Source organism: Rhinolophus hipposideros (assembly GCF_964194185.1).
Source record: "Rhinolophus hipposideros genome assembly, chromosome: 8".
Classification (NCBI taxonomy): Eukaryota; Metazoa; Chordata; class Mammalia; order Chiroptera; family Rhinolophidae; genus Rhinolophus; species Rhinolophus hipposideros.
The window spans coordinates 28894855-29039033 of NC_138054.1; the positions used below are offsets into that span (position 1 = coordinate 28894855).

Sequence of the window (144179 nt, forward strand, 5' to 3'; positions counted from 1 at the left end):
AGTATATTCTTTGTGGAAAGACTAACTTCTGCTTTCATTTCTTTAATAATTGTTTACTCAGTCTTTAACATCTTCCTAGGTTAGTATTTTTACTTCTCAAAAATTATCCCCAGTTTAAAAACTTTGACAGTATTTTTAATTTTAAAAAAACTTTGCTGTATTTGTATTTTCACTTATGACAGTATTCATGCCTTCTTTGAATTTTTTCATCTTTTCAGAGCTGTGTCTATTTTGTTAGCATTCTTAAAGAGTTAAGTTTTTCTTTGTTACATTGTTTATCACTTTGTTTACTCTTTTGTTCTATTTCTAGCTTCTTAAACTGAACAATTTGATCAATTATTAAAATTTCTTTCAGGTGTACAAAACAACATAATGATTAGACATTTACACCCCTCACAATGATAACCCTAAGAAGCTCATTACCCATCTGGCATCATACATATCATACATAGCTATTCCATCATACATCGCTATTTTCCCTATGCTATACTTTTCATCCCATATATATAAGTCCCATATATGACATTTGTGTGGACAAAACCCCAAAAAACAGTTTCCAGGCTCTCGGCCTCACATAGAAAGGTGCTGGCTCGGGTAGTAAATGGCCATCAACTGTGATCAGACGGCCAGCAGCTGTGGCTAGTTGGCCGTCAGCTGTAACCCGTAGGCCATTGGCCACTAATATAACGGCTGTGGCTACGCTAGCAGAAAAAGGAATGGGGCTAGCAAGAAGGTGGTGGCTGGCAAGCACGGACTGCTGTTAGGCAGATTGTGTAGATCCTGCTTCCTGTGTCTCCAGTCCAGCCGCCAGCGAGAATATATTGGTTTGATTCCCCTACTTATGGCTCCATGGGTGTTCCTTTTTGGCCTTACCGTGTCCTGCGTTCTTGGGCGGGGAGTGGGAGCTGAGACCCTGCACGACAAATGGCGCAGCGAGCAGGGTCCCCTGCGTGACACATGGCGTAGTCGGCAGGATACGGTGCTGGCCAAAGCTTTCCGAAGGGCAGTGGAGCAGTTTGTGCCTATGAAAGCTCAGTCTGAGGAAGACCAGGAGGAGCAGCTGCTGGAGAGCTCGATCCCCGTGGAGGGGTGGAAAGATGTGGATGGTTCCCCAACCAGCAGAGGCCGGAGAAAGCGGAGAAAGCGAAGGTTGTTGCCGCCCTGTGGGCTGGGAACTGCTTGCTGAGGCAGCCCGGATGCAGGACTTTTAGTCCCAGGAGGAAACGCTTGCTGAGTCCTCCATGGGAGATGAGGGTGAGGTCAAGGTCATCCCTCACCCCCAGGACAGCCCTGGCGAATGACTATGGACTATGGGGAATTGCCTTCTATCCCTAATTTAATGGACGCTTGACTGTTTGGGAACATACCATCATGTAGTGGGACTGGTTTGATGTTTGCTTTTGTGTCTTGACTGGCCGCCATTGATAATATGTAAGCACCTTGATGTGAGCCGCTGTTGTTCCAGCACAGTACCCCGAGAGGCCCAGAGAGAGAGTGGCAGTGCTCTGAGAGCCCTGGCTGTGTCCAGGAAGTCTGGCTGTGCCCAGAGAGAGAGTGGCAGTGCCCTGAGGCCCTGGCTGTGTCCAGGAAGTCTGGCTGTGTCCAGAGAGTGGCAGTGTCCTGAGGTCCTGGCTGTGTCCAGGAAGTCTGGCTGTATCCAGAGAGAGTGGCAGTGTCCTGAGAGGCCCTGGCTGTGTCCAGGAAGTCTGGCTGTGTCCAGAGAGAGTGGCAGTGCCCTGAGAAACTCTGGCTGTGCCCGGGGAGACAGGTGGTACCCTAAGAAGCCCAGGAAGTCTGGCTGTGCCCAGAAGTACTGTGGTGGTGCCCTGAGAAAACCTGGCTGTGCCCGGGGAGACAGGTGGTACCCTAAGAAGCCCAGGAAGTCTGGCTGTGCCCAGAAGTACTGGTGGTGCCCTGAGAAACCCTGGCTGTGCCCAGAGAGCCTGGCTGTGTTCGGGATAGTGCATTCACCTCCAGGCTCCTTGCACAGGGCCCCTCGCAGAAGACGCTTGTTGCGTAGATTGTGAGGCGAGACCCTGTAGGGGTGGAGTGTGTGGACAAAACCCCAAAAAACAGTTTCCAGGCTCTCGGCCTCACATAGAAAGGTGCTGGCTCGGGTAGTAAATGGCCATCAACTGTGATCAGACGGCCAGCAGCTGTGGCTAGTTGGCCGTCAGCTGTAACCCGTAGGCCATTGGCCACTAATATAACGGCTGTGGCTACGCTAGCAGAAAAAGGAATGGGGCTAGCAAGAAGGTGGTGGCTGGCAAGCACGGACTGCTGTTAGGCAGATTGTGTAGATCCTGCTTCCTGTGTCTCCAGTCCAGCCGCCAGCGAGAATATATTGGTTTGATTCCCCTACTTATGGCTCCATGGGTGTTCCTTTTTGGCCTTACCGTGTCCTGCGTTCTTGGGCGGGGAGTGGGAGCTGAGACCCTGCACGACAAATGGCGCAGCGAGCAGGGTCCGCCGCGTGACAACATTCAATATTATTTTATATTAGTTTCAGGTATATAGGGCAGTGGGCAGTGGTTAGGCATTTATGTAATTTATGAAGTGATCCACCTGATACATTAGTACCCATCTGACACCATACGTGGTTTCTACAATCTGATCAATTTTTAACCTTCCTTTTTCTAATAAGCATTTAGTTTATCAAGTTCCCTATAAGAACCACTTTTGCTGTATCCCAAGTTTTGGTATGTAATGTTTTTACTATTATTCAGCTATTTAATTACCACTATTATATCTTCCTTTGATCTATTTCTTTTTCAAATATATATTTTAAAATCTTTGTTCTAACCAGTTAGAAAATACAATTGGCTTAACTATACTTTATTGTTTTCTACAATTTGTTTTATGGCTCAATTTTTATAAATGCTTCCATGTGTACTTCAAAAGAATATGAAATCTTAGTTGATTGTTGTTGAATTCCATTTATATCCATTGAGTCAAGCTTACTATTTTTTCCAAACATTCTATATCTCTGCTGATTTTTAAAAGTCCATTGTCCAATAATGTGAGCTATTTGAGATCTTCCGCCACCCCAATAAGTATTTGTTAGATTTTTTAAGTAACTCTAATAATTTCTGCTTTATGTATTTGGAGACTATTTTATTAGAGACATACATGCTTAGAATTATATCTTTTTGGCTAGTTGAACTTTTATCATTATGTAGAAACACTCTACTCTTGGTGATATTTTTTCATGATGGGCCTAAAATCTGTTTTAATAAGTAGAGCTTGATTTAGCATTTTGCACCATACATTTTCCCTCATACTTTTAAATTATCTAAGTGCTTATATTTTTGATGTATCATTTTGTAAGTATTAAAGCCAGATTTAAAAAAAAATTATGCTTTACTTTTAACTAGTGAGTTTACTCCATTTACATTTATCATGATTATTGATACATTTGAATTTACTTCTACCATCTTAGCTTTTGGTTTGGAATTGATATGCATTACATTTTGATATCCTTGACATTTTATGATGTACACTAAGAGTGAATCAATACCTCGACATCCCAACAATAGAATACTTTAGCTCAGATCTTCCCTATTTCATGTTTCTTACTGACTAGAACAAAACCTTCTACCTACTGATTTGGTTTATTTAGATTTACCCAAGAGTTTACCACTGTATTCGTTCACAAGCCTTTTTTTCTATCTTACATCATCATTCTGGGATTATTTTCCTTCTTGCTGAAGCACTTCCTTTAGAGTAGAAACCATGATAATAAACCCTCCTTTTTTAAAAAGCTAAATTTATTGGAGTGACATTGGTTAGTAAAATTGATATATATATATAGATTACAAGGTGTGGGGACAGAGCCCGAGAGAGCAGTTTCCAGGCTCTCGGCCTCATGTGGAGGTGCTGGCTCGGATAGTAGATAGCTGTCAGCTGTGGCTGGTTGGCCGTCAGCTGTAACCATTGAACCACTGGCCACTAATATAACTGCCGTGGCTACGGAGGGAAGCCGAGGAGAGTGGAGGAGAGTGGAGGAGAGTCGGTTGGTTGGCAGCAAAGCGGACAGCAGGTCGCATGTCCTGTAAACCCAGCCTCCAGTGAAACCATAGTGGTATGACTTCCCTACCTATGGCTCCGTGGGTGTTCCTTTTTGTCCTCACCATGTCCTGCGTTCTTATGTGGGGAGCGGGAGCAGAGACCCCGCAGGCTGCCCCGCACGACACAAGGGTACAATTCTAAAATACATCCTATGTATTGCATTGTGGCCACCACCTAAAGTCAATTCTCCTTCCATCATCATATATTTGATCTTTACCTCTTCTAGCACCTCTCTTCCCCACTCACCCTCTGGTAACAACTAAACTACTGTCTTGAGTTTTTGTTTGTTTGTTGCTTTCAGTTTTATATCCCACGTATGAGTCATATGGTTCTTGACTTTTTCCACCTAGCATCATCTCAAGATCCATCCATGTCGTCGCAAATGGCAGTATTTCATCTTTTCGTATGGCTGAGCAGTATTCCATTGTATGTATGTACCACATCTTTATCCAATCATCTATTGAAGGACATTTTGGTTGTTTCCATGTCTTTGCCCTGTGAATAATGTTGAAATGAACATAGCAGTACGTGTATCTTTAAAGATAAATGTTTCCAGGTATTTTGGGGAGAAACCCAGAAGAGGGATTGCTGGGTCTTATGGTAATTATATTCTTAATTTTTTGAGGAGTCTCCATACCATTTTCCAGTGTCTGTACCAGTTTACATTCCCACCAGTAGTGTGAGTGCTCCTTTTTCTTCATAGCCTCTCCAACACTTATTATTTGTCTTGTTGATGATAGCCATTCTAACAGATGTGAAATGGTACCTCCTTTAAAAAAAAATTTTATTTGCTCTCATCCTTAAAAAAAATTACTATCTACACAATTCCAGGCTGACATTTTGTTTTCCAATGCTCTGAAGACAATATTCCACTGCTTCTACTGTAGCTATCGAGAAGCCAGCTGTTACTCTTTCCTTTATAGATAATCAGTCCCTTTTCTCCAGGAAGATCCAAGATACTGTTTTTTGGTGGTTTGCAGTTTCACTACCATAGTTCCATGCATAAATTTATTTATATTTATCCTATATGGAGAATATTTTATTTCTTATTTTTCATCTCTGGCCAATTTGCGTCTCTTTAAATATTGCTTCTCTTCAATGATTTCCTTGTGAGTCTTGTTATATCATCCATGTTCTTAACCTTCCCTTCATATTTTCAATTTCTTAACTTTTGACTTACATGGGATGGATTTTTCAGACATGTTCTCTAGTTTTCTCTTCAGCTAACTAATCTACCGTTAACCCTTCCTCTAAGTTTCAAATTTGATCAATTATATTTTTAATTTTTGGATTTAAAAAAATGTTGAATTTCTTTAAAATTTCACAAGTTTATCGTGGTAATTTTAGGTATATAAACATTTTATATGTAACTTTTTTACATATTTTATCTAAAAATTCTAATATTGGCAATCTTTTGGAGGGATGTCTAAATTCACTATTTTTGTTGGTTCTCATTCAAGGTAGCTTGCTTTCTCTCATGGGTTTGGTGATCTTTGACTAAATGTATTACTTAATCTGTGGGAGTCCTATGTTCCCATCCTGGAGAAGCTTTCCTTCAGAAAACATTTGATTCTACTGTAGAAAGAGAATGACTTGCAAGCTATAACTTGAGGATTTTTAGAACAGAATGTTAAGTTCTACAGCTATTGCAAGGTTTGTTATCTTCATAACGGTACTGCTATAGGACTCTATCGTTGGCATTCTTCTGGGTGCCTGCATTTCCAAAGATAGCTCCCTGTCATTCTGGCTCTTATCCTCTCCAACTTCCTACTTCTCAGGCATACTCTGCGGACTCAGCGTCCAGTCCCAACCTCTGAGTAGTCTCATTCTGGTGTTTGGGAACTCCTTAACTCTTAGGTGCTGAAGCCTTAGCTTGTCCAGATTCATGCCCAAATTTCTTTGCTTGTTTTGGGGTGAGAGGTTGCTGGAGACCACTTGTACCTTTAATGAGACCTTAAGGAGGTCTCAGAGCTTCTACTTAGGTATGACACTATAAGAGGGAATTATGGAAGATTTCTGACACTGTTTTAAAACTTACCTCTATTCATATATGCACATATCTGCATGTCTACACACACACACACACACACACACAAAGTGCACGCGCACCTAATATCTCAGACAAACACTAGATCTCAAATGATAGCTAGAAGGTAAATAAGAATTCTAAATTAAGATTATGATCTATGGATTGGCATTTGGTCCTTTGAGTTTGTCCTACCCTATTTTTTTGGAAGATCAGCAACACCTGTGAAAATTTTGTTAATTTGAATCTATAATGTAGCATTCACCTAGTCAACATATAATGGAAATAATTCCATTATCACCCCAATTTGTGTTATAGGGAAAACAAGGATTATGTGTTTCTAAAATATTCCATTGCAATTTTTGAATAAGATAGCTATAAAATGACTAGTACTCTGTTTCCATTTACCTACTTTCTGAAAGGTCAGGCCCTAAAATAAAATAACCTCAAACAAGAGAAAAGTACATATAATACTGGTGCTTGCATTTCAGCATTAATGCATAGTTCTTTATTTTTGAACACTTTGAAGTTTTTCCCCCCACCTTTCTATCCTGTGTCTAGCATACAGAAGGCATAAATATCCATTGAATGAAAGATGCTTCTGATCTTGCAGGAGTAAGATGTAAAGTTTTCCCATTATTACCAGAGAAGAGAACAACTTGCTTTGAATCTTCATGATTTTGGCTTTCCCCAGGACAAAAAGTGCTTGCAAGAAGTCTAACTAAAGTTAAATACTCTTTGAAATCTTGAATATAGTAAAACTAATGCATATTTTGATCAACAGGAAGTTTCCAAAAGGAAATAATACTTAAAAACAAAGTTACAAATTACAATCTATTTAAACTTTAATTTGTGCATTTGTGGTAATTTATGACTGCAAAACACTTTTTCTCTTAGAATGACATAGTTAAAGGCACAATTCATTTGAATGCATAGTGTACCATTCTAAAATATCCTAATTTCCTTACAAAGTGCTTGAGCAGTCACTTACACATACAGTAATAGCAAAATATATTTACATTCTATAGAGTTTAAAATTTTAAAATCTGACTAAAATATATATATTTTAAAAACTACAGACAAAATTAGTGCTTTCTTCAGCTTAATTGTGTGAATATACCCTGCCCACTAATTTTTTTAGTGATTGACTTCAATTAAAAAAATTTCTGTACACTGTGTAGTTACAAAACGCTATGTCAGTTTTTAATGCTAAAAGCCTATTTTAGACATTGCTTTTTATGCATATTTGAGAACCAAAAAAGGTGAACAGACTGTACCTCAAAAGGACGTAGTGTTTTTTTAATGTTGTGTTAATACTGTTTAAATTAAAGCCAGACAATTAATCTAAGATCCTCTCCTGTCATTTACCAAAAGTTAACTGCCATTTAAAAATAACTTTAAACAACATATTGCTCCTTCTGTAAGATTATCCCCCAAAGGATGTTGGGTAATAATCAATTAGAAAATACGAATTATCTCTGAACAATTTTAATTGTTCTTAGAGTATAAAAAGAACATGCCAACACACCCTGGGAAGGCTGAAATATTTATAAATGTTTTTAGCTCAATTTTATAAACAAATGTGCTTTCATATTTCTCATAGGATTTAAACTTGAACAATTTTTAAGACATGAATTCACTGTGATTAAATGGTTAATTTCAGTTCCTGAGGTATGATGACCCTAACATGCTAATAAGCACAGAATCAAAGATGTTATTATTGAACTAAGGAAAAACAATGAAGTCATGGACCAGAAGGGAAAAACAAACAAACAAACAAAAAAACCCAAAAAACTCCAGGCAAGTAGAAAAGTCATGGCTTGCAAAAAGACTTTCCTGTAAGAACATTAAAAAAGCCACAAAAGGATCCTCTGATGAGTTTTAAAAAGTATTTGATCAAATTATTTTTGAGACTTTTGAGGTACAGCTTTAGTGTTATAATAATTTTTATAAAATATAGACTGTTTTATCAAAAATATTTATACATTCTGTTACAATATATTGCTTTTGCCCTTAGTAACTGCCAATATAAAATCTGGATCCAGTGGCCTAAAGTCTGCAAATTCACTTAATGTAAATGCTGGAGTTTGAGGTGTCTGCTTGGCCACTGTACAAAAGTGATGAAGTGGTGAAATTAAATAATAAACCTACAACATAGAATACATTACAACTTGCACATATACATGTTCACAGCATGTATACAATGATAATCCCTACGTTTTAACAAAGATATAGTTCCCTTCTACAGTAGACACAGAACAAGATGAACTAGGTTGATAAACGTACAATACAAAAAAAGGCGTAATCAGTTCACTGATTTTGGAAGAAGGTATGACTGAACACACTGAGTGTCTAGACTTTGGGAATGCATATAGGTAACACAGTATCTTGGTTCAGGATAATCAGAAGTCCTCATTCTTAAAATTTTAAGTAAATGCTGATGTTTGCTTGTTCCTGTTCATTTCAGCTTGGTTCAATAAACAAAAAATTGTTTGGCAAGTAGCTCTGTTGGAAAGCTGTGAGGTTCTGTTACATGGTTGGTAAAGATAAGGCAATAAAAAATTTTCTCCTAATAAATATAGAAAATTTATAAAACAAGACATCAATTCATTTCATTACAAAAAAGCCTGAAAATGTGCACAAACTACCACTACATTTTTGATATTACACTAATTTCTTTAAAAAAATAAGAGCATTTGCCTTATTCAAACAGAATTATACTATGTGTGAATAGTAATAGCATCCCAAGCCTTTTTTTTCTTTATAAAAATATAGCTAAGTGAAGTTAACTGATTAATTTTCCTTTCACTTAAGGCAGGTATCGGCAAAGACAGGGACTGCAGAGGAGTGATTTTCTTCCCTCTTTTTAAAAAACAATAGATTATTGATCCAAAAGTATTAATTTGTGATAGATTTTCATGGCTGATGCTCATTCAGCTTAAACTCCATGAAATTGTTTCCAGTGCTCAGATTTATGTTGAAAATACATTGAGAAGCCACTTTTCAAGAAGGTATTAAGAGTACTTTTTAAACAAATCTTTGTGTGTTTAAAAAAAAAAAAAGAAAAAGAAAAAATCGGAAGCTACTGGTGGCACAGAGAGCAAATGAAGGGTTGCTATTTTTAAGAGGTCATCGTGTGAGTCAGTCTGCTTGGTTTCACAGTGTCTAGGAACTTAACACCAATCAGCAATGTAGTCAAAATCTCTGAACATTTCTTGCTCCTCTTCTGAAAGTATCCTTGGTTCTCGAGGTGGAGTCAGAATAGGTGCTTCTGAGGTAAATTCATCATCAAAATTACTAACGTCTTCCCGTCCTCTAATAGTAGGTACAAATGGCGGCTTTACTTTTTTGTCCATCAGAGCACTCCAATCAATTAGCTGGATTACAAAATATAAAAAGACCAGTTTAGTTTCCTATTCCTAACTGCTACAGTTCCATAAAAACATTTAAGCTTTCATACTTACCCGGAAAAATGGGTGCTTTTTGACATCCTCTGCATCTTTCTCACCAGCTCCAAGGCGCCGCTCAGGATTTCTTCTTAATAGCTAACACAAAGTAAAAGGAGTTAAAACCAGCGACTTCACTGATAAGGATTCTTTTAACTTGCAAAGATTTAGATTTTATTTTTTTGGTATGTGTTTGTCTAAACCAGGGTGTCCAAACTGCGGCCCACAAGCCAACTGCAGCCCGCAATCCATTTTTAATTGGCCCGCAGCAAATTCCAAAAATATATTTAGTTTACTTAAACCAGGTGAGGCAATACTACTTCACCTCGAGTGGGTGGCCGGGCTGTTTGTATATTTTACCACATATGGCTCTTGGTGAAAAACGTTGAAAAAAGTTTGGACACCCCTGGTCTACAACATGCAACATCTATTCACAGAAAAACTTCTAAAGTTCTTTTGGGAAATGTCCTTCAATATAAAAAGTTTAAGTAGTTTATAAACCATTAATTCTTACCCTTCTCATTATTGAAATGGCTTCTGTAGATAAGAACCTTGGATACCTTACTTCATCATTTACAATACTGTCAAAAACCTCCTCTTCATCATCACCAGGAAAGGGAGACTAGAAGAAATATCTCTGAGTAAGTCAAAACAAGTTTCAATACAGTGAAATCTTATAACCTATCCAAAGTACAATCAAGAACCAGGTAGCAAAAACAAAAAACCAAACCCACCAAAACACCAAACATACAAGGATTATAAGAAGTCAAAATAGACATGTATCTATTACCCAGAGGATATCCCATATATTGTTACTGTAATCTTCCTTAAATTTATTTCACGGACCTTAATTACAAATTTGATTATATTATATAATATCGTTTTCCATATAATTTAATTTCATTCTATTTTATTTCCTCCATTTGTTCATTTATCTGGCCAGACAGTCAATATTTTGAGTACCTAACAGATACTGGGAAATATTTACATACTAGAGCTCAGTATTGTGAAAAGCAGAAGGAAATTGTTAAGGTGAATAAGGTAATAAGCATTACTACAGAGGAAAGCACAGAGTTTGTGGAAATACATCAGATATGGATGTGCTTTAAATTTCACAGTCAATAGCAAATAATGGTTGAAAACACAATTAGAAATTTTGCAGACATAATGACTGCACTAAGCAGCAGCTGCCAAAAAAAATTAAACTGAAAGGAACTCAAAAAGCACACATTTCCAGGCCTATTTAATGTTCTATACGCAACAGATCTTGGGGCATTTCAGTAAGCAGAGTATTAAAATTATTACTCATAATGACAATAAGACTGAGTCATAAAAAAGTAGATAAATTACATTCAGTACAACAATATGATGTATAAAGGGATACATTCTCAACCATGTGGAAAACGTGGCTATGAAATATGACTTATTACTTCAGAATTTCAGATGGCTTAGATTTTTGACTCCTTGCATTTTTTAAAGAATGAGGACCAAGCAGCAAACAGTTATCAATAGAAAGAGAGGGATCTTTGACCGGAGGATTCTGTGAAAATGAATTCAGAACTCAACTTCCGGAAGCTGAAGCTGCCCATCCTATTATTCATATCTAACATAATTTCAAATCTCTGTTATAAAAACTTTGGTTTATTTATTCATTCATTAATTCAAAACACATAAATCAAATACCTACTATATGGGACAATATAATTTCTTTCTGGGATAGTAACAAATCGGGGAAAATTCTATTTCACAAGGATTCTCAATCAGAATTTCACGTGGTAATACAAAGTTCTTTTGTCTCCTATTTGATTAATTTTGTATTTGAAAACTATCATTCCATAAATCTCTAAATAGCGAAGATCCATCTTCATATTTGTTAAGATGTTAAAATTCCTTGTTTATGCAAATAGATTACAAGCGAATAGGACTAACAACAAAAGGCTAACAATTGTGTCTGAAGCATGTAGAAAAATGCAATAGTCTGTTCAGATGTCAAGCATCTAACTTCAGGATCTAAGGTTCCTTTAAACTTCTCTGACACCTTCACTCTCATTTGGCACAGGGAAAGGAGACGTGGTACATTAATTTATTCCTGGAGTCTTTCTAGTCTTCAAAACTTACACAAATTTGAATATGCATTATATATCCAGTGAATGTTCCATTATTTGTAATAATATAGAAATGAGACATAAAACCTTAGCCAAACTTTACTTTTATTAAAGTTAAATAGTATTGCTAAAATTTCACCAATGCTATAAAATTATAAAGTATATTAAATGAGTTAAATGAGTTAAAATGAGTTTTAAGTTTAGTTCTTTTCCCAACTATGCTCTTATGGAGGTGCTAAGGAAAAATGGATTGCATAAAGGAACTGTGAAGGAATAGCTGGCTTCATTGTCTTTTATCGCCTAGTAATTGGAGCTTAATTAATTAGAAGCTCTTAAAAAAATATGGAACAGGAGCTTCCTCACTTGTTCACTGCCCAATCCTCCAGTCACTTTAGAATAGGAGGAAGTAGAATCCATCGGCTCCTAATTCTGTAGTATTTTGCAATAAACTCATATTCTTTGTATGTCATCTCTAATATGGAGGGTAAATTTTAAGTAAGCATATAATTTTTGGTAACCTAGTTAAATCTCATACGTAACTGAATACCACACTTAAAAAAAACAAACCAACAAAAATGTTACTTTTTTGAAAAGGGATTTTGAGTATCCCAAAGCTTACAGAAACAACTATTACGAGTACTTATGGCACTCTTAGAAAGTAAAGAAAACTGTGGATTATGGATAAAATACATCTTTCCATCCTAAAACACCATATAACAGCTTTTCTAAACAGAGGTAAAAAATTTAGATCTCGACCACCGGTGGTAAGAATAGAAACAAGGTTGGGTACTGTGGATTCAATACCCTGCCCTGGAGGCAGGAAAGCATAATGGTTTAGAGGTAGGTTCTGAAACCAGAGAGCCAGAGTTTAAAATCCAAGCTCCACCACATGATAGCTGTGTGACTTTAAGCAAATTATTAAACTTTTTTGTTTCCATTTATACATCTAAAAATGGCAGTAAATTAGTATTGAGCTCATTAAACATTGCTAAAAAATTAAATGAGCTAATATTTATAAAGCACACAGTATGGTGCTTAGCACATGATAAATATTTTAATTAGCTATTTCTTTCCCGCCTTTTCCAAGTATTTATTTACTCCAATTTGACATATCAAAAAGGGCTGTCAACTGGATGAATTGAAATCATTTATTTGTTTGTGATAAGTGCCACTACATGACAAGCACATAACAAAACTTTAGAAATTTGTGACATTCAATAACTTAGTTATTCATTCATTGAGTTACTAATTTATTCAAGCCAAGAATGCACAAGAAAGGTTGGCACTGGGGAAACTGCAGAACAATGAACCAATCCCACAAGATAATTTTGCTTGCATCTCGAGATTATCAAGCCCCTTTAAGTAGTTTTCAATTACTTGTCTAAATATTGACTCTTTCCCAATTCCACCCTTATTTATTATATAATTTCCAACAATTTGTAACAAAATAGATTAGCCTCTTATTACTGCTTTATTTATTAGATATAATTCACTGTTTCCTAAGTGGTAAAAATTTCTGTGTACAACTAGGTTATATCCAGAAATTTATTTCAAGTTTATCTAAAGAAAACATTAAAAGTAACATTTATTTTTGACCAAGATATAGCTGACTTTTCTTTACAGGTATAGAGGACATTCTTTTCATTAGTCTTCCTGTTATTCTATTTTGTATTAAATGATTAGTTATGTTATTATATCTTAAAATCATAAAACCATAGCAATACCAAGATATAAGGAACTATTTTCAAAGCACTGGCAATGCATTCTACAGATAATATAAAAATCTAAAAAAGACAGTGACGGTAATATAGAATCATAAGCAATTATTAGTATATATAAAACTTAAGTTTTACACAGGAGACATATTAAGTTGTTTTATAAATGACATCCTTTGTTCTTTCAGTCATCTTTCCTCTTTTTTTCTCACCTATTTTGTACTGCTTACCTCACCAACAAGCATTTCATATATAAGCACACCAAGGCCCCACCAATCTACAGCCCTTGTATAGGATGTTTCTGTTAATACTTCTGGGGCAAGAAATTCAGGAGTGCCACAAAATGTACTTGTTCTATCTCCATATCCCATTCCTGAAAAAGGTAAAATTTAAATATTTGTTAGCAAAGAAAAAAATCTAGCATAAAAATTAGAAAATATCCTTAGGAAGCAAAGTTAAAGTTGCACATTAGTGCACGGTGATCAAACTCAAAATACATCAAAGACTTTTAAAGAAAATGTTAAGGACTGGTATAGAGAAGACTGTGCAATAGCAACTTTATTATTTAATAGGTAAATTTAAATAAAATTTCCATACTTTATTTTATTTACTTATTTTCTCTTTCTTGTCATTACTTTACAAGTGATACTAAGAAGTTACCACAAAAGGAACTGATTCTGAGCTTAAATTTCTATCATCTTTTCAATTCAATCTTTTAAGTAACTTTATTTGCTTCATTATAAAAATAACATTAAATATAGTTTGAAAAATACCAAATAGCAACCCTTGGAAAATCAAGACACCAAATGTGTCATATACTATAGATATGGTATTAATATTTTACCTAACTACTTTTCAAATATTATGTTCTTCATAATTTAGTAATATGTTAATCAAATATATATTCTACACACTGAAAATAACGTGTCAATGTATTCCAGTGTTAAAAGCTCACATAAGTGTTTTCTTATGAAAAAACTTGAAAGAAAAGCCAGCCATTCTAAATTTAAAAAGGTATATATTTTAAATGATTGAAATATTAAACGAATTTGTAAGTCTATATACCAAGACAAAGGGCATAATTAAATACATTAGCACATTAGGGTGAGGGTGTTTTTTTTTGGGGGGGAGCAAAATTTCTTTAATGTCATATTGTTTTTTCTTCAGTAGAATATTATTTTTAAAAAGAGTTGATGCAATATCTATGTAAGCTCTACAAAATCCTTTTAAATGAGTTGATCAAGATTAGGAAAAAGTTAAAGATGGAAACAGAACTAATGTTTCTTGACTTTTATTCTGTGCCCTGATCACAACTAGAACATATTACGTACAACTCGTAAGTCATACTTTTTTTCCCTTGCTTTTTTAATAGTAATATTACACATCTGTGACATTTTAATGTAATGCATGTATATTATGTTCATTAGAGTAATACAAGTATTCTGATAAATACATTCATTCTGATAAATTTTCCTGTTTTGATATTTTTAAAAGAAGTTGAAAGTAGGCCCAATTATCTAGGATTTCAAATTTGTAAACTCCATTTAAGTAGTTAATATCAGGCTATGGAGTCATAAGGATCGTGGTTTAAATTCCAGCTTTGCCACTTGTTAGCCATGAGAGCTTGGGAAAGTTGTCGTACCTCAAAGCCTAGTTTCCACATCTGTATGTTGGAGTTAACACTATTATCTACCTTCACAAGACTGTGTTATTTAAATGACTACGAAGCATAAGCAGCATTTGGTAAAGTGCCTGGCACACAGTAAGTGCTCAAAAATGGTTAACTATTATCATTATAATATACTGCGTATATTCTTCTGATAATGAATAAAAACACATTTAATGAGTCTGGTTATTGAATACGTATTTTTCTGAGTACTTGTTATGTTCTAGGCATCCATGCCAAGGGGTGAGAACATAAAAATGAGAGTAAGACACAATTCTTGTTTTTAAGGAGCTTTCATGAAACTGGAGGAAAACAGACATATATTGATAATTTTCTAATAATAGAGAAAGAGCAAGATATTATAGAAACACTGCAAAGTAGGATTCCTAAAGCTGACTTGGGGATTGGAATAGGAGAGGAGCCGAGTCTCAGGTAACTTTTTTGGCAGGCAGGTGACACCTGAGTCTGAAGGACGAGAAGACGTTAGTCAGCAAATGAGAGTTGTGATGGGTGACAGTGGTGGAGAGACATAGACAAAGCAGTTCATTGCTGCTGAAGCAGAAAGTACTAGGCAGACAGCAGCAAGAGGTCTGGCTGGATAGGTTGGCAGGCAGATCAGGAAGGGCATCGCATATCACATCTTTGCCATTGAAGGATTTTCAGCAGGGGAGTGCCATAGTCAGATTTCTATTTACGTGGGCCTCTAGCATTTTTGCAATTACATGGCAGACTGATTTGAGGGAGAAAAAGACTAGAGGCAGGAAAGGTTAAGAGGCTATTAGTCTTGTCAAAATGAGATGATGGTTGGCAGTAATAGAAGGGAAATAAAACATTTAAGATATATTAAGGAGGTAGATGTCAGCACAATATGACGATTGACTGGATGTGGAAAACAGAGAAGAGGACAGAGTCCACAATTCCACATTTCCAAATTGGGAGACTGAGAGGATTGTGGCACCATCAAGTATGAACTAAACTATCTGAGAAAAGAAACTATTTTTGTTTGTATAGCATTTGAGGTACCTACTGACTATTCAGGTAGAACTGTCTAGTAGACAGTTGAATATATATGCTAGGATAGGAAATAATAGATTTGGGAATCACACATATAGTTGCTATTTAAAAACTACCATTGAAGAGCAATGGACTAAGGACAGACTCTGAGGAATAAGAGCTTTTAAATCAACAATGTCCAATACAGGGAAGTCCAATAAGAGGAAAAAAACTTTTACTGGATTCAGTAATTAAGAGATCAGTGGCTAACTACTGGACATACACTTACAGAGCTCTTCCTTCCTTCCTTCCTTCCTTCCATCCATCTATCCATCCATCCATTTATTAATTCAACATTCACTGAATACTTACGATGTGCCAAGCACTATACTATGTGCTATGGAAACAAGCAGCTACCAGTGTAGAGGAGACAGACAATGTTCATTATAATATAATGTATTAAATGTAAATACCAATATCTGTTAGGCACTGTGCCACATACTTATCTCTGATTCTCATAATACTCCTAAACAAGAAGGATTATATTTATTTTGTAGCCGAGGCAATAGGCCAAATGAGGTTAAAAATAACTAGTCCAAAGACACAGAGCAAATAGGTGGCAGAGCCAGAATTCAAACCTAGGACTATCTGGTACCTATGGCCATGTTCTTTACACTTTCTTATACTGATTCTGATTCATAATTCCTCAGTTTACTTATTTATTGACTTTTGAATATATAGAAAGGATTCTTGAGATATGTATTTTTTTTCTATTTAAAAATGTTAAAAGTTTTAAGAAGCTGGAGAGAAGTTATTAGACCTATGTAATTCACTCTGTACAGGCCCAATGAAGTGAAAACTTTGGTACTAAACCAATGTTTTCTTAGAGTAGTGATAGAATTATATTAATCAAGGAGAATCTTAGTTTTATAGTATGATTTCTGAAAACCTAACCTTATTCATATTCACAGAATTCTTAATGTCACAATTAGGTTATATGAACAATCTGTAATGTCTTAATAAAGACTAAATTAAAATTAAAAATAAATTTTCCTTTCCATAGACAACCCTGAAAACTACCAAAGTACAAAGGAATAATAATCTATTAGAAATGGAACTTTAAAATGTCTAATTACCTTCTTTGCAAAGACCAAAATCAGCAATTTTCACAAAGCCTTCTGTATCTAGCAATAAGTTATCCAACTTCAAATCTCTGTTTAGGATAAAAAAATGCACAATGAAAAAAAAAAATCAATAAAATCAGTAGATATAGTAATGAAATCATTTCATCAGGAGCTATACTTTTCTTTTTACTAAAAACAACTTTCCAAGTTACAATTTGAGATTTAAATGCTGTATTGCAAACATTAATTTTTATTCCTTTTAGAAACTTCATTATGCTGCATAATATATTTTCTGAATAATTCCCCCCTCCCCGTTATACAGAAAAGGAAAAATGTATTAAAAAAGGAGTTTTTATTGATTTAAACATATATTTTAAAGCATGAAAGGAGGTCAACCATCTTTAATTCAGATTTTATTAGTTTGTTATTTGTGATAATCTTACTTGAATTAAGTTTGAAGTTTGCCTACATATCACCCATGGGATGTCTAACAGTATAAATAAGGTGCGGGGGTGGGGCAGGTTTAACTTTCTAAGAGAATAATTCAAAATAGATAGCTATCTGTCCATACTGATTAGAAATTAAGTTGAAAATATTTTATCCTTTGAGTAAAATCAGACCACAAGGAAACCCTTACGTTGAAAATATTGTTAGAAGTTTGAATAAACTAATGTTCATAGTCTCCTAATTATGACTAGCCCTCCCATAATTTGTCTAGTCTAGAGCAATGCTATTCCAAGTGTTGTCCCTAGACTAACTGCTGGGCTATGAGCTGCTTTATGGATGTGCAATCTGAGAAGGAGCTTGTGCCATACATAAATCAGCTATGTCACCAAGTACACTGTTTAGCTGACAGCAAGACTTAATGAAGGCAGCAGGGTAATGTTTTACATTCTGGTCTAAGCTACTTAGCTTATCACGGACAAATTGTGAGTAGCACTAGTCTATAAGTTTTCTGCAGTGGATCAACTGAATGTAAAATATTCACCAGGATGAATATTGTTGGTAAACTGTGTTATCACAGGCCAACTAGTAATTTCACTATTCTAATTAATGGGTAGAGGTTCAGGAACTAAATGGGTCATCACATATGTATTGTGTTAACCATGTCTTCAAAGTTATGGAGTTTAACTGTTTTAGAGGTCACTAAAATGAAAATCAAGAAGCTGATTAAACACAAAATATCCTTCTTAGTTATCTTTAATTCTAATTTATACCAAAGTAAGCCATTAGAAGGTATTAGAAAGTACCAAACTTTACTTACCTATAAACAATTTTGTGTTCATGTAAATACTGCAACCCAAGAACAACACATGCAGCATAAAATCTGTTTGAAGAATTAAATTTTAAAAAGTTTAATAAATTCCACTACTTTTTAATCAGAATTTAAAGCAGAATTCTGTAGTAAACTAATTTCACAAATATTTACTTAGTTCTTACTCTGTGCCAGACATAGTAAGATGTGCTAAATACTGGAGGTAAAAAAAATAAAGAAAATACAATCTCTACAATGGAAGCCATTAACTTTGCCTGATGGAGTCACTGTAGTCCTTGACGTGCTTATGTAGGAGAAATTACAATATGCCATTAAGGGCAGAATGATAGTATGAAAAGTCCGTATTTTGCCATATATTATATAATGCGCTCCTGTGTATAATGCGCACCCACATTTTTGGCCCAAATGTTCAGGGAAAATATTTTTTGTTTTAATTTTTTAATTCAAATTTATTTGTTTACATTTAGGTATTTGTTTTTTGTATTACAAAGGAATTTTAGCATTTATTTTTTTTAACATATTATGGTACAAGATTATGTAACAAATAATTACAAAACACAAGAACAGATACAAAGTACAAGAAATTTTATGTACTGGTAATATATTTACAATATTTATGCATCACAGAAGGCCAAGAACTCTTCCTCGTTGCAAGTTCATCGTAAGTTTAACAAAACTGATTATCGTAGTCCAGGGTATTATTTTGCATACGGATTTCACTACTGATTTCTACACTTAACACTTTTAACTCATAAGCATAAATAAAAGAATTAAAAACATTTATATAGATACAGAATTAGTACTACCCATGTATAACGCTCACCCTTGTTTTTCCCTCACAAATTTGGGCAAAAAACATGCACATTATGCGTGGCAAAATACGGTAGAACTTTCATGAGGGAAACACAAGAAAATCCCTAAGAGGGAAAGGATTCAAGGTATAAAAGGCGTAAAATGTTTGACAACCAATAACAAGCTTGCTGTGGCTGAAATAAAGAATGGGGAAGAAGTAGTGGAGGACAGGCTGAAAAGACAGCCTGGCGTCAAGCTGTAAAGGACCTTGAATGTCATATTATGGAAACCAAAATTTTTTCTCTTAGCGATAGAGAATCAAACCATTTTAATCAGGGCAGGACGATCAGATTTATGTTAGACAGATTTTTCTGATAGTAGTATGAAGGTTGGAGTAGAAGCAGAGGGAAAAATAACAGATAAGGCTATTATGACACTGTAGGTGGAAGACCATGAGAATCTCCAATGTAGTGCCAACAAAGACAGTAAGAGATGGAGTCAAGAGAAACTTGAAAACTAGCAAGACATGACTTAGTATCTCATTAGCTGTAGAGGATGAGGGAGAGAAAAAAGCTGAAGATGACTCTCAAGGTTTCCTTCTTAATGTAATGAATAGGTAAAAAAATATATAGAAGAAGCCAAACTTTTGTGGAGAAAAATGAATTGGGCTTTAGACATGTTGACTCTGAATTGCCTTGGGGGCAGGTGAAGAGGTCTAGAAATTGGATAAATGAGTTTGGATCTTAGGAAAACTTAAGCCCAGGGAGAATATTAACTCTTGAATAGGACCATGTTTGTCTTTTTCATTGTTTGTATGAAATGCTTAGCATAATGCCTGACATTATGTACAGTAGGTGTACTGTACTGTATTTGTACAGTAGGTGTACTGAATGAGGAGATAGGTAATAAATGAGTAAATTTAAAAATGCAGATCTGTCTTCAGTGTAGAACAGCTGAATAGGAGAATCAGTTTTTAATTATACATATAATACATGCATATTTTCTCTATAAAATACATTTAATACCCCTGCACAAAGTACAATATTTCATTTATTCATCTCACCTTAATGCCACTAACATCCATAGAGATAACTACTCTTGTCAGTTTGGTGAATGATCTTCAAACTTTTAGAATGCATTTATATGCACATGTAGATAACAGAGCTAAGTTTTGTGTTTATTCTTATGACACATGGGACAATAATTTGGGAGACTTTTAAAATAACTATTTAGAAATGTTTATTTGATAATACATTAGATCTTATATAATTACTTATCAGAAGTTTAAAAGTTATAACTAAAGTCCATTAAAATAAATGTGATTCTAAAATTAATAAGGCAGTTATACATAAATTTTTAGTGAACTCACTTTGGTGGTAAAACAACATTATAACAGTTATAAAAATACTTTTGATTTCTCTTGTTTCATTCTTTGTTAACAGATTGTCATAATGATACTGAACTTAACAAATAATTGGGTAATACTGTTTAAAAAACTTATTTGACTGAATGCTTACTATGTGTCAGGTACTATTAAATATTCTCACTTATCAGCTTATTTAATCTTCAAATCAAGCTTTTAAGATAAATATTTTACAGAAGCAGAAAATGAAGCTATCAGAGACACATAAAAAAGTCACATAGCTAGAAAACAGCAAAGCTAGGAATCAAACTAATTGTGATTCTACTGTCTCAGTCAGTAAAAATTCACTAATCACCTAGTATGTGTCAGCCACTCTTCTAGGTGTTCCACTAGTACACAGAATAGAAATGGTCCTTGTTCCTCCCTTTAAGTGAGGGGACACAGACAATAAAAATGTAAAAATAACCACATAAGATGATTTCAGGTAGAAATAAAGTGATATGGAGAAAATAAAATAAAAAACAGAATAGAGACACCTGATCTGGACATTAGTGACATAGTGGTATTTTATATAGGGTACTCAGAAAATGACCTTCAAAGAAACAGCATTTGAGGTGAGATTTGAATAATTAGAGGGAGGTACTTCAGACCTGAAGTACTGCAATGTATTTTATTATTATATTTCACTGGGTTTGTTTCATTTGTGTATATCAATTGTATTCTCAGAAAAAATAAAAGTTCCTTAAGGCAGAGCTGAATTTTATATTTCTTTTAAAAAAAAACTAAACAAAAACATAACTAAACAAAAACAAATTCCAATGGCAGCACAGGGTGAGACATGGTCTAGAAGCCCTGATTTTAATTTTTAAATATTAACAATTTTTAAATATTCAGGGAACTACTAATAGCCTTCTACTACTTTCTGGCTTTTGCTTTTTGAAAGCTTCATATCCATCAAAACTAACCTCCTATCTCTTTATCTGAAAATTGAAGGCATGACAGTATACTATTATCTGCTCTATATACCTGTAATGGTTATGATGAGAATCAAACAAAGAAGTGAAAGGAAAAATGTTACATAAACGTCAGTTGTCAGAATATAGACAAGTGATGAAAACTCAAGAATAAACCCAATAAAGGTTTACTATTGGTTTGGGATATGTTTTGGAGGTAGAATTAATCGAATTTGTTAGTAATTTGGATGTTGCTTGTGAGGGGAAAGAGGACCAAGAATGACACCCTGTGTTTCAGCTTGAAAAACTGGTCGATGGTACTGCCATTCAATAAATAAGATGGAGAAGACTAGGAGAGTAGAGGCCTGGGGAGCAGTAGGTGAGGTCGGGGGAAAATGGGAAAAACCAGTAGTTCAGTTTGAGAAGTTAAATGAGAAATGCTATTAGCCACACGAGGGAAAAGTCTAGTTGGCTACTAAATGTTGTTAGAGTTGGAAGTTTAGGAGAGAGGTCAGGGCTGGAGATATAAATTTGGTAAACACCAGCATGTAGAGTGCAGTTATTAAGAGCACTTTCCTAGGTTCAAATCCTAGCTCCACCACTTAAGAGCTATAACTGAGATGACACTAGAGGAAAAATATATATACATATATATTTAATCTCAAATGTTTGCTATTTATCGTTATGCATTTGAGTAAGCAAAACCTTCATGTAATATCAAATTCAAAAATTACAAAGAAGGTTCTAGTGAAGTCTGCTTTCTATGTCTTTCATTGGGGGCAATATGCATAACAGTTTCTTTTATATTCTTTGAGATATGGTAAACATATACAAAGGCTTAAAATATATATTTTAAAATTACCCTTTAAAATGCAAATACAAATATTTCATACAAACATATGATAGAGACTCTTCTACACTTTTTTCGTAACTAATGTACTTGAGTATAATTGGTATTTAAAGCCATGGTCCTAGATGGTATTCCCTAGGGAGAAAATATAATAATAATAATAATAATAATAATAATAAAAGATATTTTACTAAAATGAACCTAAATGGTGTATCTAAATTATCAAGTGCGATTTAGGGTAATCCATGAAATTTTCAACATGGACAATAGAGTAAAATAGATATATTTATATGTTGTGAAAAGGTAAGTAAATAGCTTTAACAGTCTTTACAGAGATCTATTTTCCATTTGGGGAAAAAAAATTTAATTCAGAGAGCTTTTTTCCTTCCCAGAAAGAAATTAGTCATGAACCATTCAGAGAAATGTCTAAAGCATACTCACACAGCTCTTGGTTCAGAAAAGACATCAGTATGAATGTGCATCATTAGGTCCCCACCGGCAGCATATTCCATTACAAAGCAAACATGCTCTTTGGTTTGGAAACATGCAAAAAGGTTCACCAAAAAGGGATGCCTTACACTATTCACAGTTTCAAAAATTCTTTTTTCACACATCAAGCTGTAAGAGAAAACATTTAAAAATCAACAGGTTTCTTTTTTAATTTTAGTTGTAAATAGTCTTTAAAAATTACTAAACTCTAAATAAGCAAAATTCTTAACTATTATAATTTTAAAACCATAAAATGTGTCTTAGTTTTGCTACAAAGGCTTTCAAAAATTTATCTACTTGACACATATAACTTTAATTGAAACATATTACTGCAAACTAAAATACATGATTCGCATGACAAAGATTACAGTTTACAATGACTGTATCAGAATAGCACACATATGGCTAGTGGTTATAGTTAATAAAAAAGGCTTAATTAGGGTGAACTGTGAAAATTTATCAGGAATTGGTGAGAGAATTTAGCAACCTGAAGCATAATTTTAAAAACATAGTTTGTGACCAAGGTAATATCAAAGACAGTATTTTTAATTCATAAGTTACAGTATTCAAATATTTTATCATATAATACATGAAGTTGAGAGGTAAACATATGCTGCGTACAATTTTAATTTAGAAGGCTGACTGGAAAATAGAGAGGCAACATGGAGAATTCTATAATGTTTCAAGAAGCAATCACAGGTTTTTCCTGTAAGAACTCTTACAAGCTGCTAGAAAGAACAATGTTCAAATTTACTGACTCTGAAACATTAATTTTGCCTAAATAGCAAAAAATTTTACTCTTCCTTTCTTGAAAATATTTAGTAAACCAACCATTTAAAATTCAAAGTAGAAGAAAACCAGATCAAATATTGAAATACAACTTGGAACTAAAAGAAAATTAAAAAGAAAGTTAATAGCTTTGATTTTCATCACCATTTAAATGTAGTATTGGAAAATAATGTCCAATTGGGCAAGATCTATGTAAAGGATTCTGAAACAACTAATTTACTAAGTCAATCTAAATTTGGGGTAATATAGATAAAGTACTCAGATGAAATAAAACAAACTGTAAGATGTTTTGGGCTCAAGTAGATGACAAACATAGTCTCTTCATTATCTACAGCTTATGGATGAATTACTAATTCACTATGGGTGAATGTATACGTGAATCACTAATTCTCAACTATATGTACATTAGGTTAGACTTGTACTGAACATGTAAATATTCAGAATGCCTCTTAAAATGGTTTTAATGCCATTCTTAGGAATTCTTTGATGAGGACTGGATATCTTAGGCTATTAAGTAGAGGAGAGAGGCTCCCTACAGACCCAAATTGTCACAATAGCAAAAATCCAATCTCCTTTACAAGGTCTTACCTAAATCCATCAGTACACCATAATGTTTCCTTTCTGTGAGCTGCTATAGTCTGTATTATTTATTTTAAACTCAACCATACGTAACCTCTTTTATTTAAATAACTAGTGTATTTATGTTTCATCTCTCTGACTGACTAGTTCCATTCTAACATTATTTTTGTGCACTTCCTTTAGAGTGTAGTACATTATTGGACATGCTAGAAACTTAACAGTTATTTTGGTCAGTGGAAAACCACATCATTAATAAGGCTAAGGTCTTAGAATTGAATTCTCTATATGTGTATAATCTGGTTAGCTGTGCTTTTGTTGTATGACTGTAAAAATATACTTCCAATCCTATTCTATTGTCTCAAAATATGAACTAGTAAAAAAATGAAGCTGAGTGAGAAGCTACTACAATAACATAAATTTAACATTCTTACTCTGGACTGGGGAAAGATGGAACTTAAGAGACAATGTTGTACTAATTTGTAGGTGGAAAATGTGATCTTTGTGTACATGAATTACATTACTTTGGAGTTAGTCCATAATTTGTGTTCATTTAAAAAGAAGTTAATTTGGAATTTTCTATGATCTATTAAAAAAAAAAAGGCAGCTTTCTAAGTAAACTAATAAAATCCAAAGAAAATTTAGAAAGTAAACATAAACGATTCTGCTTAAGTTATAATTAGTTTATTTAGACTTGCAAGTAATAAATATATATTACTTAAAAACATATGCGTGTCTATTTTTTTTTAAAGATTTTATTGGGGAAGGGGAACAGGACTTTATTGGGGAACAGTGTGTACTTCCAGGACTTTTTATCCAAGTCAAGTTGTCCTTTCAATCTTAGTTGAAAGCAGCTAAGCTCCAGGTCCAGTTGCGTTCCTAGTTGCAGGGGGCGCAGCCCACCATCCCTTGTGGGAGTCGATGTGGTTGAGAGGACGCGTTCCAACCAACTGAACCATCAGGGAGCTCAGCGCCAGCTCAGCTCAAGGTGCCGTGTTCAATTTTAATTGCAGGGAGCACTGCCCACCATCCCTTGCGGGACTCGAGGAATTGAACTGGCAACCTGTGGTTGAGAGCCCACTGGCCCATGTGGGAATCGAACCGGCAGCCTTCGGAGTTAGAAACATGGAGTTCTAACCGCCTGAGCCACGGGGCCGGCCCCGCGTGTCTACTTTTTTATTTTCTGAATTTTTTCTTGCCTTCCTCTAATTGTTGCTATTTTTTTTTTTTTTTTTTGCTGCCTTTCTTAAACTTCTCTAAGAGTCAATTTTTATTTCTCCCTCCAAATTTTCCATTTCTGAAATGTTTCTGTACCAGTTCTACTGGAGATTATTTTACTTCTACGTTACCGAATATGTGAATTCATAACTAAAGTTAGATGAGGAGGATTACTCATAAACTTTACACCAAAGTTAGATTAATTTTCAGGAGGGGTTCTAACTAAAGCTCCATCCTCTGATCTGGACATTCTTCTTTAACAGCAATATTAATATTATTCTGTCTAGATTTAATTAGAAAGTGTTTTCCTACAGAGATTTGGCAAAAAGTGGTAACAATGTAGCAGAAAGCTATATAAACTACATAAAACAGCAGGATTAACAGAGGTAGTACAGTTTCCTACTACTTTAGGAAACAGATGAATTTACTATTGATGGATCTGGAACAAAGCAAACATTTTTCCAGAAAAGAAAAACATTTGACTGTATTATTATTGCAATTATAAGCAGAGTGACATTGCGATTAAAGGTTTATTTTAACTACTTATGTCACATAAAAATATAGTTTTAAAGCATATTCAACAAAAATCCTTTGGAAGTAGTTTTAAATATCAAGAAAGAGTTTATTTTGATGCAATTGAGGAGTATGAGAAACAGGTAAAAAGTAAATAGGCAAATCTAGAAGAAAAAAATTTTGTAAAAGGAAATTACAAAGGAAACCCTCCCTCATTTTTTAGGGTCTATCCTAATTCTGAGACCTTCCCATACGATGGAAAAAAGAAAACATTAAAAGTAGTAATTTGATATATCTATATGGCACTTAATACAATTCAGTAGGGCAAGTATTAAAAAAATATTTTTTAAAATATGTGGGGTAATAGAGGCTCACAGATGTTCAATGAATTGCCCTAGGATCAAATGATTAATTAAGAAACAATCAGGACTAGAGAAATCAGTCTTCTCACTCACAGCCGTAGGCTCTTTTCATTTTACAGGGCTGTCTTCCATTAATATCAATTGATACTTCCTAGTGGTTTAAGAAAAATACTTCTAAATGTCAAATGATAGCCTCTTTCTGCAACAAGTATGCTATTTGTTATACAATAATTTCCATATTTTATCACCCTATTTAAGATAGTCTTTTAAAAGTATATTCTCTAACCTAATTACAATATTATACCCAAAGTCCCGGCATTTTAATAATTGTAATATATAGATGTATCCATATCAATTTATATTTATTAAACCCAGAAAGGTTAAGATGCTATGGTCAAAAATATCATTTTAAGAGAAAAAAAATATAAGTGCATTGTAAAAAGTAGAATGTATTAACCATTCAGTTAACTGCAGATTATCTGTAAATGACATTTTATGACTTCTGTAAGATGAAATGGGAAATAGCCTCACTCGACAACAGTTAAATAACAGTTCCTATTCCATATAAACACTTTAATATCTCCAAGCATAAAAAACTTAACAGAATTAGTTTAAATATTTCATCATTTTTCCTTGGTATCCCTAATCAGTAAATTGTCATAAGAAGGGAAAGAAGGAGTTGGCCCAAAAGAAAAAGAGTATTTAATTAATGCCTACCATATGTCAAGTATAGATACATTATTTAGTTTCTTCACATATTATTACAAAATAGAAAGTTTGCTATTGCAATCTACACATCGATTTTCATATTAAGTCACAACTTCAGAAAAATAAACAATTTCGTTTTAAAAAAACTAACCTATCTACTTCATCTCGAGCCACAATGTCTCCTTTCTTTAGGGCTTTTATAGCAAACATCTCATTTGTGTGTTTATATTCAGCCAAAAGCACCTGAAATGAGATTAAAATAATTATTTCCTATTTGGGTTACTGCTTTTGTAGGTATCACAAGAAAATGTAAAAGATTACCTTTCCAAAATGTCCTCTACCCAAGACGGCACAACATCTGAAATCTTGTAGATTAAACTGGAACATTTGTTGAGATCTGAAAACAGTAATGTCAATTAAAAATAAGCCAAAAGTATGGGACAAAACATGTAGTAACAAAGCTGTGTACATATTCTTTACCTTCTATCCTCAAGTTCTCGAATACCACCATATTCTAGGCCTGATTGAGGAATATCAGGTTCATATTCAGATTGAGATTTTGGAAGTACACTATTTCTGTCATTTTCAATATCAAAAACAGTTTCTGAATCCTGTAAAATATTAAATACTCATGAAATCATAGCAACATTCAGGAAACAACTTATTTGGTAAGCATAAAGTTAAAGAAAAAAATGTCAAGAGTCAATAGAAATATTAACCAAGCCAGAAGATGAAGAGTGTTTCAGGCAATATGTCATATAATATTAACCATGTTCTTATGTTCCTTCTATCTTAAGCATCCTATTTCATCTTTATGGGCCCATGAGCATCCAAAGGATTTTGTTTCACTCATGAGAAACACAAAAACACAGGCAACTTTTAATTAATTGAAATGTATACGTCATTCACTATGATGATTTTACTGGGAATTCAAATGGTGAAAATACAAGGTTTAAAATGTCTTGCCTGTCCTGGTGTATCCAAATCTCTTAATGCAGCAGATTCATTTATTTCTCCAAGGGAAGAATCACGTGGTGGGGCCGGAGGAGGTTCAGGTTCAAGATCAAAGTCCAATTTGGTTACTGTAGAATCACTTATAGAAGACAGAGTAATTAACCAAAAACAGTAATCAGAAATATATATTTTAAATAGCTTTAAAATTAAGACAAACAATTTTATTGTTTTAAAAGTAAGCACCACACTAATTTCAAAATACCATTTGGAAAAAAATGTGACTTTTAATAGACCCTCTGTAATCAATATGTACCAATGGCAAAAAAATTATTTTATCGAATTGATGCTTAAAAAAATCTTAGATACATACCTAGCTGGAGGTGCTAGTTCAGGCATGCGTACATCAACCACTGGCACTGTAGCAGGCACAGGGGCTTGAGGGCTGAAGGTGCCAGAATGATTTACTGTAGGAATAGCTCTTCTCACTAGCCTTCCCCAAGTGGCAATATTAATATTCATTTGAGGAGCTCTGAGAAATGTTTTGCCTGTGGATATTGTGAAGAAAGAAAATAGAATAATATTTATATATATGACCAAAAGCGATAATTTAAAAATTCATTGGTTTATAATTTATGAAGAACAAACAAAATTTGGCACTTAAAAAACAGTTAACTGTTTATTAAAGGCTAGTGCAAAATACCAAAAATCGTTTTAAAAAATAGGTAGAAACTGTTTTTTCAAATCTAGTAATAATATGCGTGGTTAAGATTTAAAAAAAAAAAGGATTCTTATATTTTAGAGATACTAACTGTAATATTTAAGGATAAATCAATATGATATTTAGGTTTGCTTCAAATAATCTGAGGAAGCAGTGAGTGAATGAAATATAGTAAAACAAAACTGCCATGAGTTGACTGTTGAAGCTAAGTGACAGCACACTGCACGAGTCTCTCTACTTATGGATATGTTTGAAATGTTCCTTAATAAAAAGTTAGAAATGAATGAACAGTAACAAAAACAAAGATGGATATCACTTTTTAAATAGTATGTAAATTTTCTATATTTAAAAAAACACCAAAATAGTTATTATTTGAGTTCTTAGTAATTTACCTTGCTGTTTTGAAAAAATTTTCTTTTGTCTTTGGAGTTTTGGTCTTCTTTCAATAACTGGATTAAAAAAGGTAACCTGCAGTGAAGAAAATTCAAACTGATATGAATATAGCATTGGATTTATAGTTCATGAAATTCACTATACTACTAAGTTTTGAAACTTAAGAGAATCTTAGATACAATTTAGTCCAACCCCCTCATTTTCTAGATGAGAAAACAGACCTAGAAGGGATAAATTCTTTGTTTTAAGGTAATATACCTTTTCAGTGGCAGAATTGAGCCAAGATTTCAAGTTGTCTGTTGTTTAGCCTAACAATCTTTCCACTCCTACATCATGCTGCATACATATATAATTTTTTAAATTTTTTATCTTTATTAAATTTATTGGGGTGACATTGGTTAGTAAAATTATACAGGTTTCAAGTATCCCTTTCTATAATACATCATCTCTATGAATTGTGTATTCACCACTTAGAGTCAGTTTTCCTTCAGTTGTAGTTATGCACATTTAATAAAATACATTTATTACCTCTGCAAATAAAGTACCCTGTGGTTCCAAATAGAGACACATGCCATGCCGTTGGTTGTCTAAAAAATCTTCTAACCTCAGAAATTTTACAGCACACAGAGATCGCCAATCACGCCAATAAACTGAAATTTCCAGTTCACGTGACTAGTATAATTTAAAAAAAAATAAAGAAAACAGAGAAGACATCATTGGACACACACTTGAATAAAATATCACAAAAATATAAAATACAAATAAACAAAGATAACACACACAGTGATTGCACTATTATAAAAGGTGTTTTTTAATGTTTCTCTTTTATAATACTACTTTAACAAACACATACATCTTAACTCAAAGGAAGAAATTTATATTCTGACAGTTTCCAGCTAAGTATTCCTTTTATACAAATAATACACAACTGGGAACAACCAATACAAATGAATGACCACAGAAACTCTTTCCCATCTTATAGCTTCAATCTTTCAGATTTTCCTCCTCCATTTGGCATCACTTGCTGTGCTACTGTTAGAAAACATCGGTCCTCACCTCAAAGACTCATTTCAAATCTTATTTCCTTGTCTCAGTGTCAGGGAAAGGTCTGTGAATAGCATTTATTCTGCACTTACAGTGTGCCACGCACTGTGCTAAGCACTTAAAAAACACTAGGTCCCTTAATCTTCAAAAAAATACCATCGAGTAATAGGACTAGTGATAGCAGGGACCTGTGTAGGTAGGGAGCAAAAGGGAAATTCAGACTAAGTTTTATACAAAAAGATGTTCATTTATCATAACTTTAAAAATAAAGGCAAATAAGCAAGACCTTGAATGTCCAACAACCAGGGACAAGTATATTACACCACGAGCGAATACTCTGTAGTCATTAAAAATAATTCTTACAAAGAAAAACATATTTAAGGTTTTAACAATCAATTATTAAATATACTTGAAGAACCCAGTTTATAAGTAGGGGGTCAAGCCATAAACTGACCTCTACATGTATGTTAAAATGTACATACATTTTAATTGTAAATCACCAGATTTCTCCATTATTTTGATTTTTAGAATTACGCAGACCATCCACAAAAAATAACGTTTCCCCCTTCAGGCTCAACAAAATAATAAATTGCTTGTTTCATATAACAACTTTCAATTTATGAACTTATGAATCTTCTTATGTAAGTTCCTAGTATACATAATAACAAAGCTTTTGACTTTAAATAATCAAACTAGTTGATGTAAATGAACACAGATGACATTTAAAAAAATAGAACATAAAAAAAAAAGATTCAGAACACAATGTGCCAGAAAGTCTCCTAGCCAATCAGGTAAAGGCCTAGAAAAGGTATCTATGGCAGTGACTATGGGAGTGCAGGGCCTCCTACTTCATTTCTTCTCTCACACATAATTAATATGGGAGAGAATACTTGGAATGGGAAAGTATGAGTATAACTATTTTTAAGATCAGCAAATGGCACATAAAAGGGTAGGTGTGAATGCTATAATATTCAAGTTAAAAGTTTAAATGTTTTGGAAATAATTATTTTGGGGAAAAACAGAATCAATAATTAAACTAGGGATTGGTAATTTAGACTACATTGTTTTAGACTAGAGTAGGAGTGGTCTACTTTCTCCTATCTTCCTCCACTGTTATCGGAGAGGAATACTTGTTATGGATTAGGCACATGCAAGGGGTACAGATGCTGGGGATAGAATTAGCACTTGGTAAAGTTCTCATACTTTCACACTGCTACAATAACATTACACCTTTCTCTGGATGACAGGAGGTGCAGTCACCTCATTTGTATTTAACCCAACCAACTCTGGTAAAATTCTCATTTCTCTATCTTCTCTTTATTCCATGCTTCAAACTGAAGTATGTTAGAAAGATCTGAGATTTGGGATGGAAGGGCGTCTCAAAGCCTTAGGTTAGCTTTCTTGGAATTCTATATTAAGGTTTTAGGATTAAAATCCTTCAAATTTTGTTACTTTGCATTGTTCCCTGTCAGTATCATGCTCTCCAAATTTAGCTCCGAGCTAGACAGAGTAGATTGAGATATTTCACTTATAACACTGTTTCATGAAACCCCAATCCTACTTTAATCCCTAACATCCAGTATGATCTGGATAGGTAGAGCAGGGATATACGTAGCATCTGAAAAGCAAAGTACCTTCTATATAAGGAGATGTCACTAACATTTATTGAATTTAAATTCCATGTGTGACTGCTTATTTGCTGGCAATTTTCCAGATGAAGCAGGTCAGTTTTATAAAGCAGGGGCATGCTGGTAGGTTAATGTCAAACTCTAAAGAGTAACAAAGTTCTAGCAGGAGTGTAATCACCAAAATAGTTGAGCAGTATGATCTGAGCTAGGTACTCATTAAGTATTGGCAAAGTCTTCCAACTTGTGTTTCCTTTTATCTTATTATGAATTTGAACCTAGGATCAAAGAGAAAACTCTGTGGTAGACTTAAGAAATCTGTATGGTTTGTCTGAAATCTCTGCAGGGCCTGAAAGTAAATATAAAAAGGTAAGAGACACTGAATCAGTCCTACACGTAGGAGGAGGAGAGCAACAACTTAAAATGTTGTGTTGCAATTTAAAAAAACCCAGTATCCATCTAGCATAAAAGGAATTGAAGCCAACGAAAGCGGAGGTTCCCAAACTGCTCCCGAGGAACTCCGCAGCAATGGAGATGTTTTCACTTTTCAAAGGAAATACACTGACATCTGCGGGACACTGTTTGTTCAGTTTCAACACCAGAATGTACCACATTTCTTTTGATGACATCGCATCTTTGTTAAACTGGGTTTTCAACAATTGATTTCTCAACAAGAAAAATAAAAACCACCAATACAAAAACAAAAAAAGACGCACTAGGCCAAAAGTAGGAAAAAAGTACTAAAAAAAGAATGTAATTACAATACAGAACGTTTCATCTGTAAACATATTTATATAGTCATAATAATATAAACACTAAATTATTCATTTAAACTAATTATTTGGGAGACTAGGATATGAGTATGAGTAGTTTAAGAGAGTTAAATTCTAACCTTCTTTAATGTAGTATGACTAGATAATTTCTGAAAATTTGAAACCAATAAATAGTAATACCTTGAGATCTTCTCTAATAATCTGTGCTGTATCCTATACCTCAGTCTCTCCTCCCACTGCCACACCAATAACTGCAGTCTTTCCACAATTTCAGCTTTCTGCATTCTCCTATCCTCCTAACATTCTAGCTCACTCTCTCTAGCACACCTCAACATTCACTGATCCTTCAGCCTCATTGTCACTTCCAATCTGTTAATCCTGCTACCTTTTTACTAGCTCTCATTTTCTTGATGTCCTTTCTCTTTTCTTCCTTTCTGATCATTAAGTGAACATTTTCTGTTACTCCTGCTAAAGTTTTTCTAAGTTTCAGTTCTAAGGACAGGGCCCATCCCTGTTTCTCATATTGATAAAGATTGTTCTCTTTTACATTAGTAAGGTAATCAAAACGACATGTGAAAGGGAAAAGATTAGACATGAAGGCTTAGTGCACCCTCTTGCTTTTTATTTCAATCTCTATGTCTCATGGGAGAATTAAACTTTTTATAACAGGAGAGCTGGGGGAATTCTGGGAAAATGGGAAATCAGCTATTGTGTTTACAATGAACATTATTAAAGACCAACATTTATAAGAAAATATAAAAGGCTGACCTGGTTAAGAACAGAAAGAGCACAGAACTGATACTAGACATCGTTAAGAATCCTGGGTTATACTTAGAGACTAGTTATTTGCTAGACCATAATTCTCCTTATTAATCTGTAAAATGATGGGGCTGGATTACATCAGCAATTTTCAAACCTTTATTTTAAGTGGCAAATTCCAAATGACATTTTACCCAGAAACCCAATAACAAAATAAAAGTATCTGTGTTGTCTCCTGAGACAATTCTGCAGAGCTCTGACCTCCCAGGAACATAATTTGAACTTTTCTAGATCATTCTAGATCTATATCATTTCTATAACATCTTAAAACTCTAAAAAGACCAATGAATCTTTGTATCTTGAAACGGATAGAAACAGTACTGTTTTTTTCCAGATGCCTTAGAAAGAAACTTGGCATTTGAAGCAAAATGCTGGACATGAACATGTCAATTCAAAATAACATTTTCTATAAACGTTTATAAATAAATATTCTATAAATATAAGATATATATAAAAGAGTAAAAAACACATGCAAAAGTAAAATGTACTATGCAAACAGAAAGAGTTATCATAAGAAATCTGGTTTCTGCCAAAGAGAAGTTTACAATCAAATTAGTGACAAGTAACGCACACATTAGGAACCTCAAAGGTCTAGTTGGCCTGAGGGATGAATGGCTTTACTTAGCCATGCAGTGTCTTCAAAGTTTCAAAGAGATTACTCCAAATTGAGAAGACTGTCTGATGCCATGGAGAAGAAAACAATTTTAGGTGAAGATTACAATTGCAAATAAAGACCAACCAATCAACAGTTATTAATCTCTCAGTTATTAGCTGGAAATCAAGCTTATCTAGCTCTCTAAGCTATAATGCAATAACCTGGCTATGAGAGATTTTCTAACCAGCCATTTTCCCCTCTAACAATAATTCTTTCTTAAGTTTCATTTTGGTCATATCACTCATCAAAACCCCTGTAACTACTTAAACAGGCTCTGAAATGAAAGAAAATGACATTCAACCAATTAAATCCCCATTACGTAGCATGCTGTTTTATTATACTCAAATTCATAGCCACACATCAAAGCCTAGGGCTTAAGAAACAATTATAATCATAGAGTGGCTAAAATGTGCCAGGCAAGGCATTTTATATACACTATCTCAGGTTTTCTTCCTAACAGCCCTGTGAGGGTTACATTTTACCCCTATTTTAGAGATGGTGAAATACTCGCTAGTAAGGTTATGTAACTTGTCTACTATCAAATAGCTAATAAGTAGCAGATAGACAATGAACCCAGTTTGTCTAGCTTCAAAGCCAACTTTATAGCAAACCTATTACATTAAAAATGAATGAAAACTGAAAGAAACATTTTATGGTCATATTTATATGTATTCACACAGTTTAGAAAGAAAACGCAGGTATAATGAGACATGAAGACTACACATTGACAACCTCAACTATATTTCTCTCTGGTGGACTTCACAGAATTATGTTGTTCCAACTATTTAGTCAAACACTAATTTATAGCATGTAACAAAATTTTCTCCTCCTTCCCTGAAAAATAAAATATCACTTGAAAAAGTCTTAGAAGTGTAACCTTTTCCTGATAAGAATTCCCTTAAAGTCTCTCTTACAAGTTGCTTATTCAACTTCAAGAGAGAACTTACTATTTCCTACAGCAGTTAGTTTCATTTTTTAAACAGTATTATTTTTTTGTACTGAAATGAAATCTGCCATCCACTGGCTTTTGCTTTGTCCTCACAGCCACATGAAGTATACAGTCAATCCAAGGATGGAACGTGTACTACAGCTTACCAGTTGCCCCTTCTCCAAGCATCTGGTAAACATTGCTCCTTGGTCAGTATAACTTTCCCTGAAAATCAGGACCCACACAGTAAATCTTAATAATGTACTCTAGAAAATCACTACCAACCAATTAGAGTTGACACATGCAAGCTGAAATCTCATTGCTATCCTTACTCTAATTCTTTTTGCACATATTCTTCCTTTTAACTTTAAAGATAGTATCAAATCTTTGTTAAATCTCTAATAGACTTAAAATTCCATTTTCCTCCATTGTTCCATATGTAACCAGGATTTTCATCATCTCACCAATCCAGCATTCTTTACTGGATAACCTTTTATAATGCTTATTTGAACTTAAAGCATGATCTGATCCAAATCAGTTTTTTATTTCTCTTTGGCAAACCTTTCTTCTCCTACCCTTGGGATACTGCTTAAGATTTTATTGTTAGATCTTTGTTTTCTTTCTTCATAAACTCTTTCCCATTATGGTTAGTAACTCTTTTTATTAACTTCTATAATACATGGTACTTATTTCTATTAGATCATTTTGCCACAAATAAATCAGATGACGTTAACTCCCCTATTAAAAACCCTTCAATTGTCTTCCAACTCAGAGCCTGTAAAGACCCTAGCAGTCTGTGGCACCTACCTACATTTGCTATTTTACTTCACAATGATCTTCTGTCTCACTATTTTTATTCTTGTAACACCTCAAGTTCTCTCCTACCTCAGGGGGTTCCCTCTGCTGGGAACACTCTCCCTGTATCTTTGCAAGTCTGGCAACTTTTCACCTATTAGGTCCCAAGCCTCCACAGAGACTTTCCCTAATTACTCTATTCAAAGTAGCCCCTTCTAATTTAATTATACCATCCTATTTACTTCCTTCATTGCACGTGTAGATTTTTAAAAACTTGTTTATTATTTATCTTACTTTGTTAGAATATAAGGTCCACAAATATAGGGACTTTGACTATTTTGATCAATCATCATCAGCATCTAGACATGATGTTTGGTACAGAACAGAAAATCAATGATTATTAAGCTTAAGAGTTCAATTACAGCAGTAAGTATAAATGATTTCTATAATTCTAGTAAAATGGCTGGTACATGTAAGATGTTCAATAAGTATGTGTGAAATAAATGGATCGATTTTATCCACTTGGATGGCATTAACTGTGATCTCTAATCAGATGACCTCTAAATCCACTTATCCAGCCCTGACCTCTAGTTCCACATCTTTATTTAACTGCTAAAGAACTAGGTATATAGAACCCAACACACTCCAATATAGTTATTTTCTAACTTCTGTGGCATTTTTGGCATTTTTTTTTTTTTTACAAATTATAAATTCCTTCCTCTGTACTCACATCCAATTAGTTACTAAGTCACACTAATTTTTCCCTTATTGCCTACATTATGTATCTTTCTATTTCTACTGCAATATTTTATTTCACGTTCTCATAATCATACAGTTATAGTACTGGAATAGCCTCCTGCCAATTTATATGCCTGTAGTCTCTCTTCCCTCAAATTCATTCTTCATACAAATCCGAGTATCATTTTTTTCTGTTATATCTCACCTGCCCCTATTAACAACCAGTATGAACACCTTAGCCTAGCATCTGAAGTCCTCAATATGATTTTCACTGAAATCAAAATAAAGGTATGCATGAGAAATAAGATGGTGGACTAGTACAGTTTCAGATGTAATGGTATAAAGTCTGCAACTAACCAGATATATACTGAAAAGCCACTGAAGTACAAGTTCCTTAAGGAAACTTGAGAGACCTAATTTATATTGTTTGTTGCTCATCTATCACTTAGAAGTTCCTGGAACACAGCAGGTATCAATGAATATATGCCGATTAAACAAATGAGTAATTTCATAATAATTTTTCATGAATAAATGATCCCAAACCAGAGAATAAATGCCAACATGAAGGTAATGTTTCTGAAGATCAGTCTGGTTCTCAGATACTCGGAAAGTAGTTAGTAACGTAATTTAATAAAAATAGCCAACGTTAATTGAATTTTTACCACTAGTGTAAGATGTTTACATGGATTTAACCTTTACACATCTCAGTGAGGTAGGTACTATTAAAGATAAATAAATGGGTATACATAAAAGGTTAAGTGTTTTGCTCAAGTACATACAACAGTTAAGTGGCAGACACAGTATTTGAACCAAGAAAAGCAATGATGAGGGCCTGATTAGAATGCTGGCTGTGAGGATAGAAAAAAATAATTGGAAAAATATTTTAAAAGTAGAGGCTAGAGCAGTAATCATCACCTCACAGCATTATTAAGCATTATAAATCTGCTTTCATTAATATATGTACTTTTAAAAATGACATGTACACAACCAATCTGAATATTAATTGATAAAAAAAGCATTGCCTCTTATTTTTTAGATAAAATTATAATTAAATTTTAATATTTTCTTCCTACATCCCAGTGGATGTATTAGAATCTAAATAATAAAGTTATTTGTCATCATGGATATAAATTTATTGTGAACCAAGTTAACGTCTATGGCTACAGGTTGCATTCTCGCTATTCACATCATTAGTGAAAGCCACTGAGACACATGGAGGGCTGGATGACCAAAAATAATAGCTCATTGCAAATCCAGTTTTGATAATATAACCAAAAATGGTGAGTCAGAAAAGTCACCTTAGTAGTTAGAGAGTCCATTATTAAAATAAATATATTTCAGTATTAGACCTCACCTGGTTGTTGATCTTTCAGGTTAATGCAAACTACACATTTTCAAATCACTGCACAAATGAAAGCTACTCCAATGCAAACCACACATTTTCAAATCACTGCACAAATGAAAGCTACTCAAGCAATCTGATATTTACCTCTATCTTAAGGTAGATAGATTTACGTATAACTCCTCAGATGAGAAATGTCAAAAATACTAAGTTCTTCTATTCTGTTAAAAATAAAACTTCTCAAAGTCTTATAAAACATAAATTCAAAATGAACTATAAATACATATGATGAAAATTTACGTAAAAAGTTTCTTATCTTACCCTGTCTAGTTCCAGTGTAAACTTCTGGTCCCATGACTGATTGGAAATGGGTTTCCAGCTAGTTTGACCAACCACAGTATTATCTAGCTTCAAAACTGCACAGACATCATCTGTAATTAAAATTTATAAATTTGCTTAAATATTTTAAAACCTTTAAAATAGAAACACCGCTGCTTAAATAGCAACAAAAGTCTTACAATCCTTTGAAATTAAGGTTTTTTTTTTCCTTACTCAATTCTGAAGCTTTTGAATATTAAATGGTAATTTACCATTTATTCAAAATATTAAATGGTATATATGTATATATATACATATATATATGTACATATATATAATATATAAAACCACTAGACGCTCCCAAATTATCCTGTTTCACAAAAACAAAAATATTAATTCCTACCTATTTTCATTTATATTAAAAGGACTAACGGGACCAATAGCTGTTTGTCATAATGTATGTGTACGTTATGTTTGTAGAGTGAACCCTTGAATAATGTGGAGGTTAGGGATGCTGGCACAGTCAAAATTCCACAAATAACTCCTAACTCCTCAAAAACTTCAAAACTAATAGACTACTTTTGACTGGAAGCCTTACGGATAACATGAACAGTCGAGTAACACTTTATTTTGTACTGGTATATGTATTATATACTGCATTCTTAAAGTAAGCTAAAGAAAATATTTTTAAAAATCATAAGAGAAAGTACACTTACAGTACTGTACCTATTTACTGAAAAGAATCTGTGTATAAGTCGACCCGCGTAGTTCAAATTCATGTTGTTCAAAGGTTAACTGTTTATCAATAGCTATTATCCAATTTTTTTCCCTCTATATTTGCTATTTATAGAGTTTGCTACCTTTGACAATTTATATTTTCACATTTTTCCTATAGTCTCCATTACAGGAAAGCACAGACATAAACTCACCTTTGTATTCTGTACTAAGTTGAAAAGTCACATGACTTTCCCCTCAGTTATATAAGTATATCATAGTTTATAATTACGCTTTAGAACATCTCCAAAGTGTTTCATAAACCTGCTGTATTTTACTCTTAGCACCTTCACCTGCTCCCCCATTTCAGTTTACCACTGGGATACTGGGATACTATTTTAGTCAACATTTTTGGTCCAGTGGTTAGTTATCAGAAGTTCAACGTCAGTTCAGAAGTGTCACTATGCCATTGAAAGAATCAAGATGTGACAAGTCCCACAGCCTTTGTACACATTTAGTTTGGCATAAAGAGTGAAGCTCAATATTTCATTCTTCCAAAAGAATTAATGCTATATGTCATTGAGTTTTCTAGTATATTTTCAACAGTCATTATATCTCTTAATATTTAAAAATTAAACTATGGAAATCATAATTTTAAAGGTTTTTATCCAACTTTGACCCTCCTCATTCTACTCTGTCCCCAGTGCTGAGTCCTTTGTATAGGCCCTTTATTTTGTTATAAAATTATTAAAAAATCCGGTTACTGAACTGGACAAGTCATCAGTTTTTAGGAGATTTCGACTACTTCCACTTTTACTTTTGCTCGTTCTGCTCATGAAAGATGATCTGGTTTCACTTGGACTCCAACCAGGTAGTGCAACCGATGTTGCTTTTGACCGTCCAGGAACATTTTCTAGGATATCTTGACAGCCCATAAGACGAACCTCCAAGGTACCTATTAACAGAAACAAGTATCAAATAAGAACATCAACTTTTAATATGTAGAACAATTTCTTTGTTACCATTTCAGAAATGGGGGTGGGGTTGGGGAGGGAAGATCTGCTAAAATAGCAAAATCTCTTCTCCCAGAGAATCTGTGAGGTAACTATCATCTTTCCGATTTTAATTAGAGAAACCTATTAAATACTCTTAAGACAACTATAATTAATTTCATAGAACGGCAGCTCCCAAAAACTAACTGTAGAGCATAAAACAAGTTACATAAACTTGTGTATCTGAATACTCACTTCTTTAATCACATGGAAGAATTACAGAATTATGCGGGTAGAACATGTGGGAGGGGAAATATAAAGCTAAATAATACAATTATTAAAATAAACATACAGAACTTAGAAGTCTGACTGTGAACAACAGCTGTGTTTAACAGGTATGTAGCTAATATAGAAAGGGACGTTATTTTGTTTTGCATAAATAAATGGGTTTCTGTTCTATTTGGAGACATAAAATAACATTATCTTTCCATTCTAATAGTTTAGTCAAATAATTATGGGTTGTAGTTATCCAAGCATAAAATAATTGCAATTTCCTTAGGCAAATAAATACTAAAGATATTCAAATGAAAATGAGGAATTGTGAATTAGGGCATCTGGAGATACGGCTTTCTAATCATTTGGGTTAGACTTAGAGTACTAGAATTTAAAAACAGTGCTTCAGTATTAAAATTTTAGACGTTACACATAGCATGACACTTTAGGAAGAGTATTTCCTGGTAAAAGCTGTCCCATTACACTTAAATGATTAATCTTAATTTTATTTAAAGTCTTTAATTATTTAAAAGTAACCAAAGGACTTTTTTAAGAGTAAAAAAAGCCTAGATTTTCCTTCAATTCAAACAACTAAAAAAATCAGACAAAATATTTGAAAAAAACAATATTAAAGATATTGGAAATCATAAAATGAAAACAGTGATCTGCAAGATATGGAAAACAAATGAGATGAACCCTAAGATTGATCTAGCTTACTGCCTTGAGAATATTCAGGACACGGTGCAGGCAGTGGGAATCTCAGGTGGAGCCAAGTGGAGATAGAATTAAGAGTAATGAGACAGAACTGAGACTGAACTGACCAAAGAGGCTGGAGTTCACAGGCAGAGTAAAGGAAAAGTAGACAACTGACCAGAGACAGAACTCCTGAGATGGATAGCGTGTGACCCTGACCAAATATTCAGTGTTGCCCCAGTAGTAGAGAATACCTTACCTTTAGACTAAACAATGCTCTGGTCCCACATAACAAATCTTAAAAGCAATACACAAAAGATCAAACTGTTTCCAATTGCAAGTAACTTAACTCTGACCTAGAACGAAGCTCAAGAATATTTACAGGAATACACACAATATCCAGCAACCAACAAGCTAAAATTCAAAAAGTCTGGCATCTAATCAGAGATTTCCAGCTGTATTTGTTTTCTCTTCCTGTATTATCAATTACCACAAACACAGTGGCTTGAAACAATACCCATTATCTCACAGTTCTGTAGGTCAGAGTCTAGGTGGGATGGTCTGTACTTTCTGCTAAAGATCTCACAAAGCTGAAATCATCTTGTCTGCCAGGCCAGGCTCTTATCTGGAAGCTCTGAAGAAGAATTTGCTTTCGACTTTATTCAGATTGTTGGCAGAATCTAGTTCCTTGCAGCCACAGAACTGGGGACCCATTTTCTTGCTGGCTATTTGCCAGGGGCTGTTTCCAAGTTCCAGAGGCTACCTGCATTTCTCCTCATGTGGCTCCATCCATCTTTGAGCCCACAATGGCACATAGAATCCTTTTCATGATTCAGATCTCTCTGACTTCTCTTTGTGCCACAAGTGGGTGAAAATTCTCTGCTTTAAGGGGCTCATATGATTATATTAGGCTTACTCAGATAATTGCCTTTTACATTAACTCAGAGTCAACTGATTAGTATTCTTAATCACATAAGGAAAATTCCCTTTCCATATGACATACTACGTATCACAGAAGTGATGTCCCATTATATTCACAGGGGAGGTGTCCCGAGGGTCATTTAAAAAAATTCTCCCTATCACACCAGGCAAGCAAATAAACAGAAAACTAGAAACCATGATAAGAAAAAAAAAGAATCAAATGAGAACCAATTCAAAACTGACCTAAATGTTAGGATTAGCAGAGAAAGACATTCACACAGTTGTTAGAATTATGTTCCATCTGTTCAAAAATAGAGAATAAAGACATGAAAGAAAAAAAAAAAACACCAAATTTCTAGAGATGAATACCACAATACCTGAGATTTAAAGAAAACTACACTGGATGGGATTGGTAGTAGATTGTACACTGCAAAAGAAAAGGCCAGTGAACTTGAAGCTATAGCAATAGAAATGATAAACAGGAGACAGAAAGAACTGAGGGGAAAGTAACAGTTACAGTACATATGTGAACTGTGAGTTTAACTTCAAATGACATAATATATGTATAATTGAAGTCCCTCAGAAGAGGGAAGAAAAGATATATTTGAAAGAAGAGCTGAAAATTTTCTAAATTTTTGAAAACTAAAAACCCAAGAAGTATTCAAGAAGTTTAATGAACACCAAGCAAAAGAAAAATAAGTAAGCTATGCCAAAGTTTACAATAATCAAACTTCTCAAAACAGGATAGCAGCCAGACAAAAAAGCCATGTTATCTACAAAGATTAGGATGGCAGCGGATTTCTCATCAGAAACAATGGAAACATGACAGAAAAGCAACATCTTTAAAGTACTGAGAAAAAAGTAAACTGTGAAGTCAGAATTTTAAATCCACTGGAAATATCTTTCAAAAGTGAAGACTTTTCGTATATAAAAATGGATAAAGAATCCATTATCAGCAAACTTCCATACAAGGTGTGATCAAACAATATGGTGAATGTTTAAATAAATAAATAAAATATTACAGTAAGACACATTGTCATTAATTCCCCTCAAAATCCCCCTGGCTTCAACAGGCAGATCCCATTATTCTTGCCCCCTTCTGAAGCAGTTCTGGAAGTCCTCATGTCTTTTGTGCTGTCGTGGCTGCCTTGATGTCCTAACTCATTTTGACTGGGGAAGAGCCAGAAGTCGCAGTGTCAGATCCACTAAAAAAGTTGGATAAGGACACATCATAATGTTTGTATTTGACAGAAATTGCTGTACCAGAAGTGATGTGTGACACGGAACATTGTAATGATGGAGGATGATTTATGGAACACTTGAAAACACACCTTCTCTCAACCGTAGCTCACACACAACTGATTGCACCAAACAAATTGAAACTTGTCACACACCGTTACTAAGGTTTGAAGCACCCCTTCCTGTACTGAAGATCCTGCCTTTCCGTTGGATGACACTTGGCAGCAGTATTCATCATATTTTGTGATCACAACGAAAAGGTTCTGTGTCACACATCGCTTCTGGTACAGCAAGGCAATTTCTATCAGATAAAAACATTACGGTGTGTCCTCATCCACCTTATCCATTGGACTTCTGGCTTCGTGCGACTTCTGGGTCTTCCCCAACGTCAAAATGACCATGAAAGGTAAATGTTTTAAATCCATTCAGGACATCTAGGCAGCCACAACAGCACAACTAAAGACACTCACGAAAGAGAACTGCTTCAGAAAATGGCAAGAATGATGGGATAATTGTGTTTGAAGCGAAAGGATTATTTTTGAGGAGGATTAATGGCAATGTGTCTTTTACTGTAATAAATTTCTTATTTAAACATTCAATGTACTGTTTGATCACACTTTGTTTGATCCAGCCATACCATTCCTAGGGATTTACTCAAGTGAAGTAAAATCTGTTTATGCAAAAACTGTACATGGATGTTACTAGCAGCTATATTTGAAAAAGTACAAAATGAAAACAACCCAAATATCAAACATGAGTGAATAGGTAAACAAATTATGGTGTCGTCACAGAATTGAATACTGCTACTAATATTGATATTGATACACACAACACACATGAGTATCAAAATATTCAGAGTGAAAAAGGACAGATTAACCCCCTCCCCAACACAAAGAAAACAGTACATATTGTGATTCCTTTGATATAAAATTCTATAAAATGCAAACTATTATGTAATGACAGAAAACAGGTACGCAATTGCCTGGGGACAGCTGTGAGAAGGGAAAAGATGAAGAGCAGGAAAGAGGGATTACATAGAGGCACACGAGGATACTTTGTGGAATGATGGATGTAGTAATTACCTTGATTGTGGTGATGGTTTCATGACTTTATATTGACAAATTACTTCTCAAATTACAGCTTTAAATATGTATAGTTAATTGTACGTCAATTATACCTCAATAAAACTTCTATAGTGGCACAACTATACGTATTTACTACAAATTGTAAAACTGTATGCTTAAAATGAGTCAATTCTATGGTATGTAAATTATGTCTCAATAAAGCTGGTAAAGGTGGGGTGGGGGAAGATTCAATCTTATGTTTGGTTAGTCTACAGAAATCTTAGCTAACTATAAAGTGTTAAGGTGATTAAGTGTAATAGATTTCATTTTACTTTTAGTTCAAAAGAAACAACTAATATTTGTGTTTTGTTTTTTTGTTGTTAAACTGGCAAACTTAGCTCAATTTCACTGTAAATGCTCAGCTGTAAAAGTCATCCCGGGGAAACTGTAAACATCTGGCCACTACTTCAAACCCTGGTAGCTTATTAAATATTTTAATAATTATACTATTAGGAGATGACAATGTTCAACACCTGCTTTCATTTGGAAAACAAATCTGGAGGGATTTAAGATCTTTGTTAAGTATCTAGAAGTTTCTATCTTTAATGAGGTAACACAATTGAAATTGCATATTAGAAGTAGCTTAAAATTACATTTTTTTACTTTTATAACCCATATGAAAATTTGAAAACAAGCAAACCCAAGAAGTAAATGTTTAGTTTTATAAGCAATACCTATGAATTCCATTAAACCAAGTAAATGTATTTTTATTTAAGTTTCTAGAAAAACTAGTTTATATCCATTTTACTAATTCAGCATTTCCTCTCAGTACAACTAACATTTTTTAATTTTGAGGAAATCTTTTATAAAAACTAGTAAATGCCTCACAATGTGGACCAACAAGATTCAATTACACCTTATATCAAAGTACCATTTCCCCCAAAATAAGACCTAACTGGAAAATAAGCCCTAGGATGATTTTTCAGGAGGACGTCCCCTGAACATAAGCCCTAATGTGTCTTTTGGAGCAAAACTTAACATGAGACCTGGTCTTATTTTCGGGGAAACACGGTAGCAACAAATATACAAATTGCAATATTGTAATCACATGACCACAAAATAAACCAGAGTATAAATGAGACAAACCACAAATAATAGCCTTCAGTGAAAAACTGACAGTAAGTGCTCCCACTACTTATCCATGCTAATCCTTCATCATGTCTAGTCCTTTTTTAATACCAGTACTATTCTCTTCCTAGTTAACCCATATTTAGTTTAAGATCCAGTAGAAACGTAAAGTATTTTTTTTAAAAGCCAAAATGTCTTAAAAATTATAACTTCTTTTAAACTAACAATTTAAATCACTGTGAGCCAAGTTCACTAAGAGAATGAAGAACAGGGAAAGAGAGAACTGAAAAGAGGTTAAGAATTGGGGAGAGGAGCCAATCAGAATAGAAAAGAAAAAAAATTTCTAGTCATATCAGCTGAAATTCTAAAACATGGTTTTATTACTTTTCTAGAAATATTAACTTCCAAATATTGACAACCATATTTTAATCAATGAATCATTCAGAAATCCTTGAATATTCCTACGTTTAGCATTGAACCATAAGATGGGGGAACTTAGATAATAAGTACAGTCCCTGTGTTATTATTAAATAATACGTATTTACCAAGTACAGTAGTGCTCCCTTATCTGCAGTTTCACTTTTTATGGTTTTGGCCACCCATGAACCTTGGTCTGAATATATTAAATGAAAAATTCCAGGAATAAACAATTCGTAAATTTCAAATTGTGTTCTGTTCTGAGTCACGTAATGAAATCTCGTACTATTCTGCTTCTTCCGGCCCAGGACGTGAATCATCCTTTTGTTCAGTGTATCCATGCTCCATATGCTTCCCACCTCATAGTCATTTAATAGCTGTCTCAGTTATCAGATCGATTGTCATGGTATCGAAGTGCTTGTGTCCAAGTAACCTTTATTTTATTTTACTTACTGGCCCCAAAGTCAATAGTGATGTCGGCAATTCGGATATGCCAAAGGAAACCTGTAAAATGTTTCCTTAAATGAAAAGGTGAAAATTCTCAACTTAGTAAGGAATAAAAAAAAAAAAAAATCTATGCTAAAGTTAAGATCTATGGTTAAGAACAAATCTATCCGTAACACTGTGAAGAAGGAAAAAGAAGTTCGTGCTAGTTTGCTGTTGCACGTCACATTGCAAAAGTTATTGCTACAATGCATGATAAGTGCATAGATAAGATGGAAAAAAAGTTAAATTTGTGGGCAGAGACATGAACAGAAGACATGTTCCGACTGATAAGCAACATGCTGCACCAGAAAGTATTGAGCCTACCCGAGACTTCAGCAAGGGATCCCCTGAAATGAGTGACACAAGCCACGTAGTACAAGGAACAGCTATACACATTCAGGAACAGGTTTGACATTTTATCATTCACATCATCACAGTAAGAGGATGAGTACAGTACAATAAGATTATTTTGAGAGGGAGGGAGGAAGAGAGAGAGAGAATGAGAGAGCATGAGAGAGGGAGGAAGGAGAGATACCACATTCACATAACTTTCATTAAAGAATATTGTTACAATTGTTCTATTTTACTATTACTTATTATTGTTAATCTCTTACTATGCTTAATTTATAAATTAAACTTATCATAGGTATGTATGTCTAGGAAAAAAAGTATATCTAAAGTTCAGTTCTATCTGTGGTTTCAGGCACCCACTGGAAGTCTTGAAACGTATTTGCCTCAGATAAGGGCGAACTACTGTATCTGCTGCTAGGGGCTAGTATTACAGGTAGATAGATCACAGGCCTTTGCTCTTCACAAGTCTGTATTCCACTTTTGATTTTAAAAAATACAATAAAAAGATGGATAATAAGGCAAACACGTTAAACAGGCACTGTGCGCAAACCAGTTTAATTATGATAAAAGTTTCATGGTGCAGCTAGAAAGATAAAACACTTTAAATAATAAATATTTAAAACATTTTAAATAATAAATATTTAAAATGCTTTAAATAAAATGGAAGGTTTAAAACAGAGGTTCCCAAGCATTCTCATTTCATAGTACACTAGTGTCTCAATTCTTTCACTATGCTCCTAGTCTGATATACGTAACCGTTCTATTTCATAGGATATTGTAACAAATAACAATTTGAAAAAATACATACAAAGAAGTGGAAAGAAAAAGTAATCTTATTTTCACTCTTACATAAGCACGGTTACTTTCTAATGGGATGTGAATACTCATGGGGTACTGTATAATGTCTCAGACTTTGGAATTTGATTGAAAAAACTGCCACCTTTATTTCCTATTCCACAATGATTTTTCACATGGTATTTATTATGACAGCAATGAAGGATAAGCCAGCTTCATCAACATGACATCAATGAAAGGAATGTAGCACCACCTAATGCTGAAAACTGTAAATACCCTAAGCTCCTTTGAAAATGGTGACTAGTAAGTGAAGTAAGGCTGTATTTTCCTCAACTTAAAGTATCCTGTTGTACCCCTGTGAATTTATTTTGGCATCCCAGGGTGCTTCAGATTTACGAACTCAATTTGGTAACTGCAGGTTTATACACAGCCTAATAGTGCTAACAGTATAGTTTAACTGTTAAATCTGTCGTTCAAGTTTTAATGTAGAAGTTTGCCATAGTATAAAACTGATTAGTATAAAACAACCAAAGTTATTAGAATATGGTAGTATGAACACTTTCATATTTTTAAAATACTGAATGACGTTATTTTTAAGGCAGAGCTCTGGTAGATATTCAGATTGATAATTTAAGGATTTCTGGAAGTGAGAGAAATCTTCGTAACAAAAAATGTCATATTCAAATAGGCCATAAAAACCTTTGTAGGTGATGGTCAGAGAACATGGAGGAGTGGCAAAGTCCAAAGGCAGTTTCTCCGCAGAAACACAGGAACAAAACAAACAAAAAACCTAGCACAAACAGTTTGTGTCAGTGGCGCCCGATCACCGACCGCCAGCGCCGGGGTAGCCGGACGGTTGGGGATCGGGATCCCGGGCGGCGGGACTCACGCCGACGCTCACGGCCGACGGCCCGGGAGTCCAGCCACCTCCCGATTCAACGCGCCATGCGTTTCACGACCAGCGCGCAGCGGGCAGTTGGACACCACGGCGGCAGCGGAACGTGGCTTTGGAAACTTTTCTTTACCAACGCCTATGGGACAGGGACGTTCTGCCGCGTCCCCGGACGTAGTAACCCACATTCCACTTCTCCGATTTAGGGGTCCCCAGAGTGGACTTGGAAATTTCGACTCTGAGGCGCCCTTTCACCCACCCACTCACCCGGCCCGACTTGTTTCCCGGCAGATTTAGAAATTTTCACGAATGGAAAAACATCCCTCCTGCGTCATCTTCGGTCAATAGGTCAATCGGAGCGGCATCCTTTGAGAATGATGCAAGTTTACTTGAATCGCTTTCTTTTGGGTCGCCGCCAGTGGCGGCGACATCAGTATACAACAGTAGGAAAAAATTACGCGCTAAGTTTGTACAGTGACGAGAAATATGACCAAGGCTGGTGATCACCTTGTAAGCCACGTAAATGTGCAATCTCTCTGTATCGTGCATCTGAAGCGAATACTGTATACCAACAGTACTTAAACAACAAACAAAAACTGTTAGTATGTTTATCAGAAATCTGTAAAACAGTCAAAAGTTGACTGCAACCAAGCAAATACTTAACCAAAAAAGGCTATCAATATACAGTACGAGAGCTTCGGGCTTCCCGGCAGTTTATCGTACCTTTGCCTCATTCCACCCTCTCCCCCCAGGGCTTGGTGATGATCTTTAAGATAGCCTGCATTCCTTGTGTAGTTCCTCATGCCTGAAGGAGCACACAAGACCTCTTTCTCAACTGTGGTCGCCTGTTTTGACCTGTCTACGTGCTCCCTGAAGAACTAACACAAAGGGCTTGCCTTTTTTTCACCCAACTATGAAATGTCTCAGGGCAGAGAAACAGCTAAGTGTAAGGCATAAAATAGCCCTATCACCCAAAGCAATATACAGATTTAATGCAATCCTCATCAAAATCCCAATGGCATTTTTAAAGAAATAGAACAATAAATCAGATTTTTATAGAATCACAAAAGACCCCCAAATAGCCAAAGCATTCCTAAGCAAAAAGAACAAGGCTGGACGTATCACACTCCCAGATTTCAATTTATACTGCAAAGTAACAATAATCAAAACAGCACTGTATTGGCAGAAAAACAGATACACAGACTAATGGAACAGAATTGAGAACCCAGAATCAAACCCATACATATGTGGGCAGATAATTTTCGACAAAGGAGCCATAAGAAAAGATGAAATACTGCCATTTGTGACAACGTGGATGGATGTTGACAACATGGATGGATGGATATTGAGATTATCATGGTAAGTGAAATAAGTCAGAAAAAGTTGAGAACTATATGACTTTACTCATATGTGGGATATAAAACTGAAAGCAACAAATGGACAAAACAAACAAAAACTCATAGACACAGACAATAGTTTAGTGGTCACCAGAGGGTAAGGAGGGAAGAAAGTGGTAGAAGAGGGAAAGGGGGTTAAATATATGGTGACAGAAAGAGAACTGACTGGGTGGTGAACACAAAATGCAATATGTAGATAACGTATTACAGACATGGAGAAACTGGAACCTTCACATACTGCTGCTGCTGATATAAAATGATGCAGCCTCTGTGGAAAACAGTTTGACAGTTCCTCAAAAAAATAAACATAAAATTACCCTATGACTTAGTTCTCCAAGGTCATCTATCCTATATCCAAAATAACTGAAATCCTGTACACAAATGTTCATAGCAAAATTATTCACAATAGTTAAAAGGTAGAAACAACAATTGATGAATGGATAAGCAAAATCTGGTATATACCTACGCAATGAAGTATTATTTAGCCATAAAAACGAATGAAATACTGATACATGCTACAATAAGAATGAACCTGGGAAACAGTACACTGAATGAAAGAAGCTAGACACAGAATGTCATAGATATATAATTTCATTTATAGGAAATAGATCTAGAATAGACAAATCTGTAGAAACGACAAGCCAGTAACGGTTGTCGGGAGTTGCAGGGAATGTGGAGTGACTACTTAATGAGTACAGGGTTTCCTTTTGGGGTAATAAAAATGCTCGGGAACTAGATAGTGGTGATAGTTACACAACATTGTAAATATACTAATGCCTCTGAATTGTATATTTTAAAATGGTTAAAATAATAAGCTTTATGTTATGTGTATCTTGCCACAACATTTCAAAAATCTGTGCAGTTTTTATTCATTTATTAAACCAGGAGCAGATATAGCCAAAAAAGCACCCGAAGTAATCAGGAGCTCCGTGCCACGTACCTGTCAGTGCTGCCGGCTTGGACAGCGTGCTGTACTGGTTTTGTGTAGATATCATGCTCTGACGTGGACTTAGTGTCGGAGATGCAACAAGTGAAAGCTCCTCAATAATGATAGTACTTTTGGGATGATTCTTGGGAAGTTCATTTAATCTTTGTTCTAATGAATACTTTAAAAGGTCCAACTTCTGACTTGATTCATTAAATCTTGCTTGAGCCTTAAACAGGGAAAAGACAATTGTTGTCACCTAAATAACTACATTTTTTGAATAATACATTACGTTAAAAATGTTTTAAAATTACTTCTGAAAGTGCTTTTCTGTCTGTTACTTTTCCTGAGCCAAGTAATTTCATTACATTCTTTGCACCTTCTGCTACTGCAAACTCTATCCTAAAATGATGCCTTAATTCTTCCATCCGAAGTTCAAGAGGACTTATGACAGGTTTTGCTACAGGAGGAAAAAAAAAAAAATTGTAATTGAACCATTTACTCAACTTTCTAATATGCAGTGATTAAAACTCATGAAAAAGAAAAATGAATTCTTACAACATTAAAAGTTAGTCCTTAAATAAACACTAAAAGTAATACTTAACAGATATAATGCTGAGATATAGTCTTTTTTAGATCAAAACTCAAAAGTTAAAGACTCAAGATAAAAAAAACCACCACGCATAATGCTTCCTTCTCGATTTTAAACCACTGCTTCTTTCTTACATAAAAGTTATTTAGTACCATATGCCCATAATACTAAGAATGACAATTTCTATTCCATCACCATTATCAAAAGCCAGTTCATTGGTCTGGACTGCCTGAAGAATCTGCATTCGTATCACTTCTATTTTCGTCTTGCTGTCCTGGAGCAGCTGCTGAGCTGTGCCATGGAGTTTCCGATCCTATTAAAAATAAGTTTGAAAACGTAATCGATAAAAAGATAAAACATTTTCATAGCTTCTAAATAAGATCAATTGAGATCAACAAGTGAAAAACCACAGTTAAAAGAACAATATGAGCACTAAAATATATATACTTGTAGAAACATTTATTTTACAAAGCCATCAAGTGGATAGGGTGATAAAAGAGAAAAGCAACTCCATTAGTTAAGACAATGTGAAAGAAAGCAAGTGAATCTTATTACTGTTTTTCAAAAATTCCAAATTCATATTTGTAATTTTCTTTCTTTGCTTTATACAAAATACAAAGAATTTTCCTATACCATGGTCAATAACTCTCATACTTAGAAGCACTGTATGTGATGGATGGATGCCTCAGTGACTAAGCCAAAAATTTTAGAAAATCTCTTCCTATCCTATTACTGTAATTATAGTTAAATTTTCATGGAGTTTCACTTAAGTAGGCACATTTTAAAAACAGTTAGTCATAGATAATATTCGTGTTCTCTTACTTTCTGATAAAGGAAGCAGCATTTGTCAACACTGGAGATAATGAGAAAGGTCCTTAGAAATTCCCGAATGTCAAAAAGTGAGACCTTCTCAACCAAGCTGGATTGGAAGTTACAGGGAATAAACTTGTCATCTCTTAAGACTTTAAGAAAGGTCCTGAATTAAGTGAAATAATGTTACTGTTTTATCGCAGTTTAGTTTCAGTAACACTGAATATTAGAGTCACAAAAAACTTACTATTTTAGGAACTGTGGTAGGCAAAATAATGATCCACCCAAAGATGTCCATATTCTAATCTCTGGAACCTTGTGTGTATGTTACTTTACATGTCAATGGGGAATTGAGATAGCAGATGGAATTAAGGTTGTTAATCACCCAATCTTAAAATACAGAGATTACCCTGGTGGGCCCAATGTAATCACAAGAGTTCCTAAATGTAGAACAGGGAGGTAGATGAAGAGGTCAGAGTGATGTGAAAAGAACTAAACCTGCTATTTTGGCTTTGAAGCCAAAAGAGGGCCATGAGCCAAGGAATTGTGGGCAGCCTCTAGAAGCTGGAAAGAACAGGGAAAGGAATTCTCCCCTACATCCTCTAAAAGGGAACACACCTTGTCAACACCTTGATTTTAGCTCAGTGAGATCCATTTCAAACTTCTCAATTACAAAGTTGTAACATAATTAAATTTGTGTTGTCTTAAGCCATTAAATTTGTGGTAATTACAGCAACTATAGAAAACTAACATAGGAATTTTTTTCTCAAAAGTTTTGTATTAGAAGTAACAGAAGTTAATGCTATGTCCTGCTTAGACTGTTACATTAGTTGTCGAAGTCTAGTAGGTTTCAATCCACAAAAAACAAAATGATAAATAAAACAGCATCAAGTTAGGAAGCTCTTATTCACAAGAAAGGCCAATTTTTGCATATTGTTTTAGCATCTACTTTTATCACTACTAAGGCAGTCAGTATTGATTTGGAAATAAAATAACATACAAGCAACCTGTATTCGCCAGGATTCTCCAGACTAGAAGCTAAGAGACAAGCATCAGTGCAGTGTCATTTCAGAAAGTCAAACACACACACAGGACTATGACACTGAATACAGAGCAGGATGGGGAGACATACATGGTGAGAAAAACAATACTGCTATCATATAAGGAAAAAAAAAGGAAGTGAGCTAAACTATAGTATGTTAAACACCAAACTAGCTTACTATATAGTGGAGGAAAAAGCAATTACCAAATTTGTGAATTTTTCTTCCATTTCTTTCTTGCTCCCAAAGTCAGTCATTTAAGAGCTTCTAGTCAGATTTTATTTTTTATTAAATAAAGTATTAAGATTTCATACTAACGAATTGGACTCTTAGTTTACTAAGTCCCTTAAATATTAATTTATACCATGAAGAAATACACACACACATACACAATATTTGTTAGTTATGCTTTACCATTAAGGATACTATCTTGAATTTGGTGTTTATGACTTATTACACATGCCTTTATGAATACACCTATTCACCTTTTGAATTTAAAATGAAAATACTTTTACTTTAATCCCTCCTTCTATCTAGTATTAGGAACATTAGGCAAACTGAAGATTTGAAATAACTTTTCTATTTCTTTGAGACCAGATCAGAGTAACAGAAAAACTTAGTATTCCAAAGCTCCAAATTTAATGGGATAAATAAGTTTTGCAATTAGATAGACTTGAGCCCAAATCTTATTATATTTGTAAATTTGGGTTAGTTACCTATCTTCTATAAGATTTAGGTATCCTGAAAAAAATTATGTAAATGGAGATACCACTCTCTAACATATAGAGCTTTTGCACGCATTAGATAAAACTAAAATTATACTGCCTAGCACATGATTGGCATTAAAATGTTCTTTTAGAGCAATAAAAATCATGATTACCTTATTTAATGAAGTTCTATTGTGAAAGTATAACTACTCAGTAAACTATATAATACTATACTTTTCAACTAAGCAACTCTTATTATTTTATCACTACGTGAAAAGACAGTAATCCTGTTATTTACTTCTTTGGAAATATTCCTTTCTTAACTATTTCAATTCAACATGCAAGGAAGAGCATTTGTATTTCATTTTAAAAGTAAATGAACTTTCCCACACAGGTTTTGGAAGATGTGCACAGATGTCAAAGTATGATGAAGGCTTTTCAAACTGACATTGGATGTTACCTGTCAAAGGCAATTTACAGTTACGACATGTCAGTCTTATACTTCCCGGAATTCAATGAATTTTTATTGTCAGTTTTTTTGCTCTCAGGCATTCACTTGATCTTTTTATTGAGCACCTAATATGTTTAAGGTAAGAGATAAGGTCTAAAATATATGGGCTGGTTTATGTATTAGATAAATACTGGTTTCTATGCTAAGAGTTTGGAAAGATTTTTATATACATTAGGTTGAACCATATGAAAATGCCATGTCTGACTGATTTTGAACAGCAATTTCATATGGTTCAACCTAATAGACTAAAGTCATCATTATCTATTGTTAATTAGCACTCTACAATGCCTGACAGTTATATTTTGAATGTACAACATTGTATAATTATAAATAAAAAGCAGATTTTAAAATATTTTCAAATTATATACTTATTTTATAATAACTTGTTTTACAAATCATAATGGGATATCATAATGAACTACATCACACATACAGCTTTTAGAAGTAAATAAACCAACATTATCTTTATTTTTCAATCACATATGTATGGCTTACTTTGCATGTGTTAAATGTCATCAGTGAAAATAATCAGTTACAATGTTACCTTATAAAACTTACAGTTTAAGAGATACAGATAATTATTATGTATCAGCGGGTTATAAGTAGCCAAAGAAAAATTCAAAGAAAGATGTAATCAATTTTAACTGAAGGAATCCAGAAAAGTTTTGTGGGCTATTATATAGATAAGATTGTAACATGTCGAGATTGGAAGATTGGGGCTAGGGAGACCTGGAGAGATAGATGATCAGGTATTTTCAAATGAGGAAAAAGTATGAAAAGACTTGGGAGCATTTACAAAGAGGAAAAAAGTCCCAGAGGGTAGTAAGAATCTCAAATTTTAATAAATAGCTTGGTTTGTCATCTGAATGTATGAATGGAACATCTTCCACATGTCTTATCAAGCCCTCAGAGGTTCTTCTGAAAACCAATGGTGCTACTTAAGAGCCATGAAATTTACTTTATGTTGATAACAGATAGCTAAATAAATTGATTGTGTAAATTAGAATTTCAGATACTGGTGTTCAGTAATAGGGATAGGGAGAGACAGGGTTTGTTATTTTACAGAGTGTAATCGTAAAGAGCTTGCTAACGTGGTAGCATCTGAACAGAGACTGTAATGAAGTTAGAGAGAAAGGCATGAAGGTACTTGGGAAAAGAGATGTCTAGGCAGAGACACAGTAAATACAAAGGCCCTGAGCTAAGAGGTGCGTGGTATGTTCAAGGGATAGCAAAGAAGCCAATACAGCCAGAGCATAAGGAGAGAGAACAGAAATGTTTTAGAAGAAAAGATCAGAAGGTTGCCAGGGTACATCATGTACGAATTTGTTCTAAGTATGCTAGAAAGCCACCAGAGGGTTTTGAACAGGAGTATAAATCTATCTGACTTACCTTTTAAAACAACTCGGGCTATAATATGTACTGGGGTAATAATTTTGTCATAGAGGATCCAATAACCAGAGTTCTGAAGATGATTGTTTACTACCAAACTGAATGAATCATCCCTGTCTCCAAATTTACTCCCCACTGGGAATTACCTATTGTTGTGAATGGCACTACCATTCACCAGTCTCACCACATAACCCACCTAGAATCATCTTTAACTCTGCCTTCTTTCTCAGATCTAAACACCATGCATTTATTCTATTTAATAGCTTTGACCCTGTCTTCTTTGCTTTCATTGCTGTTGCAAGAGGGACGAAGCATATTTAACCTGGTACTACAAAAGCCTATTTAAACCTGCTGCCTGTAGACTTGACCCTCTCCAATTAATTCTTCAAGTCTGAAGAAGATGGATATGAACTTTCTAAACTTTAATTCTGGTCGTGTATTTTCTCTGCTAAAAGTCTTTCAGCAGCTCTGTATCTTATAAAACAGAATCTCAGAGACTTAATTTGTCCAAAGTACTTTATAATCTGGTTTGTTGTTCAATTATGCTACACCTCTTACTACACGCCTCACTCAAAGCTCTACCAGTGGGGAACAAAATAAAAAGTCCTGTTGGAATCACCTAGAAGATTTTTCTCAAATAAAATGTGCCTTTCTGGAGATTCAGATTTGTTCTCCCATAAGGGCGTGACCTTTTCATTGAAAATGACTACTAGAGTTGATGATTGTGTATTCTATTAGAAGTGCATTTTACCTATCCTCAGATAAGCTGGATAAGAAAGAAATAAGTCAAGAGCCTCTGCGATAGCCATATGGAAACACTTCTATTTCTTACAATAAGCCAGGCTATTCCACAGTTCCTTACCCTGCATATACTGGGTTTACCTACATCACCATCCCTAGAAGGTAATTCCTTCTTCAACTCCAAACGATCCTTAAAATCATATACTAAGATTTAATGATTTCTATGGCAGTTAAATAATTCTTTTCTACTGTGCTTCTAAAGTAACTTGTATATTCATATACCACTATTATATACTGTAATTATTTAAATGTTATACCTCCATTTTAGATAGTGGGTCTCTTGAAAGCAAGATATTATCTGTTGAGTACTTACTATATATAAGGCACTATATTACATTCATATTCATTCATACTTCAGAGCCCAGCACAATAGCTATCAAACTGTCAAGTCCTTAATGAAAAAAATTAAATATCCCACATAACTACAATTGACAATTATCCCATATCTCATAAAGATACACTATGACGCTTTGAGAGGTTTAAAGATGATGAACAAAAACAGCTAAGTCCAAATATAGATAGAAATAACTAGCAGGCCTACCTACCTCAGAAACTATAGCAGCTGTTAATATGCTCTGGACCTCCACTTGACCCTTCTCAAATTAATAAATCTCCTAATTTAAAATATAAGCTATTGGAAAAATGCCTATTTGTTTTAACAGGCTGCTCACAGCCCTGTTCATTTTGGACCTATGGTTATCAAAGTTATCTGTTTTAAAATGTCCATGACTCCGCTCAATTTGGCGGCCAATATTACAGACCACTTTGAGAATATGGTGAAACCTATGGCCTTCTCATTCATCCATCTATCAACATACACACTCACTTTTCCTATAACTTCAAAGGGTTCATGAACCTCTCAATCTAAGCAATCCGAAATTTAAAAACCTCACACCAGAGGGTAGTAGTTGGGTTACTCTAATTTTAAAACACTCAGTAAGTTTAATATGGTGCATTCACAGTTCCAATAACACAGTATTTGCTTTTTAAAAAAGTCCAAAATAACATTTGATAAAGATTAAAAAAAAATCCCTAAACTAAAAGTCAATACTAAAAATAAAAATACAGACAAACCAACTCTACTACACATAATAAATGTCCAAAGTTAGTGAAATAATATGCTATCAAGTACTGTATCATATATGTATCAAGTAGAAACAAATGTGTTTCTCTAAAAATAATTTAAAAATTCTTTTGAAATACAGCATATAATCTAATTTTAACTAAGATTTAAAAATCTTATTTATAACATATACACATTTCTTTCTTTTCTGCAGCTTCCCAAACTTCATTTGGGTGATAGGTATGGTGCATGGCTCCAAGCAAAGATTCCCCCTCATCCCGATTTCAAATTTTTCCTAAACTAAAAACAAACCACAAAACAAAAACCCCACCTCAATTTTTATTCTGAAATTACTTAAGAAACATATCTATTAAAATATGGAAGAAACATTGATGTACAGAGAATCTTTGAAATAAATGAGTGGAGAGTAGAAAGGTGGATTTATTATAAAATCCACCTTTCTAAGCCTTTTTGGAAATTATACAACTATAGAAGCCCAGATTTTAAAGATCTTCATGATAATCTGATTCAGTGGTTCTCAACATTTTCTCTTTCACATTAAACCTCAGAACAAGGGCACATTTGCATTAGTAACAACTACTCCCCATAACTGATTTTCAATTAGGCGTTTATATACCCATAACAGATTCCCCAAGAACCCACACCACAGATCTGGTCCAAACAATCACCAGTGCTAGAATGTCCTGTCTTTTCATTTGCCCTTTCCTAAAATCCTATATGTTATTGATAGAAAACTCATTAGAACCTAAATTTTTAAAAATAAACTTTGTATTTTAGAACAATTTTAGAATTCTTGATAAGTTGCAAATATGGAAAGTTCCTGTATACCCTTTACTCATACAGTCAAAAGTTTTTCTTGATTGGTTTAGGTAGAAAAAAGCAATTTGAAAAATAAATCAGACAGAGAAAGACAAACACCATATGATTTCACTCGTGGAATCTAAAAAAAACAAAATAAATAAACAACCAGAACAGAAACAAACTCATAAATATAGAGAACAAACTGATGTTTGCCAGATGGGAGGGGGGGAGGGGGACAGGTGAAAAGGTGAAGGGATTAACAAGTACAAATTGGTACTTACAAAATAGTCATGGGGATGTAGAGTACAGCATAGGGAATATAATCAATAATATTGTAATTATGTATGGTGCCAGGTGAGTACTAGTTTTATTGGAGGGAATCACATTGTAAGTTATTTAAATGTCTAACCATTATGCTGTATACCTGAAACTAATATAATATTGAAGGTCAACTGTAATTAAATGGTATCAAAAATGAAAATATAGTGTTTAAACAGAAAAATCACCAAAAGCACAAAAATGCAAAAAAATCTGGTATTAACTAGACCATGAACAGGACACTTGTTTACAATAGAAGAGCTTATACAAGAAGGTGGAGTGTCACCTTGTTCAACCTCATCTGTGAACACGTACACCATATAACTCAAATTTTTTGACCCTCTGTAACATGTTCACGAAAGACCGTGCAAGTATCACCAGTGCTGATGTCGGGCTTACAAGTAAGTTCTAAGGGTAGGTGAATTCACACTATCCACACTATGAATAATAAGGACTGCGTACACTTACATTTATTTACTGTACTTACCTTTGAAGATCCATTTGAATACATCTGTATCATGTTCTCTGCACCTTGTTTTACTTTAAGTTCTATATCCAATTGTTTCTGCAAGGCCATCAATCTATTATTGCTAGTGGAACAACGAGGGTCACTATTGGGAGTGTCTGGAGTCCTTGGGCAATCTGTAAATTAAACAGTATGTTAAAATTACTTACTAGGACCAACTGCTGCTTAAAATTGGAAGCTAATATTTTCAAAGAATAAAGAATTATAGGGTTTGAGATGAGCTTCAAGTCACCTAAATGGAATTTCCTTATGCGTACAGATAACACAAGAATTCAAGTCAAGAAAATATTTAAGTGGAGTTGCAAAACTATCTGGCAGATATTACAGAAGTGATTACATTGAGCCTGAAGCTCAGTTAGATAGATCATTACCCAAAGTTCTTCCAACACTATTATTTTTAAATTAAACCAAATCAATTTTACTAGTCAATTCAATAATTAAACTAAATTCCCTACTTGTTACCTGATTGGTTAGAGAACAAAGCATGTTCAAATATCTTATAAAATCCTCTAAAGTACTGCTTTGTAAATAGAACTAAGGGTACTTCAAATATAATGCATGAATTAGTAGCAACCTAAGCACACACATAAAAGCCTTCACGTTTTCTACTATGGGGAAGTTCAGTCACAATGGAAAATGTTTCAAGGATATTGATTAACTGGTATCACATTGATGGTCGGAGGTTGTGTAGGAAAACCAAAAATTCAAGTCTCATAAAGCACACTGTGATGGTTCTATTTTAAAACAAATACAAAAACTTCAAGCAGAATTATTGTTGAAACACTTCTAATAATCCTACCATGGAACCAAAATTCTTCATATTTAAGTTCTTTATTTTGTGTTTTATCTCCACATGGGCCCCTTGTTTATTTAAAAAAAAAAAAAAAGGTAGAAGACTGGTTATTTATAACTAAACCAGGTACTACACCTGGTCTAGTTGTAAGTAACTTGGTAATCACTGGAAAATTGTCTAAACTGTAAATTACTTAACCTTTGTGCTTCAAGGTTCCTCCTCTCCTCTGCAATAAAAGATGATGTGACTGACTGACTTTAATGATATGTTTCATATTTGGCTTTATACTCCTTTTAAAAATTCACTAGTTCAAAAATATTTAAACATAATTTGTTAATTAACTTACAAAATGCAAATGCTATGCTAGACATTGATGTAAACTAATACTATTTATCATTTATATACTACTTTACAAGGTGTTAGTACTGATCTAAGTGCTTTATAAACTCATTAATCCTCATGAACAACAGCCCTATAATGAGCATTACACCTATTCTACAGGAAAGAAAACCAGGGCACAGAGCGTTAGGTAACTTGCCCAAGGAGAAATAGCTAGTCAATTCTGTTACCAAGTCTACCTTAATAACTGCTGTGCTATGCTGCCTTTTTGCCATTTAAAAGACTTGTAAACAACTATATTAGACTCTGTGTGTACATGTGTGTACTTACATATATAACAACATAATTATACACATACAAACATGTATGTATACATATTAATCCTTAAGATAACCTTTTGAGACAGATATTATCCACACTTTACACATCAGGAAACAGGCAAAGTCACAAAATTATTAGCAGGGATTCATCAGGAAAGGTTTCTATTACAACGGAATTCCCCCAAATTACAGAGCTTGATTTTTTAAGTGACATATTCTTATAGAAAACTGATATAAAAGGTAGGTAAGACCTACCTGGAAAGAATGGTAGTTCTTTCCATTCTAAGAACTACCTTTAAATTATAAGAACAAATGATGAATCTACCTTTAACTACATACTTTGCCACTTAAAAAAACTATACCTCATGATTAAAACTAAAAACAACTCAACATTTGCTGCATCTATTGTTCTAAACACCAAATCAGTGTTTTGAGGGGGCTGGGGTGTATTAGCAAAATTGTTCATACTTTTAACCTTCTAAACATTATCATACAATTCCAAAATGTATGTTATATAAATTCAATAAAAAGCCTTTAATACAGTATATATTGTTTATATCCTAGATCAAAGAGGCATCAAATGAAGTCCCACCTTCATAGTTGGGGATTAAAGGCTTTATGCTGACTAGCTGTAAGCTAACATTCCATTATTATTTTTTTGTCAAATTCTACATTCACTTAAGAAAAAAAATCAGTATCTCTCTACCTCTGAAAAATGCAATGCACTTGACTTCCCTCATACTATTGTTAACTCATCTTAGGCATTATTTGCTCCAGAAAACCTCTAACCACCCCCCCAATCTAATCAGGTGCCCTTTCTAATATGTCTTCAAAACACATTTTCCTCCCTCCATTGAAATATCCATCATATAGTATTTAATGATGTATTTCATATCTATTTTCCCTGAGATTATAAGCATCTTGAGTGCTGGGACTTATTTTTAATTATTTTAATGGATGAGTTTAAAATAGAAGATTAGTACTGAAAAATAGTAAGTATAAAAAGGGGGGGGAAGACAGAAAATGAGAGATTAAGAGACACAGAAAGGAAAAAAAAATCGTAACTACATCTTACTGTGTTTCGGAAGAAAAAGAGAATAATGATGTTGCAAAGACAGTATGTGATGAGATAATGACTACAATTTTTTCAGAACTTATACAAGATACCAATCCATAGATTCAAGATATCCAATCAATTCCAAGTAGAAATATGTATGTGTATATATATATATATATATATATATATATATATATATATATATACACACACAGTCCCCGACTTAATGATGGTTTGACTTAGAATTTTTTGGCTTTATGATGGTATGAAAGCAACATGCACTAAGTAGCAACTTTAGTTTGAATTCTGATCTTTTCCTGGGCTAGTGATATATGACGGGATATTCTCTCATGATGCTGGGAAGCAACAGCAAGATACAGCTTCCAGTCAGCCACGTGATCATGAGGGTAAACAACTAACACTGTACAAGGTATTCACACTGTGTTAGATGACTGTGCCCAGCTAGGCTAATATAAGTGTTCTGGACATGTTTAGGGAAGGGGAGGCTAAGCTATGATGTTTGGTAGGTTAGAGGTATTAAATGCATTTCTGACTTAGGATATTTCCAACTTAATGATGGGATTATTGGGATGTAACCCTATTATAAGTCAAGGAGCATCTGTATAGGGGGGAAAATCCACATCTGGACACATCATGGTAAAGTTTCCAAAAAAAAACCCCGAAGACAAAATTTTAAGAGCAACCAGAGAAAGGGTGCCTTCAAAGTAGCTACTGTTAGAGTGACAGCAGACTTCAAAAACAACAATGAAAGCTGGAAGAAGGTAGAATAATAGTTTCTTTATGTAAACGACGTAACTACCAAACTAGTATTGTAAACTCAGTGAAAATAACTTTCAAGAATAAATACAAAATAATAACACTATCAGACAAAGATGGAAAGAATATTATAAACATAAACTCTTAAAAAGAAATCCTAAGGGAAGTACTGTATTTTGCCGTGTATAATGTGCACTTTTTTGCCCAAATTTGTGAGGGAAAAATAAGGATGCACACTATACATAGGTAGTACTAATTCCGTATCTATTAATATATAAGTGTTTTCAATTCTTTTATTTATGCTTATGACTTAAAAGTGTAACTCCAGAAATCAATAACAACATCCGTATGCAAAATAATACCCTAGAATATGATAATTGGTTTTGTTGCACTTACAACAAGCTTGGAACGATGAAGAGTTCTTGGCCTTCAATGATGCGTAAATATGATACATTTGTTACCAGTACATAAAATTTCTTGCACCATAATATGTTAAAAAATAAATGCTAAAATTGCTTTATAATACAAAAAAAAGTACCTAAGTGTAAACAAATAAAAATTTGAGTTAAAAAATTAAAATGAAAGATTTTTTTCTCTGCAAGTTTGGACCAAAAACGTGCACATTATACATGGCAAAATATGGTACTTTAGGAAGAAACAAAATGATACAAACTGGTATATCAGAGAGAAATAAGGAATGAAGAAGGAAGAAAATGGTTTATACATTAGTGACTTTAAACAACCACTGTATAATTAATAAAAAAGTCATGAAGGGGTTTTAAAGAAACAGAATTAAAATTAAGGCAACAATTTATGTAAATCAGGATATGGGTAAATGGACGCATTCTAAGGCCTTTGAAATGTATGGAGATGGGTAAAAACAGTATAGTCTTTGATAAGTATGCATGTTGTACTATATAAATTAACCAAAATTTCCAAAATAATTGATTCATGTTTAAAAATACTATAAAAATAGCAAGAAAGGGGAGAAAAAATACTGAATGCACAAAATAAGTTATTAAAAATAAACCCAAATATATCAGTAATCATTTAAACATAATGAACTAAATGATCCAGGTGAAAGGCTGGGTAACAATAAATGAAAAAAATCAAATCCAACTACTATGTTTCCCAGAAAATAAGACCTGGTATTATATTATATTATTATAATTAACATTATATATTATATTATACCCCGTCTTATGTTATATTAAAATAACACTGGGTCTTATATTAATTTTTGCTCCAAAAGACGCATTAGAGCTAATGGTCCGGCTAGGTCTTATTTTCAGGGAAACACGGTATATGCTATTTATAAGAGATACATCTAAAACATAGAAATTAGAAGACAAAAAAGATATTTCATGCAATCAATAACTCCAACCCCCAAACTATACTAATAATAGACAAAAGATACTTCGAGGCACAATTATTGGAGATAAAAGTCATTTCATAATGACAAAAGGTTCAATTTACCAGAAAGATAATATCAATTTTAAATTTTTAGGTGCCCAATAACATGGTCACAAAATAAAGCAAAAATTGGCAGAATTAAAAAGAAAATAGCAACTCCACATTCCAATAAATATTAACTCAATGTTTTTGCTAATTAACAGAATAAGCAGATAAAAATTAAATGTTTTAACATATAAACAAAGAACACCCAACAAGTGAAGAATATGCATTATTTTTAAACACACACAAACCATTGAAAAACTTGATTATATATGGCCACAAAGCAAGTCTCAGCAAATTTCAAGGGACCACAGTGTAATTAATCAAGAAATCAATACAGGATAGCTAGAAAATCCTCATGTGCTTAGTAACTAAGAAACACACATTTAAGTAACTCACAGGATGATGACGAAGATATAATGGAAATGAGAAAATAGCTCAAACCGAGTAACTAAAATTTTAGGTGATATCAGCACCACGACAGGATAAGATGTTCCTCCTTTTTAAACAATGAATTCGATATTCATCCATGAACAAAAGTGCCTTTGTGGAATTTGAAGTATCCAGCATTATAGGTCAGGGGACCTGGGAGGAACTCAGTAACTCAGGACGGATCAAAGACATAAAAATAAGACCTGATACGATAAAACTCCTAGAAGAAAATGTAGGAAGAAGCCCTCAACATTGGTCTCAGCAATGTTTTTTTGGATATGACACCAAAAGCACAAGCAATAAAAGCAAAAATAACCTCTATCTACATCAGATTAAAAGGCTTCTTGACAGCAAAATTAACAAGCAACATACAAAATGAAAGAAAATATTTGCCGATTATCTATCTGATAAGGGATTAATATCCAAAATATATTAAAGAACTGATACAGCTCAATAATAATAAAAAAATAATCTGAAAAATGGGCAGAGGAACTAAAACATTTTCCCAAAGAAAAGAGCTCACACCACTAATCATCAGGGAAATGCAAATCAAAACCACAATGATTTGTCACCTCACATCTGTTAGAATGGTTATCACCAAGAAAAGATAACAAGTGCTGTTAAAGCTGCAGAGATAAAGGAAGCTTGTACACAGTTGGTGAGAATGTAATTTGGTGCAGCCATCAAATGGAGGCTCAAAAAATTAAAAGTAGCACTACCATATGATCCAACAGTCCCACACCTGAGTATGTATCTATATATCTAAGGGAAATGGAAACAGGGTACCAAAGAGATACATGCAGGATATCAAAGAGATACCTCATGTTCATTGTGGCATTACTCACAATAGCTAAGGTACGAAAACAACCTAAGTTCCCTCAATAGATAAAAGAATAAAGATGTGCCACACGTGCGCGTGCGCGCGCGCGCACACACACACACACACGCAATGGAATATTATTTAGTAATCAGAAAGAAAGAAATTTTGCTAGTTGCAACAATAGGAGAGTTTGAGGACATTATGCTAAGTGAGATAAATCAGACAGAGAAAGACAAATACTGTACTATATACCACTTATATATGGAATCTAAAAAAGCCAAGATCTTGTAAAAACAGACAGTTGAATGGCAGTTACCAGTGGCTGGAGGGTAGGGAAATTGGGGAGATACTATTTAAGGGTACAAACTTGGAACTAGTGCTGAAAGCTAATGCAAAACATAGTGATTATAGACAACAATACTGTATTATAAACTTCAAAGTTGTTAAGAGACTAGATGTTAATTGTTCCCATCACAAAAAAGAAATGATAATTATGTGACATGATAGAGGCATTTGCTCTATTGATAATCACACTGCAATATAGAAATGTACCAAACCAGTATGTTACATACCTTAAACTTACACGTTACATATTTATATTTTCAATAAAAATAAATTTTAAAACTTTTACATATTAAAATTTTTGCTATGCAGCTAAAGCAATACTTAGAGGATATTTATAAACCTTAAATGAATATATTAGAAGACAACAAATGTAAAGTGCTAAGCATCTACATCAGTTAGTTAAAAAAATAGCCAAATAATTCCAAAGAGAATGGGAAAAAGCAAGTAATAAAGGCAAGGGCAGAGATTAACAAAACAGAAATGCACAAAAGGAAGGATTAGTAGAGATAGTTTAGAGCTAAACTATCTTTCTATGAAGGATGCAGAAAAATAATATGACAAGAAAAGTGGTCAAGGAAGAAAAATGAAGAACATACCAATATTAGTAATGAACGAGGGAATGTTGCTACTACAGATATATCCTGACTTTAAATGAATAATACACAGATATTATAAATTATGTCAATAAATTGAAAATTATGTAAAGTGGAGAACATCCTAAGACACTATAATTTCACCAAAATAATGAAAGAAAAAATAACAATTACCAATCAATTTCAAAGTGCTACAGGATATTGCAAATAAATTAGAGTTGTAGATGAATGTAGACGATATATGTAATCTTTAAATACCTGACACTACAGGTTGGCTAACTTAAAACCCCCATGCTCAATGTCATTCTCTTCCTTAAAATAAGAGGCAGGTTAATGGAAAGAAAACAAAACAAAAACCCACAAGATTTCTCACTCTCACTTGCAGTTGGGGCTAGGAGAGGGCAGCGTGTGGTGCATGTGAACCAATCCCAGAACAGCTATAACTGCATATCTGCAGCTTTGTGCTTCTGAGAATGTTTTTGCTTTTCTGATTAAAAAAGGAGACTCGACAGGTTCTAATCATCCTGGTGGAGTAAAGCTTGGATTTTAATAAGGGCCCAAGAAAAGGCCTGGGGACTCCTACAGAGTGGACAATCAGATCAGGAGAAACCTAATTAAAGACAGGAACCTCAAAAGGTGCCATCCATAATGGATGAATTATTTGTTGACTTGCCTTTGGCTTAGGATGACTAGAGGGAGCGGGAATGGATGTTCTTTAAAATTTCCTACTGCTCCCGTACAAGTTTGAGGCAGGAAATCATACTACCTATGTGGCCCCCCAAAACTTAAGTTTAAATTTTAATTTAATTAACCTCAGGCTGGTACTGCTTCCAGGTATATTACAGAAATAAATGCAAATTCTGTTTGAAAGAAGGCACTTTAAATCTAGACCTAAAAGAATTCCCATAGGAAAAGTTCCAGTGAAAATGTACATAAGTAGAAATCACACAGCCCAGGTTAAAAAACAAAAAATTCACCATGAATAAGGAAAAAAACTACAGGAGTAGTGTAGCAAAGATTTTGCCTATTATTATTATCTTATACAGAATGTGAAAAAGTGTATTTAACATTTAAAACTAAACACAAGAAGTAGCAAAAGAATAACAGGGGTAAGAGACTATCAAAAATTACCAAGATTAACAAAATAGAATTCTGTATTAAAATATATATATTAAAGCATCTGTATTAGAAATACAATATATGTGATCAAGAGCGAACTGGACACAAGCAGAGAGTACTAGAAAAATAGAGATAGACTTGAAGAAATTACCATGCATCTAACTGGAGTTCCAAAATGAAGGAATGGAGAGAATACAGAAGGTACAATACTCAAAGACATGGAGACGAAGAATGTCCCCAAATCAGTGAAATATACAAATCTCAGATTCAGGAAACCCAGCAAATACCAAGCAGGTCAAATGAAAGGAAATCTATACAATTATTCTCAAAGAGCAGAACATTACTGGCAGAGTATCTTAAAAGAAGCTAGGGAGAAAAGGCAGATTATCTACATGGCTTCAACCATTAGACTCACAGCTACCTCCTCAACAACAGTGGAAACCAGAAGACCATGAAATAACAGTTTCCAAGTGTTGAGAGAAAATAAATATTAACCTAGAAGAGTATATCAGGGGAAATATCTTTCTACAGTATATACCTTAAAAAAAAGAAAAAAGAAAAACCAAAATGATTCTAGAAGAAAGGTCTGAGAGGTATGATGAAATGGTGAACAAAGAAAATGATAAACGTGTGAGTAACTGTCAACCAACAATGACTACATAAAATAATAGTTAGATCTAATGTGTGGAACTGAAGATAAAATAATAGAACTAGAATATGGACAGCAACAGCATAAAAGTCAAATGGAGTTAAGCAGATTGGAGTTAAAGTATTCTAAGTTTGTTGTATGGTGTGAAGAATCTAGATGACAAACAGAAATCAGTAGTAGATATTTTGAACAGAGGGAATTTAATACAGGGAATTGATTATATCACATATATCCAGGTATTGTGGACAAGACTGGGGACAAAATAGTGACAAAATTATTCTTCCAAAGAGCTTAGAGTCAGGTATTTACATACATATACAGTTTGCAACCTGTATGTACCTGTATACATGGGTATGTGTGTCTATATATTCAAGAGTATATGTGTGTCTACGTGAACATTTTCAAATATACTGCAAAGGTGAATTTCCAATATACTATATACACACCAATAATATATCAATATACCTATATATCCACCACCTACATTCTGCCAACTAAACACAAACACAGGTAGAGGTAAAAAAAAAAAAAAGAGCAAATGGTAAGAGGAAAAATGAGAAAATTAGATTAGGAAGCAGCAGCAGGAGAAGCTGAAGAAATAGGCAGAGGTCAGATTATATGAAGCACATCTCTGTCATGCTACAAATTTGTACTGTATTTTGCAGGGAATGGAAAGCCACTGAAAGGTTTAAACAAGAAAACAACAGGATCAAATCTGAATATTAGGTAAAAATATTGGTAGTAGTACTTAGGTTGGATTAGAGAAATACTGGACTTGTAGGCTTTGGCAGTAAGAATGTAGACGAGATGGAGATACAAGACCTATGTCAGAATCTACAGGGCGTGGTGACTTGGCATACAGATTTACATTAGAGAGTAAAAATCAAAAAGAAAGGAAGGCATCTATAGTAAAAGTCAGGTTTTAGTTATGGATTACTAGGGTTATGCCATTGACAGGAAAGAACAAAAGGAAAGATTTAGAGGTTGTTTTCCAGGAAAGAAGGGTTCAATTTTAAACACGATGAGAGGAAAAACCAATAGAACATTTGGGTAATATCTAGAAGGTTATAAAGCTATAAGGCTAGAAAACCCATCTTGGCTTGAGATACCATGTTGTTAGTACCAGAAAATATGATGTGTTTAAAATCTCCCCTAGGATAAGATTTTCCAGGCCATAATGATGAGTAAAAACTGAATTCGTTAGTAGTCTCTATGTAGAGCAAGAGATGATGTTTCTGATGCTTTTGGTATTTTCTCTAAAACCACAATTGACTAGCTGGATTTCAAGATGAATTAGTTCTAGAACATAGCAGCAATCAAGGTCCTCAGAAGGCTCCTGATTATGTAAAGCCAAACCTTAAACTTGTTCCTTGATTCTCTTGGAGGCTAGTACTATAGTTGACCTTAAGGGCTTTATTGCCCAGCCCCAAAAAACCTTCCTCAGACTTTACTTACTTCCAACGGGGTAGGAGTGGTGGGGGTGAGGGGTGTTTCTGTTCAACATTGGAAGAGCTTAGATGACTCACACTTGATCTATCCTCAAGCTATTAAAACACCCTTTTCCACAAAACAGTCTATAAAGGACATACATAGTCTATCTTCCTTGTTTTACAAGTGACAAAAAATAAGGCCTGAAGGGGTTGCAAGAGGTAAACAACCACACAACTATGTAATGGTTCAGCTGGAATGAGATCTCATCATAAAACCTTTGGTCTTTTCTTTTATAGCCAGCTGACTCCCAATGTTCAATATTCATAAAGTGGTACCTTAAACAGCCAGATTTCTACTTCTGTATCAAGGCTATTTACTGTACTAAAAACAAACAAACAAACAAACAAACAAATAAATAAAAGTTGAAATAAACAGAGCCAAATCTAAATTAATAAAAGTAGTAGTATGCTGAAGTACTAGATTATTTAGCTGCTTCACAAACTTTCATCTATAAGTCTCTCAGTTATAATGTTGACTGTTCACTGGTCAACATTTTGGTTTTCGCTTGGTACTCATAAGTTGATGTTTTAAAAATAAACTCCATAATCTTGCCATTTGTTACAGTTACATTAACTGTTTATGTTTCCCCCGAAATCTTAAACAGATAATGCTTACATTATAAAGTCATCTGGAACCTGTTCAGATTATAATGAATACTCACTTATTATTAATGGATGCTTAATCAGTAATTTTGATGATTAATCAGCATGACCTTTGTCAGACGTCACCAAGTAAAGTAATTCTGCTGAACTATTTTATTGCTAGTACAACCTCTGGTTTAACTTGTTAAATATTTTACCAAAAAAGCATGGATAAAATTGTTGGCTGTAACATTTTTTGTTTAAGGTGAAATAAGCAACTTAGGCATTAAAAATTTCAGAACTGCTTGTACTGATTATAATAGATCTTAATAGTTGAAAACCACACATTTGTATCTATCTCATGGTAGAGAAGACTTCGTCATTCTGTACATAACTCAGTATCTAGGGCATACATAGTTTTTTTGTGAATTCTTCTTAAGCTGACGCCACTTTATTTTTCTTCTTTCCTCCCTGTGATTACAATAATGCATATCACTAACCAGTATACACCTGTTAGACTGGTTAAAAATATATATTAACAATACCGAGTGCTGGAGAGGATATGAAAAACTAGAACTCTCACATATTGCTGGTGACAATAAAAAATAGTAGTCACTCTGGAAAACATTTTGTTAGTTGCTTATAATGCTAAACATACCCTAAGATGTAGGAATTAGCAATCACACTTCTAAGTATTCACCAAAGTGAACCAAAACATGTTCACACAAAAACCTATTCATGGGTAGTTAACAGCAGCTGTACTGAACATTGCCAAAAACTGGAAAACAACCCTAATGTCCTTGGTGAATGGATAAACTGTGGTACATCTATACAATGTTACTCCCCTGCTATAAAAAATGAATTATTGGTAAGTGCAAAAACCTGGATGAATATCAAAAAGAAATATGTTGAATGAAAACAGTCTCAAAAGGTTATATACTTTATGATTCCATTTATATGATATTCTTGAAAAGCAAACTATGGTGACAGAACAGACCAGTGGTAGCCAGAGGATATGAAGTGGGGAGAGTGTGACTACCAAAGGATAGCACTGTTCCTTTGCCAGATTGTGGTGGTGGTTAGAGGAACCTCCACATACATTAAAATTCATGGGAAGATATCTCAAAAAAGAATCCATTTTACTGTGTATTAACTTTTAAAAAAAGGTCTATCATCAAATAATTCAAGTGCCAGAGATATTTAATCTCATGATTTTAAAGATAAGGAAATGAATCCAGGGGTGTTAAAAGTGATCTGCCAATTAATGGTCACTTGCTAATTAATGGCAATCCTTTCCTTAAGAGTTCACAACTTAATAAAAAACATTTACTTCAAAATGGGAAATTCAATTAGAAATTTCTATGCCATTAGAAATAAGGAATACGTAGAAATGACATAACAAACCAGGTCACAGATTCCACACTTGTATTTTAATACATATAAAATTCAACTATAATTTCTATGCCACATTTAGGTAGACGAAAAATAAAAAATAAAATTAAATTCTTCTGTTTATTCAAGAAAGACATCATAAACTGAACTTTTGTCATTAAGGAAAAAACTCCCTCAATATAGTTGTATCTTCTGAATTTAGAAGAATTACCAAGGTAAACTCCAAAAAATAAATCCCAATACTATTAGTTCTATACTAAATTAATATTTCCCATCTGGGTATTCTAGATACTAAAGGAAAAATTCAGTACCTCAATAGGTAAAAATCAGTCCAAGTTTGGTGGGGTCTGAGAAGATGGAAATGGGAAGAGGTAACAAGAAAGGGAAATAAAATGAACAAGAAGCTCAGAGAATCACGGGCATAAAGAGAACATAAAAACATTCATTTCTTACTATTCATAATAAATACATACACATATTTTACAAATAAGTCCCAAAACATCAAATCTTGACATAATAAGTAACATTTCAGAGAGTTTTATAGTTAAAAGTCTTGAAGTTCATCTGATAAAAATCCTTATTTCACAAATAAGAAACTAAAAATTGACATTTAATTATCACAGACGTGAATTAAGAGCAGGCTTCCTAACTACTTACTACTTATTGTATATGGACATATACTTCATATACTTAAGAACATATGACTTCAATGTCCTTAAGGCTCGTAACATAGCTTTACTATTGCCAGCTTTCTCTAAATTTCCAAGTCATTAAATACCCTGATTAATTATGCTTCAGTATTAATTACAACAACTAACACAAGATTTTTATTTGCTGGGTTTTTTGTTTTTTTGAGATACAATATTCACAACTAAATACCTACCATGTTCCAGGCTCTACGATAAGCCTTGAAAATAGGTGAATAAAAACACATCCCTGGCCTGGAGCAACATACAGTTTATTAAGTGATATTAAACACGTACAATACAACATAGTAAAATAATGAATGGACAAAGCAGAACAAAGAAGATCATCAGAGAAAGGGAAAGTTTCACAGTTAATACCCAAATTGGCTTTTGAAGGAGAAAAGGAATTTGATTAGGACTTAAAGGTCCTTTCTTTATATGAAATTCTAGGAAAGACAAATCTAATCTAAAGGAATAGAAGTTAGAAAAGGTTGCCTAAATCCAGAGATGGGAATTGGAGACTGATTGAGAAGTATGAATACAAGAGAACCACTGAAGTGGTGGAAAAGTTCAGGACCACTGGACATATTGTTGATTACCTGAGTTAAAACTCATCAAATCATACACTTAAATACATCTATTTTATAATAGGTAATTTATACTTCAGTAAAGTGAAAATATTTTAAGGGACTGGGGAAACCAAATGGACTCTGTGTGGCAAAACCTTTTCTATATTCCAATTACTAGGTACTTATCAGTACTCTGTGAGGAGGAAAATGTTTTCTCTAAATAAACAGAGTTTAAAGCTGCAGCTCCATTTCTTATTTTAGATCTCTCTTAAAGAAGTAATGTGCAAAAAATGCAGAGCTCGGCAGAGTTCCAACAGAACAGGCTATTTCTAAGTTTATAAGACATTGCTAAAAAGAGCATTTTCTTAATACAAATTTCTACTTATAATGTAATTATTGAATGTGTTGGTAAGAGAATACTAAATGAGTTGAAGACTTCTTAGCTAGCTTTGTGATTCTGGGCAAATTAATGCACATCTTTGGGATTATTTAAGATCTAAAACAAGAAGGCTTGCTTCTCTCTTTCATTTTCAAGATTCTATTATTCTTACAAGGTTGAAATCTCTACATAGCGTCTCCAAATGAAATCCCTAAGTTAAGTCCCAGATGTTAAAATTGATGCATTAAAAAGAAGTTCTGTCAAGTACACTGAATATCAGAAGTATTTTATGCAACTTTTGAGATTGGTAATTTGAGGTTCTTAGTCAAATCTATGTATTTTCTTAATCAAATTTAATTCTACTTGTATGTTATTTCTTATTACCTAGTCACACAGTTCTTCTACAATTTCTACAGTTCTAGATACATTACTACTCTACGATACACCACTCCTTTTCTTTGCAAATGAAGAAACAGGGGTTAAAGAGATTAAATACCTTGTTCAAAATATAATCTTTGCAAAGACAAAAGTATTAGATCAAATGTGTATTATGATTTTTTCAAGTAAAAACCTTTAGAAAGAATGTATATATATAGATATACATATATAGATATGTATATCTACATAGATATACATACATATCTATATATATACATATACATATCTCTATATATCTATACATATAGATATGTAAATATATATACACACATATATGAATGTTGGTACAAAGACAGAAATTTTTTTCTGGAAGGATAAGCAAAAAAAGTTAGTAATGCTACCTTTAGGGAAAGGGCCTAGGTGGAGAGAGGTAATTTTTCCATTTTTTACTTTCTGTACCACTAAAAAATTTCCAACATGAACATTTTGTTAATTCTATTGTTTAAAAATTATGCTCTTAGGATCGACTTATAGGTTATATCTTCCTTTTATTTTCTATATTTAAGAAAAACAAGTAATGTTTGGCTTTTAAAAATTATCTTCTTAAAAAAAAAATTATCTCCTTTTTTAAACAATATGCCTGGTGGTTTAGTTGTTAATTCAGTTGCTTAAAGCACAAAGGTCATAGGTTTGATTAATTATATTTGCAAAGAATAAAAATAGCCCTTGGTTACAGAATGCATTTTTAACTTTAGAAAGTTATCTGGCAAACTCCTGCTGCTGATCACAAGGATGAATCAGGTAAGAGCATGTGGTTGACTCAATACAACATTAATATCGGAAAACGACTCTAATGTCTTACTGACAAAGGATAAGAGAGCAGACAGCAGAGTTACTCATCTCTAAGTAAACGCTTCAATTTTCATATTCATCAATTCAACACACTTCCGAATACAATATAAATAAGACCTTAACTGTAAGAGAAAACACAGTCCCTGTTCTTTCAGAAAAGCTAAAAACTATACATCACAAAGCTTGCCGTTTTAAAAAATGATACATTTCTTATTAGTATACCATAAAAACATCAAATAAAATACATAACATACCTGTAACATCTTCTGGATCTGATACGACAATATGTGCATTTAGTTCCTGTAGCTTATGATGCAGTTCTTCTAATTTTTTATTTGATTTTTTCAAAATGTTGTCCACATAAGCCAAACTTTTTTTATCTGTTGTGACTTTCCTCAGATTTTCAGCTCCTTCTTTGATTTTCAGTTCTTTCCTTATTTCTCTCTTGATTCGATCCTTGATATCATCCAACTTCTGCTGTACCACTGTATCTGAAAAGTCTAATTTCTGAACAGCACTCACATTCTCAGAAAATGGAAGACTTCGGGAATCTCCCTACAGAAAAAAATAAACATAGAAATGTGGAAATTTAGGAAAGTTAGCTGCTCAGTAAAATGTGCAGCATAAGAATATAACTGTACAACAAAATGATTCTTTATTAAGTGCATTACATTTAATTCTTTCCTTAATAAGCAGCAAACTACTTATTTTCCCTTAATACCATACAAAACTGTAAGTTCAAACACTCTGCCCACTCACTAAATAGCATGACCTGACAAATTTATATTAAAATAAATACAACATATCTACATATACCAGCATCTTAGGATTGTATATAGTGGATTTCTGATATCCTATGAACCCAAGTTAGATCCCAAAGCCGACACTGTGAATCTTGGGCAAGTCATTTAACCTTTCAAATACCTTTCAGTGTAATCATCTTTAAAATTTAAATAATAATATTGGCCAACTTTCGGAGATATTGTGATAATTCAAAATATTATATGTGAAACTCCAAATACAATTCTTGCCCTATTATAGTCACCTAATAAGTGAAAATTATTAAGTTCCATAGGTAAAATTCCATTTTATCTTCTATAAGAAACCTCTTAATATAAACTAATTATTGGCAAAAATAAAGTTACATTCTTTTGAACACTTTTTAGTTAATGAATTAAATGCATTAAGGCTTGGGAAGACTGCATTCAGAACTCTATATTTCATGGCTAACTAACCCAATTGATAAGTTGGTTGACTCACTACAAAAACATCATTACTAGAAAATATACCTAAATTATGTTCTACTGTTAGAATCTAAGATAATACATTGTATAAGTAATTTATCTTAAAATGAAAATTAAATCAGGTAAGCACATTTAATCTACATTTAAAACAACCAAAGTTATGTTTTAGTTATTTATATGTCATTCACTATTTTAAACTCCATTACTATAATACTGCTGGTTTTTAAATTGTTAATTTCTGAAACACAAGAAAGTAGAAATAACATTTACCTTTTGGAAGAAGAACTGAGTTTGTGAAGCACAGAGAAAAGAGAGACATTTTACTGTGCACCTTTTGAACTACAGACCTAACTAATTAAAAGATTTTCTTTAATTTCTTTGGGAATTAATTACAGCCATATAAATAAGTTCTGTTTAAATTCTTGGTGCAAATACTATGCCATCTAATCCTTAACGTCTAAAAAACATGTATCTTGCAAAATAGAGTTAACAGATGTGAAGATACAGGATCTAGTCTTGACGTTGGTATCACTTTACCCTGTGCTAATAGGCATACTAAGCAAAAAATGAAGTAGTTGATCCATAAATTTGTTCTTGACCTTTTCAGGGCCAAAGAACCCCTTTGAAACTCTGAAAAGCAAACAAATAACTAGAACAAAGAAAACTTCATCTTTGTATGTACAATTTCCAGATTCCATAGATCTTAGGTTAAGAATTCCTGGGATAGATGATCTACATCTACTGACCTTAAACGTCTGATTCTCTTTTAAAAATTATATAATTTGATATATAAACATTTATTTCAAAAATAAGTTGTTAAATTTAAAATGTCTGATTCTTATCTATACGGATATACAAAGAGCATCTCCTTGGGCCAAAATAATATCTAGATGTTTTACTGTCTATAATAGAATATAAGTCCTATCGTCCATTTATTCAGTTTCTAAAGTTTATGAATCCACCTTTGGCTGGTTATCAAAACATTAGCACATATGGCTACTGCCAACAAATAAAATCCCCAATTTCTGCTGTCTAACTTCAGGTAAAGTGGACTGAGGCAAACAATGCTTGTTTGAAAACGTTCAAGCTAACCGCATTCCTCTAGGTATTTTTATTTCTATCCTTATAGATTTAGAAAACATCACATGAATTGTTTTCATAAATTTGTGCTTTAGCATTTTGTACTAAGCCCTAAATTTCTTGGTTCCTGGTGACCTTAATGTCACAGTAATTTTTCCTCTATGCCTCATAAACCATAAGGAATATCTAACAATACCATGTTAAGTAGAAAGGTCCAAATAACTTAAAAATACAACAACTTAGTAGCTGTTTGAAATGATACAAATTGAAAGAAAATCACATTTTTATTTCATTTTTTACTAATCACAGTTACCTATTAATGTGACGTGTCTGCCTGTTGGGTACCTTCACAATTTCTCAAACCTTGAAATCAGACTGTATATTCCCACCCTCATTTCCTGTTTCATTGTACAAAAAGAATGTAGAATAATCTCATATTGAAACCTAACTGACTCCAGCTAATTCACATGGTGTCCAACAAATGGTGTTACTGTGTGCTTCCCTAAAAACTTAAAATATACTGCAGCATCCTGAGAGTTTGCTGAGGCACCCTAGAGAACTGCTGCATAATTTGAGAATCATGGTATAAAGATTTAAAAGCTGTTAAAACAAAAGACAAAACAAAAAAACTAGTATATGAAATTGGCTTGTTTTTGATATGAATACTTTGAAGGCCCTTGCCTACTTCAACTCCCATTTCTTTTCAATTTGCTCCCTAAATTCCAATCAAGTTACAGAAATTTAATGACAAAGACGATCTCTCTTGGCTCAGCTACTATGCATACTGCACCTTTGGCATGCACCAACTTTCCTTCTTTCTTCAACTCTGCTTTCCTAGTCTCTTCTTTGCTTCCTTTTACTTTGCTCAAAGTTCACCCCAGTTCTTCTCAGGAAAGAGACCATGCCCTTTCTTAGAATTTAGATTAAATGTCCCTCCTGTGTGCTCTGATAGCAGTAGGGATCCCATCTCAACGATGATCCCTTTTGTTATGTGACCACTCCAAAGACTATGAGCAACCCGAGGACAGAGCTGATGCCTGGCAAATTTGTTTTCTTAATGATTTGTCTATTACACTATTTAATATCCTTCTTTTAGAATTCATCACTGCTGAGGAAGTCATGCTTTCCTATTTCTGATAAAGAGAATTCATATTCCAGAAAGCTCAAGGGCAAAATTGACATTCAATCATATCAACTATATTAGCTGACTTGGATGAACCATAGTGTGGTTAGCATGTTTGCTTCCCCTCTTTTCATAGGTTTGAATTTTTAGTTTTTACTCCCATTTCCTGAATTTTACTCCCATCTTTTGTTGTGGAATGGCTCAAACACCTTTTGGAAAGGAGCAGGAGCTAAAGTACAATATAATCAGTAATTTGAGATAATATACAAATGCCCTTTGAGAACAGATAGGAAAGGTTACAGTACCTTCTGTTTACTCCTTTCCTGAACATTTCAGTTGCCATAAATTGTGAAAGTTACTGGAAAATGTAATTTTCTTGCATTTGGAACAATTGAAATGAGATATTCCATCTATTAAATTATATGTCTAACCCCCCCCCCAAAAAAAAAATCAATCTGTCTCTCTCAAAAATGCCAGGAAGCAGTAGTAAGCAATAAAATAATATTCTTGACATAGGGAAGATAAATTAGCCTCAGGAAAATGAAAAGCTACGTAACCAGTGAAAATCTGCAGAGATAATCTTTGCCTGAATAGGTTCTATTACAGGCAGTGGTAATTGTCTACACAATCTACATTATATTATGTTTACAAGCTTAACACTTTCATCTACCATTCACAATCTCTTCTACTCTATAAAATTTCATGCGTCCTCCAAAAGTAAACAGTAGATACTCTTTTCATTTTTTTAAAACAAAGCTAGCTAGATCCAACCTCTAATCACAAACTCCCTTTAAAATTCATTACTATGCTTGGAAAGTATAGATAAAAGATTTAAAAACTAATCCTAAGTGTAAAATTAAACTCTTAAGAGTATTCATGCTCCTTCATCAATTATCCATATATTAAAGAAACCCCATAATTCTTATACCTTTTATCACTGAGATCACAAGCTTAGCCATTTCATTCTCGTCAAATTAACTGAACACTTTGCTGTTTATATTCTCTTACCGTGTTTCTTATGTCCTATTCCTTTCACTATCAATCTAAATTCACGATCACAAAACACTTGTTCAAAAAATATTTCAAGGTTTTCATGATTAATCCTACCTACCTATTTTTAATGTACTTTAAATTTTATATCATCCACATCCTTAACGCAATCATTCAATCAAAGAGTTCAAATACAAACACAAGGAAACCATTAGTGGAATTAATACCCTCAAGATTTATAGAACAATCAAAATTATTTTTCGGTAAGTAGGTTTCAAGTGGTTAAACAAATGAAAGAAGGAACTGAGACCTCAATAAATAAGAAACAGAATAAAAATTAGATGGATTTCAAAGGAACCAAAATAAATTTAAAACTCAGTGGATAGGTTAACCAGCAAATTAGACCAAGACAATGAATTAATACACTGGCAGACAGATAACTGAGAAAAGTACTCTGAATTCATCACACAAAGATATGAAAAATTAAATTTTATCTTATTGGAAGATAAAATGAGAAGACCAAAGATCCATCTAGTAAGAGTTATAGAGCGAAAGAATAAAGAAGATAGGGAGGAAGCACTACTTGAAGAAATACATGAAAGAATTTTCCAGAACTGAAGAATGATATAAATCCTTAGACTGGAAGGTCACATCAAGTTGCAAACAAGATAAATGAAAATAACAATAACAAAAGTAAACAGAGAGAAAAGAAAAGGCATTTTATCTACAAATAAATGACAAATCAACAGAAGACTTCTTAGTCATAACTGAGGCCCAAAACTATCAAACTTCTACAGGATTTTCAGCTTTTATCTTATGGTTTTCATATATTGGTAAGGTTTTCTCTAAAATTACAAAAAAATGTGCTTCAAAGTATTAACATTCTGGGGCAAATTACAGATGAACTAACACAGAGTCCGTTTTATACTTGTATCATTCTCCTGTTCACTTATCATGTATGTTAATTTACATGGAAGAAAAACAGTGCTGTGGTGAAAGAGACTGTATGATTTTTTACTTCTTAAACTGACAAAGATTTTATAATATTCATAATAACTGAGCTGTAAGCCACAAGCCTTTATAAAAGTAAAAAATGTTAAAAGAAATTTAAAAATAATGATGCCCTTTGACTCAGTAATTCTAGTTCTAGCACTATAACCTAAGAAAATAAGTAGAAATTATTACTATATAGAATGGCCAATTCAGTAAATTTTAAATTAATAACTAATATGTGGAAGGCACTGTGCTGGGCAGAGACAGACTTCCTTATAAAGCTTAGAAAGAGCAGGGCTTTAAACTTACTTAAAAGAAAGAGGAAGTTCAGGATGCTAATTAAATGTTGTTACAAAAGTATTTTAAATAGTCTAGAGAATAAGAAAAGGTTTCTCTTATTTATGCCCTTTTTATTCCACAGCAGGATGTCTAGCCTGATATGCTGTTGCTATGTACACAGTATTTTTTCCAAATTATGTTTAAAATAAGAATGGGGGAAAAAAGACTGGAAGGAAAGAGATCATAGTATTAACAATAATTATCTCTGGGTAAAAACTTTAAAAGAAATTTTCATTTGTTCTTCAAAGTCTTCTATAGTTTTTGATTGTTTTAAAGCAGTGCATATATACTGCCAATCTATTAAGGAAGGAAAGACATTTAAAGGAAAACAAAAGTAACTCACTTTATTTCAATTTGGAAAATGTGAAAGTTTATATGAGGTCTTATAATCTACAGTATATTTGCTATTTAATTAAGTTATTTTGAGTCAATACAATTCTACTGCAAGCAATTAGATTACACATTCCACTCTAACTAGACCACATCCTATGCCAGCCAACTATTTCAAATACACGTATTTGAATGTGTTAATACATATTTGTTAAATACAACTATTATTTTATGAAATAATGAAGTACAACTATTTTTTATTTTATGAAATATGAAATTCTGATCTGTACATTAAAACATAAATTAAAATTTTCAATTTATCACATTTCAACAAACTCACAATGAAGAACACCAAAATAAAAAGAGGATCAGATTCAAAGAACAAAATGAAGAAAAAAGTCTGTCACTTATGACCCAGTACTTCATTTAGGGAGAGACAGGAAAGGATGTTTACTTCTCACTGGCCAAGTTCCCAGAGAAGAAGTGAAAAAGCTGTTACTTTCTCTATATTATAGAAATATAAAACAGTCTAACCTGATAGATGCCAAAAAATGTTAGAGCACCTATAAAAACTCAGTAGGTACAGTAAATCACATACTGTTTTCGCTAGAAGGAATTCCACAGATCACGTAGCCTAACCCCCTTGATGTTAGTTTTGAGGAAAGCAGGTTCAAAGCAGCTAAGCAACTTGCCTTAGGTCACAAAGAAAAATGTCAGTGACCTGGTTGAGTTTAGCAGGCTCGTCTCCTGACTCCTAGCTTGGTGTTCTTTTACTCCACAATGCCTTCTTAGGAGAGACCTCTGCAGTATCCACTTCGCTATGTTTGAACTACACCTCAACCCAATTGAGATTTGCATTAATTAATGGATATTATGTGCCTTAAAACAGGGATATGGGCAAGACGTATTTCCTATTACTCTCTAATTTTACCCGAATCCAATCTGTGTCTCAGGAGTGAATGTTCTCAACTGGAAAGCCAGAAACTAGTTCTATCACCAGCTCTGTCACTAGCTGTGCAACTCAAGAATGTTAGTCTATCTCTCTGTACCTGTTTGTTCATCTGCAAAATGCTTGGCTTTCCTAACTTTTAGTTTTTTAAAGTTTCATTTATTCAAAACATTCACTGAATGCTAAATGCTAGGCAATCAAAAGAATACAATCCTGCTTTCTTTCAGGTATTCAGTTTATTAAGGAAGACAGACATGAAAACCAGACAACCTGAAGCAGCTGCAAAGCTGTACACAAATGTAGTTCATACTGTATGTGTGTGTGATAGAACACAGTATAAATAGAAAGAACCAAGCATTTGGAGTCAGACCTGCCATGTACAAATTCTAATACTATGACTTGCTAAAGTTTTCCATTTCCTCATCTGCGAAATGGAATTATTACAATTACTCTGATTGCATTATTTCTAAGTCTCATTAACGGCTCTGCCTAGGACTAAAAAGTATGCTTTCCGTCACTGACACACTGTCAGCACCGAAGCAGATAGTGCTGGGTGCTACATAATATACATCCTCCCTGTATCCTTACTAAAAACACTCCCATTTTGTTAGATGCAACAAAGTGCACACATAAAATTCTCATTTCACCAGATTTAATTATAGCTAGAAGTAGCCACATGACAATTCTTGTCCAAGAGAAGCCCAGGATTTGGGGGAAAGATTCCACTTCTCCCTTTCTTTTTGCCTAGAATGCAGACCCATGGTCTGAAGGTGCATGAGCCATCGTGTGACAAAAAAGGGGCAAGCAGGACAAAACCCAACACACTAGGGTGGAAAAAAAAGAGAAACAGCCTGGGATCCTGATGGCTTTACTAAACTGCTACACAAGTCCTGGACTGCCTACTTTGAATTTCCTGCTTTAGATAAAATATAAACCCCTATTTAACTAAGGATTACATAGGTCCTTATAGACCAATATAAAGACTTTGGCTTTTACTCTGAGTGAAAAGGGGTAGGGCTTAGGCAAAGAAGTGATACGATCTGACCTCCTGTGTTAAGACAGATTTAAGAGGGGTAGGTGGAAGCAGGGAAGCTGGTTATGAAGCTATGGTAGATTGTTACAAAATGGCCTCAAGGAATTCTGCCTTCCTGTATTCACATCATCATGTAGCCCCCTTCCACACTGACTCCAGGCTAGCTCTGGAACTGACTCTCACTGATAGTATGATGGAAGTGACATTCTGATGATGGGTTGGGAGTTCCAATCGCAAGCCTCAAGAGGACTCATATGAGTAGCCTCTGTTCTCCCTCTTGAAAAACCAATTACTATTTAAAGAAGTCCAGACTATTCTGCTAGAGAGAGAGGCCCTGGAGGATGAGAGACCATGTGGAAGAGAACCAAAGCACTGCAGCTGTTCCAGCTATTCCAGCGGAAGCACCGGACGGCATGTGAGGCCATGGTGGACATTCCAGTCCAGCACAGCCACCAGCTGAATGCAGCTGCATAAACGAGTGCAGGCAAGACCAGCAGAACAGACACTAGTATACCCACAAAATCTTGAGATGAGTTTGTTACACATTTATGAGTATAATAGATATGTGAAACAGAGGCTACTGTAGTAACCCAGGCAAGAGATAATAGCTCTAAGCACTCTCTTCAATTGCAATAATTACTTTTTGTTGACTCCCAAAAGATAAAAAGTATAACAATCTAATTTGAGGAATGGGGTTGTTAATGACATTACCATTATATTAAAAAAGCACAAAACAATTTCCTTTTCTTTCCCACTTTTCACACTCCCTCCCCAAACACACTCACTTTGAGAAGGATGTAGGTAGAGACAACAATCTTTATCTTAAAAAAAGAAAAAGCAAAACATAAAGTCATTACTTTCTAAAATATAGTTGCTTTAAAAAAATTTGCCTTGCTTCCTCCCCATTCCTGTCACAAAATTAAGAATGAGCTGCATGTGGGTGAGAGCACCCAATCCTTTGATTCGGTGATAGTGGTAGGAATAATCACGTGATTAAAGTAGGACCATTCAGCTGTCCTTTTCAGGGATTGATAGAGAAATCCTTCTCCTGAGAAATCAGTTGCAAAGACAATAATAATCTGAAGCTACTGATGAAGAGAAGTGCTTTCCTTATCTTAGATAGCCAGAAAACAAAGCTAACCCAGAAAGAAGCAAAGATGAGACACAAAGAGAAAAAGATCACTGAGGAAACAGGTTGAGCATCTAAATCCAATCATGCTTAAAGCCAACATACTCTGTAACCCTAAACTTTTTAGTCACAGGCCAACCAATTCCTTTTGGCTTTAGTTTGACTTAAGATTTTTCTTATCACAAATCAATGTTCCAAATAATATGGTACATCTAGCTTCTTACTTTGAAACATGAAATTTTATCTTTCTAATTCAGTAATGACAACTGCAATTCCAGATCCCTATATATAATTGTTTTCCATTATCAAGGTCAGTGTTCTTGTAAAGTGTTTGTATATCACTGTAAATAATCTTGTTTTATACCTCAAAACTGAACCTAATGGGTCAGATTTCCATCTTTGTTCCAAAGGATGCCGCTAGTAATTTTTGGTCTTATTTTGCACTCTTCTTCCTTGAGTTTCTGGGAAATGTTTCTAATCTCACTCAAACCATATGATTCTAATGAGGTCTTCAATGTTCTTTCATGATTCTATATCCTTGGCACAGTTGAATGATGTCAGGATGGACACCTCGTAATCTAAACCAGTGTCCCACATCCTAGGCAAACATGATTGATCCATTCATCTACTGACGGACATCTTGGTTGTTTCCAGCTTGTTGCAATTATAAATAAAGCTGCTATGAGCATTCATATGCAGGTTACATACAGAAATATTTATAGGTGTATATATAAAGCTTAATATACACACATCTTGTTGCTATGTCAGATAAGAGAGCCTAAAAGAAAAGATATCTCAGTAGCAACAAATATACCCAGCACCTAGATCTTGGTTTCTAACACTAGTTTCCAATAAAGAAAACAGGACTCTTTGAAGAAATGTCTCATTTTAGGACTGGGGCAGGAAATACACAAAATAAGCCTTAAAATGTAAGAATGTAAGGAAGTAGTCAAAACTAAACAAAAAATGTCACATTGATGGAGATATGATGTCAAAGGAACACAAGAGCCATCTGAAAGAGCCTTCACTAGCCAACGCTGGAACAATTTTAGCAACAAAAATAATATTGGATTATATTAAGTTGGTGCAAAAGTAATTGCAGCTTAAAAGGTTAAAAATTGCAAAAACTGCAATTACTTTTGCACCAACCTAATAATACAAAATATAAAATACAGACCTATCAGTACATACTGATATAAATAAATGAGCAAATAAATTAATGGTGAAGGAGATAAATCTTCTGTACAGAAGAATTCAAAGTAATTCATGTGGATATTACACCCTCAAGGAAGAGGGGCATAACTCCCCCCTCCTTTGGTGTGGGCTGTACATAGTGACGGCTTTTGAAAGAGTACAGTATGAAAAAGAGAAAAAAAAGAGTAACTACAGTAAGGAAAAACCTGACAAACACTCCCTCAGCTAGGTAAATCATGTTGATATATGTATACTTGATATGTTATGATGGAAGTGGTGTTTGAACTTCCCCAAACCCACAACTCTGGTATGATCAAGAAAAAAAATTCCAATAGAGGAGCATCTATAAAATACCCAACAAATAATCTTCAAAACTGTTAAGTTCATAAAAAAACAAGGGAAGTCTGAGAGACTGTAAGAAGAGCCTAAGGAAGACATGGCAGTTAAATGTAATGTGGCGGCATGCTGGATGGGATCCTAGAGCAGAAAAATGAGAAGTAAGGAAATCTGAGTAAAGTATAGACTTTAGTCCCTAGTAAGGTTCATTAACTATACAAAATGTACCACATTTGTATTATGATATTAATAATAGGAGAAAATAACTGTGGCATATAAGAACCTTTTGTCTTCTCAGTTTTTCTGTAAATCTAAAACTGTTCTAAAAAAATTAAATATTAAAAAAAAAAGACTAGATCCTTACACACAAGGAGTTTATTATCTAGTGGGAGGACACACATTAAACAAGTAAACCACAATTAAAAATTGTGGTAACTGCAATAAAAAAAAAGAACAACATAGAACAATGAAAAACCCACCTATAATTAAAATTATTGAAGAAAGTCTCTCTAAAACTGTGAGGAAGTAATATTTATTCTGAAACCTAAGAGATGATTAAGAGTTACCCAAAAGGGAAAAAAGAAAGAATTGTTCCTGATCGAGAAACTAAAACAAAAATTAGACCCGTCAAATTTCTGGTTCTAGACAAGATGGAATAGGCTTATTTCCCTCTATTCCTGCCCGATAACTACAACTAAACACTCTAGGCATAAAACAAAAGACAACCATGAGACGACAGGTGGAAAGAAGGCAGACCAGTTAGGGACTTCAGGTCTTGAGGAAGACAAGGTGGCAAATTCTCTGGGTTTTCTTTTTATCACAGACTTAACCAGACTGAGTGCCAGAGAAGGCTGCAACCCAGAACCTCCAAAGGCCAAGTCCAAAAAATAAACCTTTTAAACAACATCTACCCTACCCAGCAAGCACCATGGATGTCCCCCATTTTGCCATGTCAGGGCAATGAGTGAAGAGTCTGGACTTCTCATCTGGCAGCATCAGGTGGTAGTGTCAGTAGTAGTACGCTGGGTCAATGCTCTCCTTCTCTGCCAGTGTGGTCCAGTAGAGATGAAGTGGGCATCTTGAACTCCTGCTCTTTATCTGACACTAGCAGGGTCCAGAATGGGGCTCCTCTTCTCTATCAATGAAGAGATACCAGCAGAGACCAGTAGGAAGAGTGGTCTCCTTCGCCCCACACTAAGACAGCACAGGGCTTGGTTAGTGGCTTTACTTCCCTTCCAGGGCAACACAGAGACCAAATGGGGAATCTATACTCCCACTTGACATGAGTAAGCAGATCAGGGTGATGGTCCCTGCCCTCAACAATGTGGTGTCAGCAGACACCCACCCCCATATTCAGCAGTAGGCGATGACCCAGGGAGACACTCTTATCCTCCACTTGCATGGTGTCATCAGACAATGAATGAAATTCTCGGCTTTTGCCCCACCCCCATCTAGCAGTATCAGGCTGATTGAAGTGGCAGTCCCCTCCTCCAATGGTATGCTGTCAATGAAGACCACGTCAAGAATTCTACTCCTATCCAACAGGGAAACGCAGTGTGCCTCACTACCCCAGTAAGAGAGCAGAATAAGAGGAAGAAGGTCTTAAAGAGGAGAGAACTGCGGAAAAGAATTCTTTAAACATGCGTAAGAAGTCCTGGGCAAAACCCAGACTTGGCACAACCAACCCATCCATTAAGCTGACCAATAAAAAGTATTGAGAAATAAACTACACCATGAAACCCAGGTTTTCAGAGTGGCTTTCAGGTAGTACACAAAGCAGACCAGAATAACAATGCAAAGGCTCTAGAAAGTAAGTTATCATTGAAACCACATCCCACAATACTAGGCCAGGATCTGTGTGCTAAACTTAAACAGGGTGAATACTTGCTAAAATAGAAGATTTAAATAGGATACAGGCTCTCATAACATAATAGCCAAAATGGCCAGGATATAATTTTTTAAAAAATCACTCCCCCAAGAACCAGGGAAATGACACACTGAATGATAAAAGACAGTAACTATATGCCAACATCGAGATGACTTAAATGTTAAAAATAAATAACTGACCAGGATATAAAGCAATCTTCATACAAATGTTTCAACAAACAATTATAAACGTTTTTAAAACAAATAAATAAAAAATGTTGGCAAATAATAGAAGATATAAAAAAAGAGCCAAGCAATTATAGCACTGGGAAATATAATTAACTAAAGCTCACTGGATGAGCTCAATAGTAGATTGGCAACAACAGATGAAAAAAATCATTAAACTTGAAGACAGATGAGTAAAACTTAACCAATCTGAACATGACAAAGGAAACCGACTTTAAAAAAATGAAAAAAAAGCACAGGAAGCTATAGGATATTCACAAAATATCTGACATTTATGTCACTGGAGTCCCAAAAGGAGAATAAAAAGAATAGGTATCTAAAAATTTTTGAAAAAATGGCTACCTTCTGAAATTTGGCAAAAGGCATAAATCTATGGATTCAAGAAGCTGAGCAAATCCCCAAAAATATAAATCTAAAGCCATCGAAAGAAAGCCCAGATGCATTAAATCAAAAGTTATGAAAACTACTAACAAAGATAACATTTTTGAAAGCAGCTAGAGGGTAATGATGCATTTCTCAACAAAAATCGCGGAAGTCAGAAAAAAACTAGTACACCATTTTAAATGCTGACAGAAAAGAACTATCAATCACAAATTTTATACCCAGTGAAAATGTCCATCAGGAATTAAAGGGAAACAAAGACATTCTCAGACAAAGAAAAACGAAGAGAAATTGTCACCAGCAGTCCTATTCTCAAAGGATGGCTAAAAGCAGTTCTCAAAACTACAAAAAAATGATAACTGAAGTAGGCTTGCAACCTCAAAAAGAAGACAGCATTCTCCTCATGAGTTTCTATATGATCATCTGATGTACTCAATGTACAGGAAACAAACAATTTTAATTTTTAAATGGGGAGAGTAAAGGGACCTGAACAGAAGTGATTTCTATACGTCACCTGAAGTGACAAAATGTCAATAGCAATAGTCTCTAATAAGTTACATGTGCATATTGTAATCCCCAAAGTAACCATTTAAAAAAACTGGTGTCATACTAAAAAACACTAAAAATTAATCAAAATGGAATTCTAAAAGTATTCAAGTAGCCCACAGGTAGGCAAGAAAAGGGAAAGAGGAGAAAGAAACAGAGGAAACCAACAGAAAACAAATAATAATCTAGCAGAATCAAGCTCTTACATATCAATAATTACTTTAAATGTAAATGGTTGAAATGGATTGAAAAAAATAGGACCTATCTCTATGCAATCTACAAGACCCTAACTTAGAATAGCATGGTACAGGCAGACTGAAAGAAAAAGGATATGCTATATAAACATTAATCAAAAATAAGAGCAGAGTGGCTATATTAATATCAGGAAAAAGACTTTGAAGCAAAGAAAACAATCAGAGCAAAAGAGTAAAAGAATCCATCCAAAAGAAGACATAGCAAACCTAAATGTAGAAACAACTGAGTTTCAAAATATAAGAAACGAAAACTGATAGAACTGAGAGGAGAAACAGAAAAATATACCATTATAGTTGGGGACTTCAACACTCATCTTTCAGCAAGACAGAACTACCAGAGAGAAAACCAACAAGAAGACAAAAGAACTAAACACCACCTAAGAACTAAACACCACCATCAAAAAAGAGGCTTTTTTGATGGGCGTTCAGATGGTTCAGTTGGTTACAGAGCAGGCTCTGAATAGCGGGGTTGTCAGTTCAATTCCCACATGGGTTAGTGAGCTGTGCCCTCCACAACCAGATTGAAGAAAACGAGCTGCCGCTGAGTTTCTGGAGGGGCATCTGGATGGCTCAGTTGGTTAGAGCGCGAGCTCTCAACAACAAGGTGACCGGTTCAATTCACGTATGGGATGGTGGGCTGCGCCTCCTGCAACTAAACATTGAAAACGGCAACTGGACCTGGAGCTGAGCTGCGCCCTCCACAACTAGATTGAAAGACAATGACTTGAAGATCATGGGCTCTGAAGAAACACATTGTTCTCCAATATTCCCCAATAAAATTAAAAAAAAAAGAGGCTTTATTAACATTTGTAGAACATTCCATCTAACAAAAACAGAATACATATTCTGTTCAAGCACTCATGGAACATTTACCATGACAGACCATAAGACAAAACTATACAAATTTAAAAGAATTAATTTAAAAGAATTAATACAGCATATATTTACTGACCATAAAGGAATCAAACTAGTCAGTAACAGAAAGTCAGTAAGAAAATTTCCAAACATCTGGAAACTTAAAAACACACTTCTAAATAACCCATGGTTTAAAGGACCAAGTCCCCAAGGAAATTAAAATAAATACATAAAACTGAATAAAAATGAAAAAAAATGAATCAAAATTTGTGGGATGTAGCTAAACTTCCATCTCAAGAAATTAAAAATAGAAGAGCAATATAAATCTGAAAGCATGCCAAGGATGGAAACAATAAAAATAAGAGCAAAAATCAATGAAATCGAAAATAACAGAGGAAAAAAACTGATTGAAAAGATCAATATAATTGATAAACCCCTAGTAAGACTCACAAACATAGAAAGAAAAGACACAAAGTACAGTATCAGGAATAAAACAAGAGATATGACTACAAATACTACTGCCATTAAAAGAATAAGGAAACACTAAAAACCAATCTACACATCTGAATCAACAACTTAGATCAATGAACCAACTCAAAAAGGACAAACCACCAAAACTCACCCAATATGAAACACATAATTTGAATAGTCCTATAACTATTACATAATCTTTTCCAGAAAATAAGAGGGAATACTTCCCAACTGCTTTTATAAGATCAATATTACTTGGATACAGTAAATGAACACAAAGACCAATTTCTCCCATGAACTCAGATATAAAAATCCTCAACAAAAAATAAGCAAATTAAATCCAGTAACTAAGAAAATTATACATTAAAACTCAGTAGGGTTTATTCCAGGTATGGAAGACTGGTTCAATATTTAAAAATCCACCAATACAATCTACCACGTCAAGAGAATAAAGATGAAAAATCACATGATCATACCAACTGATGCAGAAAAAGCAATTGAAAAAATTCAACAGGCATTCATGATTAAAAGCTCTCAGTAAACTAGGAATAAAGGAGAACTTCCTCAACTTGATAAAGAGTATCTGCTTCAGAGCTAAATCATTTCTAGAGGTGAAAGACTAAATGCCTTCCCCTAAGATCAGAATGAGGATGTTTGCTCTCAGCACTCTCATTCCGCACAGTATTAGGCATTTTAACCAGTTCAATAAGACAATAAGGCATATAAATTGGAAAGAAAAGCTAAAACTGTCCCTATTAGGGGCATCTACATAGAAAATATCAAGAAATTTACCGGAAATTTCTAGAATAAAAGTACAGCAACATCACAGGATACAGAAAACTAAAAAAACAAATGCACTTCTATGTCCTCATAATGACCATGTGGACACTGATGTGAAAAACACAATACCATTTACAATCATTGCTTAGGTGCCTGTGCACGCTCCCTATCATGTTCCTTTTCATACTTGACTTTGTCCTGCTTTACAACAAGGCAAACTCTGTGAGAGCAGAGGCAGTTCACTACTGTGTTCCAGCACAATGTCTGGCACACTGGAGTCAATCAATAAATATTTTTAAGGGAATTATTTTTGAAAAGAATCTACTTCAAGATTCAGAGGTAGAATAACAATCTCCCATATCCAAACCCCAAACTCTTCCTCCCCTCAAATAAAGTTCTAGTTATAGAAAATTTCAGGCAAAAAAGAAAAAGAAGGTATTGGGAAATACAAATAGCCAGAGTCAGAAATCAAGACAATCATTTATAATATGGAAAGGGCTTTCAGTCACAAGTCATTGTTATTTTGTATTAAGTCACATGCCTATTGAAGCACAAGGGAAAATTATACAGTAAGTAAAACCTGAATTTTGTAATTGTCCTTTTAATGACTAAATTTTCCTTTGTTATTTTATCATCACATTCCAAATTCTTAGTAACTTATATGCTTAAAACAGAAGTAATTTTACCTTGTCAGTATTCTAACCAGAGGACTCACTAACAAGTAACAGGTACTAGAACTACCAACAACTCTAGGAGCATCTAATCACCATTCCACTAACCAATTTTATCAATTTTCCTCTAGCAGTGGTTCTTAAACTTTTTGTGTGTCTGTGGAGTTGGGGTTGGAGTGGGGTCAAAGACTGCAGATCTACTCTGGGATCCTGATGCAAACAATGGACTCTCAGAAAATTCAATGTATGCAACATACACACACACAGTGGCAGAGGGTTCACAGACCCCCTAAGTCTATCCAAGCACCCCAAGTTTAGAACCCACGTAAGCCTAGCCTTTCATCAACCATTATTACTATCATTATTACTAATTACCTTCTAGCTATTAGCTCTTTTTTAGGAGCCTAATTAAGCAAAAGATTTTTAAAGAAAATATGTTCATAAAAAAGCACACAATAAGACCTTGACTTCCTAGAATACCTCCTTTATACAAAATAAACCATGTTAAAAATTTAAATAACTTCAAGAATTATATTGAGCAGAGCTCTGGATGACCAATGAAACAAATTTTCCTCAGTGCATAGATTCTATCTGTTCTTATACTTCTGAAGGTAAAGCAGGGGATCTTCATTCTGACCCTCTCCCAGTGCTGAACCCCCAGAATATAAAACATACAAGCCCTGTTTCGTGTTCTTTGTCGTAACAATACAAGAAATAATGATAATAGTTTCACACAGCTAAGTATCACTGACCATAATTCTTTTACAACACTTTTAAAAACAAAGAGTAAAAAAATTATTAAGGTCTAGTTACACATTGTAATTTTTCATCATCTCTAAATATGGACTAAAAGTCATTTCCCCTAGCCAGAGTTTCTCAATAGGGGCTTTGTCACCTCCTAGGGTCATTTTGGAAGTATGTGGAAATTCTGATTGTGAAAATGACCATAACATAGAGACAGGTAGGGAAGTGACAGGCAGAGACAGAGACTCTGTATAATAGCCAAAATACTCTAATAAAATAACGAAACCTGAAAGTACATTAGAACAATTATGAACAAAGGTTTTGTCTCAAAAGATTATAAAAATGATTAAATCAGTAAAATATAAAAATATTTGTCACGGTACCTGGCATTTACCACTTATTCAGTTATCAGGACAGCCAACGTTATTATCATTATTACTAAATACAGCCAAAAAGTAGGCAAATTGTGTCCACAAATATTAACATATCAGAATAAAACAAGTAAAATGGCACAAATTCTTAGTAACTTACATGCTAAAACAGAAGTAATTTTACCTCGTCAGTAAAGTGAAATTTGCACAAGTTGGTATCTTAATGGATTCTGACTTACAACCTTAATTTTTTGTGGTATATTATGCTAATATAATGTTTTAAATAATTTATAACAAACCCTGGTTATTACCCACCTGAAGGAATCATTCACATTATATTCTTATTCAGCATATGGTGCGCTTGGTTCTCTTGACAAATTTTTATATTAGTATATAATAATCATAATGGCAAGCACATTCCTTCTACAAAAGTCATATTCCATGATACTACAAAAATATCTATGGGAAGAGGTAGCAGTAGCCTACAATAATCATACCAGATATAAATAATTCAGTTTTTGGCATATAGGGACTCTGATATACCTTCTGTTTTGTAACTTAACATACAAGTTTGCTTTAAAAAATTGTTTTCTTGAGCAACAATTTATTAAATATCTACGAGGTCTAACAATTAAGTTCGTGAACTTGCCACTGTGCGCTTACATTGGCAGCATTGTACAAACATCTTGGTAACGTTTCATAACCTTTGTCTATCAGTGTCTCACAACTTTGTATATCATGTCGATGTGTGGCGGTGTCTTGCTGATTGGCACTCATTCATTATTGTTGTTGCGTGTTTTTGTGTGCCGTTGCGAGAATGCTGAGCTTGAATTAGAGCAATGAACAAGCATTAAATTGCTTATTAAACTCGGCAAGAGTGGAAGTGAAATCGGGGACATGTTAGTCCAAGTTTATGGGGCTAATGCCATGAAGAAAACAGCAGTGTACAAATGGCTTAAATGTTTTTCTGAGGGATGAGAACGCGTCACTGATGCAGAGAGGTCAGAGCGGCCAGTAACGAGCAGAACTGACGAAAACACTGCAAAAGTTCGTCAAATTGTATGTCAAAATCATCTGCTGACTATGAGAAGCATAGCAGACCAAGTAAACATCGACAGAGAAACAGGAAAATCTTAAGTGAAAATCTTGGCATGAGAAAGATGTGTACAATAATGGTCCCGAAGGAGCTCACCGATGAACAAAAGCAAAGGAGAGGTGAAGTTTGCCAAGACCTTTTGGAGAGGCAAGACCATGTTTGGGGCTGTATTATAATTGGTGATAAAACGTGGATGTACCAATAAGACCCTGAAACAAAGCATCAAAGTGCACAATGGAAGTCAGCCAATTTAATTCTCCATGACCAAAAAGTTCCATCAGTTCAAATCAATAAAAACGATGTTGCTAACCTTTTTTGATATCAGAGGGATTATTTGTAATGAATTTGTACCAACTGGACAAACAGTTAACCAAGTTTACTATTTGGAAGTGCAGAAAAGGCTGCATGAAAAAGACGAAAATGACCTGAACTTTTTGCCAGCAATTCACGGCTCTTGCATCACAATACACCAGCTCACATGGCACTGTCTGTGAGGGAGTTTTTAGGCAGTAAACAAATAACTGTATTGGAACACCCTCCCTACTCACCTGATCTGGCCCCCCAATTACTTCTTTCTTTCCCAAGATAAAGAAAATATTGAAAGATAGACATTTTGATGAAATTCAGGACATCAAGGGTAATACAACAATAGCTCTACTGGCCATTCCAGAAAAAGTTCCAAAATTGCTTTGAAGGGTAGTGCGTAGTGCATAGCTTCCTGGGGGAACACTTCAAAGGTGACCATAGTTATATTCAGCAATGAGCTATGTAGCACTTTTTCTAGGACGAGTTCATGAATTTAATTGTCACACCTCGTACTATGTGTAAAGTTATTTTCCAGACACTGATGATATAAGGATGATTAAGCCACTCTTCTTGTAAGTCAATAGATCCAATAGCTCAGATCTACAGAGACCTACTTATATATCTACTTAACGTAACTTGTTAAAAATTATAGATCAGAAGAACGTGCATTTTAAGCCCATAAAGTATCACCAAATATACATTTACATAAAACGGAAATAACTCTTAAGCCAATCATGTATCACAAAATTTGATCATCTTATCAGTATTATAAAAGTTTAGGAAAAAGAAGATTAAAAATAATTTCTCCACATTGTTTCTCTTACCAGGCCTACACAAATATAAACATACCAAGTATAATAATTTTATACGCCAACCAAATCACACGTTTCATATCAGAACTGTAGTGGGCAACGAAAGAATATTACATAAAATACAGTTCCTTCCTCAAATTTGGTACTACCAAATTTGGTACTATCAAATTTTGACTATCATTCCTCAAACCTCGTTTTACTCTTATAGGTTTGAAACTTGTGAAGATTTTATCTACTTTCTAACCAATATAAATGATCACATTTCTATCTGCAGTTGTAAAGTGCCTTATAAGCCCTGTAAAAGGATTCCAAATGTGTACTTCATTAAAATGCATTATATATCCAAAGTAATAATTTAAATGCCTATGATTAATCACCTCATTATTATGGATATAATTTTTTCTCGAATCACATCTCACATTTAATATTATTAAAATTACTATTGGTAAAAAAAGACATCTCAATCAAAAATGTAATTAAAATTTTTCTATTTTAATCGAATGTACAAATTTCAGACTGTCACATGCTTCCAACATAGAAACACGTTTCACATCCCATAATATGTAGAATGATTAAGCTAAGGTGGCATATTAAAGGGGAGGGGAGGAGAGAGAAGGGGACAGGGGAAGAAAGATTATGAATAAAAAAACCTAAATTTTAGTCATTGTTCTGTCACGTTTGCTATAAAACCCATAGCAAAGTCTTTTTTTTTTCCTTCCCCTTTTTTCACCTCCCCCCATCAGCATTCCAGTTTAAGCTGTTGTTTTCTCAGTCTAGTTGTGTAGGACACAGCTCCCTGGCCCATGCTGGTATTATGAGCCTTGAAGGGTAGTGCGTAGTGCATAGCTTCCTGGGGGAACACTTCAAAGGTGACCATAGTTATATTCAGCAATGAGCTATGTAGCACTTTTTCTAGGATGTGCTCCCCACCCCCAGGCAGTCGGTCCCCGGTGGGCCTCTCACAGCAGCTCACGGCAGCTCTGGCCGGCTGCTGTCTGCTCACGCTGGCTGCCGGCCACTCGTGGCGGCACATGGTAGCCTATGGCAGCACATGGCAGCTCACGCCAACCTCCTGCTGCTCACAGCAGCCCAGCTCCAGGGAGAGCTGTTGTTCACAATCTTAGCTGTAGAGGGTGCAGCCCACTGGCCCATGTGGGAGTCGAACCAGCAACCTCAGCGTTAGGAGCATGGCGCTCCAACAACCTGAACTACCAGGCCAGGACGCAAATTCTTAAAGTACATTTCAATTGTTTCTTTTCTAAAAATAGTGCTTTGTTATAATTTTAACTCAAAATTTACATTATGTCCATTCTGAATCTTGTAAACAACTTCTGGTTTAATGATTTGGGATTGTATAGTTCCTTTTCTCCCTTCATAATCCTAGTTCGGCAGTTCTTAAAATGTGGCCCAAGGGTCCCTAGAAGTCCGAATATTCTTGTATAATTATATGTCTATTTTTCCCTTTCACATTTTAAGTTTCATGAGACAAAGAAGCATATTTAATCGCCATTAAATATTTGGATCATTATTATATGACCAGGCCCTAGAATAACACTTTGAATATACAAAGTGCTTTAAATATAATAAGTATTTGTTGAATGAATGGAGAAATGACCGCTCAAAGTTGACATACTGTGTGAAAAGTTATCCCCGAGAGAAAAAGTTGAAAAAAATAAAAAAAGAACCATCCTAACTACTAGGTCATTTGGTACAGGAATAAGAAGTACTACGTACCTCAAGAAAAAGCCAATTTTTCTGTGTATATTATGTAAATCAGACAGCAAAATGTGACATATACAACATAAATGTAATTTCCAAAAACAATGTTAAAAATAAATGTCTTATATGTTTAAAGGATTAAGACTAATTTATTTGGAAACTATAATTCATCCCCCATTGATGAAGCATAATATGGTTCAGCATTTAATCAAACAAAACTACATATTAATCACAATTTAGAACTATAATTTTCAAGTACGACTTATTATTGTATCACAATACATCAGGTCACATACTCCACAATGGAGAACCAACTTTTCCTCTGATATAAGCAGCAACCCAAAGGGAGACAGTCACATAAGACTTTCAGCTATCTTATTCTTTATTACCAAATGAAATAAAGTTTATAAAATGACATTTCATTATGGGTGGGGTTAGATAACAAAAACCTACAGAGAACCAGTTAATACCCATAACTAGTTTCCTTATTTCTATTCACATTAACACAAGAAGTACAGGTTAGACAGGTTGAACCACAAAAATCATAGAGGATAACAGGTAGGCTAGCACTGCAGATCTACAGAATGTCACTAAGGCATCATGTATCAAGTAAACACTTAATAATGGATAATGTGAGTGCCCCCCAAAGTTGGCAACTAGCATTAGTGTTAATCATGCTACTTACCATAACCGAATGGCAATCAGTTTTATTCTTATATTCTATTCAATACTGCCCAAAAGACTGGCTTTTCTTCAAATACACAAAGTAAAAATGCATCAAAAGAAATATACAAGAATAATTATGGACCCAAGTATCCTAGTAATTCAAATATGAATTATACATGGATTAGTTTTGCCACTGTTTAGAGAGAGCACTTTAGGATAAAGAAATGTGAAATATTAGAGTTGTTTTCCCTCAATATTTTAGTTAGCAAAATACAACCAGATAATAGAAAAAGAATTCAGAATGAACAATAAACAAATGAAGATATACCAACCCTTTGTTATGATAAGGAAGATGCAATTAAAATGAGATACTTTTCATACCAAAATAAACTATTTCTCTCCTAAGCATTTATCAAATAGTGGAAGCATAAATCCACTAAAAATAACTTGCAACACAAATATTCATTGCAGCTGTATTTGTAATGGCCAAAAAACCTGGCAATAACCAAATATCCATGAACAAGTGAGAGGTATAAACAAACTATTACAGCCAGATGATAGACTGTTACTCAGCAATAAAGAGAAACAAACTATTGATACATCCAACAGCACGGTGGAATCTCAAAATCAGTATGTAAAGTGAAAGAAGCTATGCAAAAAAAAAATAAACAAAAAAACCACATATAATTCTTTCCATGTAAAACTCTAGAAAATAACAACGAATCTATAGGGACAGAAAGCAGAAATTGGTTGCCTGAGAATTGGGGGGAAAGGAATGATGGCAAGAGTGAGGTTACAAAGGGACACAAACTTCTGGAGTAACATATATTCACCATGTTGACTGCAGTGATGGTTTCACAGGTGTAGAGGTATGTCAAAATTTATCAGATTGCATACTTAAAATATGTACAGTTCAATGTATGACAATTATGTCTCAATAAAGGTGTTTTTTTTTAAAAAAAGCTTTATTCTCTTATTTCCTAATGATATACATGGTTATATTTTCCTTTTATTAAATTCAAGGTTGTTCATTAAAAACCATACTCTATTAAGAGTTAGAATATCTTGGTTCTAGTCCCAGTTGCCCTACTTAGTGATGGCAGACAAATCACTTAACCTCTCTGGGTCTCATTTTTCTCATCTGTAAAATGAGATTAAGCTAAATTGATACATGTCCAACTCAATATTTTATGGATCTATAAACTAGTAACCTTGGCTTTTTATCACATTATGTTGTTCCCAGGACTCCATAGTAAATCAAATCACATTCTGTGATGGGGGGAAATGTTTACTACAAAATTCAATAATAAACTCCTATACTCATCTAAAACATAAAAATATGAAATATATAGTGAAAAGAGCATTGGCTTGGATTTATACAGACTTAATTTCAAATTCCAGGCTAACTTGCTATGTAAAATGAACAAGTAATTTTACTTCTCTATGCCTCCGTTTGTTTTGTTTTGTTTTTCACATGTAAATAAACTGTGAGGATGAGTAAAATAAAAAAGGTGAGATGTCTAGCAGATGCCTGTCACATAACAGGTGTTCAACAAGTGGTAATTAAAATAACTGTTAATGATAAAATAGTGCTTATAACACTATTTGCATACTTTAGACTTATACATGAATGTAAGTACCATAATATTAACATGAGTTAAAAAACAATCACCACTTTAAAAACTATCTCTCACTATAAATTTTAATAGACAATTTGGTTGTTCACCATGAATGAGGAAGGTTTGGCAAGAGTATTTCCTGAGTGCCTATTAAGTATTAGCCACATAAAATAAACACTTTATTTCATTTAATCTACATAAGTAAAACAAGGAGGCAGAGGGGAGACAGGGGATGCTGAAAGACATGGTGAGAGGTACTGCTATTTTTATACAAGATTATCACGGAAATGCTCTTATCTCTTATAAGGAAGCATTTTAACAGGGACTTTAGTGTATTTTAATTCATAAAACATTTTTTTACACAAAACATCACTGCAACATTAGCCAAAGATTTCCCCAGCTAAACTAATAAAGTCACTCTTTTAAATTGGTATATGAATGAACAGAATACAAAATGTTTCAAACACCATGCTGCAAGTTAAATAATTCCCCCAAAGAAAAGGTCCAACTATTAAACAGAAAATGTTTTCAACTGAAACTAGGATATTTTATGAAAACTATACAGTCGAGAGCTTCCACTTGCTTTCCCCTATAGGTTATTGAGTTAAATTATCTTTCATCACACCAGACAGAAAAACACATTAACTGACTAAAAAGACTTCAAAGTGGTAAAATACGCATATTCCAAGTAAAAAGAGTAAGTATGATATAAAGCTATTTTTAAAAAGTTACATTCTTACATCGTTTTTGGCAATGTATTCAAAGAATAAAAACAGCACAGTGCCTTCTTTTTCTGTTGAACAAACTTTAGAACCAGCAATACATCAAGACCACCTTAATTATTAATTTGCCTGTCAAAATAGGAAAAAACAGAAAGAACATACTTTGGGGCAGCCTTATGAATGAAAAAGTTTTCTTTAATTTTTCCTGCCTGCATGCATTTGATTCCCATTATTCCACCTTCTAGAACATCTTTTCCACTTAATAAAATTTCACCTGTCCCCGAGCCAGTTTAAATTTCACCTACTCTCTAAAGCTTATCTTAAAATGACCACTCCGTCCTTTGAAGTCCTATACCAACTGCCTATACAATTCACTTAGAAATTGTGTGACTCAAGCTATCTCTTCCACTGAAATCCTCAAATATAATTTAAATCTTGAACTTGTAGCTGTTCATGATTGTCTTAGCAACTGAATTTAGTTTCTAGAGTGCCACTGTTAGCTCAGTAGTACCTAATCACATGTGATTGTGTATATTTAAATTTAAACTAAAAAGTCAGTTCTTCAGTTGCACTAGCCACAATTCACATGTGGCTAGTGGCTACCATATTGGATAGACACCGAAAGGATATATAACATTTCCATCATCCCAGTAAGTATTATTGAACAACGCTGTACTGAATTTGGTAGGCACTTCAATATTTAATAAAGACAAATTACGGCAGTAGCAGAGATGGTTCTATCATACAAACATGTTTTATTTGGTTTATAGTCTTCTAAGAGTTTGAACAAACATTTTAAAATTTAGAACGTTCCTCCCAATAAAAGGCAATAAGTGCCCCACATAGAAACAAATGACCACAACTGAGAAGAGGTTGCCACCAGCTGCTTGTATACCTGCTTACCTGTTCAGTCAATGCCAACCCCACACTGTATGTTATGTCTCTTGCACTCACTTGCTTCGTTAATTTATATTACTTGCCTAGACCCTTGAAGGCATGACTCTGCTCCATACTCTATGGACATTTAAAAATTACTTTTCAAGTACTGTAAGGATTATTTTTTATCAGTTTTCTAAAGCTGTAAGTAGTATACTTAAAATTAGATGGCTCCATTTTGATACAGAATCCTTTCAATAATGCACGCCCTTAAATTAACTGCTCTTTTTATACAAATGAAATGTTTTGAATGAGAACTTTCATTGGTATCTACTTGGCAATGCCTGTATCATAAGAACTGATCTCCTTTTTGGGTTACTCTCATAAAAGTCTTGATGCAACTTTTGAAATTAATTTAAACAAAATTTCTCTAGGGATTACTGAAACAAAAGAGAATGTGTCTATTTTAATTTGACAATACTACAATTCATTTACTCATATCTCATTACAATAGTGGGTATACAACAGGAATTCCTATTATTCATATTATTCCTATATATGAATTATATCCTTGCTGGATATGAAAATATATGTGCTGCAAGTATCATCAGACAAAGACAAAATGTTAGTGTTCAAATAGCAAACTGCGAAATTCTGGTTTGGTAACTTTTTCCTAAACTCAATTAGGGTTTCTTGTGAATTTTCTTCACTTTCCCGTTCCCAAATCCCAAGAAAAATTGGTCGGAAAACCGGGAAAATCGGCTCCTTGAATCCAGTGATACCCACAATGGGAAATAAGCATCCTACTCACAATGTATCTCTTAGACGTTTTTCCTATTTATTTCCTTCTCACTAGGGTTTCCGAGCAGGAATTCCCACCTGTTCTCCAGAATTTTCCCCCCTCTTTTTTCCCCAACCCAGGTGGTTGGTAGTATTGGCCGTCACTTTGTGGAAACGATTCATCATGCAGAACAGAAAACAGTTTATATCTCGGGATTCGGGAACAGGAAACCAAAAAAAATTCCTGAGAACAGGCAGGAATTCGAGCCTGGAAACCCTAACCTCAATGTTTATTTGTTTCTGCTATTGGTATAGAAAATCTATAGTGAGAGAACAATTTTCCTTTCATTTAAATCTATCTTAGGTGGTTACTGAAGGTTTTTTATGGTATCTACATACATATACTAGATTTAAAAAATTATCTACTTTCCTCAGCTTCAGTCCCTTTTCAATATTACACCAGCTCATCAACTGCAACTGTAGTGAGCCAGGCTAGTAACAGAAAAACAAGTTTCTGTTTTACAAAGAGCTGGAATATGAACTGGATGTTATCCTTTCTTAGCTCAACTCCAATAATTAAGCCTAAAAAGATACCTATTCCAGAATTGCTTATTATCAATATCACTCCTTTCTCTTTTCATAAGATCAAAACAGCCTAATGTTTTATTCCTTACTATTAGTTCTAACTATAAATTGATTTTTAAATTAGTGCAATAACAGTCAAAATTTTGATATGGAAAAATTAATGAGATTTTTAAAAAATGAGATTAGATCAATTTCCTATTCAGTTTTGAAAACTACATAAACCATTATTATTGGAAATGAGGTATTCTTTTAACTTAAAGTCTTTAAAAAACTATACTCAAAAAATTAACAGCTTTTGTTATTACCTAAAAATGCTAGATTTAAATGAATTCTCAAGCTTCAGCAATTATTCGGCAAGTTAAAATAATTTCTAAACATAGACAGATGGTTCAAAACTGTTTCAAGCATTAAAAATATCTTGTGATATCTTTTAAAAAGTAATTTTAAAAGACAGGTTAACAAACTGGTATTAATAAAAACATACAACCCAAATGATAAAGGGAATCTCTCTCTCTCTCTCTCTCTCACACACACACATACACACACACACACACACCCCACCACCTGCCCCGTCATTCCCTAAAAATAGCATTTGATGTCAGAAAAAAAAAAAGTCTTCATCTAATCTCAATGAAAGTAAAAATGCTTAAGAATACAGAATTTCTAGTTAACAATACGATATAGTAAATTTGAAAGTAGCTAAGAGAGTTGTCTTAAAAGTTCTCATTAAAAGAAATTTGTAACTGTGGTGATACTAATTAAACTTACTGTGGTAACCACTTTACAATACATACACATTTCAAATCATTGTGTCGTATACCTAAGACTAATGCAATGTTGTATGTCAATTATATCTCAGTAAAAAAAACTAAAATAAAAAAATAGAGGATGCCAAAAAATGTATACATATTTTAAGAAAAGAAAAAACTATTAAAATTGTAATACTCAATATATACCAATAGATTTAAATGAAATCTCAAGCTCCAGCAATTATTCGGCAAGTTAAAATAACAAAAGATGGATACAAGTCACACTGACTTCTGCAATTACAAGAGGTGCTCAAAGTGGTTACCATCAGCGTCCAGACACTTCTGATTACTGCGAACTACTGCTTGAGCAACACTGACCAAAGTGTTCACTGGTATACATTTTCTTGGCACCCCCAGTAGAATTCCTAGGATAAGTTGTTTGAAGATTTCAACATGAAAAAAACTGGACAAATTATGACTAATCATCATTTGCTGTTTTCTACACCTGAGATCAAACTCCAACTCCCAAAAAACAATGTAATTTAACACATATGCCCATAACTAAGAGAACGATGGGTACAAACTATGACTTCAAACTCAAACTACTTTTCTGTAAGTCTTTGATATATACAAATACATACAAAGATTTATATTTTTAATATATTAAACTTCTAAGATACTATCATTTACTTCACTTGAAAACCAGTTTATTTAAAATTTACCCAGTATAAAGTATTTTCACACTTTCCAGTCAAAGTGAACAAAATCCTCTGGACCCACATAAATACACATAATTACTTACTAAACAAATTAATAAATTTCTTTATTCAAATGTAAATAAAATATTTCTATAGCCCACAAGGGGCTTCTCTGTCTTCTCTAAATTCAAGGTATTAAAATAGACCTTGGCCGGCCTGGTGGCTCAGGAGGTTAGAGCTCTGTGCTCCTAACTCCGAAGGCTGCCGGTTCGATTCCCACATGGGCCAGTGGGCTCTCAACCACAAGGTTGTCAGTTCAATTCCTCAAGTCCCGCAAGGGATGGTAGGCCCCGCCCCCTGCAACTAAGATTGAACACAGCACCTTGAGCTGAGCTGCCTCCCAAATGGCTCAGTTGGTTGGAGCGCATCCTCTCAACCAGGAGGTTGTCGGTTCCACTCCCACAAGGGATGGTGGGCTGTGCCCCCTGCAACTAGCAACGGCAACTGGACCTGGAGCTGAGCTGCGCCCTCCACAACTAAGACTGAAAGGACAACAACTTAACTTGGAAAAAAGTCCTGGAAGTACACGCAAGTCCTGTTCCTCCCCCCCAAAAATAGCCTTGTGCACTCATTATCTGGGCCTGTTCAATAGAATTATCTTGAATGATTGAAATGTTCCATACATGAATGCTGTCCAATACGGCAGCCACTAGACACATGTGGCTACTGAGTGCTTAAAATGTGGCTAGAGTAACTGAAGAATTCTAAATTTTATTGAATTTAAATTTTAATAGCTACATGTTTTATGTTACAAAAATATTACAAAGAATTTTGATACTACCATGAATACTCACAACTTGGTAGCAAATTATATATTTTCTTTTATAGTTATTCTTAGTTCTCTTGGGGAAAAACTGACATTTTCACACTCATTTTTAACACAACTTTGAAAATGTTAACCATTTTTAGGTACACTAAAGGAAATAAATACAATCCTAAAAGTTAATAAACTAGAATTATGATACTACAATGAGAAATAGAAGTGAGAAGATAATGGTTCCAGTAGACACTGGCTGAGTAAATATGAACACCTGTAAATTGGGAATAATAATCACTCCCCATCCCTAACTCTAAGGGTCATTTTAAGAATCAAATGAAATAAGACATGTGAAAGAGTTTTATAACTCAAAAATGCTTCACATAATGTGATATTACTATCAGTATACTACTAATATTTTTCGACATGGTTCTCTTATTTTGTATGAGGTATCTTTATAACCAATACCAATTCCTGTAATTATTATACTGTACTAAAATAAAGAATTATCCACCATCTTGTCAATCTCAAACTAAACAAAAGAAAAGGTCTACTTTAAATAAGAGATTTAGTAAAGCAATTTTTAGGGATTTGCTAAAGCAAGAATTTAGATCTGAATTTAAGGTTTCCAGTGGTTATAAGATAATCTTTAAAAGGACAAATCAAAACTAAGTGTAGAATTTTGTCCAGTTTTATGAGGTTCTAACACAATGAAAACATGCACCAGAATAAAAATTTATAGTAAAATGAACACTCTCTTGATGATGGAGGGCAAAGATAAGGTTTCCACAGCAACAAAATGCAAAGACAATTATGATAACCAATAAGCAACAAACACCTTGACATTTATTATAATCACATATCAAAGCTCAAGCATATTCAATTACATAGTTGATATTATTTATTAATATTCAGAAGTGTATAACCAAAATCTGTTTCTCTAGTGCTGAAATATGCAGGACCATTTTGGATTTTGCAGACATACACTTTAAGTTCAAATTTATAAAAAGTCCAAAAGCCTCTGGAAAAGGACAAAATAAGAATCTGAATTTAAACTGCTTCATGATGTTACTGAGTTGTATATTTTTTCACATATCAAATGACACACCACAGATTCTTAAATGAAAGCTTAATCCTCGAAGTTCATCACATAGTAACCTATGATTTCTTTAATTATTCTTACACACAATCTCAGCCAAGTGTTATTTTAAATAAAGATAATCATGGACAGTTATCCTCATTATATTCACTACAAGCAAAAAAGAAAAGGAAGAAACAATTAACCTATGAAGTTTGATCAGTTCTCTAGGTCTCTTATGCCCAACTTTGGCCATCCTATCAACTGTACAACTGAAGTATTTTAAGAAAAATGAAGTAATCCTCAAACGTAAACCTGAGAAGGAAGGGTTACTAAGTGCCTACTACTGTGCTTCCCCCAAAATAAGACCTAGCCGGACCATCAGCTTTAATGCGTCTTTTGGAGCAAAAATTAATATAAGACCCAGTATTATATTACATTGTTATATTATGTCATATTATACTATATTATATTACATTATATATTATACCTGGTCTTATATTAAAATAAGACCAGGTCTTATATTAAAATAAGACCAGGTCTTATATTAATTTTTGCTCCAAAAGACGTATTAGAGCTGATGGTCCAGCTAGGTCTTACTTTTGGGGAAACACGGTATATACCAGGCACTTTATATACATAATTTAAAAAATACAAGAGCCCCCTGAGCCAGAAATTATCCCCATTTTTATAAGAAAACTTGTCTCATGGAATTAAATAATCCAAAGTCATACAGCTAATATGCACCAAATATGGGATTTAAATGTAGGTCTGTATGATTCCAAAACTTGAATTATCTACTAGATCAGTAATTTCAACTAGGCCTTGAAATTATTGATCAGTAAATTTCCAAAAAGAAATTTGGCAGATCTATAAATACACACACACACACACAGACACACACACACACAGTTACCGATTTATTTTTGGCCAATTAGTACATTACTATCAATTATCCTTATCATTTCTTAAAAGCAAGTACATTTTAACATCAAGAAAGGAAGAAAGAGAAGCAGAAATGGCAAAATCTCAGAATGGAGGAGTCCACCACTTTAGCTATATATTGGTAACTTTATACCAACATACCGTGTTTCCCCAAAAATAAGGCCAGGTCTTATATTAATTTTTGCTCTACTAGGGCTTATTTTCAAGGGATGTCTTACTTTTTCATGTACAACAATCTACATCTTCTCAAATACATTCATGTCTTCTTCTTCTGGAACATCGTCATAACGTACTGGCTGAGATGCATCTGGCTGAGATCTTAAGTGGGGCTTATTTTCGGAGTAGGTCTTATTTTCAGTGAAACACGAAACACGATATATAGAATACATACTCTTACAACATTTTCCTTCTTCTGAAAATACCGTCATAAACAGCATGGGTCCAGAACCCAGTGGTTGTAACACACTTAAATATATATATTCCTTTTATTTGATGAACATTTGAGGAATTTGGTGGTGCCGTTCGACAGGAGCAATTTGAGGGAACTGGACTCTCCCTCTTCCTTAGAGAGAGAAGAATTGGAGTTTCAATGGCCAAGAAGGAAGAAAGGATTGAAGAACAGACATGAAAATGGGAGAGGAGCCAACCACAGGATATGAAACTAGGTATACAATGGCGGGGGAGGGGAGAGAACTAAGTGAAATATGGATATACTTGCTGAAACCAGCTGTTATATTTCTATAAACAAGTGTAGAAACAGAAACACAGGACGCAGAGGCTGCCATTAGAGCTTAAGTGCCCCCCTACCACCACCACGACCACTGGGAAAACATGGAGAGACTTGGGATTTCCACAGGGGATAAGATTGCGGGTTCAAGCCTATCTTACCTAGCTAGAGCTTGAAGGTAAGATTTCAGCATGAATTTGCCCTTCAGATCAACCAGCTAGTTATCAAGAATGATCCTAAAGAAAAAGCAAGAACTGGCGTTATTGAGGGAGAAGGAACAATACAAAATAAGAGACGCTGCAAAAAGTGAAAGGTAAGAACCTGAACAGAGAGAAGACACACTGTGGTTATTGGAGTAGGGATGAGTCTGAGAAATGGAGGAAAAGAGAAGAATACCGAAAGAAAAGACGCACTAGAGTAAACAGGTTAAGAAGAATCTGTGCTCCCAAGAGAGATCTGGATTGGCCTCTTGGTTCAGGCCAGTGATAAGACCATGGAGAAGTTACTTTCTCTAAATTTTAGCTATCTTTCCTATAAAGTAGAGATAATAGCACTACGTCAGTAGAATTGTTTTAAGGATTAAGTGAAACAACATTAATATGACCTGGTTATAATTTGTTTGTAGTAACAAAATTTTCACTTTTATTATCATTACTAGCTTCAGCTGTATCTAGACATAGCTCCTTCTGCCAGTAGAAAATTCTCAGCCTGCTATGGGGAATTCAATTATATGACTAAAGGTAATAAACTTAAAATTATGTAACTGTCAAGTGGCTCTACCTAAAGAAAAACCACGTAAAGCAGTTTTGATCCCTCATAAATACCAAAAAAGCAGAAAAAAAGTTTAAAGTAATAAATGTAAAATCTGGGGATTTTCAGACATGAGACTGTTACTTATGCAACAAACATTAGTAAGTAACTACTATGTACGAGTTGCTGTGCTCAGGACTGAAAGGGTAAAAGATGAAGAATATAGCCTATACGAGTAGTCCCCTCAAAGATTTTAAGCATTCAACCTAGGAGTGAAAACAAAGTAGGATAAAAACAACTACAGTGCAACGCAATATATGATAAAAGTCATGAGATAGAAAATATCCTTAGATTTTGAGTGAGATTATAATGGCTAGGAGAAAATAAGGAAAAAAGCAGACTTTGAAATGGGTTTTAAAGAAGCATTCCAGTTGACAGAATACAGAAAAAATACATAGTAAGGAAAAATTATCAGTCATGGTGTGACTACAACGTAGTCTGCTTGCATGAAAGGAGCTAAGAATTAAAAGGTATTTGGGGGTACAACAATGACAGCTTTCAGTGCTGAGCTAAGGAGTTAGGACTGTATCTCACAGGCAGTAAGGAATCACTGAATGCTGGAGACAACTTCTGAATCTAACAGTTGTACATAGTCTAAATAAAAACAGAATAAGACTAAAGAGGTAGAGATGGAATATCAAGATATTCTAATCATCCAAATGATAATGACAGCTCAAACATGGACAGTGGCAAAGCAATAAATTCAAGTTACATAATTAGAAGAATCAACAGAAGAGGCTGAGACAGTAGTCAAAAATGACCAGCAAATTTCTAACACTGACAACCTGGGAAAGAATGATAACCTTTAGAGATACCAAGAAGTCAGAAGTAGTAAATCAATCATAGAATCAGTCATAGAAATTGGTCATTTATTTATGCAAGCATTTATCAAGCATAAACCATATGCCAGGCACTAGAGATATAAAGATGAGTAAGACCTATTTCCTGTTCTGAAAGTGGGAAACACATACATAACTGAACAAGTAATTGCCATACTGAGTGATGTATTTAATAACAGGAGATGCAAAATGGGAAATAGGCTAATTTGTCAATGGATTAAAATGCTATATAACCAATCACTAAATTTACTTATCAAAAATATATATTAAGTAAAATTTTTCTTTATTAAATGATGTGAATACATTAATATATTCAATTAACACATTTTTCTTGAAGGAATTTTAAGGAGTATCCAATTTGTCAAAAGCTTTTCAGACAGAAGATCAATATTAGTATTCTTAAAATTAGAAATAGAATATGCAAAGATACAGAAGTATAAAGAAGCAGTGTAGTGCCAAGAACTGCAAATAATTTAATACCACAGTGTAAGACACATGGGAAGAAAAATCCGAAAAGACTGATAAGGACTGAATGATGGAAGGTCTAATGTATTTCATCCTATAATAAATGGAAAGTTACTAAAAGGATTTAAGTAGAAGTGCTTTCATAACCTATACTCCCTCCTCAGAGATCAGACCCAACCCTAACTCACAGGAGAGTCCTTGTAGCCATACTGGTACATACTGGTCTTGAGAACTCCATCCCTCCATTGTCGTAGTTGACCTAATCAGGGGTACACGTTCTGCATGGAGTCAACCAGATTTTCTCATCCAAGAATATAGAATTGTGGCACAGAATAAGTGAATCAGTTAGCTGTGGGCATCAGACTTGTAGATTAATATAAATTCACAAGTTAGGAGTGTCACTTGGGGACTACATGAAAGGAGAACCAGTACACAAAGGAAAAATAAAGCAGTATACATATTAAAAGGAGGGATATGAGAAAATGTAACCCTAGAGAAAAAGAAAGCCTCTACCTTTCTATTCAGTCCTCACAGGACTTGGTTATATATTCTACCCTTGATTAAGCGAGATGTCCCTGTAGCTTTCCAATAAATCTAATTTTTGTTTAAGCTAATTTAAATGGGTTTCTATTCCCTGCAACCCTGAGACAAAACAAAGGTGATTAATTCTGGTGGTTAATCTGCAGAATTAAGAGAAAAATAGGCTTAAAAAGATAGACCATTTAAACTAGGAAAGGAGTTATCAAAAGCAATAGTAGCAAATCTAGACAGGTATGATAAAAGAAAAGTAACCAATATTGTGCAGGGTCCATGAAGCTTAATTTAAACAAGAGAGTTTCAGGAAGCTGAAGCGGTATAAATTGTCTCTAAGGACTACAAGCAGATCAACGATGCATTTAAGAGAATAATTTCAACAGAGTAACTGGGACAGAAGTCATATTTGAGTAAGTTAGGAAATAAATGGTAGAAAATAAATACAACAACTAAGAAATTTCTTTAAAGGAGTGTGATGATTAAAAGAAAGAAATTTGACAAGACAGCAGTATTAAAGAAAAACTACAATAATATAAAAAGGAGAGATGAGAACAGGCAGAATCAAGGAAGAATGAAAGCCCCATTCTGCAAAAGAGTGAAATGATATTCCAAAGAAAGAAGTCCAAGGGAGTTGTATAGCCTTAGCAAGGTCAAAGAATTTTTCCTTAAAACTGGAATTAAAAAAAGATGGCTAAAATCCAAGATACCTTAAAGAGAAGAAAAGTTGAGGAAACTCTCATTATTAAACACTATTCAGTAGAGGCAGTGAGTAGGTGAGAGATTTGCTGAGAACTAAGGAGGGGGAATAGGTTGTACCACTTAAGAAAACAGAAAAGGTTTGAGCCACAACTGGGGAATATAAGGGGAGTTAGCAAGAGGTTAAGTCAAGGCTCTTATTGACCCAAGGCTTCAGGGGATGCAACAAAAAAGAGAATAATCACAAACTGGCACTATATGGGGCAAATGAGCTATTAATGATTTACGCAAAAATAACTTCAGGTATAGTTTATTACATAACCTAATATAGTGCAATCTTAACTTTTAACTTGGAAGAATTAAATAAGGCTATTCATAAATATTTCTGTATTAAAAACCAAAAAGTATTCTAACTAGATTAACAAATTTAACTAAAATTAAAATTAATGTTTTTCATAAAAAGGTTCCATAGCAACGACAAAAACTGCATTTAGGATTCCAGATTTGTCAATACGAGTCAATTCTGCAAGAGAAGAATATTTTCTATTTTATATCCAACAGTAAATCAACGCTTTACTGATAAGCTATGCACATAACTGAAAAACCGGTTCACATATAATTCTATACTTGGAATATATTGCCCTTCAAATGAATGAATATTAAAAATAACTAATAACGTTTTTTCACTGAAGAGATACAGAATGGGAAAAATGAGCAGTTGAACTATTTATGTATAAAATTTTCATTATTTCTTTGCTTCTAAATTCACTCTTTGAGTCAACTAAAATTTGAGTGTCTAGTATGTGTTAAGCGATACAACTTTCATTTGGATAACTGAATCCACGGATCATAAATTCGGTAACTTTCCGCTTTCGATTCCAAATCTAGAATAGATAGTAATTACAGGTTTGCTGATTACAAGGATGTAAATGATTCTGAATATTTGCCAAAAAGGTAAAACATTTAAAATTGTCCCTCCCACAAACTCCCTAAAAAAAGTGAAAAGACAAGTTAATATGTCTTCTTAACCTAAAATAAATTCCAAATGCTGCCATAACAACTTTCCAATAAATTAAGGTGTTTGTGAGCAAGGGTGGTAAAGCATTAACCAATGAGAAAAAACAATCACGTCAAGATTCTAAAATAGATAAATCCTAATAATGGTATATATTATGTAATTCTTATATTTCAATTCATCTTTATAATGTGACACTAACATTTACCTTCCAATCTAAGGTATTTATTATTATCAATACACTCCTTGTAGGCTTTCCTGTTCTTTACTTTTAACAGATAATATTTATGTGTATAATGTTACACAAATTTAATTTTTGTGAGATTGTGAAAAACTGAATGTGACAACAATTAGTTTCAAGTAAGATTTCATTAGATAAAATTAAGAGAAACTAGACATGTATCAAAATAAATGTTCTCTATTCTGCTTTTCTAAGATATTAGAAGTTACTTTTAACATTTGTATGTTTTCCCATTCAAAATTTAAAAATTCTTTTTAAAGCTTTTAACTAGTTTTCAACTTTCTAACTGCTGCCAAGTTTGAACTCTGCTGTATATCAAAGTTAATCATATTAAATGTTACGTTTTCATACTCTAGCTAGAGTAAACTTGGTTTTTGAAATAAAGTAGACATTTATTTGACAATTGTTCAACACAATACATTTTACTAGGAAATGATGCAGAATTAACTATTCTATTCAAATATCATGTATGCTTCTGGAAGTATCATTATTTTTATCTCTACAAACTGCTACTCCAGTCTTCCCATTTGTTTAAAAGTAGGCACGTAGGCATAAAGTGATAAATGGCAGGAAAATTAATCATTCCAAATTTGAAAAGCAGAAAGATAACCCAAGGAATCAGATACAAAGCCCTGGGGTAAATAGACAATGCCTAGAAGGTGCCTCTACTACCTTTAGTTAAACATTGATCACATATGAGTAGTAGGAGATGTAGGAAACTAGAACAAATCTCTATTATACAAATTAGAGATGAAAGAAAAACATGATCCATTTAAGAGCCATTATTATATTACACCAGTTTCAGGTCAGATGTGTTGACCTAGTCAATAAATATTTGGCAAGTTATTTAAAATATACCTTATTTAATAATGTATGCAGATTTCTATAATAATCAAATCTAAGCTGAAAACTGCATTTTATCGATATATTATTCAAAAAGTCAATGCTATGTATCATTGTCTGTTAATTACTAAGTCCATACTGTATTCACCAGTTCTCTTTGTAACTGTATCTCAAAGTACTGACTCAAAATCAAAATATTTTGAGATAAAAGTCAATAAAACTAGTTAGACCTACTTATCTAGAATTAGTGGCAAATTTTTTTCGAGCTATAGCTATTTCTACCTTAAAATTCTACGAACCTCGTTTCTCTTTAAAATTCTAATAAGTAAAATGCGATAGAGGGAAAAAAATCAAATCAGTATACTGTACATCTTAAAATTACACAATGTGTTTGTTAAATATATCGCAATAAAAAAGGGAGGGAAAAGACTCAAATACCATGGGGCTTGTGAGTGGCAAGTTTGTCAGTTATATCTGAGTGACATTACTATGAGCACCTTTTATTTTCTTTTGTGCTTTTTAACAAAACTAGTACAGAAATCCCTTTTGAACTCGTAAAGGGAATATTTTTGGGACAAGAGATTAGAAATGTAAGTTAAAGGAAACAAAGTAATTTGTTATGTCAATGATTATAACCAACTTCTCTTAAAACAGTCAAGACACTTCTAATCCTAGATGACAAATGGGGCCTTCTCATCAATGTATTGAATATCTACTGAGTGCCAAACACATAGCTTGGTTTCAAAATAAGCCTAAATTTTTAAAGCAAAGTTTATTTTATGGATATTTTACAGAGAAATGTAAAATCTTTTGGAAGGTTTTGGGCAAACATCTGACAACTTTCATCAGAAACAATAACTGTTAAATGAAGAAAACCTGCAAAAAGGTTACTGGTACTGTTATTCTTTGTAGAATATTAAACTTTATTCACAATAATAAAGCACTGTTAAATTATAGACTACCAAATAGAATGTGGAAATCATTTTTCCTTGTTATAGAGGAACCTAACAAGTAATATGATGTTTAAAAGTTAACTCCAGTTAATTATATTTTTGGCCAATTTTTAAAAAGTTCACACATCTGTAACATTGGAATGCAAAATATCTATGGGTCCACAGATTTGTACTAGCTACAGAATGGTGTACTGGGAAACATTCAAACTCTGACTTAATACGACCATGAACAATTTATTAAACATTCTTGAACTTAATTTCTTGATCTGTAAAATGGAAATAATCACCCACCCACCTTAGTAGACTGTTGTAAAGATTAAGTAATGTGTAGAGGACCAAGGACCATGTTTGACATACAGCAAGTAGTCAATAAATGTTATTTGTACTCTTGTCTAGAAAGTGAAAACTATATCTCGTCATCTTTATATCTTCCAATACAGCTTTAGTAGGTACTAAATGTTTCTTGAAATAAATGTTTCTATAATTTAAGGCTAACTACTTCAACCTTCCAATAACGCAAATCACCTCTGCCTAAATAAATTCTGCTGAGAATGGCATTTCAGATTCCCAATGTGACACTTTATTAGGCATTTTGATGAAGAAGAATCTGTAATAATCGACAAGGTAATTTTACAGTATGCTACTCAATATTAGTGTCTGCATTCTATAAAATTACTGTTGTAGTCAGTATTTTCATTTTGAGATTCTTTATATAGTTTTCATTAATCCAATTTCCTTGAAAATAAACTTGCTAAGACATGGAAACAACCGAAGTGTCCTTCGATAGACGACTGGATAAAGAAGATGTGGTGTATATGCACAATGGAATACTACTCTTCCATAAGATGAAATACTGCCATTGGCAATAACATGGCTGGATCTTGAGATTATCATGCTAAGTGAAATAAGACAGACAGAAAAAGTCGAGAACCATATGACTTCACTGATATGTGGGATATAAAAATCAAAGCAACAAAGGAACAAGACAAACAAATAAACAAAAACTCATAGATACAGACAACAGTTTAGTGAGCTGGGTAAGGGGAGAGAGGGTTGTAGAAGATGATAAAAGGGGTCAAATATATGGTGACGGAAGGAGAACTGACTCTGGGTGGTGAACATAAAATGTGATACATAGATAATGTATTAGAGAATTATATACTTGAAACCTATGTACTTTTATTAACCATTGTCACCCCAATAAATTTAACTAAAAAAACCCAAACTTTAATTTCTTTGGCCTCATAAAAGTATTTCATTAAGTTTCCAACTAAACAAAATGAATAGGACACAAAAAGTTTGTTATAAGAGATAAAAATTTAAGATTGCCAACTAAGTTTATATTTTTAAACAGCCTATTTTAATTTAATTACAGCAAATATCCTTCCTTACACTTTGAAGCCTCTAGCCATCAATATTTGCATGTACTTTAAACATTACTCCATAGAAATATTACAGTAATAAACAAGACAAAGTACTGCGGTTTCAGATTTTCTTTGTCTCTCCACAACTAAAGGTCAATAAGCCAATTCCAGCTCAAGTAGTTAAGTACTTCAAATTCTGCAATATAATTTGAAAAATAATTCTAAAATGTTGGATATATAATGTTTCAAAAGAAATTATCATTATTTCATTAAAAGTAGGTAACATGTAACTTTCAGAGTGAAGCAGGTATTCCTGAGACAAGATATGGCAAAGTAACAGTTAATTACTAAACACAAGTTTTAAAACTTGCTACATAAATTACAATTTAAACATTTAAAATAGTTTGGCGGACAAGCATTAAGAACTTCATATTAAACAACTTTTCAATTTAAAATAAATCCAAACTTTGAAGTTTTTAAAAAACTGGTTCTACCAGCAAGCTTGATAAATATTTAGTTACTGTATACTAGTTTCTTGACCCAATGAAATAATTAAAACGTTTGAATAGATGGATATGCTCGGTGAAGCAAATTTTATCACCATTTATCTTAAGTACGGATATAAATAATATTCTCACTTATTTTAATAAACACGATAAAGTTCAAATGCAGTAACTTATTAGAACTGGGGGTCAAATACACTAAGAAAAATCCCCTTGATATATATGACAACCTTTAAGTTAACACTTCATAAAAACAATATTTTTTCTGGAAGAGGTTACATTTTAGTTTATTTAAAAGTCTATCTTTAGATTGTTTCCTTACCTTGGGTCCCATTTTTAAAATAGTCGTATTTAAAATTCCTTATTTCCGTAACTTGCTTCCTTGCTGTTGTCAAAACTGATGTTAAAAGTCCCTAAATTCTACATTTTAATACACATGAAAATATATTTTCAGGTCCAGTGCCAAAAATAAGTGTCTTTTATTCCAACTTTCAATAAAATACCAAAAAGGATGCCAAATCTTTATAATTCTGAAGACACGCCATTGAAAGGAAAATGCTCCTGCTATTTTCATGGCTTTTTCTCAGTCAGAACCAAAGTATGCCTTTCATATTTCAAGACTAAGCAATGGAAAACATTTCTGATTGCGCCTCAAACTTCATTTTAAAAGCTCATGTAAATTAATAAAACAATAAATTCCATTCATTAGCAAATGCATGCTGTAAGACCTCCTTATAAAAGGCTAAGAGTAATTAAAATACTAATATGGCTAAGAGTAATTAAAATACAGCAATTTGTTCAATGATAAGAAATTCAGCTTTGCATTTCCAAAGGATTCCAAATTTGCAACAGTGCATTGGTACACCTTGTTGAAGTCTCTGTTTTTGTGGAGGAAATACCATGTATTATAACAATGCCTTCAAGCTTACAGCACAATAAAGCAATCTTTTATATGGAGCTATCGAACAGAACATTTGAACTGCAAAAACTTAGAAACAGTTGCAATACTTAAAATTTTGACATTATTAAGAATCAATATCTCAGTGTCTAATTTCAGTCTTTTTTAAAAAATTAACTGCCTAACGCACATAAAGAAAAGTAAGTATGTTTTTTCTTCTCCTAATTCCTGTCTCCAATCTTTGGAAGGTAGGAGACGACTATATTAAAAAAATCAAAATTAAGTTTAAGTCAAAACACAAGCATAAAGTTTTAATCCAGATGTAAACATCTGTGGAACACTCCAAAGTAATGAAAAAATAAACCCAAAAGGGTAGCGTAGGTACCCCATGTAAATCATAGAGACCTAAAAACAAAAATCGTGTCTACATCATCAAATATTTAGCTGGAAGTAGTTAACAATAATATTGCTATTCGACATAGACTTAACTAATTAAGGGGCCTAATTTGTTCTCATCTTCTGCAGGCATGTGGTGCCCAACATTTTCCCTCAGTCAACTGCTTTCTCATTTGTAAACAACTTCTGTTCGCTCTTTATCTGGTGTTCAAACGGGAGGGAAAATGAAAGTCTGCAAAGCATCAGCCTCTGAGCTTCCGAATCTGAGCACCGAGTAGCTGAAGAGGGGGACCGTATCCATCACTTGGTAAGAAAGAAAAAAAAAGGAAAAGGTAGCCCTCGCCTTAGAGCAAAGAGATGCAGTCACCTGGAGAGGGCTGGTTGAAGGGAAGCCAGCATTTGCGAGACACGTTTAAAAAAAAAAAAAAACAGAAAAAGAAAGAAAAAAACTTCTCTGGGGGCTGGAAGGTATGGGGGCGCTCTTTGTGCGGAGTCGGAGGGGCAGGGGAGGAAGGAGAAAACAAGTTGGGAGTCATTCAAAGGAGTTGGAGGAGCAGGGTACGAGCGACGGCGGGGCGGGCCCGGCCCGTCGGACAGAGGGGGCAGCAGGGGCGTCCGCCCGCGGCTCTGACACCCGGGCGGGGGCGGTGAGCCGGCCGCGCCGGGGACGAGGACCGAGCAGAGTCGGGCTGCAAGCAGCGATGGGGTCCCTGCGGCAGGTAATTAAAGCAGTGGCAGGCCGGGGTTCCGGAGGAGAGAGCGCGTCCAGTTCCCGAAGGAAGCGGCTCCCGGGTGACATCCCCAAGTTTCCGCACTTAGCGGGCTAGGGGCGCGGCGGCCGCACCGCTTCCCTCGGTGCCCGACCCCGCGCCGCTTTCCCCCTGTCGCCTCCGCCAGATCCTCCCGCCCGGGCCGCGGCCCTTACCTGGAGCTCCGTGAGCAGAATCTCCCCCCGTTCGGGATTGGACGCCATTGCGCTCCGCTCTGGACTCCGCACCTGGACGCGGCCGCCACTGGCGAACGGAGAAGGCGGGACGGGACCCGGGGAGGCGGGTGAGGAGCCGGGAAAGAAAGAAAAAAACTAGGGATTCATGGAGGCGCAGCCCCTGCTGGAGGCGCGGCTTATTTCGCCCAGTTCATGAAGAGCTGCGGGGAGCTAGGGCACTCGTAGCGGGCTGCCCCTCGCCGCCCGCCGCCGCCGCCGCCGCCTCCCGCCCGCCCGCCCGCGCGGGACTCCGTTCGCTCAATCGCTCCCTCTGGGCGACGCCAGGAGCCGCCTCAAGCCTTTCGGTGAGGGGCGCAGCGGCCGCTGCGGAGCCTCCTCCTGTCGCACCATTTGGCTGTCACTGCGTCGCAAAAGCGGCCTCACTTGGCGGCTGCCAGGACACGTGACGGCCATGGTCGCCGCCCCGCGAGGGCGGGAGACTGGGGGCGGAGGGGACCCCGCGGAGGGAGAGGGGCGGGGGCGGGGCGGCCTCCGACCCGGCTCCGAGGTGGGGCCTGCGGGTCGGACCCGGCTGGAGTGAAAACGAGGGGGCAGGACGGGGCTCGCGGGGCGGGAGGCGGGAGGAGGGAGAAGAAAACACGCCCTCTTTCCTGCGGCGTTTAACGGCCCCGCGGCGAACGCTCGAACTCGGGCGCCTACTCGCTGTGTTTGTTTTCTCCCCGGTGACCCTTTTCTCGCCGAAGTGTGGGCCTAGCGTAAACAAGCCCCTTTCCGACCTCCACCACCCCCCGTTTCGGAACTCCGACTTTTATAAGTTACCCCCCTGACCCCCGTCCACCCGAGCACCGACCTCGCCTCGCGCTTGCTGCCACCCCGCGCGCCTCGGGACCGGGAAGGTGCGCAGCTGGCGACGCGGGGTGGGGTCTGTCCTGGGTGAGCCGTGGGAGCGGCTCGCGAGCCCTGGTCACTTTTGAACCAAGCCCAGCCTTTGAGAGATGCCTCTTCCCGAGCGCTGCACTGCTACGGTTTGGTCTGTGGCACTCCAGGGTTTAAAATGTAATTAACTGGCTTCTTGAATATGTTTTCACTGAATTTAGACTGAAGGAGGTGGGGGCAGAATCAGCTCCACTGAACGGAAAAAAGCCAACTTCGCTGGCTGCAGTCAACATCCACGCTAACCTATGAGTAACGTCTAGCTAAGTGGCGGACCTGGAGGTTTTAAATGGACACGGTAGTACTCGTGAATGCCAATCAAGTCTCCAACGTACAGCTTTTATTTTTTTCTGAGCAGTGAATGGATGTTCTGGGCAACTGCCTACTGTTAGATAATTTGAGGCTGAACTACAATGACGTTGTTGAGAGCTACTTAAGAGAAAGTGGTAGGGAGTATTTGGGTTGATGGCTACTCGGAGTGGCTTAGCTGGCAGATATATAAGAAGCATGTATACTGTTATGTACTTCTCTTAACACTCCATGTAAGATCTGTTGGGCTGATGCGGCACTTACGTTTACCTTTTTGTCTTCTGAAGTCTTACGCATTAATTTGACAAACATTTGTTGAAGGTCTGGAGTTCTGTGACCACGTTTTCTGAACTCCAGCTCACGTTGTGTGATAAAGAATTTTTCTGGTATGTATAACAAAACGTTTTACAACAATGTATGTGTTTATTGCATTGCCTTGGTTGAAAATGACAATCAAAATATATGAAATAACACTTGGAAAAGCCAGGATGTAAATGCTCTCCCTGACATTCACATTTTAGCACCACGGAATTTTAGAACTAGAAGAGACTTAAAAATATCTAGCCTAACTCTTGTAAGTAGGAAAAAAAAAGCCATATTTACTTAATTAATTAGGAGCATGGCAACTTAGTGGCAGACATAGAGCCTTGAACCTAAATCTCCTAATTGCCATGCTAGTTTTAACCTACATCGTGCTGCTATAAGTACTTTAAAATAGAATCCTCGTTTAAACTGACTCAAAGCATATGGTCCCTCAATTTTTAGAAGAAAAAGACTTCTAACTTTACATAGTTCTAGTGCTAAAGAAAATATTGATAATAGTTTGATTTTATATATCATACATAAGTGTAAACAACAAACATAAAACATTTTTAAAGTTATAGAAATTATTTCTGAGATTAGCTATGCTGGGGAAAGTAATACAATACAAAAGGGAGACCAACAAAAAAATAAAAACTGCTTGGTAACCTGGAAAATGTGATGGTTTAAGTAGTAAATTAGTGTGATTTAAGCTAAAAACAATTACCGAGCTCATAGTCTCTGTTCAGGGGGGTGAAAAGCAATAGAACGTGGAACATACTTATCAGAACGAAGCACACTTGAAAAAGTTTTATGGAAACCCATAGCATGTTGATTCAGATGTGTTATATTTAGTCCCTATTCGCAAATGTTTTTAGGGAATCCTAAATATAGTACACCTGAATTTATGTTCTAATTTGTATTAACAATAAAAAAGATGAAAGACTTTTTTTTACACGTGTCCATGTAAGAAGTTAAAGACCTCAAAAATATCTGGATTGTATCACTGTTTATGCAGGTACCTTTAAATTTTTTCACAGATATTTTAAAGGTCTTTAAGAAGTAGAAATCACCAAACATGTAGAAATAGTTTCAAAACGTTAACAAAAATTAGATGGACAGTGTTATCTTCTATTTTCCTTTTTAAAGTCAAAGAAATATTACAGGAAAAAATCCTGGTAGAGTTGAACTTCATTTTTGTTTTTGTTTTCTCTGTTGTTGGTGAGAAACAGATTCACAATTTCAGATGATAAGGTTCCTCTTTTCCCCTAGATCCCAAGTAAAATGAGACAAGGACTATATATCCAGGGAAACGGAAAAAAAAAAACTTCACTTTGTGAAAAACTTCACTGTTTTTATTGCCTTGCAGTTTTTGTTTCCCTTCTTTTCTTCCTTAATATTAGTAATTTTTTTAAATTCTAGCTTATCCCAAAAGCATTATGGAGAATTGAGGGAAGGGTTTGTTTATTTGTGTTGGTTTTGTTATGGTTGGGTTTTTTGTTTTGTTTTGTTTTTATGTTAGTGTTAAAAGAGTAGCCCTTTACCCCTGAGAGATCACAGTGAAGTGGCAGTGGTCCTCAAAGTAACAGACTACCCAAGGAGAGGCAAAACTCGGAGACAGACTCAGAACTACTTGATCACCACCCTTTTCTTCCTTAAGAAATTGCTTATAGGGATTGTTCCCTTGTATACTCTGTGAGGATAGTTTTGAGAAGATTATTAAAACAAAGTCAAGAACACAGAAGAGTGGACTCAGTTATAGTGACTGTAGCAGATATTTTCTGAGATATCTACTCAGTCCACCTCCCTTTCTCTGAGAATTGCCCTTTTCCCCAGAGAACAGGTCTCTGTAGCCAAGTTAATTCTGCTTGACCTAGGTCTTTCAGTAAACTCTGCGTGGACCATGATAGAACATGTCCAAGTTTAGCCAACCAGATTCTGATTCCAAGAATCTGAAATAGAACATTGGAATGCTGATCAGTTGGTGGCCTTAGAGGGGAGAGTTGTTGTGGTTCTAGGGCTAGACTGGCCATTTTCTTCCAAGTGTACAAAGATACAGAAAAAGCTACTGTTTGGAAAAGAAAAGAAGTCCTTCCTTCCTCTTACTGGGAATATAATGCTTACCAAGTTACACCTGGTCTCTGTCTTCGTGGAATTTATAGTTTAAAGAGACATAATAACAAAGAAGTTGAATTTCAGGTACTCTGAACTTAGATCAGGTAATCCTTTCCTGAGTACTTTACAGTTAAGTTGAGATCTCACTGGTGAGTATATGTTAACCAGGCAAAAACGGGTGTAAAGAAATTTCCAAGGAGGGAAAATAACATAGATAAATATTCTAAGATGGAAGAGAGCATCTTGTATAAGTCCTGAAAGGCCAGTGGGCTATAGCAATGAGATGGAACAATAAGCAAGAGCCTATAAACCATGTGTATCAGTTAGGATAGGCCATGTTATGCTGAGTAACAAATGGTTCCAAAAATCTTAGTGGCCTACAATAAAGTTTATCTCTCATGCAACATGCCCTCCATAGCTTTGCTTCAGGTCACGTTCCCTCTTGACTCAGGCTGACAGAGCATTGTCTATCTGGAATATTGCCGTTGTCAGGGCAGAAGGAAAAGAAAAGTGGTAAATCACCTGCTGGTTCTTAAAGTGTGTGCTCACATTTCACTTTTCATCAGCCAAACCTTTGCCGCCATGCCTGAAAACAACAAGAGGCACGGCTGTATAATCCTCCAATAGAGACGGATACCACAATGAAGGGCACTGAATGTAGGTGAATAGTAATCCAGTTCCACACTATGTTTAAGATTTTGAATTTACCATAGGAGCAATGGAAAATCATTGAATACCTTTTACATTTTTAACAAATCACTCTGGCCATGGTGAGGAGAACAACAGATTAGAAATGGTCAAGAGTAGATTGGGGGAGAAAAATTAGAAGGTCATTTTAGTTTTCTGGGCAAAAAGGGATAGTACTTTACTCTAGGGTCATGGCACTGGAAATGAAGAGAAGCCAATTGATTTAAATGCTAGGAGGATCTACCAATGTGCAAAGAGAAGCAGAGGTGAGAGACTATGTGGCCCCAGGATGGTGGAAGCAATGTAGCAGAACTAGTTCCTGATGTCTTACCATTTACTGGTTCCAGTCTTCTGCGAAGTCCAGCGACTCTATTCTCTGTTTATTCCTAGGTTCCCTGTGTTCCCCTAATAAGTCTCTCTTTTTGCTTAAGCTAATCTTGGAGAGAATGAGAGAGAGAGAGAGAGAGAGAGAGAGAGAGAGAGAGAGAGAGAGAGAGAGAGAGAGAGAGAGAGACATCATGTTCTTAAGTAAACAGCTCAAAGTAAGCCATTCAGCCAACGTAAAAACCAACAAAGAAAGACCACTGTTTTGACTATAGGGTAGAAATAGGTAGGACCAGGACATGACCTTCTAATTTTTCTCCCCCAATCTACTCGACCATTTCTAACTAGTGCTGTTTCCTATTTCAATGACTCCTTCTCTATCCAGTCTATTTGTTATTCCCAAATGATTCTAACACCAACAAATGTACAAATTATAAACAACTACGTATTTCTTTGTGAAGTCTCGTACACAGTATTGTTCTCCTATTAGACTTAAAGCTACTAGAGAGGGTACATGAATCTTATATGGCCTAGTATAGTATCTCTTATGAGTAGATATTATATGTGTGTGTGTTTCTCTATGTATTCCAGACATTTTCAGGATAACTGTCAGCAAGGGACTCCCCTGTCCCTTGGAAAATTAGGTAAGCCTGCCCTGAATGCCTAGTTTTGTAGCCTCAAAAGTCAAGAGCCTCTGTTTCCCCAACCCAGTCTTTCGGACTTCTCTCTCCCTCCACAAACACTCCCCTATGGCTTGTGTATCTTGGTCCTGCCTAGATTGATACAGACCTGAAGCTCGACGCGTGACCAGTTACTCCCAATACCAACTGTCCTCAAGCATTTATGACGTCTTTAATTTGGTACCAAAGACTTAGGAGTGGTCACACTATAGGATGTGATGCCTTTTACCCTGAATCTACCTCTCTATTTCCACCCTCATTAGAGTAACAAGCAAAAATCCTGCTCCTTTCCTGGGCTATTACAGTGTGTACTCAGCTTCTTCTGATTCTCAACCCTTCTTCCAAAGAAGATTGTTTAGAAATTTCTCCCCAAAACAGACATGCTCTCCTGAAAGGGAGGCTAAAAAGCACCATTTTCCAAGCTTGGTACATAATCATGAAATGAATGGTAACATTTTTGGGGGGCAGGGGAGGGTGGGGGCAAGGGGAACAGGACTTTATTGGGGAACGGTGTAAACTTCCAGGACTTTTCCAAGTCAAGTTGTTCTCCTTTCAGTCTTAGTTGTGGAGGGCACAGCTCAGCTCCAGGTTCAGTTGCCACCAGCAACCTTGTGCTTGAGAGCCTGCGCTCCAACCAACTGAGCCATCTGGCCACCTGGGAGCTGAGCAGCAGCTCATTGACTTCATTCTAGTTGCGGAGGGCGCAGCTCACTGGTCCATGTGGTAATCGAACTGGCAGACCTGTTGCCCAGAGCTTGTGCTCTAACCAACTGAGCCACCCGTTTGCCCCAACGGTAACATTTTGAATTTTGTGTATTTGAAATAAGTAAAAGAAAAGTATGTTTTAAGCACCATTGAGAAATTAAACTTTTTATTCTAACCCTTGGTATCCCCTTGATACTCTTAAAAATTATTATAAATCCAAAGAGCTTTTATTTATGTGGGTTATATCTTCTGATGTTTCCTGTATTAGAAGTTAAAACAGAAGAATTTTTGAAACTCAAGAATATACAAACTCATATTTTATTAGCCCTCAGAGTGATGAGCTCTTCCCATGTCACACAGCCTCTGAAAAACTCTATCTTACACCTGTGGGAGGATAAGAGTGGAAAAGGCAAGTCACTTCTTAACATTATTATGAAAATAGATTTGACATTGCAGACCCCTGAACCCTCTTTGAGAAATTCTGTCCTAATTTAGATGGCAGGCTCTGATGATTCTGGACGGTACAATTTGTCTACATGTAAATATAGGAATCTGAGCTCTGTGCTTCTAAAATTTAAGAGCTACTAACTGTGCCCAAATAATTACAAGCTTCTGGGCTTTTCTAGTGAAACATTGGTACAGTACACAAGAAAGTTTGGCTGTCCTTGTCAAAATGAAAAAAGAATATAGATATGAAAAAGTTTATGTGAAACATGACCATTTTACTACTAGCGCTTCTTCTAGAGGAAAACCCTTCTACAACTTTAAAATGGCAAAAAATAAAAATTAAAAAATCAATAGGTACAAAAAATTTAATACTGATCTACCAAGCATTTTAAAGGGTTTGGAAGGTGCACAACAGGGAGGTGGGTTTCCCTATCATCATTTCTTAAGCACCCTGCTGTTATTCAGTAATGCATATCTACTATCTGAATTAGGGTAAGCTAAACCTTTGTAACAAACAGACCCCAAACACTATGGTTTAAAGAATACTGAAACTTGTTCCTCCCTCACTCACAAGGATTGCACAAGGTAAGCAATCCAAGTTATCCGACTGGCTTTACTCCATGAGACCATCATCTGTGGGCTCAGGTGCCTTGTATCTTACCGCTCAACGATCCACCATGGCTTTATTCTCAACTGCCTGTTGAACCTGGGTCAAGGAACTCCATGATCTACCTTGTGGGAAGTAAAAGAGAGCAAGGGAACTCAACTGTCCTATGTCTTAAGGCCCAGGCTCAAAGATAGCACATGTATTCCTGCTCCCCATTCTATTGTGAGAATGTAGTCAGTCATTTGACCACATCTAGCTTCAAATGAGGCTAAGAAATGTACTGACTAGTCATGAGCTCCAGCCACAACTCTTTTACTGAAGAAGAGGGGCAGGGTGGATTTTGGTGGACAATTCACAATATCCATCACATAGACATTTTAGTCAATGATTTTTTCAATCAGCAAAGTGTTCTACATCTCAGGCTTTAAAATGCAAGCTCTAAGTCTGTAACTACCAGATTGAAAAAGGCAATAAATCCTTTGACACTCCTAGCAAGTATTCCTATGTTAAAATGATTGCTCTCAGAATACTCCCTCTTAGGTTGAGCTTTCTTAGAACACAGTCACCATTCTGTGAGAAACCAAAGTCTCACGGAGAGCCTATATGTTGGTGTTTTGGTCAACAGTCCCATCTGAGCCCAGCCTTCAAATCATCTCAGCCCAGGCACCGGACAGGTGAGTGAAGACACCATCTTGGTAACATCTACCAGTCCCAGCTATTCCGGTCCTCAACCGTTCAAGTCACCAGATGTTGGAATCATCCTATTTGAGGCAATAGACATCATTGAAAGAAACAAAGAACGCCTGATATGTCCTATCCCAACTCCTGAACCATAGAATTTGTGAGCATAATAAAGTGGTTTGTTTTAGGGATGGGGGGACAATAGATATTCATGGTAATAGATAACTGGAATATACATTCCAAACTGGATAGATAAGCCCTATTCTCAAACTTGTGATTGATAGAATTTTTCTGTAGTATTTAATTTGAATTCCCTAAACTGATCAATTAAAAACAGTTTACCTTTTACAATGATTCACTTATTTGATAATATTTATGGAGTACCTACGCTTTATTGGGGTTATAATCTATAAACCAAAAATCCTGGGACCCAGTTATATTCACTCTTTTCTTTCTCAAGTAGATTTTAAACTTCTTGAATGAAAAAAAATAATATATCGTACTTCTGTAATCTCCACAGAATCTAGTATTTAAAACTCATTGTAAGTACTTAATGAGAATTTGTTTGATAGTTTTTTAATTTATAATAAAAGTGTATATATTTAACCATTCTTCATGTTAATACATATAGCTTATTCAGGTATGGCTGAAAAGACATGCATTTTCTAATTAAAAATAACTGCTTGTTATAAGTACTTATAAAAACGACTTTAAAATATGTCACTTTATAAAGATTCATATGAAGGGTTTCCCATTAAAGATACTATTTTGGAAAAGAATATTACAGTCATTTGCATATTTATTTTTATATGCTGGTAATTCACATGATCTGTGTATTGCTTTTATAGTTTAACTGTAAGCCTCTCACCAAATGAAATTTTATTTTTAAAGTATCTTATCACCACACGCACATATGCAAGCAGTTCGAATGGTGTGAAATACAAGATCCACATTTCAATTGCTTTACTATGTTGTCTATCACAACTAGAGCTTCCTAAAGTTCTCCTTTATTAGAGCAAACTGTGGATGATTCAAATACCATGCTTCAGCTGCCTTCATCATTTGAATGAGATAAGCTCTCAGCAAGATGTATTCAAGAAACTGGTTCAAACTGTGTTATCCTGCTATAAAGCAATCTGCTAAACATTTCTGAAGCAATTTAGACAGCTGTGACTTAGTTGCAAACAATGTGGACACTTAATCTATTGACTTGAAATTGGGGCTGCAGAGAAGATATTCAAGACTTTTCTCATGAGTTCATTTGCTACATAGAAAAATGCTTCCTATTTTTTACGTGCTAAGAATGGAAAGCTGAGAACTGTCTGTATTAAAACAAAGAATGAAAGTGACCAACCTTATAAATTGGGTTTTTATTAGAGTCTGTAATATCATAGACATAATGATATTATGCCATCTATTTTAGGTATGAACATATTTTAAGGGCTTTTTACTCAAAAGAATATAACATGCTTTTAATTTTGTTCCAGGTTATATTTGTCTTAGTATAAATTCTTCATAAATATTGGTAAATAGCTGGCCTGTATTATCAACATCCTTTTTTCGTTGTTTTCTTATGCTGATAAAATCTGTATTTGGAGTAATTATTCACCTAAGAAATGTATTCCTTTCTGACTTGAAACACATTTCAAAAATAATTCATTGTACTGAGACAGTTAATAAAATGTTCTGTTAGTCAACTATACCATAATCTTTCTTTTTTAAAGCTGACTTTCTTTTTAAGTTTTAGTTATTTTAGGTGTGTTTTTTACAGGACCCATCAGCTCCAAGTCAAGTAGTTGTTTCAATCTAGTTATGGAGGACACAGCTCACAGTGGCCCATGCGGGGATTGAACCGGCGGCAACCTTGTTGTTAAGAGCACCACTCTCTAACCAACTGAGCTAACCGGCCACCCCTACTATAATCTTTAATACTGATCACAGCACATTAAAATTTGATATTCACTACACACACACACACAAACACACACACACACACTTGTGTATATGTACATATTCATCAATATGTGAATAAAGACTAGTATAGGCACAGGTTTATAAAAATAAGGGAAAATAAATGTTCATGTTTAACTTTTTTTAGTCAGTTATTTTTAAAGATATCATTTAGGCTGTGGCTATAGTATATCAAAATTCACAATTGGATATCATTCAAGTATAACTGTACAATGTTAAAATTCAGTTATATTTGTTTAATATAACCAGTAGATAGGCTAGATTTTCTCATTTTCAACTTCTTGGTTTGGCATTATGTGAGTATAGTTAACAGAATAATAAAGCAAATATTTATTTTACAGCCTGTTGATTATTTAACAAATTTTAGATTACCTCGGATTTTCACTTTTGAACCGTCTTAAAACTATTAACCTTCTAGTGCATTTTTCTCCTCCCACTGGCTCATGATAGAGACTAACAATTTTAGTAATGGCAGCTCTGAGTGAATCATTTTTCATTAGTACCTGTTTTACTTGCCCTAAGTACCAAGTGAAAGTTAATCTCAATTTGGGCCTTGCCCTATCGCTTAAATGCTGAAAGAATTTAAATTCCTTAGCTATAAGGATACACTCAACTCATTTATTTTTCTTTCAAAGGCAAATGAAGCCAGAAGCTATAAAGACTTTTATGAAAAACAAAGCTAACTCAAAGTGTTAAAGATTTGACTTGTTATTTGTATGCAGTTCAGTTCATACAGGACATCCTTTGCCTAAGGCAGTGTTAATGGATGAAAGATAGGACATTTCTGGGAAAGATATGAAGTGTGATAGTCAGGATTTTCTACATATTCATCGCCTCTACACGTGCTGTGATATTGATGTGGTCTCTTGATGGAGAATAGCTCGTAGACAAATAGTAGTTATATCTATAAGTGGCAAAATATGTTTTCCAATATACCATCATTTTTTTCCCTGAAAAAAAGGTCCCTACCCTCACCAATTTAACTCCTTCTTTACCCCACATGGTTAGAAATTACTTAAAATGTATTGGTAAAGATATAGAATAAGGGTAATATCCCACAGCTATTGCATCAATTCATTTAAGGACTTAGTGTATATATATAAAGTATATTTTTAAAAAATCTGTGATTCTAAGGTGATTTGTACCTAGCCCATCCGAAGAAAACAATCCTAACTTTAACCCTTTCAAAGGAAAAAAAAATCCATATTTTTCCTGTAAATTAGTCTTAAAATTCTTCCTTTTGTCAAATCGGTACATATTTCAGTCAAATTTAAGTCAGTTCTCCCCCTCAACTTTAACAGTAGAATAGCTACCTGATTTTTACATTTAGAAATTGAAAATAGGAGAAAAATAATTTTCAGATATATGTATGTATTCGAATTAGATTAATTGGATGACTTATTTATTCAACGCTCTCTGTCCAGTAATTGTCAATCTGCTTACGTGTAATCCAAATTCAATTTTCTTAAATATTAAGGGAATGTGTTAGGGTCCCATTTGTTTCTTAATTTAAATTACCCTGTGGATCTGATCAACATGATCAGCTAAGGTATGGAAAAGAAAGTTCTTCATTTCCATTTCAGACAGGAAGTGTTTAAGATTTGAGCTCTAGCTTTAATTCAAATTGCCCCTACAATTTTATTGTTAGTGTTTATACTTGAGTTGCACTATTTTGTATTTCTCTGTCTGACAGTATTGCCATCTGTTTAATTGAGCCACCAGGAATAAAATAGTACAGCAGAAAGAGGATGAAACAACAGTAGAATTTGGAAGTTAAATAAAACACATATTGAATTTTACCTCTCTCCTGAGGACTAATACCAGTTCTAAGTTCAACTCCCTGACCCTGAAGTGAAGATTCTCTTTCTGCCTACCTGTATACTTATTGGACCCAAATGTCACATACAATAAAACATAACTTGTATGTGTTATGTATGTGTATTTGCGTGGACTGAGTACATTTCTTGTGCCAATAATAATTTATAATAAACATTTATGCCAAGTACTATTCTAAATGCATTATATTTTATCTTCCAAACCATCCTATAAAGTAAGTACTACTAGTTCTTAGTTTTATAGGTGAGGAAACTGAGGCTCAGAGGGGTTGAGTGAACTACCCAAGGCTTCAAAACTGTAAGAGGCAGAACCAGGATTCAAAGTTGTCTGGCTCCAGAACCTATGCTCTCTTAATGCTAACTCTCACTCATACAACTATGAGTATCAAAAATCCATTTATTAATGGGTTGAGGCAGAACAGATGTATAGAAATTGAACAAGGAGAGTGAGGCAGTTACTGGAAAAATAGAATTTTGGAAACCATTATGTTAATTCCAGGTTTTCTGTCATGCCCTCAATTAGAGTGGGCACCATAATGAATACTTCCACTGAGTTATTCTCTTTTCCCTGTTACACCTACTCATCATGGTCATTCAAAACTTTTTTTGTTGAATCATTGTCTAGGTAGGTCTGGGACCTTTTAGAGCTCAAAGACAGCAAATAAGAAATAGGCTAGGAACCTTACGTTCTGACCCCTGACCCAATGTCCAGTCTTAGGAGTAAACTTCAGATTGATGAGGCCACACTTTCAATACTCACCTAATATTTATTGATTGCATATGCCTTTATAGTAATAACATCTTCCTTTTGGATAAAATGCAGCGAATCTCTTTTATGTGTGATTTTGGGGGATAAGATGACAGTCTGCTTTATGGAGGATAAGGTTTCCTTTGGGAATATTTTTTATTTGATCCCTAGTCTATTCAAGTTGTGTAATAGATAGAATGTAGTATTTTATATTAAAATTGCTCAGAGGAGTTAGGAGACCATTTTGACCCTTTTATCCCTAGCTTTTCATTTCAAATAATTTTCGTAAAGCAGGAATACCATATGCATGTTCTACTAGTATGTAAAGGACATATAAAGGGCTTCTTTCCCTATCCTCAGTGTACTACTTTTGAAATATACTTTTTATTACTGTGTTTTTTTTCTAATCATTCATTTCTAATTACATTCACAAGTCATTATTAATAATGACACTATACTTCTTTATTCAGTTAAACATTTGCGTGATGTTCTTTATACAATTAAACATTAGCTCAGGTATTTTGGATTACACAGTGTACTAAGCTCTTTAACACTATATTTTAAAAGGCACTACTGTATTTTCTTAACTATAAAGAAAATACAGTAATGATCTTGAAATTCTTTGAAAAACTTACCACAAATAGATTTAAGAAAAAATTGCTATGTGCAGACTACCTATTCATTCAGAATTGGCTGGCAATCTTAAATTTTAAATGAATCTGACACTAGATTTTGTTTATAATACAAGCTAGGAGCAAGTTTCTGGTATTCAAGTATGCTTACTCAGCATATTTAAATTCCTTGATGGAACTAATCTAACATTGAAATTGAAATTCAAACCAAGATTCGTTGTGTCTCAGATGATAGGCAATAAATGATTGTCAATTCAAGGCAATAATTGAATGTCTCCGGTCTACATATTTAAGATGAATACGTAGGAACAAGGAAAAGACATCCTTACAGCTTAATCTTTGGCTCCAGCATCTTCCTAAGTGATCATATCTACTCTTCCAGCTTCTACTAACATCACTGGTAAATAATGCCCCATCTAGAATTCTAACTGTATTGACCTCTCGTTAACTTCAGCCTCACATCTCCTACTACCTACTGAATATTCTGGATATTTCAACTTGATTATTTCACATTTACCTCAAACGCCATTTGTCTAGATCTGAAATAGTGTCCCTGTCAGGTTTCCTTATTTCTGTGAAAAGAATCTTCATCTTCTATTTATCCAGGCCAAAAATAATTGATTTTTGGCTCATACCCCTTTACTCCCTTCTCACCTCACATTGTCAATTGCCAAATCTTACCTGTTTATTTCATCAGTGTTTCTTACATCCATCCCTTATCTTTTCCTAAAGCCACGTCCCTAGTCAAGGTCCCCAGTATAGCTCTTGGACTCATAATATCTCATACTAAGTAATCTCCCAAATCACAGGGTATTAGGATGAAGAGCTATACCTACAAAATTGGCTGCACCATTTTCTGCTGCTAAGACCTGGTTACTGCTATCAACACTAGTGCCAAATTGTTCTCTGGATTCTCTCTAGCACTTTTTTTTCTTAACTTCCCCCTTACGCCCCCCTTCATTATTTGGAGCTAGTAATAGCTATACCTGAATGCCTAGATTCCTTCTATTTTTCTATTACAAATCTTGTAGCATAGCCCACATCTCTGGCAACACCATCTCTGATGTCGAATTCTCATTTAGCCTTAGATCCCCAGTGTTCGTAACCTGCTCACTTCTTCATTACTAGAAGAGTGAGCCATGGTCTCGAGGTAGATTATTCTCTCTCCTCACCCACAACCCCCAATCCCCAAACCTAACTTCAATCTTTTCTTCCTAATCATAAAGTAAGACTTTCTTTTCCAAGAGACTACTGACATACGGGTCAGACAAATTCGCGACCTCATCCTGGAAAAAGTGCTACATACCTCATTGCTGAATATCAGTACAGTCACTTTCGAAGTACTCCGCTTGGGAAGCTATGCAAAAATGCCAGTGCTAGTCCACCCTTCAAAGCAATTTTGGAACTCTTTTTCTGGAATGGCCATCAGAGCTGTTGTTGTATTACCCTTAATGTCCTGAATGCCATCAAAATGTCTTCCTTTCCATTATTTCCCTTATCTTCAGGTAAAGAAGTCATTAGGGGCCAGATCAGGTGAGTAGGGAGGGTGTTCCAATACAGTTATTTGTTTACAGGCTAAAAACTCCCTCACAGACAGTGCCGTGTGAGCTGTTGCATTGCTGTGATGCAAGAGCCATGAATTGTTGGAGAAAAGTTCAGGTAGTTTTCGTCCAACTTTTTACTCAACCTTTTCAGCATTTCCAAATAGTAAACTTGGTTAACTGTTTGTCCAATTGGTAAAAATGCATAATGAATAATTCTCTGATATCAAAGAAGGTTAGCCACAGTGTTGCAAGTAGTTTGCGAACTTAATTGTCAGACCTTGTATACTAAAATTCACACAGAGACCCAGTTGGCCAACAAACTACACAATCCCATTTGGCTTTTAACATGAATAATGAAATCACTTTCATGTTTAGTGATGACAACTGGTCTCTACTCCCTATCCCATTCAAAGCTTTACCATAATGTCTGTCTGCTCCAGGGTTATACTTTCCACATTTGCTGCAACTACACATAAAGGATGAGGTTCAAATATGTGACACATCCATGAATATACTTAAATAGGCTTCAAATGATGTGAATTAACCAGTAATTCTGACTCTTTTTCTTCCCACTCTATAAAGCCTATAAGAATGCAAGAGACAGAAAATGATGTTATCATCGGAATGACCTTAAATCTATAAAAAAGAAAGAGCACTGTTAGCAAACTTTCAAGACACACCTATATCTTGTAAGAAGTTACTTGGGATATGCCTCATATCCTTTACAATAGGTGGAAACACCGTTGCCCCATTACCCTGAAGTTGAGAATGTTGCTATTGGTGGGTCTATTTTTTTCCTTCAAAAGCTTTACAAGAAAGGAGTGGTTGGACTTCTTGCTTGAGCTCAGTAGGCATGCATCTAAGTAGAGGTCACTGTCTCTTTGATTAGGTATCACACTCTTGAAGCCTACGGGGGCTCGGTGGGTTATGTATGTAAGTGAAGTAGGCAGAACACAGGGAAGACAGCACTGTGAGCTTAAGGATAAGTGACAACTGGCACGGAACACAGTATCTGTGAGATATTAAGGAGAGGTGACAATGGCAGAAAATGGTAGAGTCTTTTCCCCACCTAAAAAATTCAGCTGCTACATGAAGATGGAAGTTATATGTTAAGGATTGCAGAGCAGAAAGAAGGAAACTGGACCCCTGATGAGCATGGACACAACATATAAACCCAGGACCACCTACCTCTACACATAACTGGGAAGTCCAGGGAAGTGAAAACTTCGGGCATACCTGCCCCAGGGATCAGCAAGCCTTTCTTCAGCAAGCCTTTCTCCATCTCTCAGTTCTTGATTTCCTCTGCCTCTGGCATGCTAGCCTTGTTCTCTCCTGGGTTGGTTCTTTGCACATGGTGGGAAAATGCCACCTGCAGTTTCTCATTTGGCAGTTAACATGAATAGTGAAATCACTTGCCTGCTTCAGGCTCCACATTTGGAGCTTATGATCTAAAAGCAACATAGGGGTGCTCCTCGACTGCTAATCCCAGCAGAACAGTTGTGAGGAGGCCGTTGATTGGTCTGGGACAGTTATATGCCCATTCCTGAATCAATATGATTGGTCCTTTCAGACCAATGGAGTGAGGGAGGAATTGCCTAAAGGAACTAAAGGGAGGCAGACATAAACAGTAATTCCCATAATTCATTGCATCTTCTGTGTTGTAATTGTCTTTTCAGTTCTCTGTTTCCTCTACTGCTTTGTAAAGGCCTTTAGGGCAAAGACTGTGCCTTATTAATTTTGTACCCACCCAGCCAAGAACAGCATTTGGCATATAGTAGTCCTACAGTAAATAGTTGCTGAAAAATAAATAAATAAGCAGCCAGGCAAAGAATTTCAAGAAGAGTGGGTTCCTAACCCACCCTTGACAAACACTGAGCGATAGGTATAAAGGACCAGGAATAAATCGTGGCATTATGACCACTAAGCCAGCCTTACGAGTAGGTTCGGGAATTTTACGCCGTTCTGTAGGATGCAGGAACTTATTGCAGTGTGACCAATTCATGCTGAATAAATACGTGATTGACATATAAGGTTGTCTACATAGAAAGCAAATATTTTTTAGTAGGAAGTTCCTGAAAAGTTTCTTATGATTTGTTGTTTAATCTTGTTAAAAATTCTAAAAAGTCATATTTCAAAATGTGTTTCAGGACGCTGGGAATATAAACAGTTACTATGAGAAATCAGTTTGACTGCCCCAAATCATAATGGGTAATTTTAGATTCAGAAAGACTGGTGAACTGTAAGATCATTTTAAGGACAAGTCTCAGTTTTATTAACCCTTCCCCAAAACATGAGCTTAGGTAGGGCAACATAATTTAAGATAACTGTGCCAAGAAAAGATAAAAATAAAAACTAACATGAATCAAATTCAAAATGATTGGTTTGGGAACTAGTTTGAAGATAGTGTTTTGAGGGAGACTGTGGGGTTAGAATTGCCGTGTTCAGGTGTAAGTGTGTGGGGGCAAGAAACATTGAGTAGAGTACTAGCCACAGGATCAGTTTTGAGGAAAATCTAGTTTTGAGGCAATCAATATTAATCTGGAGAAAGAAATCATTTGTTGAAGAGGTGAGAAGAACCAAATATAGTGTTGTGAAAAGGATAGAGGTAAAACAAGTGAAAGGTTTCTTTAAAGAAATTCATTTTACACTCAAATTCTGAGTAATAACTCTGTAATACATAGACCATACCTGCTTTTGTTAAACGGCTGTAGTCCCTGACTCAATTGTCAAGTATTTAAAAGTTAAGATGCACTAAGTTTACTTAGATACTGGGTGTTATCCTGATCCTAGTTGATGTTACAGAGAGCAAAACTATCATATTGTATTTTTGTTTATATTCCCAGCACCAAAGAAAGCTCACAACTCACAGTAGGCACTCAATAGATGTTTATTGAATGAAAGAGTCCTTAGCTTCTGTAGTGCTTTGCAATTTTCAAAGAAGTTTCATGCACATGATTTCATACGATCCCATAATAATCCTTCGTGATATTTATAATACTTTTTTCAGATGAGAAAATAGATTCGAAAGAGGAAAATAACTTCCCAAGTCACAAAGATTTTGAATCTAAATCTTCCTTCTGGTTTAGTTTAGTCATGTCTCTTTTCAATGAATAAAGTATATTTTAAGTCACGACACATCCAGAGACATCCAGACATGTAGAGGCTATCTGGTTCTTGTCTATTCAACACCATACCTCCTTTAGGGGACTAAAGGCTGCCAGTCACACTATTGTACCCTTCTGGTACCTGGAATGATCCATTTCCAGCCAATAATAGGACTCTGACTGCAGCGATTGGCTAAGGTGAGGGTATCATCCAAACCATGTTGATCTGAGTCCTTCCCCAGGACTTTTCAATTTAGAGCTAAACAGGGTTATTGCCCTTTGAAATCACAGCCTGAAGGATGTAAAGGTGTGTCTGCTTGTGGCCATGGAAAAAAGCTATGTAATTGTTGGAAAAAATGAGGCAAGTTGACTGTGAGATGGAGTGATACAGAGCCCCTGGACTGGTCATGCCTGATGGGACAGCTCCATCCTAGATATGGTGAACCACATGACATTACCATTTTTTTGTAGGTCAAATGGTTAAATACCATTTTCATTTGGCTCAATTTAATGTACAAGTTAAAGGACTACACGTCAATCTTATCCAGAATCTTGAGATTTTTCCAGCCCAACTCATTCTTGTGATAAATAGGAAAATAAAGGCCCAGAGACTTGCTCAAGGTCAGTACTAATGCCAAGTAATGCGGGTTTTCTGAATTTCACTCCAGGACCCTTTCTTTTAGGCATAATGAGTCCAAAATTTTAAATTGGTCATTTTCAAATTTGAAAACCAGTTGCTTTTCACTGCTTGTTTTGTTTTTAACTTAAGATTTTTTTTTCCTTGTTAAGCCTAGGGTAATATGCTGTTATGACTCAAAGCAGGCTAATTTATTTGTTATAAACTTTTCCAGGAAAAATAATCTCTAGGTTTTGACTAAAACCATAAACTTCAAAACCAAAATAAATAATTTGATACAAGTTTAACACATGGTAATTTTTAAGGCAAAATTCATATATGCAAATTATGACTACTTTTTTCTTCTTCCCTTTAAATAGATTTTCCAAAGGAACTCAATTTTCATTGTGTATAAGAAACACCAGGGGTTGCTTTATAAACATGCAGATTCCTGAGCCTCACACCACACCACTGAATCAAGGTCTCTGGGGGTGGGTCTAGGACTCTTCATTTCTAGCAAGCTTCCTGGACATTCTTATACACACTGAAGTTTAAGCAGTAGTGTCTAAAGTATTGCCATTCTCAGGGAACCTGTCACTTCTGTCACTAAAAGGGGAGAGTGCTGAAAATACATAAAGTCACTATAATATCACAGTTACCAATGGGACTGTGATTTACAATGCAAGTGTGTTGGGTTGGGAAATGAGTAGGGGACAATGTTCCACATATTGACCAACTCATCAATTCTTATTAATTAAGCTATCACCTACTCATATACTACATGTGTATCCTTCTCAAATCTTTGTCCTAATTAACACAGTATTTCTAATTAACGATCAAGTATTTCTACCTCAAACTCCACATATCTTCAACCAATCACATTTTTATTGGTTTCCCCAAATCTGCTTTTCCTTCAATCTGATCTGCTTTAGTTGATGGCACCACAAGTCACTTAATTGGTTAAGTCAGAAATTTCAGAATTGTTTTACTTCTGTTTTACTTCTCATCTAATTAGTCACCTTGTCATGTCTAACCTTTTCAAACATCTATGATTAGTTTTCTTTTCATAATCCCCATTACCATTGCCTTAGGGTCATCCCTTAGATGATTGTCATCTCTTCTGGGCTTTTGAAATAGCCTCGGAAAAGGCTTTCCCGTCTCTATCCTCACTCTTCCTTTAATCCATCTCTCACACTGCCATTGGAAGTACATTTCTAAAATGCAAATCAGATTTTGCCACTTCTTCTAAGGTGGCTCCCCATTGACTTCCAGATAAAGTCTAACAATTTGCATGACATACAAGACCCTTTATGATCTTGTTGAACTTTCCAGTGTAATAATCTCTTGCTATTCCTGCTTTTGGTGTCACCCCCAATGGACATTCACACTCTATGCTCACTCGTCTTCTGTTAAATCTCTGTGACCCCAGCCCTGTGTGGACACAGTTGGTGAATCCCATTAGTTCTGAGAGTACTTTGTACAGACTTCCATAATAGCATTTATTATTGGCTGGTGATTATCTTGTTTACATGCTTATCATTCAACTGGGTTGTGACTTCTGGAAGGCAGAAAATAAATAGTATTTATTTTTGTATCAGCAGCATACATTTTCTGACTCATAGTAGGTCAGTGAAGGAACAAATATATGATTAACTTGAGGGCCAACTATGTGCAAAGCACTTTGCTTTTTGTCTTCATTTAAAAATGTATTAAATATATTCTCTAAGAGCATTTTCATATTTGCATTTTTGGGTAAATGTTAGTTTTATTTAATCCCATTTGTTTTATTTTCAAAAGTATGAAAATTATAAGCCAAAGCTTATGATTCAGATCCAAGTTTTAGATTTCATTGAACTATCAAATATCTCATTATTTTCATCATTTTAAAATGGCTGTAAATAATATCTGATTAGTGTTTATTAACTCTAAAATTTGGGGCTTTCATGAAATGCTTTGAAAACTATTAAAGCTTAACTCACACCAAACCAAGGACTCTCAGTGAACACAAGCAAACTGCCACGGCTATCTATGCAGAAAAGACACGTTGACTTATTTTGTAATTTACCCATCATAGACCCATTCTCAGCAGGAAGTAAAAACCAGAAGAGTGTCTCTTTATCTCAGGCCAGCGTTAAGCTGATATTCTAAGCACATCTGTTGAAAAACTTGAGAAAGAAAATCTAAGGAAAAAAATATTACTTCCCTGTATTTAAGATGGGAACATACATTCTGTTCTAAACCACACCACTTAAGCCCCTGTCCTATAGGTATTGTAGGTATACTTTACTTCTATAAGTATTAGACTGACTCTTCCACATGTGCTTCTCACCCAGCCTTACCTAGTGCCATTGCTCTGCACTGCTACTATAGTTATCTTACAGGTCAAGAAATGATATAAGTAAAGTCGGAAAAGAATAAAACAGTCCATTTAGGAAGAGTCAGTTGTACATTAAAGAGTCAGCATTATTGATCTGTCTGCACATTTTCAAGAGATTAAGTTCTCTTTAAGACATAGGAAGCAGTCATTAAAATAAATGTAATGAATTGTAAAATAAGTCTTAAGTAATAAAAGAGAGCACAGTGCAAAAAAACATATAGCATTATGGGAAAGGAAAAACATATCGTTAAGTACAAAAAATTGGATAATCGTCATCATGGGGCTCATAGGGCTCTAGGAGGAGGAGAATAAATATGTCAGTACTGACCTAGGGCAGTACTGACCTAGGGCAGTTCAACAGGCCTACAATTATTATTATCTCAAATAATCCTGAATACACCATCAAAGAAAAGGTATTATCTCTCTCTCCCTCTCTCCCTCGCTCCTTCGCTCCTTCTCTTCCTTTCTCCCTCTCTCCCTCTCTCTTTTTTTAATGGAGCATGGAGTAATTCTTTAGGTTCCACTATAATTCCTAGCACTGCTGTCATGGTTTCCCACCGGTTCTTAATGTTTTCTCTAAGAAAAAGGTTATACTAACCTGAAACTCATGTACCCTGGTCCCAAACCTCTTTAAGCAAATCTGTCCCTTTCTACCCACATCAATTTGAAAATTTTAGAGGCTTGTTTCTAAGGCACTGGGAGTCTCTTCCTTGCCTATTCTTTGAGCTGGTTAAGAGACAGGTTTGTATTTGATCCAACAAGATCCTACCTAGCTTCCAAGTTGCCTCTCCTTGTCTTTTTCTTTATGAAACACAACAGGCACCACAGACTAGATCTGGATGGTTGCTGGGTATAATAAACACTCTGTGTCTCTCTTCTACTAAGTACTGTAAGATAAACATTCTAATCTTTCCCAGCCACTCACTAGCTGGACTATAAAGTCCTTTTGTTTGTATTCAAGAGTATGGTGAATTATTTACTTACTTAGCTGTGGATAACTTAGCCACTAACATCTTCAAAAACAGCCTGAGATAACTTAAGTTGTCAGTGTTCTTAGAACTGATCAGCACAGTAGAAAAAATTACTAAATTATACTTTTAGAATGGGAAATTTAACAGCCTCATGCATCAGTCAATTTTAATGATTAATAAATCTGCTGTCTTAAAAACATTGCCATTTATGGCGTGACTTCAAGTTGTGGGTTAAGCCTGTTTTATCTTTTGTCATCCGTGTACATGGCTATTGTTGACCACTGTCCTATTGTTAAAGGGCCTTTCCTTTATCTTTTCTATAACTCTGTCTTCTAATTTTTTAAACATTATATACATCTTTATAGTTCTCATGTCAACTTAGGGTCTAAGATCTCCACACTGTTCTTCAAGTTGCGGCTGTCAGAATTAGCACATGTCGCCATAGAGTTCCACTAGCACTGAACACCCAACAAAGCTGGCCTGATGGTCCTTAGGTACCAGATTCCAATCTACAGGTCAGGAAAAAGTACGGCGTTTCATTGCTTATTCATGGTCAGCTAATTATTCACTTCGACCCTAAATATTTTGTTGACAAATTTTTATATAGCCACAGTCCCTTTCTGACTTTTCTTTTTGATATTGTTTGTTTGTCATTGTTGTTTTGTGTTGTACCTGCTCTGACTCAATACTATATTTTTTGTTTCTAACTTCCCTCATTGTCCAAGGTCATTTTGAATTCTGATGTTGTCTTACGGTTAATGGCTATCCATGAGGAGATGTTTGGGAACATCACTTCTATCTTTTCATTCAGGTCACACTAGGCTCACAATAATTTACTTACACACCAGTAAATATCAGTGAAATCATGTAAAGGGGGAAATTTCACCCACAATTGCATCAAACAATATAAAATACTTTGGAACCATCTTAAGAAAAAAACCTATAAGACCCATGTGAAGAAAAACACAAAACTACTGAACTAAAAAGTAATTTTTTCACAAGTTTTGTAGCTGAGGAGGATGGAGTGTTCATCCAGGAGGCATTATGATAAGTAAGGTAAGCAAATGCATGCTGGGGTGTGAGAGCTTGTGTTCCTGGTGGAAGAGCTGTTGTTGGAAAGCCACAAGTACTTCGTGACGTTTTGCTCTCTAACTACACAAAATCAAGGACTCTTGGAGGTTATCATGCCACCTACAACCCAAATTACAATAGAAACTGATTACGGTGAGTATTTGGTCAGGTTGCGATGTAGGCAATAGTTTGTAGTTTTATTTTGTTAGAAAATACAGGCATTTGTGTTCAGAAATTGTGCACTCGCATTGATAGATTTTTAAATGTGATTATTTATTTGAGGCCAATAATCATTTGGCTTTTTAAAAAATTATACTTTACGTATGGAACAAATTGGATATTTGAGCTTCAATGTAGTTACTTTTTAAAAAACCTTACTCTGGCCCTTTTTTACATAGTAAAATGGAACCTCTGGTATCCTGAACACCTAAGAAATGAGTTTTTGCAATAGCTTAGCTTTTTCCATTAATTCAAAAAACTTAAAATACACAACCATTTGAGATGGAAATTTTCTTTCAGACTATTATATATTTTCCTGACTCTGTGAACAGAATATTCAGAGTAAAACTTAACTTTCAATTCACAGGTTCAAAAGAACACAAGGGAATAAGGAAGTTTTTCTATTCAAATCTTGGTTCTGCAATTTAACAGCTGTGCACTTTGGGCAAGCCAATCAATCTCTCTGAGCCTTGGATTACACACAATCTGAGCTGTTACTTTTCCAGGTTTTTGTGAATACATGAGAGAGAAAAATCAGAGTATGGATGGTATAGTTTTAAATGTATCAGTATGGTTTTAAGTGGAACTTGGGATTCAAAAGGGAAAAATAACTAATTTTTTTTTTCTGAGTGAAGGTTGTGTACCAGCTACTTTACCTATTGTCTCCTTCAGTATTTATAATAACCTTAAAAATGGTTATTAGTCCCATTTTATAGATGAGATATTAAAGGTCAGAGCAGTTAAGTAACTTGTTCTTTGTAACAATGATGAGAGAATGAAAGTGAAGTGGGTCAGGCATTTTCTTCATTTTATGACGGCACATCAAAGTCCAGAAGGATAACTTGAATTTGCCCTGGTCATATATGGGGGTGGGGGGGGGGGAAACTAAGATTTAAACGTCGTCTTTTTCACTGTCAGTTCATTGTTTTTCATTTTTTTAATTTTCAGAGTTTTGCATCAACAGAGGAAGTGCATGACAAGATATTTCTTGATGTTACAGAATTAATATTAATTTCAAAAGTATGATAGTGATATCAGTTATGAATTTTTAAGAGTCCTGTTATGAACTGAATGTTTGTGAACCCCAAAATTCATATTAAAACTCTCCCTTTCTCCATGTGATGGTATTAAAAGATGGGGCCTTTGGGAGATAGTTAGGGTCAGATGAAGTCATGAGAGTAGAGCTTCATGATGGGATTAGTGCCCTGTTAAGAGTCATGGGAGAGCTTACTACCTCTCTCCGTTCTCCATCATATGACGATACAACTAGAAGTCAGCAATCTGGAAACTGGAAGAGGGCTCCTTCTAGAACCTGACTGTGCAGGCACCCTGATTGTGGACTTTCCAGTCTCCAGAACTGTGAGAAATACATTTCTGTTGCTTATAAACTACCCAGTTTATAGTATTTTCCTATAACAGTGCAAGATGATTAAGACAAATTCTTTGTTTTAGAAATACATTCAAGAATATCTACAAATGGACAGTTATGATTTTTAGAATTTATTTTTAAAATTACTTGGAGGTGAAGGGGTTTAAGTGTGGGTTGGAGGTATAGCTGAAACAAGGTTAGCATGAGTTAATAAATTTTGAAACTGAGTGTTGAGATTTGATTCTAAGTCCCCTTGATTTCCAAACCCCATACACTGTTTTGTCAGGTGTGATCCCCACAAATACCATCAATTTCAAAGCCAACATTTCCTGGGTCTTCTTTAAATAAAGTCAAGTCCTGATTTTTGGAAACCGTCTATTATGGTGCACTCTTCCTGTCTTCTGCATTTGTATTAGCCCCCTTTAAAGGAATCAGACCTTGGAAAAGGAAATAGAAAATGTACGTAGTTCCTTTGGGGAACACTCTGTAATAGCTCAGACTACTCTCAGTACTGACTGACACCTCCAAATTCATCCAGTGCTTCCTTTGTTTGCAAGTGCAGTCTTATCCCCAGCTTAAGCCTCCGAGTTGTTGCTGAGACTTCGTTGTTGATATTGGAAGTAATTCCAAAAGTCTTCAAATGGCTACTTATGGGATTGTTCTACTGTAGGTAGCTACCTGCCATTGCCACCACAGAAATATTTTCTACTGAGCTTTCTATTGGGTCTCAAATCTGAATTGGGAATTGTCCACTCACACATAGGTAGGTTTATTGTGAAGTTATAGAAGCTTAAGCTTCAGGACCCACCATTTACTTATCTGGGCTGCTTCCAAGACCCTAGCAATATGGTTGTGTTGTAAATTCAAAGAGTACCTTAGTTTAGTCCCTGCCAAGAAACCTTGAATTGCTCTGAAATCTTACAGCTGATTTATGCTAAAAAAAACTTGATATTTTCCAAATTTGACAATAGTCCTAAAAGTGACTTTGGGAGTAGTGAGCTATGAAGCCGAAACTTTTCTAATCTGTCAGTAATGAAAAAAAATTTGGTCAACCATTCTATTGAAAGGTGAATTATCTTTCAATTCCCTTTATAGAAAATATTACAAAATCATTATCATTTAGAGAATATGAAGCCAAAATATAGGAAAAAATACGTAGATTATGTCATCAAATTAGTAAAATATTGTTATTTTCCTGGAGTTTGGGATCTTTGTGATATTTGTCAGCTTTATAAAATTTGTAATTAGTTGTAATTTCTCATTCTACATTAACATTTATTTTTAAACTTACCTGTTTTGTATTCATAACTTGTATTCCTTTTCTTAAAAGATTCTCCCAAATTGTGTTAGCATCAGGCCTTACAAAACCTGGACCTCCCATTATACCCACCCCACTCTCTCTCAGCACTATCTGTATATTGAACTGCTTTTGTCTTTCTGTAGAAAGTTGACAAAGCTCACCAAAGGCTTGCTAATTCTTCCTTTCTTGGACGAAAAGAGTACTCACCTTGAAAAGTTAGCTCAGGATGTTGATCTCAGTGGAGCCAGATAGTAGTAAACCAGTATTTTCTTGTTTCCACTTGTCTCAGGTGGGGGTAGGGAGCTGTATTGTTCACAGCTGTTACTTATCCTCATCGGAGACAGGTGGTCTGGGCTAGCCACAGGACTGGCTGTGAGAACTGGTTCCTTCGGATGCACACCGACTCATCCAATAACTAGCTCTCCTGGTGGGGTGGGACACATGTCCTGCCATCTTATGAAGTCTATGGTAACTCCTTTCTAAGTCTTCCCTTTAGCAGAGGCCATCTGCATGTACTCTTCAGACTCCAGTCTCCAATTCATAGAAATCCTGGCCCTTATATCATGATTCCTAGTACCTGGCGCACAAATGACTCTTAGGGAACTTGGATCCATGACGTTTCCTCCCAGGACACACATGCATTCAGACACTGATTCTCATAAATTCTGAGCTACAGTTTGAGCATTGGTAGACTGTACTTTATGCTAAGTAAGTTTTGAGTATGGTAACTATTTTCTGAATTTAAAATTAGGGAAAACAGTGGGACACTAAAATTTTTAGTGTCCCTATGGGGATTATGAAAATAAATACTAAAAATCTGAAGTGTCCTGAGAAATCCAGAAAATATGTAATTAAAGAGCAGTTTGAGGTGAAGGGATTAAAAAGTACAAATTGGCAGTTATAAAAATAGTCATGGGGATGTAAAGTACAGCAGAGGGAACATAGTCAATAATATTGTAATAACTATGTATGGTGTCAGATGGGTACTAGACTGATAAGGGTGGTTACTTTGTAAGTCATATAAATGTCTAATCACTATGTTGTACACCTGAAACTAATGTAATATTGTATGTCAACTTTAATTGAAAAATTTTTAAAAATTGAAAAAAAGTTAAAAAGAGCTGTTTGCTAGTGTGTTAAATGACCCCAGATTGTTGTACATTTTAAATTTGTTCAGCTGCCCTTCAAACGCCCTTTCTTCCCTTACTGTCAGATTAGCAAGATCATTTCTTGGTGCTATCTATGGGCCCCCAGTTAACAGCCCTTCTTCACAGTAGAGCTCGTGGTCTTGAGGGGGAGTCTGGAGCCAGCCTGTTTGGGTGGATATCTCAGATCTGTTGCATAAAAGCATGAACCCTGGGGAAGTTATTTAACCTAGCTGCTCTTTAGTTTCCTCATATATGAAATGGCAGAAAACAATGTACCTGGAGTTCATGAGTTGTCATGAATTAAGTTAAATAAAACTGCTTAGAACAATGCCTGGGAAATAATGAGTACTCAACAAATGTTTGTTATTGTCATTCTCCTATTAGTTATTTCAAATCTAAGGATTTAGAAACTAGGAAATCAGGTTTATTCAAACTCTAAATAAGGTAAAATGAAATGGTCTTTGAGTGATTGCCTAACCAGCTAGCCCAGGAGGCAAACGTTTGAACCTCAGTGCAGCTGTCTTACTTAGGCAGGAAAAAGCTTTAATGAGGCATCATTCTGTTAAGACGGGCTGCTTACCTGATCTGCTTGTTCTGATCAACAGAATCTTGGCTGACTATTGGTCTAGACAGAGAATTTTAATGTTATACAAAGCTATTCTTTAAGTCTTTATAATGACAACAAAATATAAGATGAAAATGGCTCAGCCTCAAATATAAGTGTATAATTTATGAGTCACTGTATTACACATGATGCTCAGAACAAACTTTAATATTCTGTGTGGTTCTGATGTTGATCTCTAATATTCTCTGTCCAGCTCCTAGTGACACCCTTA

The 144179-nt window shown here is 34.8% G+C and overlaps 1 protein-coding gene across 2 annotated transcripts; it reads right to left on the reverse strand.

Annotated features, from left to right (window-relative positions):
• Window positions 1–6557: 6557 nt before the first annotated feature.
• On the reverse strand, window positions 6558–116925 carry PKN2 (protein kinase N2). 2 transcript variants are annotated; one of them, XM_081057462.1, is made up of 22 exons: window positions 116630–116925; window positions 74282–74582; window positions 58962–59116; window positions 51209–51326; window positions 50736–50881; window positions 50437–50650; window positions 39618–39803; window positions 38138–38247; window positions 29626–29769; window positions 29097–29172; window positions 28357–28531; window positions 27999–28125; window positions 27513–27643; window positions 27354–27429; window positions 27184–27275; window positions 22819–22995; window positions 18408–18470; window positions 17156–17232; window positions 13591–13733; window positions 10055–10162; window positions 9559–9639; window positions 6558–9471 (listed from the first exon to the last, which is right to left on the reverse strand). In XM_081057462.1, the coding sequence occupies exons 1-22, from the start codon at window positions 116675–116677 to the stop codon at window positions 9268–9270; spliced, it is 2952 nt and encodes a 983-aa protein (XP_080913588.1). In that variant the 5' UTR covers window positions 116678–116925; the 3' UTR covers window positions 6558–9267. The 2 variants fall into 2 exon arrangements, with proteins under 2 accessions (XP_080913588.1, XP_080913589.1); XM_081057463.1 differs by lacking the exon at window positions 29626–29769 and having other exon boundaries at window positions 116630–116904.
• Between the last annotated feature and the right edge of the window lie 27254 nt (window positions 116926–144179).

Coding starts and splice junctions, on each gene's coding strand:
- PKN2 (XM_081057462.1), bottom strand. CDS start 116,677: ATGGCGTCCAATCCCGAACGGGGGGAGATTCTGCTCACGGAGCTCCAG. Junction 28,126..28,356: donor GAACTAGCACCTCCAGCTAG/GTATGTATCTAA, acceptor GTCTTCTATAAG/TGATTCTACAGTAACCAAAT. Junction 13,734..17,155: donor TTTTGGTCTTTGCAAAGAAG/GTAATTAGACAT, acceptor TACCTTTTTCAG/GAATGGGATATGGAGATAGA.